Below are 144,179 nucleotides of genomic sequence, written 5' to 3' on the forward strand. Positions count from 1 at the left end.
CTTTCTTCCTGATGGCAATAGTGAGAAAAGAGCATGGCTTGAGTGGTGGAGACCTTAGATGATGGATGCTGCTTTTCTATGGCAATGTTTCATGTAGATGTACTCAATGGTTGGGAGGGTCTTACCTGTGATATACTGGGCCAAATCCACTACCTTTTGTAGGATTTTACACTCAAAGGTATTGGTGTTCCTGTACCAGGCCGTAGTGCAGCCAATCAGCAGATATTCCACAGCATATCTATAGAAGTTTGCCAAGGTTTTTGATTATTTGCCAAATCTCCTGAGGAAATAGAGGCGCTGTTGTGCTTTCTTCCCAATTATATTTATATGACGGGTTCAGGACAGGTCCTCTGAGTTAGTGACACCCAGGAATTTAAAGTTACTGACCCTCTCCACCTCTGATCCTCCGATGAGTACTGGCTCATGGACCTCTGGATTTTTTATCAAGGGAAATGATGAATATGACAATATATTGGGAACAACAATTTGTGAAGCTTGCATTACTTGCTGTGACTCACTCCAACTGTACAGTACAGGAGGCACAGTAGCGTAGTGGTTAGCACAACACTTTACAGTACCGGCGACCCGGGTTCATTTCCCACCGCTGCCTGTAAGGAGTTTGTACGTTCTCCCCGTTACCGCGTGGGTTTCCTCCAGATGCTCTGGTTTCCTCCCACACTACAAGGAGTCATCAATTGGTAGGTTAATCGGTCATTGTAAATTGTCTAGTGATTAGGCTAGGCACGGCTCCAAGGGGCAGAAGGGCCTATTCCGTGCCTCATTGCAATAAATAAATAAATAAAATAGTTGAAATCACTGCACAGCACAAAAAATATTTTTAAAGATAAGGCAACAGAAATTTCAAATGAATTACTTGGAACACAGTCTAAAGCGAAAAATGCATATTACTCAAAATTCCAACTGTGTGCTTACTTTCTCAAAATAAGTAAAACATACATTTGTTGACTTTGGAACAAGGACACAGACAATATGGTTATATTACCCAAAGGCATATGATCACAGAGATCTGTTTAAAGGTTGCAGTATCTTGACTGTCATGCACCATTGACTTCATTATGATTTACTAGAAAGGTATGAACAGTATGTTCTGTTGTTCAGTGAGTTATATTGGTACAGAAGGAAACATTTAAAGAGTAGTTCCCTTTATATTTAATTATAAATATTTATATAGTTATAGTTCTTGAAATATGTATAGTACTTCAAGGAATGTTTAAAGTTCTTGGGGAATCATCCAGAGAATTTTAAGGTGAATGACACTACATTGTTAGTTATACTGTAGAAGGTGGCACCCTAACCGATAAAGGTAAATTAAACAGAGGAACATGAGTGATGGTAGCATGATGGTTAGCACAACACTTTACAGGAAACTTGGGTTCAATTCCTGTCACTGCCTATAGGTTGTCCCTGTATGTTCTCCCAGTGACCATATGGGTTTCTTCCGGGTGCCCACAGTCCAAAGGCATACTGGTTGGTCACTGTAAATTGTACCTTCCCCCCCCCCCACCCCCAAATCCTTCCAGATCCTCTTTCTTTCTCCATCCCCACCTCCATGCAGCATTCCCTCACTCCATTCCCACCCCCTTACAGGGCTCGTTTCCCACCCCCCCCCCGCCTCCTGCCACTCCTTGCTCCACCACCTCTCACCCAAAGGTTAAATTGGGGAATCGCTGGCAGTGTGGATCGAAGGGCCAGAAGGACTGTTCCACGCTGCATCTCAACAAAATAAAGTGTTGCAGTGATGACGAGATGGTGAATGCCACTAACCCGAGAAGCCTCAGCCATGTCTCTGTAATTATATAGCTTCACATAATTGTCTATTCTCTAAGTTGACTTAATGCTAAAATCAACAAATATATATGATTCAGTTACTTAGAGAAAAGGACGAGTTAAACAGCAGAACATCAATTTCCTTTATTTTCACGTGCCATTGAATCCAGGGCCATTATAGACTATCTGTGGCCTCACCTACAGTAAACCAGAAAATGCAATGACTTAACAGATTGGGACATGAAAATAAATTAAGGCAAAAGCTAAAATATCATAAGCAAAAAAAAATTACTGAAAAAATTTGGAATTATTTGAAGTTTTTCTAGGGAATTAGGTCTACATAGATAAAATTTAATAATTTGCCAGGAAAATATATCATGTTAACAAAGTTGTTGTGGTAGGACCTTGTTGTTCGGAGGGCGCCAACCAGTGTATAAGCACATGATTTGATTTATTGAAGGTATACCCATAGTGAATTTAGAACAGGTTGCATTGAAGAATCAGCAATATATTTCCAACTGAGGATGGTGTGAGACTTAGAACATAGAACAGCGCAGGAACAGACCCTTCGGCCCACAGTTTGCGCCAAGCATCGTGCCTGCATATGATCAGTAGCACTCCATACCGTTATGTTCCCTGAGCGCCTGTGAAGTCTCTCAGGGAACCTGCGTGTGGTGCTATCCTTATGCACCTGCTGTCCTTACCTCTCTTGGTGTTTCTTTCTGGTTGGGAAGTGTTCTCGAAGGAGTAATTGCAGAAAAGCTGTGGGTGGCTGTGGGTATTGGACGTTTAAGGTCATGGATGGCACAGGTTACTTTGTTAGTTTAATGTTCAGTTATAGATTTCCTTTTGTTTCACTGCAGAATCATTTACAATTTTGAAAACTTGTAATCCTTTTAGGACACGCAGTGCTGACTTTGGCAGAACAGCATGTGAGGTGAGGCAGCTCCACAGGACTGGAACCTTTGCCCAGGCGTTCGCTGTCATTGTTGCGTCGCTGACGCGCAGGCGCAGTGGAGAGTAAACAGGCGGGGACGGGAGCGGCGGCACTGCGGCTGGTCGCCGATAACGGTCTGCAGATGCCGGCGATCGGAGCAGCGCCAGCCCGGGGCGCAGGCATGTGAGCGCCGCCGTCCCTCCGCGGCCCCCGCTCGCAAGCCAGGCCCGACCCGACTCGGTGACGTTTCGTCTGCCGAGCCTGGTAAGTGAACGAGCGTGAGAGGCGGACGAGGAAGCGAGACCTGGAAGGGTGGGAGGTGGCTGACCACGGAGCAACAGAAGACGGGGAGGGAAGGAACGCTGCAAGGTTGCGGGGGTGGAGTGAGGGAGCCTCCTTGCAGCGATCCCTCCCCGAAGATATGCCGCTTCTTGCTCAGGAAGGGGGGGGGAGCGCTGCCAGAAGTCGGGGGTGAAGAAAGAGAGGGGAAAAACATGGGAGCATGAGGTGATTTGGGAGGAAGGAGAAAGGGGTGTGTGGGGGGGTTGTAGGGGTTCTGGGGAAGGAGGCTGCGAGTCGCAGTGGAAAGGGCTGGGATGTAACGTGGTGAGATGGTGGTGTGAAAAGGGAACAGGGTAAAGAGGTGCTTGAGAGAGAAGGTGGAGTCTGCAAGATGGGGTGAGGAAAAGGGAGGTGTATATGATGTATTCATGATGGAGCTGGGGGTGGAACAAGTTTAGAATGGGGGTTGTATGATTTAGATGGGGGGACTGGGTGGTCAAGAGGTCGGGGTTTGAACAAGCAAGAGGAGATTGGGATATGAGAAGGGAGTTGCGGGGGGGGAGATGAAGAATGTGTTTGTGGGGAGGGATGGTCTGCAGTGAGGTGTTGGGGTACATGGCTATGTGAAGGGGGTGGGTGGTGATGTGGGGTGTGAAGGGTTAAGATGAGAGGGAAATGGGGAAAGTTCTGTGGGTGGGAAGAATGCAAGGGAAAGGACAAACATGAATGGGAAGGAATGAGGGCATGAGCTGGAGTGGATCAAGGATTGTGACATGACAAAGTATAACAGAAAAGGTGATGGAATGGGGGGTAGGTGGAAAAAAAATTGGTGTCAGCACCTTGAAACTTAAGCATCACATAAATGAAACAAGAGATCCAATTTCAGAACACTCAAAAGAGGAAAACCTCTTAATTGTAGCAACATCAATAATTAATAATTATACACCATGACTATTCTTGTACTTTAGCTATTGCTCCATGTAAGGATTGCTCTCTTGTTTTTCTGTGTTGTATTTTTCATTTAAAGCATTCTCTCATCATGCCTTTCCACACAATGCCACTAAATTGAGAAGTGACACTTTGAGTGAAAAGTCTCAGTTCATGTTTGAAAAGATGCATTCAGTGTGCTGCCAGAGTCTGACATGAACTCAACTAAACATTATATAAAAAAAATCTGCAGATGCTGGAAATCTGAAATAAAAAAAAACAGAAAATGCTGGAAACTCTCAGCTAGTTCAGCAGCATCTGTGGGAAGAGAAACAGTGTTTCAGGCTTAAGACATTTTGTCAGAACTGGGAAAGAAGCCTCTGCAGATTTTTGTTTATTTCCATTTGTATTCAATTGCTTTTCAGAATCAGAGTATTCTGATGCATTTCTCTCCATTTCCTCAAAAGGGCGACGTCACTTTGCAGAATATAATCACAATAATGTGATTTTGGATTTTGCTTCAGTGTTTGCCCATTCATCAGAAAGATAATCCCAATCCATTAAATTTAGTGTGCTAATTTTTTTTTTGGCAATTGACAAAACTCTGTTACGCACTGAGGAATACTGGAGTGAAATGACAAGGCCCACCCAGCAACTGTTCAGTGTTGGGTTTATAGATCCAGGCTGTCTGCTGTTGAGGAAAAAAAATCCTTGTCCTCAACTGAACACTGCAAATTATCTGTATCTGATATGACAAAACATTTGTGTTATCTTCAAATGTGTGTTTATAAAAGGAAATTAAAAGTTATATGCAATGACAGCAGTTAATAGAAAAATATTGTAAGATATGATAGATACAGATAGACCTGGAATATATGTCAACTGGTTAAGAAGTGATCTATGATACCTGCCGTTATTGAAGGAGTCAAAGATCTATAACATGAGATACATTTATAGTTTGCAATTGGGTCAGAAGGGAGAGCAGGTTACAGGATGTGATAGTGCTGCAGAGGAAATTTACAAGGATGTTGTCAGGTCAAGCGGATTTATGTGACTAGATGTTCTGTCTTTTTTTTCTTTGGAGTAATGGAGGCTGTAAGATGATTTAATGGAGATATTTACAGTTGACAGGATCAATAGAAAACGTTTGTCTTTGCAAGAACATTAATGTTAGGGTCATGATAAAAGTAGTTGGAAAGATTAGAAAATTGAGGAATTTTTTTTTACCCTGAGCACAGAGCAGCTAGGACTCTTCATGTGAAAGAATCATGAAGGTAAATGCCCTGTGCATTTAAAAAAGGATGTGACTAAGCAATCAATGTGCCGTTATAGACTGAAAGATGGGAAGTTAGAGGACTGGGCTATTATGAACATGATGGTGCTCTATGGCTGACTCCTGTGCTATAAAAATAATGTGGACTTGTAAAAAAGGCATTGTAGTATCTGTGGGTCATTGTAATTAAATTGAGAGATTCATTGTGTAGATTCAGTGTGGTTTCTTGGAGTAAATAATAGTTCTCCTTTTCCACCCTGAATGATGAAGCAGGGAGTGGACTGTTTTAGATCTGGTGTTGTACAGTGAGATCAGATTGATCAATGTCTGAAATTTAAAATGATCTCTCTCACTGGAGATCTAATTTTCATTATCTCCCAATATCCTCTGGATTCTGGGGACGTCCTGGAGGATAGGGGAACAATGTTGCAACAATTTAATAAGGGGTTTGGAGGGCATGTAGAGTCAGAAAGAAGGGAACATTAGGCCAGTTTGTCCAACCCTTAGGAAAATGCTGCAATCCGTATTTATGGAGAAATAAGATGTTTGGAAAACCATAAGAGTAATCTGGCAGAAGAAGTTGTAATGGCTGTCACATTTGATGAATTTTCTAGAGCGTTTTGAGGAGTTCAAGTTTATTGTCATCTGACTATACATATATACAAGTAAATGAAACAATGTTCCTCCGGACCCATGAGACATATATCAGACACAGTTCATAAAGCAAAATATTATCACAAATAAGTGAATAAAATATAATTCAAAGTGCATGTGGTGCACAGCACAGGTAAGCAGTAAACAGTACAATAAATAGTAAGCAGCTCTCTGTCCTAGTGACAAGACCTCAATGGTGGCATGGTATTCACTAGTCTCACTGTCTGAGGGAAGAAGCTGTAACCCAGTCTGGCAGCCATCCTGATGCTCCCGTACCTCCTTCCTGAAGGTAGCAGGTCAAAGAGATTGTGGGATGTGTGGTAGGGATCCTCAACAATGCCATGGACTCTTCGTATACAACACTCCCAGTAAATGTCACAAAGAGAGGGGAGGGTGACCCCCAGTGATCCTCTCGGTAGTGTTTGCTAACCTTTTACCAATTGCTTTTATGGTTTTTACCAAATTGGCTGGAAAAGGGGAACTATTAGATTTTTGGATTTGGATCCAAGCTATTTGGATTTCCGAAGGAATTCTATAAGATTCATTATTACAAGTTCCTGTGAAAAATAAGAGTGCTTAGGTTGTGTTGTATGGCCAATTGGCAGCAAACAAAATTAGGACATGTAAGTCATTTTAAACATTGCCAATCAGTACTTGGGGTGATACAGACACTACAGTGGAATAAAGGGAATTACAGAGGCATGAGAGATGAGCTGGCCAAAGTTGATTGGAAAGTGACACTTGCATGGATGATGGTGGAGCAGCAATGGCTGCAGTTTCTGGGAGCAATTCAGAAGGCATGGGGTAGATCCATCCCAAAGAAGTAGCAGTATTCCAAAGGCAGGATGATGCAACCGTGGCTGACAAGCCAAGAGTAAATCAAAGCCAACAAAAAGCAAAAGAGAGGGCATATAATAGAGCAAAGGTTGGTGGAAAGTTAGAGGATTAGGGGAAACTTTTAAAAACCAACAAAAAGCAACTAAAAATGCCATGGGGGGGAGGGAGATGAAATATTAAGGTAAGCTAGCCAATAATATCAAAGTGGATACTATTAAGTTTTTTTCAGATTTATAAAAGGGTAAAAGTGAAGCAAGAGTAAATAATGGATCGCTGGGAACTGATGCTGGAGAGTTAGTAGTGGGGATAAAGAATTAGATGAACTGGAAAAGTATTCTGCATCAGTCTTCACTGTGAAGGCACTAGCAGTATACCAGAAGTTCAAGAATGTCAGGGGGCAGAAGTGAGTGCAGTTGCTATTACTAGGGAGAAGGTACTTGGGAACTGAAAGTTCTGAAGACAGATAAGTCACCTGGACCAGATGGACTATGTCCCAGCTTCTGTAAGAGGTAGCTGAAAAGATTGTGGAGACATTAGTAATCCTTCAAGAACCAACAGATTCTGGCATGGTTCTGGAGCACTGGAAAATTGCAAGTATCACTCCACTGTTCAAAAAGGAGTCAGAAGAGAGGAAATTATAGGCCAATTAGCCTGACCTCAGTGGTTGGGAAGATGTTGGAGTTGATTGTTAGGGATGTAGTTTTGGGATACTTAGAGGCACATGATAAAAATAGGCCAAAGTCAGCATTATTTCCTTAAGGGAAATGCTTGCCTGAAAATATTGGAATTCTTTGAGCCAACAGCAGGAAGAATCGGTGGATGTTGTGTACTTGGATTTCCAGAAGGCCTTTGACAAGGTGCTGCACGTGAGCTGCTCAAAAAGATAAGAGCTCAGTGTATTTTAGGAAAGATACAAGCATGGATAAAGCATTGGCCAATTGGCAGGAGACAGAGTGGGAATAAAGGGAGCCTTACAAACAAGAGGAAATCTGCCAATCCTGGAAATCCAGGCAACACACACAAAATGCTGGAAGAACTCAGCAGGCCAGGCAGCATCTAAAGTACAGTTGATGTTTGGGCCGAGGCCCTTCGGCAGGACAAAAGGGAGCCTTTTCTGATTGGCTCCCACAACTAGTAGTATTCTGCAGGGGTTGGTGTTGTGTCCGCTTCTTTTAAAATTGTTTGTCAATGATTTGGATGATGGAATTGATGGCTTTGTGGCCAGGTTTGCGTATGATACGAAGGTAGATGGAAGGGCAGGTAGTGTTGAGGAAGCAGGGAGGCTGCAGAAGGACTTAAACAGACTAGGAGAATAGGCAAAGAAGTGGCAGATGGAATACAGTGCCAGGAAATGTATGGTCATGCACTTTGGTAGAAAGAATAAAAGCATAGACTATTTACTAAACAGGGAGAAAATTCGGCATCGGAGGTGCAATGAAACTTGGGAGTTCTCGTGCCGGATTCCTGAAAGGTTAATTTGCACATTGAGTCAGTGGTGAGAAAGGCAAATGCAATGTGAGCATTCATTTTGAGAGCCTGTGATACAAAAGCAAGGATGTAATGCTAAGGCTTTATAAGGCATTGGTGAGGTCTCACTTGGAGTATGGTGAGCAGGCATGGGAGATTTCAACATGCAGGTCGATTGGGAAAATCAGGTTGGAATTGGATCTCAAGAGTGAGTTTGTTGAATGCCTACAAGATGTTTTTTTAGAGCAGTTTGTAGTTGAGCCTACTAGGGATTCATCTGTACTGGATTAGATCTTATGTAATGAAACGGAGGTGATTAGGGAGCTGAAGCTAAAAGAACCCTTGGGAGGCAGTGATCACAATATGATAGAGTTCAGCTTGAAATTTGATGGGGAGAAAGTAAAGTCTGATGTAGCAGTATTTCAGCAGAGTAAAGGAAATTATAGTGGTATAAGAGAGGAGTTGGCCAAAGTTAATTGTAAGGAGATGCTGGCAGGAATGACATCAGAGCAGCAGTGGTGTGAGATTCTGGAAACAATGAGGAGTAAAAAAAGTGAGGTAGTGTTCCTGGGTTCAATGTCCATTTAGGAATTGGATGGCAGAGGGGAAGAAGCTGTTCCTGAATTGCTGGATGTGTTTCTTCAGGCTTCTGTACCTTCTTCCTGATAGTAACAATGAGAAAAGGGCACATTCTGGGTGCTGGGGGTGCTTAATAATGGAAGCTGCCTTTCTGAGACACCACTGCTTGAAGTCCTGGGTACTTAGTAGGCGAGTACCCAAGAAAGAGCCGACTATATTTACGACCCTCTGCAGCTTCTTTCGGTCCTGTGTAGTAGCCCCCCCACCTCCCCCATACTAGACAATGATACAGCCTGTCAGAATGCTCCCGATGGTAAATCTATAGAAGTTTTTGAGTGTATTTGTTAACATAACAAATCTCTTCAAACTCCTAATGAAGTACAGTCAGCCGTCCTTATCCACAGGGGATTGGTTCCGGGACTCCCTGCGGATACCAAAAAATGCGGATGCTCAAGTCCATTATATAAAATGGCGTTGCATTTGCATATAACCTACGCGCATCCTCCCGTATACTTTAAATCATTGCTAGATTACCTATAATACCTAATACTATGTAAATGCTATGTAAATAGTTGTTATACTGTATTGTCTAGGGAATAATGACAAGAAAAAAAATGCTCAAATGAGTGCTGGAGAGAGAACTTCCAGGTTTTCCCGAGCCGCGGTTGGTTGAATCTGCGCATGTGGAACCCGCGGATAAGGAGGGCCGACTGTATAGTCGCTGTCTTGCCTTCTTTATAGATGCATCAATATATTGGGACCAGGTTAGGTCCTCAGAGATCTTGATACCCAGGAACTGCTCTCTCCCTCCCCTTCTGATCTCTCAGAGGATTGGTATGTGTTCCCTCGTCTTACCCTTCCTGAAGTCCACAATCAGCTCTTTTGTCTTATTAATGTTGAGTGCAAGGTTGTTGTTGCTGCCACACCACTAGTTGGCATATGTCACTCCTGTACACCCTCTCGTCTCCATCTGAGATTCTACCAACAATGGTTGTATCATCAGCAAATTTATAGTGGTATTTGAGCTATGCCTAGCCACACAGTCATGGGTATAGAGAGAGTAGAGCAGTGGGCTAAGCACACACCCCTGAGGTGCATCAGTGTTGAGCGTTAGCAAGGAGATATTATCACCAATCTGCACAGATTACGGTCTTCCGGTTATGAAATCGAGGATCCAATTGCAGAGGGAGGTACGGAAGCCCAGGTTCTGTAACTTCTCAATCAGGATTGTGGGAATGATGGTGTTAAATGCTGAGCTATAGTTCATGAGCAGCATACTGACATAAACACGAGGAAATCTGCAGATGCTGGAATTTCAAGCAACACACATAAAAGTTGCTGGTGAATGCAGCAGGCCAGGCAGCATCTCTAGGAAGAGGTACAGTCAATGTTTTGGGCCGAGACCCTTTATCAGGACTAACTGAAAGAAGAGCTAGTAAGAGATTTGAAAGTGGGAGGGGGAGGTCCAAAATGATAGGAGAAGACAGGAGGGGGAGGGATGGAGCCAAGAGCTGGACAGTTGATTGGCAAAAGGGATATGAGGGGGTCATGGGACGGGAGGCCTAGGGAGAATGAAAGGGGGAGGGGTGAATCCCAGAGGATGGGCAAGGGATATAGTGAGAGGGACAGAGGGAGAAAAAGGAGAGAGAAAAAAAGAATGTGTGTGTGTGTGTGTGTGTATATATATATATATATATATATATATATATATACACACACACACACACACACACACACACACACATTCTTTTTTTCTCTCTATATATAAAAATACATAAATAATGGATGGGGTACGAGGGGAAGGAGGGGCATTAACGGAAGTTAGAGAAGTCAATGTTCATGCCATCAGGTTGGAGGCTACCCAGACAGAATATAAGGTGTTGTTCCTCCAACCTGAGTGTGGCTTCATCTTTACAGTAGAGGAGGCTGTGGATAGACATGTCAGAATGGGAATGGGACGTGGAATTAAAATGTGTGGCCACTGGGAGATCCTGCTTTCTCTTGCGGACAGAGCATAGGTGTTCAGCGAAACAGTCTCCCAGTCTGCGCCGGGTCTCGCCAATATATAGAGGGCCACATCGGGAGCACCGGATGCAGTATATCACCCTAGCTGCCTCACAGGTGAAGTGTCGCCTCACCTGGAAGGACTGTCTGGGGCCCTGAATGGTAGTGAGGGAGGAAGTGTAAGGGCATGTGTAGCACTTGTCCTGCTTACAAGGATAAGTGCCAGGAGGGAAATTGGTGAGGAGGGATTGGGGGTGACGAATGGACAAGGGAGTTGTGTAGGGAGCGATCCCTGGGGAAAGCGGGTGGGGGGGAAGATGTGCTTAGTGGTGGGATCCCGTTGGAGGTGGCGGAAGTTACGGAGAATTATATGTTGGACCCAGAGGCTGGTGGGGTGGTAGGTGAGGACCAGAGGAACCCTATTACTAGTGGGGTGGCGGGAGGATGGGGTGACAGCCGATGTGTGTGAAATGGGAGAGATGACATACTGACATAGGTGTTTGTATTGTCCAGGTGGTCTAAGGCCATGTGAAGAGCCATTGAGATTGCGTCTGCCATTGACCTGTTGTGGCGATAGGCAAGTTGCAGTGGATCCAGGTCCTTGCTGAGGCAGGAGTTCAGTCTAGTCATGACCAACCTCTCAAAGCATTTTATCACTGCAGATGTGAGTGCTACTGGGTGATAGTCATTAAGGCAGCTCACTTTATTCTTCTTGAACACTGGTATTGTTGCCTTTTTGAAGCAAGTGGGAACTTCTGTTCGTAGCAGAGACAGGTTGAAAATGTCCTTGAATGCTTCCACCAGTTACTATTACAGTTACTATTACAAGGGAGAAGATGCACAAGAAGCTGAAAGACCCAAAGGTACATAAGTCACCCGGGCCAGATGAACTGCACCCTAGGGTTCTGAAAGAGGTAGTGGTAGAGATTGTGGAGGCATTAATAATGATCTTTCAAAATCATTGGACTCTGGCATGGTGCCAGAGGACTAGAAAATTGCAATTGTCACTTCACTCTTTAAGAAAGGAGGAAGGCAGCAGAAAGGAAACTATAGGCCTGTTAGCCTGACCTCAGTAGTTGCGAAGATGTTGGAGTCAATTGTTAATGATGAGGTTATGGAGTAGTTGGTGACACAGGACAAGATAGGACAAAGTCAGCAATGTTTCTTTAAGGGGAAAACTTGTCTGGCGAACCTGTTGGGATTCTTTGAGGAGATTACATGTAGGGTAGATAACCGGGATGCAGTGGCTATTGTATATTTGGACTTTCAGGAGGCCTTTGATAAGGTGCCACATAGGAGGCTGCTTACCAAGTTAGGAGCCCATGTTATTACAGGAAAGTTACTGGCACGGTTAGAGCATTGGCTGATTGGTAGGAGGCACAAAGGATCCTTTTCTGGTTGGCTGTCAGTGACTAGTGGTGTTCTGCAGGGGTCACTGTTGGGACCACATCTTTTTATGCTGTATATCAATGATTTAGATGGCTTTGTTGCCAAGTTTGCAGGTGATATGAAGATTGGTTGATGGGCTGGTAGTGTTGAGGAAACAGGTAGGCTGCAGAAGGACTAGGTCAAATTAAGAGAGTGGTAAATTTTGGAAAATACATGGTCATGCACTTTGGTAGTAGAAATAAATGTGTACATTATCTTCTAAATGGGGAGAAAATCCAAAAATCTGAGATGCAAACGGACTTGCAAGTCCTTGCGCAGAACACCCTGAATGTTAACTTGCAGCTTGAGTCAGTGGTGAGGAAGGCAAATGCAACATTAGCATTAATTTCAAGAGGTCTTGAATACAAGAGCAGGGATATGATGCTGAGATTTTATAACGCATTGGTGAAGCCTCACCTTGAGTATTGTGAATCGTTTTGGGCTCTTCATTGAAGAAAAGATGTGCTGGCATTGGAGAGGGTTCAGAGGAAGTTCACAAGGATGATTCCAAGAATGAAAGTCTTATCATACAGGGAACTTTTGATGTCTCTGGGCCTGTATTCATTGGAATTTAGAAGGATGAGGGGAGATCTCATTGAAACCTTTCGAATGTTGAAAGGCCTAGACAGAGTAGAGGTGGAAAGGATGTTTCCCATGGTGGGGGAGTCTAGGACAAGAGAAGAAGCCTTGGGATAGAGCAGCGTCCATTTTAAACTGGTGTGGAAGAATTTCTTTTGCCAGAGGGTGGTGAATTTGTGGAATTTATTACTACAGGCAGTGATGGAGGCCAGATCATTGGGTGTGTTTAAGGGAGAACTTGATAGGTTCTTGATTGGATATGGCATCAAAGGTTACGAGGAGAAGGCCAGGGAGGGGGGCTGAGTAGGGGAAAAAAGGATCAGCCATTTTCGAATAGTGAAGAAGACTCGATGGGCCAAATGGCCTAATTCTGCTCCTATATCTTATGGTCTTTAATGAGGTATATTGTGAGGCCAAGAGTCCATTTTATCATACAAGAAATCCATTCAAGTGTCTGCTAACAGTGGCTAGATCTCCCCTCCCCCCACATTCCAAATCTTATAGTCAAATTTTTTTCTCTCTAGTCCTTCCAAAAGATTTTCGTCTGAAATGTTGACTGCACTTTTTTCCATAGATGCTGCCTAGCCTGCTGAGTTCCTCCAACATTTTGTGTGTGTTGCTTGGATTTTCAGTATCTGCAGACTTTCACTCGTTTGTGTGGATAGATGTTGTTCTTAAGTCTGGTGGTATCTGCTTTCAGGCTTTTGTATCTTCTGCTCAGTGGGAGAGGGAAGAGAGGAGTGAGAATGCCTAGTATGGGTGAGTCTTTGATTATGCAGGCTGCCATACCAAACTCTTATGCATCCATACAGAACAAAACACTCAAAATGAATAAACAGTCAATGTTCTGACTGATGAAGTGTCACACCCGAAATATCGTCTGTTTATCCATTTCCATAGATGCTGCCTGACCTGCTGTGTTCCTCCAGCATTTAGTGTGTTTTGCCTTGGATTTCCAGCATCTGCATAAATCCTCATGTTTGTGATGCATCCAGACAGAATGCTTTCTGTGGTGCATCAATAAAAATCAGCAAGAGTGGATGTGGACATGCCAAATTTCTTTAGCCTCATGAGGAAATAGAGTCATTGGTGTGCTTTCTTGGCTATGACATCAACATGGATGGACCAGAATGGGCTATTAATGATGTTCACACTTAGGAACTTGAAGCTCTCAACTTCAGTGCTATTGGTACAGACAGAAACATGAGCAGCACACTTAATTTCTGAAGTCAATGACCTGCTCTTTTGTTGACATTGAGGGAAATGTTGTCATGACGCTATGTCATTAAGCTCACTATCTCCTTCCTGTACTCCCGACTCATCGCTATTTGAGATGTGGCCCACAATAGTGGTATTATTTGAAGACTTGTAGATGGAAACAAAGCAGATTTGGCCATGCAGAACCAACACTACAGGGAGTGGAGTGTTGAGGACGCAACCTTGTGGAGCACCGGTGTTTAGAGTCGTCGTGGCGGAGGTGGTGTTGCCACCTATATTTACTGATTGCACTCTGTTGGTCAGAAAGTCAAGCACCTATTGCAGAGGGAGGCATTACTTCCCAGGGTCTGGAGTTTAGTGATGAGTTTGCTTGGAATACTTTTGAAGGCAAAATTGTAGTCAATATGCAATAATCTGACGTAGGTGCCTTTTCTGTCCTGATGATCCAAAGATGAGTGTAGGGTCAGGGAGATGGTGTCTGCCGTACGCTTGTTTTGATGATGTGGACAAGGGTGGCAAATAGGGTATGATATTGCAAAATATGAGATGGTGCACCTCAAAATGAAGAGTAAAAAAAGCAAATTATTATTTTTAAATCGAGTGTAAAAAAAATAGTATATTTTAAGACACGAAACTCCGAAAGGAAAAGATGAGGCTCATGGTCTCCTGAAACAGCAGTAGACCTGAGAATTGGGAGTATTTCTGAACTCAGCAGAGGAGCACCAAGATACTAATGAAGAAGAGCAAAGTGGAATATTAGTGTACACTGGTGAGAAATTTTTTAAAAAAGACTAGTAAGAATGTAAAAAAAAAATTGATTAATGCAAGCAATTCTGGGTCCATTTTATAAAGTGACATAGGAATTAAACAATTACTTTACATCTATTTTCACGGAAGAATTCCCAGACACATTTACAGAATCAAAGGTTTAATGAGGATAAGAAACTTGGTGGTGATCAAAAAATAGTACTAGAGAAGTTCCTGAGCTTGAAAGCTGATACATCATGAGGACCTGATGGTCTACAACTTTGGGGGTAGTGGATGCATCTTCCTGTATGCTGTAGATTCTGGATTTGTTCATTTGGAATGGAATGTTGTAAATGTATCCCCACTATTTAAGAAAGTGGGGATGCATTTGTCAACAAATACACTCAGAAACTTCTATAGATGTACTGTGGAGAGCATTCTGACAGGCTGCATCACTGTCTGGTATGTGTGGGAGGGGGGTGCTACTGCACAGGACCGAAAGATACTGCAGAGGGTTGTAAATCTAGTTAGCTCCATTTTGGGTACTAGCCTGCAAAGTACCCATGACATCTTCAAGGAGCAGTGTCTCAAAAAGGCAGCGTCGATTATTGAGGACCTCCAGCATCCAGGGCGTGCACTTTTCTCAACTGTTACCATCAGGTAGGAGGTACAGAAGCCTGAAGGCACACACTCAGCGATTCAGGAACAGCTTCTTCCCCTCTGCCATCTGATTCCTAAATGGACATTGAACCCTTGGACACTACTTCACTTTTTTAATATATACTGTAATTGATTTACTTATTTTTTTTTTCTCTTCTATATTAAGTATTGCATTGAATTGCTGCTGCTCAGTTAACAAATTTCACGACATATGTTGGTGATAATAAACCTGATTCTGAATCTGAAAGTAGGAAGGTAGAAAACAGGAACACCTGACCTGTTAACCTAATGATAGCAGTAGGGGTAATGATGGAGCCATAGTGAAGAATGTAAAAGTAGATCACCTTGAAAAAATAATAGGATGGAGCAGTGTCAGTTTATACTGTTAAGTGTAAATCTAGTTTGACTAACCTGTTGGAGTTTTTTGAGAATCTTTACTGGCAGGGTAAGTGGGAGCAGTAGTACTAATTTTCATCAGGCTGCTGAGGTCTGTGAAGGAAGTTTGCTAAAAAGATTACAGTACTGGCATCACGGATTACATACTGATATGGACTGAGAAGTTATTTTTGGACAGAAAACAAATGAGTAAGTTGGATTGGCAGTTTAAGACTGGTAGGTAGCACACAGGTTAATCATTTACTATTATCAATGAAGTTGGAAATATGACATTTTGTCTCTTCGAGCACACCCTTGATTATAAAGTAGCCGGATCCCAAGCAATGTCATATTTTCAAGTTTACTGATAATAATAACAGAATTAGGATTGTGAGTGTAGACGAACAAGTGAGAGATTCCAAGAACATATGGACAATCTAATTGTGTGGGAATATAATGTAATATCATCCAGTTTGGTGCACAAAACAAAGAGTAGAGTATTTGTCAAGTACATGGGTAGTGTTCAAAGTGACACTTGTCTATAAATAAATCACCAAAGTCAAACTACATTTATTGTGAAAGTATGTGTGTATATATATATATACACTACATACAACCTTGAGATTCATCTCCTTACAGGCAGCCACAAAACAAAGAAACCCAATAGAACCCATTTTAAAAAGACCGTTAAACTCCCAATGTGCAGAAAAAAAGACAAATCGTGCAAACAACTGAAGTTTGCGAAAGTGAATCCATGGCCACAAAGTCAGTCATCAATGTAGTCTTAATTCAGCACAGAGATGAGTAAACCTCGCAAAGCATTGAGCTGAACTGGCCGTGACACCCGCATCTTTTCAATCTAGCCCGGCTCTTAAATCGTCCACAATTTGGGCCGTTCCTGGCTCCGAGGCCCGAGGCCCGAGCCCTTCCCCTGCCCCCTTGATTCACCCCTTGCACGCTTCACTCTAACCATACAGCACCTTTGAGACTTTAGTTCACGCCACAAAAATGCCAGATCATACAGGCAGTTCAAATACTCAACTTCAAAAGGGGTTACAGGCTATTGATTGCAGTGATCATTTACCAGAAAAAGATGTGATTAATACAATAATCAGTATTTTTCTTTGATTTGTTTCCTGCCAGCGAGCTTCACCAGTGCCATTTTAAATCATCTAATGTTAAGGTGCGGCAAGCAATTAGGAAGAGATTTGGTATGTTAGCCCTTATCTTGAGTAACTTTAAGGAGTAGGGAAACATTTGTGCAATTGTAAAGGGCTTGATAAAAACCATACCTGGTTGTATAAAAAGTATGGTGGTCTTACGAAAGAAAGGATGTACTTCCATTGAGCAACTGCAGTGAAGTTTCATTGGACTCATTCCAGAGATCTCAGATTTGCCACATAGGGGGAGATTGAATAGACTGGGAATTGTTCTTCCTATTTAGAAAGATGAGAGGATACTTAATCAAAACTTAGAAAAATCTTCAAGGGTTTAACACAAGGAGATTATTTCTCCTGGCTGAGGAGTCAAGGTCAAGGGTACTGTGCAATTAAAGCCATAAAGATGATGATAAACCTTTTGAATTGTTTACTCTGGTTGACTCTGGAATCTCAGTCATTTCTGTTTAGAACTGAGATTACTGGGCATTTATGAAATAAAGACATGTGGGCTTGATGTTTGAAAATGGTACTTGGGTGAAAGACCATGGTCTTGATGAATGATGCAACAAACCTGAAGGGTTGTATGACTGTTGCTATTCCTGCTTCTTGTGTTTCCTGTTAAGACTACAGTTCTGTCCAATACATCCTTTCTGGGCATTGATGGAACGTACAAGAGTCACTGCCTCAAGAAGGCAGCATTCGTCACTAAAGAGCCCCACAATATTTCAGTAAGCACTTGATGCATTTTTTTGTGTGCAGTCCATTTAAAAATAGGCAGTGAGTCAGAGCTTTTGCATAGTATAAAAGCACTTAACTGAAGTTCTTGGTTAAGTTTCTCTGCAAGTAAACAATAACTAATTATTTTGTTTGTGAATTGAATCACAAGGTATTGTCTTTACAGGAATTTTCCACGTCGACGACAAGGAACCTTGCAACCCGCACAGCTTAGCTGCAGAGCACTGGAAGAAAATAAACATCAGCATTTGAATATCCTGCCATGGAGACTAAAGAGTTGAGAAAAGAGAGAAGACCAGGTTACTTTGCCAGGTGAAATATTTCATATTTACTTATACACTGGGTCATCTACTTTCACAATACCATTTATTATTATTGCAAAGGATTTAAAATGTTAAGAATGAATACCTACAGATCAAGCATGCTCAGGTATGACTGTTTGGAACACAGACTGGAAGCTGGAAATACTTGTTGGTTATTGCCTAGACTCTGGAATAAGCATTTACAAACCAGACTGTTTGGATGCAATAAGAAGTTTATTTTGAGAAAGGAAAATAATATTTAGGGACAAATGTGTCATGTCAATTTGTGGAGGAAATAAGTTTCTAATATTTTAGGCTGAACATAGTGTTGGAGATTGCAAGAATTTATAGAAATTTACATGTCCATTCGTCTGTCCTACTAAATATGCCTTAGCCTCAAATTTAGGATCTATATACATGATAGGTACATTTTACTTTGTTTTGATTTTCCCCCTGCTAATATAACATCTTTGGGTACAGTTGTTTGTCTGTTTTCTGATTCTACACATTCATTTCTGGGCTCTTGTCCATGAGGAATTAGGTTTGAGTTCTGGAATCTTATATTGATGTTGATGCATCAGGTATTTGAAGAACTGAATAGAATAGATGGGTGGAAGCTAATCCTGAGACCTTGTACAATATTGTAGCAGCAATGGGTCTGGTTTATGCATGAAAGTAAAAGCATCTGGAATATGCCATATTGCCCCCAATCCTAAATTTTAATACTAATCTTTTTTTAAAACCAATCTATGCTTAATGTAATTGACAGCGTGACAGATCTCTGCAGCCATGAAGAAGGTAGATCGCTGTTGGGGAATGGGGTTTGTGACAGAAAATAAAGAAAGTGTCTTTCTCAACTACTGATTCAGACTTTCTCAACAGATCCAAGATGTTGGAGAAATGGTATAGTTTATATTAGATGGCAAAGAAGCAAGTGAGATGGTCGTGAGGCCATCTTGACTATTGTCAACTTACATATATGTCCTGATGTGTGTTTGCATGCCCAAGTCCAAACTGCCCGAGGTATTTATTGGATAAGGTTTGCTTTTAGAATCTCTCCATTTTTAAATAATTGGTTATACTGTTCCAAAGTTGCATATTCTAGTTGACCAAAGCCATGAATTTTATTCTCTTATCCATTTCAATGCTTCTTGAAACACAGATAAAACTACGAAATATTTAAGAATTTTTCTAAGTAACTTAATATTAGACCATACTTTCTCTAAATTACCCTCTGCCAAAGCATTTTATCGCTTAAGAGAAAAAAATGGGAAGAAATCATTGTGTGATAATTGAATTAATCACTTACTAGTTTAGTGATTTATAAATATTCTCTTTAGCATTCATCAAAATTTGAAAATCTTTATTTAGCTGAACTGCTTAAATAACTTGGTGAAGCAACATGGTTTGAACAATTGCAATGTTTCCATCTTATTGTTTTGTGTTGTCACAGCCAAATTCACAGGAAAACCAAAATGTACTTAGGAGTACAAGTGGTGGTCAGGCTTTCTGCACTAGTAGCATTTAGTCTTGCTTTTCATTCGCAGGTAAACACACAAGGTGGAAAAAAAAGCGAGAAGGGAAATATCAGACGTAATGAATGGATGTATAGAAAATTTGAAATGTGATGGAGAGTAAATAGAAATAGATTTTGCAGATTTAGAAAATCCAGAGTTACGCTCACAAAATGCTGGAGAAACTCAGCAGGTCAGGCAGCAACTGTGGTAAGGAATAAAGAGTCGATGTTTCAGGCCTAGAACCGTAATCAGAAATAAATGCTACATTACTATTTTCATGTTGTGGTGGTACATCATTTTGCTGTATATCGTAATATTAGGGTTTTTTTCTTTTTTGAATAGTTGCCTTCGTAGAATTTGGACTCTGGAAGAAAATTATGCTGCCGAACTACTAATTCAGACTTTGCTTTGAGTTGGTCGTGTCACGTGTGTTTAGTAGCATTTCTGAATCTGTTTTAAGCAACCCAGACACATGGGGTTAGATTATTATGATTAATTTAAACTGAAGTATTAAACTGATAACAATAACAGAGGGGATGATTAAGTAAGTTTCAGTAAAAAGTGCAGTCATAAGTTCATTTCAAATCTAGTTTAATATCTGGATTTGTTATTTATTTTTTATTTAGCGATACAGCATGGAACAGGCCCTTCCAATGAGCTGCACCACCCAGCAACCCACCTCGTTAATACAAGCCTAATCACAGGACAATTTATAATGCCCAATTTACCTACTAACTGATACATCTTTGGATTGTAGGAGGAAGCCGGAGCACCTGGAAGAAACCCAGGGGTTTAAAAAAAATATATATCTTTTACCATAGCCATATAGGAATTTGGTTCACAAGATGTAATGTCAAGAAATGAGTATTGAAGGAAGATGATGAATAGTGGCTCTACATTTTTAACTAAGTTTATTTTGTATTATAGTGGTATGCTACAGATGTCCTTACCATTTATATTTTGTGTATTCTCTGCGTAATAAAATCTACATCAATTGATCTCACATGAACTCTGTTCTGGCACCTACCTCGCTCTCAGATACCTAGAGTGAGAGTGTGCATTGAATCAACTTTAAAATGAGTCATTGCTTATCACTGTCATTAGTGAAGAGCCAATAACATAAGGTACGCTCATTGGAGTGAATGTGAGCATTGACACGTTTAGCAATATTTTTGATGCAGATTTTTGTCATTTAGTAAAAGTATTTTTCCCTCTGCTTGAATGATGTAATGTGTCAGCAATCTGCTGTGCTGTGAAATGGTGTCAGCTTGTAGTCAGTGTCAGAACAAAATGAAACCTTTACATCTAAATAATGTGCAATTGGACAGCATAACTTCTGAAGAATGAAGGTTTCATATAGATTAGGAGAACATTGTATCTACTTACCTCTATTGGGTTCCAATTTTGAGCTGTTGAATAGGTAGGATTATTTTGTAAAGCATTCAGTTCTTATAATTATGGCATAGGTTTTTTTCCAACTCTTGCATTAGTAAAATATTATAAATAGAAAATAGCTGAAGTAGATCAGCTGGGCCTTCAGTCTTGTTCTGCTGTCCAGTATGATTATACAAATTTCGGCTTTTTCTTCAATGCCTTTGGAGTTAAGAAATTTATCTGTCTCCTTAAAGAATATTCAGTGTCTTACCTCTACAGAGTTCCTACGGTTGTCATAGCCACAAGAGGTAGTGGGTTAAAGCTTCCAATAGTTTAGTGACCAAGCTCGGCAGAACAGTTTCTACTAACAGGAGAAGGGGAAAAGGCTACTGGCACCTTAAAACCAGTTGCTTTGGGCAGATGGGCTCATCAGCCGTGGTTGGCAGCTCATCTTGGAGAAGAAAATCTCTGGTATTAAACCTCTGCTGTTTTGTGGCTATACCCGGTAATGGCGAAGGCTTCGGGAGTAAATCCTGAGGCAAGTCCACAGCTGGAGACCCTACGTTAAGTTCAGTGCTGACTGGCAAATCCTGCAATGTCGCTGGTGCTAAGCTAACGGTCTCTGCTGTTCCTTTGGATTCATCAGCTGTATGCGCAGGGGAAGCCTACTGCATGGGCAACAGTTTGCTCTCCATATTGTAGTGCCCTGGCTCGTCTATACAGCAGATATGCAACATCCATATTTGGCCCTGATCAATGCAAGGCCTACGACCTCTACAGATCTCTGTGATAGAAAGATTCACCAGTCTCTGAACTAAAAAAAAATCTTTTGTTGGCTCAGTCCTAAATCTCTTATCTGGTAACCTGAGACACTAACTTCTTGCGAAAGACACTGCAGTCAGGCAAAACATCATCCCACATTCAGAACACAAGATATCTGCAGATGTCAGCAATCCAGACCAACATCCACAAAAAGCTGGTGGAACTTATCAGGTCAGACGGCATTATGAACGTGAATAAACAGTCGACGTTTCTGGCTGAGACCTTCTTCAGGACTGGAAAGGAAGGCAGAAGATACCAGAATAAAATGTGTGGAAAAAGAAAGGAGGGTAATCCAGAAGGTGATGGGAAAGGTAAAGGCTGGAGAAGAAGGAATTTGATAGAAGAGGAGAGTGACACATGGGAGAAAGGGAAGGAAAAGGGGACCCAGGGGGAGGTGATAGGCTGGTGAGGAGAAGCGAGATAAGGCCAGAATGGGGAATAAAGAAGAGGGAAGGGAGAGGGGAAAAGAAAAAAGAAAAAAATTACTAGAAAGTGAAATCAATGTTCATGTTTCAGTTTGGAAGAGTATAAGGTCTCTCTCACCCTGGGAGTGGCTAGGAGGGAGATTAGTGGGGAGGAATGAATGGTCAAGGGAATCATGGAGGGAGTGATCCCTGCAGAAATTGGACTGGGGTGGCTGTAAAGATGTATTTGATGGTTGGATACTGTTGAAGATGGAAGTTGCAAAGTGTGTTGTGTTAGATATGGAAGTTCATAGAGTAGTAATTGAGGATGAGAAACTCTGTTGCTGTAAGGCAGCAGGAAGATGGGGTGAGTGCAGACATCTGGGAAATGGAGGAGATGTGGGTGAGAGCAGTGTCAGTGGTGGAGGAAGAGAAACCCCTTTCTTTGGAGGCAAAGAGATATCCTCCTTCTTCGCCTTCCCCATCCAACCCATCATTCTGCCATCTTCATCATGATTATACCGCCAAACACCTCTTTACTTCTCCCTACTCTCCACTCTCTGCAGGGATCACTCCCCCTGTGACTGCCTTGTCGATTCGTCCCTCCGCACCAATCTCCCTCCTGATACATATCCCTGCAGGTGACAGAGATGCTCCACATGCCCATTCACCTCCTTTCGGGGCCCCAAACAGTACTTTCAGGTGAGGCAACCCATCACCTGCAGATTTGTTGGGGTCATATATCGTAGCTGGTGCTCCCAATTCAGCCCCCTCTACATTAGTGAGACTCGACGTAAACTGGGGGACCGCTTTGTCGAGCACCTTCACTCCCTCTGCCAAAAGTGGTGTTTCCCAATGACTAACCATTTAAGTTCATATCCCATACCCATTCTGAATGCTGGTCCATGGCTTACTCTTCCGCCATGATGAGGCCACTCTTAAGGTGAAGGAGAAACACATTGTATTCTATCTAAGTAACCTCCAATTTTGTGGCATGAATCTTGATTTCTCCTTCCGCTAATTTTTTACTTTATTTTTCTTTTCCCCTCCTCCTTCCTTCCTTCTTTCATTCCCCACTTGGCCTCTTACCTCTTCTCCTCACCTGACCATCACCTCCCCCTGGTTCCCCTCTTCCTTCCCTTTCTCCCATGGTCCACTCTTCTCTCCTATCAGATTCCTCGTTCTCCAGCCCTTTACCTTTCCCACCCACCTGGCTTCACCTATCACCTTCCAGCTTGTCTTCCTTCCCCCTCCCCCCATCTTTTTATTCCGGCATCTTCCCCCTTTTCTGATGAAGGGTCTCGGCTTGAAACATCGATTATCTATTCACTTTCATTGATGCTGCCTGAGCTTTTTGTGTGTGTGGATCCTAGATTTGGCTGTAACTGTATTGTCATCAAATTACAAAGATTGCTCCAGTTTGCCCATTTTAAAAACATCTGCAAATTTGCTTGTTCTACTGATTTTGTTAGGGTTGCTAACTAGGTTCGTTTTTTTCCCCTCAGTTTGTGTAGTTTTTTGTGTAATTTATTTTGGTTTTAAAATTAACCTGTTTCCTCTGTTTTTCATTTATGCTCAAATGTATCAAGCATTAACCTGGACAATCGTTCATGGATTCCAGTTGCCTTTTGGGCCCTTTCCTAAGTTTTTATGTACAGGTTTGAATATTAAATAAAATCATAATATAAATAGTCATAGTCATACTTTATTGATCCTGGGGGAAATTGGTTTTTCGTTGCAGTTGCACCATAAATAATAAATAGTAATAAAACGATAAATAATTAAATAGTAGTATGTAAATTATGCCAGGAAATAAGTCCAGGACCAGCCTATTGGCTCAGGGTGCCTGACCCTCCAAGGGAGGAGTTGTAAAGTTTGATGGCCACAGGCAGGAATGACTTTCTGTGACGCTCTGTGTTGCATCTCGATGGAACGAGTCTCTGGCTGAATGTACTCCTGTGCCCACCCAATACATTATGTAGTGGATGGGAGACATTGACCAAGATGGCATGCGACTTAGACAGCATCCTCTTTTCAGACACCACCGTGAGAGAGTCCAGTTCCATCCCCACAACATCACTGGCCTTACGAATGAACGTACAGTAACATACGAATGAACATACAATAACAACATACAGTAAATACCCCTGAGCTTCATTTGTGCATTTCTCAGAGCAATTACAATATCTAATTACGACCAAGAACAGTAATTGTGGATTTCACCCTGTTGCTTTTTAAGAACTTTATTCAGAGTCAAGCATTCATGCAAGCTGTTATAGTACTATTATTTACACTGGGACTGGAGCGAAACTGCAGATTCACATTGAGCTATGATGAGGATATCAAACCATGGGTGGCAGTGCAGTAACAGACAATGAAACTGATGTATAGTACAAGAAATCTGAGCTATGAAATGAGATTGAAGAGCTTTGGGGAATTGTTGGGAAGGTAACTCTGGGAAATAATAGATTATTCAGGGAAAATTAAGTAAATGGTTTAAATTATGCAGCGGAGTTTAAACTGAGCAAGTTTCAGTTTTTAAACAATTTTGCATTTTATATGGTATGCTTTTTATTTTGTGTTTGCATTTGACCTTAATGTCTACATTCAGTTATTTGAAAAGCCATGTTGTTGATCCCACTTAAGTTTGTTATTAAATAATATAATTAAGACTTTCTTTTACCTTCAGTCAATATTTTAATATTTCTTGAATCTGCAGTTTATCTGATTTTTCTGGGTTTTGAATATATCGTTCTCAATTATAAACGTTTGAAATCATTTAATTTGATTAATTTGCTGTTGTTTGGTGGAATGTGAAGTGCAAATATGTGGAGTTTTTTTTAATCTAGTGTGCAATGTGAGTTCAGATTTAAATTATTGAGGAGGAGTTTGACTCATGAGCAAAATAGAATGATCTATCGCCCTAATCTTTCTGTTCTTGCAGCATTTTTGCCTACATCAGTCTGAGCAATTGAATTTGCAGGAAAAGATTGGGAAAGAATTGACATGTGGTGTAGGATAATTACTAAAGGGTATTGAGATTTTGGATTTTGAAGAATTTTGTGAGCTGTTCTTTTGCTGTGTGTGTGTGTGTGTGTGTGTAAATTCAAAGTGTGGATTGAGTCTGGAGAATGGGATGTTATAGCCATAACAGAAATATGGCTGAGAGAAGGGCAGGGCTGGCAGGACAGGACAGTATTCCAGTGTACACACGTTCCATGTGTGACAGAAGTACAGGTGTAAGCGAGGAGGTGGTATACCCATCTAATAAGGAGGACATAAAAGAGTGCTTAGGGCTGACATACTTGTGGGATCATCCAGTGAGATCATTATGAGTAGAATTTAGAAATAAAAACAGGAGTGGGGCTTTATTATACACCCATCAATAGTCAGTGGGAATTTGAAAAGGAGGTGTGTAAAGAAATTGCTCATTGTAAGAACAAATGAGTTGCGTTAGTGGGAGATTTTAATTTCCCTGGTTTTGACTGGACAACCCAGAGCGTTAAGGGCCTGTATGGATATAGTTTGTAAAATGTGTCCAGGAAAGCTTCCTGAGTCAATATATTCTGGAGGTTATGATGCTGGACTTCTAGTAGGGAACAAGGCAGAGTAAGTAACTGAAGTGGCAGCACTTTGGATCTAGTGACCATAATTCTATTAGGTTTAAGATTGTGATGGAAAAGGATAGGACAGGTCCACAAATCAAGGTACTAAACTGAAGCAGGGTTAATTTTGGGAGAATTAGCTAAGTTCTCACATTAGTCTGTTTTAAGGAGCAGGAGCGAATAGAAATGAGCATGTTCCAGGGTGAAAGAGCAACTTTGGCTGACGAGTGAGGCTCTGGTTGTAAAAAGGAAGGAACTGTACACAGGTTCAGGAGGTTGGGGACAAGTGAATCCATTGATGACTATAAAAAAGATTAAGAATACACTGAAGAGGGAAATAAGGAAGGTAAAGTGGGAGTGTGCGATGAATTGGGCAGGGAAGGTTAAGGAAAATCCCACGAGGTTCTATAGCTATATAAATAATAACAGGTGGCTAGGGAGAGAGTAAGTTCCCTTACAAATCAGCAGGGCTTGCTGATATCTTGAGCTGTCAGAGATGGGTGGGATTTTTAATGAGTATTTCTCCTTGATGTTTGTTGAAGGGAAAATTATGATTGCTCAAGAGAAAAGGGAAACAGATGGAGATGTTTTTGAAGGCATTCATATTACCAGGGACAAGGTGTATGCTGCCTATCAAGGACAATTTCAAGGACAAGGCAGGGAGCTACAGGATGATCAGCCTGACATCAGTAGTGGGGAAGTTACAGGAAGAAATTCTGACCTACAGGATCTACCAGCATTTGGTCAGACAGAATCTGATTAGGAGTCATCATGGCTTTATGCATACTGGATGAACCTTTTGGAAATTTTTGAAGAAATAACCAAAGTTTAAGCAGCAGATGCTGTGTTATGCAAGGCCTTCAACCATGTCCCATTTGGTTGGCTGGTTTGGAAGGTCCCATGGAATCCAGGGAGAGGTAGTAAGGTGGATTCATAGTAAGGGTGTGGTGGTTGAGGGTTGTTTCTTGGAATGGAGACCTATGACTAGTTGTGCGCCAATGACTAGTTGTGCGCCACAGTGGTTGTTGTGGGGACCCTTGTTGTTCATTCATTATATAAATGATTTGGACACATGCGCAAGACTTGATCGATAAGGATACAGGTGTCAAAATTAGGAAGTGTTCTTGATGGTAAAGATTATTATAGAACACTGAGAAGGGTCTTGATCAGTTAGGGAAGTGGGCTGAGAAGTGGCAAATAGATTTCAATACAGATAAGTGTTAAGTGATGCATTTTGGAAAGTCAAACCAGCATAGGACTTATATTATGAATGGCAGGGCACTAGGGAGCATAATAGAACAGAAGGACCCAGGAGTGCAAGTGCATAACTTGTTGAAAGCAATATCACAGATAGATGGTAAAAAGATGTTTAACATATTGGCCGCCATCAGTCAGGGCATTGAGCATAGGAGTTGGGACATTAAGTTCAAGTTAGACAAGTTAATTGGCTGCGTTTAGCGTACTGTGTACAGGTTTGGTTGTCTTTATAGGAAAGACATGATTAAACTGGAAAGCGTGTAGAAAAGAGTGACGAGGATGTTCCTAGGACTAGAGGACCTGAGTTATAGGGGGCATTTGGTCAGGCTAGCTATTTATTCCTTTCTTACACTCCCAAGGAATAAATGAGAGGTGACCTTAAAAAGGGTTATAAAATCATGAGGGGAAAAGATAAAGTGGATGGTAGCAATCTTTTCTGGGAGTGGGGGGGGGGGTGCCAAACCTAAGGGGCATAGATTTGGAATGAGGGGGAGATAGGTTGAAATGAACATGATGGGCAACTTTAGAATGCAAAGCGTAGTGAGTGTATGGAATGAACTGCCAAACAGAGTGGTTGAGACAGGTACAACAATATTGTACTAGAAACACCTGTATGGATACATGGAAGGACAGGGCTTCCTGGCCTTTTTTATGCCACTAACCGAGGGGTCTGTGGACTCCAATGTTGGGAACCCCCGGCTTAGAGGGATTAGGGCTGAATGCACAAAATTGGCACTACATGGGTGGGCTAATGCCCTGCAGCACTTCCACATATTTGGATGCATATTCAAAACAACTGGGTTCTGCTTCTGTGCCTTCAAGCTCAGGTTTGTACTGCTAAAATAGTTCTGCTGATTTACTTTTTGACAGACAAGCAGACAGATTTCTGTGTACATATTCTCCTCTATTACTTAATTTCTTCATTAATAACTGGTTTCTTTAATCTGCATGTTTTCTAGACTTAGATTTTAACATAATTGAGACTGCTGATATTGAGCTTTGTTTTGTCAGTCCTCAGGTCCTTAATAAAGAATCCAATTAAAATAACAACACCTGCTTATTCTTTTACTGAGCATATGTAATCCAAATGCATAGTATACAACCTGACTGATAGAGCAAGTGCCTTTAACATACTAGAATGGTTTGTCCTGCATTCAGAATATTACAGTCAGGGTAACCAAAGAGGTCTCTGGGTTGGGGGAAGGGGAGATATCACTTCATGTGTCTCTGTCACAATCTCTCTCCTCTCGTTTTACCACAGTACTTCATGGAATGTGCATATTCTGGCATACAAAACCCAGTGAGGTTGAACTGAGAATTTAAAGACAGAAGAAGATCTGCAGATCATTAATGCTTTCGATTAGCTTCTGGCAGTCCAGTACTTTATTCCTCTTACTTTGGCGTCAGAAATGCAGTAGAATTCAGTCTTGCAGAATTTTAAATACATGCTCAAAAGAAAATTCTCAATTGTCATCCTTCTGCAAATAATCCAATTCCTATCCATCTTCTCCTATCATTTTTTTCGTTTTATTTGTTAGAACAGTGCCTACTGTAATCTTGAGATGCAGATCCTCAGTGATTGTTTTCTCCACATGCTTTGGAACTGAATAGGAACCCTTCATGTCTGACATTAGATAGTGAATATCTGAACTTAAAATAAATATTGTCAAAGGCCATTAGTTTCCCAGCTAAATTCTGACTCCTTACGGTGTATTAGCCAGCAAAGAAAATCTATATTGATTTCCACCTCCCATACCTGTCCCAGGATATTTTGCTTTCTGTCATTCACAGTAATATGTGTTTAAAAGTTTTTTATTGTGCTGATAGAAGGTTATAGTTCTCATTGATTTAATCTGTGTCATATTAAAGTACTCCAGACCACAGAGTACTGGCTGCACCTCTGATTAAAATATTAAACCAGGCTGTTTCTTGTTGTGTTGTCTCTTCAACATACCGCAATTTGGTAACTTACCCTTCTTCCACCTGTCAGAGAATTTGGATTTGAAATCAATTGGTACAGCACCCCTGACGGCATTGTTTTTATTCATCTTGACTTTCACCATCTGCATAGTATTTGGTGTCAATGTCTACCATGCATAGCGTATGCTTCTATGCGAAAATAATGTAACAAATGACTATTGTGACAGGTTCAAGGGGGATGTGAGGGGCAAGTTATTTACTCAGAGAGTAGTGAATGCCTGGAATGCGCTGCCTGGTGTGATAGAAGCAAATATATTAGAGGCTTTAAAGAGATGTTTGGATAAGCATGTTGATATATGGAAGATGGAGGGTTACGGACTTTGTTTAGGTAGGAGGGATTAGTGTTTGGATGTTTTTTACTGGTTCGGTGCAACATTGTGGGCTGAAGGGCCTGTTCCTGTGCTGTACTCTTCTATGTTCTATATTAAAATATTTTAAAATTGTCCTTTTCTTCTTCTTCCTCCTCATCAAGTTGTTTTTCTGGTTCTATTTTACAGCTGTGTGTTATAGGGAAGAGTGAAGACCTTCATTGCTAGGATGAAGGAAACCAATCATGCAAGTTTTGTGGCCACAGCTGTACAGACGTGTCAGGCTGAGAACTGGGTTTTTGGTTCAACTTGCTAATAAATATTTACTCCTTATTGGAGATGCCTTATGACTCACCTGGGGAGAATATTTTTTTACCATCCTCAACGTGAAGTCTGGATTGCCCAAAATGAGAATGTTATTTATGTACTCGAGCATAACATGGAGTAGAACTGTTGATTGGGAAGTGCTTACTAAATCTTCCCTCATTAATTTATATCTCATAACATTTTGAAATAATTTAACACTATTCCTTTGTTTTTGATAGCTTTCAAATTCTGTGGGAAGGAAAGTTGCTGTCTTCCAAAATGCCATGTCATTGCATTTTTTTTTGGTTTATTGTTGTAGTAATGTGGCTTTAACCTATTAAGATTTGGAAATGTTTCCTGTATTAAAGTTCCTGGTGTGCCAATAAAATCTTTCCTGTAATTACTAATGTACCTTCAGCCATCACAGGAACATTCAATAAAATGACCAAGCATGACTTTTTTTAGGACATTCTCCTCTGTATGCCCGTTCATGGCCTCCTCTTGTACCAAGATGAGGCCACCCTCAGGGTGGAGGAGCAGCACCTTATATTCCATCTGGGTAGCCTCCAACCTGCTAGCATGAATATCAATTTCTCCTTCCGTTCAAAAAGAAAATTCCTTCCCCCTCCCTCCTCCTCCTATTCTCCACTCTGGCTTCTTTCATCTTCTCACTGGCCTATCACTTCCCCCAGACCCCCCTTATCCTTCCCTTTCTTCTGTGGCCCACTCTAATCAGATTTCTTTCTCTCCAGCCCTTTACCTTTACACCCCAAATGGCTTCACCTATTACCCTTGAGCTACTGTCCTTCCCCTCTCCCCCCATCTTTTTATTCTAGTGTCTTCCCCCTTCTGTTCCAGTTCTGAAGAAGGGTCTTGGCCGAAAACATTGACTACTGTTTATTCAGTTCCACAGATGCTGCCTGACTTTCTGAGTCAGCATCCAGCATTTTGTGTCTGTTGCTTCTCATGTTGTACATCCAATTTGCTGTTGAAGATATCTTAGTTTAAATTTTTATTACTTTTTGACTATTTTCAGGCTGCTTCACATGACGTCCCCATACGTCTCTCTCTGTAGCCTCTCACTAAATCTGCACTGGTAAGTTTGTTAGAAATTGGTGGAAGACCTAGGGAAGAAATGTTGAAGTATGTGTAGACAGTTAGCAAGTACCTTGTACCGCTGGTGATTTATGGTATGTTTATCTGTCATTGCTATGGGCTTTATTTTCTGCAAGCACTGACATGTCATGAATTTAACTTGAAGATCGTAGTTCATCTATTTTAATTTCGGCAACTTTATGAGCACTTATTTTCAGTTGCATGTGTGCATAATTTCTAAGTTTATATCTGAAATATTGGATCATTTGATCCAATAGGTTATTGCTATAAAAGGCATTACTGGAAAGATTTCTGCAATTATGGGATATATAGTATGTCTAAATGTTTACAATTAGAATTAAAGAGACTGATATACACTAACAATTCATACTTTTGGACACAAAGTAGTAAATGCTCTGTAATACCTAGCAAAGAATAGCACATTTAACTCTGTGCAGTTAAATTTTGGTAAGCTCAGTTTTCCCTGTTAAATATGTTTGTAAATTCCTTGTGCTACCTTTTCTACAGTATTTAAAAACTCAATAATTATTTAGCTTTGTAATGATCATTTCAGTGGTTATTAGTAGCATAATGATTAATTTGCCAGATTACTATCCAGATGTACAGGCTATTAATCAGAGACATAAAGCAGTTACTTGAATTTCAATTCTATTAATCAGAGATTTAAAATTTGGATCAGTATTGATACCAATGAATTACTAGATTGTTATAAAAGCTCATTGTTTGTTTGTTGCTTATTTATTTATTTATTGAGATAAAGCACAAAACAGGCCTGTCAGGCCCTTCCAACCATGCCACCCAGCAACCCCCGATTTAACCCCAGCCTAATCATTGAGACAGTTTGCAATGACCAGTTAATTTACCAGCTGATATATCTTTGGACTGTGGGAGGAAAACTGAGCACCAGGAGGAAACCCTAATGTTTTTAAAATTTTATTTAGAAATACAGGATAGAGGTAACAGGCCTTACTGGTCCAACATGCCCATGCTGCCCAGTTGCACCCATGTGACCAATTAAACTACTAACCTGTCTGTACATCTTTGCAATGTGGGAGGAAGATGGAGCACCCGGAGCAAACCCATGCGGTCACGGGGAGAACATGGTTCTGTAATAGCGTTGAGCTAACCATTGTGATACCGTGGTTTTGGTGAATGAAATCTGCTGCTTTATCCAGTCTGTCAACTATCATTCCATACTATGTTGATTTAATTGACTCTTTTTGACTCTGAAATCACCTCTGGGCAATCAATGGAAAAAAATATATTTACCATTAAGTACATATAAAACATTACTGCAACTAGTAAATGTTCTGGGTTTTTTTTAAGTAATTATTTGCCAGCTGGTGGCGTAGTGGCATCAGTGCTGGACTGCAGGGCGGAGGTTCTGAAGTTCAAACCCAGCCGGCTCCCCCCCAGCACGCTTTCCATCCGTGCGGGGTTAAGAGCTGGTGATCTCTTTGGGGAAAAAAAACTCACCCGGCAGAAGGCAATGGCAAACCACTGCTGTAACTTGCCACGTACGCGAATTCCAACTACGTCAGAACGGCATGGGAGGAAGTCGTCAGCTACCTGGAAAATTCCGGATGCGAGCTACATTATTATTTAATTACCTGGAAAATTTCATGGTATATATGGCCATACGGAAGGAATCAAGTCGAAAGCTTCTTTAATTGTTTCTCCTGAAGTTTTAACCCCCCCCCTTCATTAATCTGAACTCCCTACTTTTCTCTATTTTCTCTCCTAATTCACCTGCTTTCTTCTATCATTCCCACAGCCTTAATTCCATTATTAGGATGTTGAATGCCCAGCTTTCCTCTTAGAATGTGATAATAGTTAATAGTTCATTAGTTAATAGTTACCTGTTAACCTGTTAATTGTTCACACTCTATTGCTGTCTCCTTTGCTAATCACCTGGGATCACCATTCTCCTAACAAAACCTTGATACTTCATTACTTAAAAATGGATTTCTACCATGCAAAGAACTATTGTTTGACATGGTACAGTGCTAGTTGTTGGAAAGTTTACAGAGTCGGCCTTGAGCAAAAAGCACTCTGCTAATCATATATGTACACATTTTTTAACGAGTTTAATGCTGAACATTTTCATTGCCTCTCAATTCTTTGTGCAGATGGAGGTTGAGAAAGGTCACTGTGTCTGCTCTAGGAGATAGTAGATGATGGCACAGTTTGATATTCTAGGAGAAGTTATAGACTACTTTCCACTCAACCATATTTTAATAGTTTTGAGAAGTAACTTTGCTTATTTACACTACTTCCCATTCTGAAATACGCTGATGTTCTTGCATTTTAATGTAATGCTGAACAATCCATAATTCAATGAGGAACTAAATATTTAAGATGTAGCCAAAATCTTAAAGTTTGGTGTAATTTGTGAACTGGGGAAAATGGAATTCAGTATTGTATTTATGCAGTGTAATTAGATAATTGACCGTGGTTAAATAGTCTCCAAGTATGTGAAATAAGATATGGATTGGGCCATTCAAGCCTGTTTAGCTATTCGATAAGATTAAGACCTGCTTCAACTTCATCCTTCCCAATTCTTTCAATTTTCTTTGCGTCCAAAAATTTGTTGATCTCAATCTGTATTATATTCAACCCCTAACTATCCATAATCTCTCGAACAGAGTTTCAAAATTTGATAATTGTGCAAGAGGAGAAATTTCTCATAGATGTCTGAAGAGTCTGTCCCTGATTATGAAGCTTTTCCCATGGATCTAGACTCTGCATTCATGGGAACAGCCTTCCAGCAACTACTGCATATAATCTCTTAAAAATAATTGGCGCTTCTGAGGATCACCTGTTAGTCATGTAAAATCTCATCCTTCTATATTTATTGCACTTGTCTTTTCAACCTCTTTCTATTGGAAATCCCTTAAATTGCAGGAATTATTCCAGTGAACTCTGCATTCCCTGCAAGGAAATTTTTCTTTACTGTTTGTTTTTATTGCTTACTGTGTTTGCATGTTGGCTGTGAGTAACATAGGAGTTTACAATCAAAAAGAGAAAGATTGGAAGTACTTTAGTTTTCAATAATTCTGATAATATTAAAGGTTTGAATAATTATTTATAATTTTTCTACACTGCTGTTTGCTTTTCTATTTGGAGAAATAAGTCATCACTTATATATTTAATGCTATTTTTAATAATTATGTGAATGACCTCCACTTCCTTTGGTTGTGTGACTACGCAAACAATTTCAATTTTGAAATGAGTTGGAATATCATATGTATCCAGAGTGATTGCAGTACATCGGGGGAAGTGGTGGGAAATGACCAACAATAAGTTGGTATTTGAGGTACAAAAGGGACTTGGTGCATCAATGTTAAATACAATAAAACTCCCATAATGTGGCAGCTTTGGACATTAGACCATAAGTTATAGGAGCAGAATTACGCCGTTTAACCCATCGAGTCTGCTCTGCTATTTCATAATGGCTGATCCAATTTTCCTCTCAGTCCCAATATTCTGCCCATATCTCTTAATACCCTGACCAATCAAGGATCTATCAACTTCCGCCTTAAATATACATAAAACCTTGGCTCCCTCAGCTGCCTGTGGCAAAGAATTCCACAGATTCACTACTCTCTGGCTAAAAATTCATCCTCATCGCCATTTTAAAAGGATGCCCCTCTTCTATTTGGAGGCTGTGTCCTCTGATCTTAGACACTTCCACCATAGGAAACATCCTCTCCACGTACACTCTGTCAAGGTATATTACCATTTGATTCCAGTGAATACAGGTCCAGAGCCATCAAACACTTTTCATATGACAAGCCATTCAATCGTGGAATCATTTTCATGAACCTCCTTTGAACCCTGTCCAGTTTCAGCACATCCTTTCTAAGATAAGGGTCCCAAAACTGCTCACAATACTCCAAGTGAGGCTTCACCGTTGCTTTATTAAGTCTCAACATTACATCCTTGCTGTTATATTGTAGTCCTTATGAAATGGATGCTAACATTGCACTTGCCTTCCTCACCACAGACTCGGCTTGCAGATTAACCTTTAGGGAATCCTGCACAATTACTAATGCCAGGCTAGTTTTTTTTTCCTTCCTGACTATTAGATGTCACTACTATTAAGACTCATATTATTTGAACTTTTTCATAATAGCTATACAATAATAAATTTTCCAGTGAACTTGGCAAGTTTAAGCGGAAGAGGAAATGGGTAAGTATTCTGGTCCTTAGCTCCAGCTACAAGCATGGGTGTTCGTGACTCCTGGCTTTTGAAACACAACCCAGTTCTGTTTACACACCCTACTTGCAATTGGGAACTTCCATCTCACAAACCAGACCAACAAATGAGTCAGATGCCAAACCATCAAAACATGAACTTTCAGATGTTGGATTATTGTACTTTAACTATAGATGAATTGTTGTTGTTCACAAGTACCATATTGTGTCAGGTTTGCTGGATTTCTTAACCCGTGTTCCTCAGGTACTAAATTATGGTGACATCATCTCATGAGTAATGCTGAAACAATATCTTGGTTGGATTGATGTCATGTTTTCTGTTGGCTGGTAACATCATATGTAGGAGTAGGTAGTTATGCCTTTGGTTACAAAGGTGTATGGCAAAGATTTGAATTTTTTTTCTTGGAAACCACAACTGTGTCACAATTACTATAGAGGAAACTAGTAACTTAAAAAATCAATTAAACACCATCCTGTTTGTTTTATAAGTTTTTGGATGTATTTAATTTTCACCAATTGACATTATTTTTACCTAATACTGGGTAACTCTACAATATATTGACACACATAAAGCTACTAATAGCTGTTAGGATACTCCTGTCTTTCAGTCCTCTCATTTGAAACTCTCTAATTGGACATAGGAAAACCATGTGCCCAAAATGCCTCTTGAAATGGAGTCTTCTCATTCAAATATATAATATATTAGAAATGCTCAGCAAATCAGGCTGCACTTATAGAGAAGGCAACACTTAATATGTCAGATCCATAATTTGTTACCTGTATTGGGCACAAGATGGAATAAAGGAAATATAATGAAGAAGGTCTGAAGATGAAAACACAAAAGGAGAAGGTATATGATAGATCAGAGGACAGTAGAGATTAAATCTTTGGATTATCACATGCTACTTCTAAGTCATTCCATGAGTTGATGCCTGTTGCCAGCCTGTTGAAGCTCATTCTCTAGCAGACTTGCTCTTTTAGGCTGCTGTTGCAAATGACAATAACAACATTTCCTATTGCTCTCATACATATATAGCAGCATGCTTTACAGGGCATTAAGAAACAACATTTGAATGGCTCTGCTGTTGTTATGGAAGCATGTATATATCATTCATTGTAATTGTTGCTCTAGATTTTTAAAGTATGCCAATAACCTAGAATTACAATTGAGTTCAAATATTTCCAATTCCTTCTCTTGGTGTGCATGAATATATTGAATTGATATATTAATTTACAGTGGAAAAGTGGACATTAATAATATAATGTGAAATCTATGCATCATGATCAATAAAACTGATTTTGAAGGAGAGTACAGAATATAAGGTCAATTTCAGTAGGTCATTTGAAATGACTGATTGTTTTAGCAGACCATTCGGACAATTAATCTCAAAATTGAGTTTAATTGGATCATTGTAAAAGAAGCACAGTAGGCAACAGCTAGAAAAGTATCTGAATGTGCAGTTTGTTCTTTTAAGCCAGTTTTTCCAGTTTACTTTTAAAATACACAATTAAGAGATGTATCCCGGTTAGAAGGTAGGAAAACAAGAAAAGGGATAATAGTTACACACTAATTGGAAAGATGGACCATGTCGTATACCTCACTATGATGTACCAGACCTTTGCTACTTTCACAACATTTTATTAATAGTTTAAAAAGAAGAATTGAGAGTGTTCTGTTCACCCTCTTGTCCTTCAATGCTTTTAACCATCGTACATACTAATTTTAATCTTCTAATGTGAAAATGTTGCCAAAAATAATTAAACTATTCCAGATGCAATTTAAGCAGAGCTTGACACAACCATTTACCCCTTTGTATTATGATTCCTTACTCAGTAACTTTATTGCAGCTGTTTACTTTAATGACCTTTTTCCAATATGAATGATTGCTGTTCATGAATCCCTTAATCCCATTGCTCCTTCATAGTTCCAGGCTTTTAATTATTTATATAATACTTAAAATCTAATTTTGAAACATTTTCTTTAGGTCAAAGGAGTTCAAAATTGATGTCATAATCTTAAATCTAGAGAGGAACTGTTCCAGGAGATAGCAAGAGAATGTTCCTTGCACAAATGATATTTGAAATTTGGAACTTCCTTAAACTTACTGAAGCTAAATCAGTTGAAAATCCAAAACTGAAATGAGTGATTTTGGCTATAAGAGTATGTTTTGTAATGTGCTCAGATAATGGCACTTTATTATTTGAAATGTGTCCAGGCATAAGATGAGAAGTAAAATGAATTATATTTCATATAATCATCCTTGGCCACCTCTTCTCCTCCTCATCATCATCACCGTGCATTGCAGAGTACTTCAGTGAAAATTACATTTCTACTATAATTTCTCTAGATGCAAGTTCTATTTACGTGCACATTGTTTTGTTTTAAGGTTGAAAAGAACAAAGCAACTAAAACAAAAGGAAGCGGAATCTACAAGCTGCAATACTGAAAATCCATTGCCTAAAATAGAAATACAAACTGGTGAAGATGACTCTAAAGAAAATCTCCGTGTGTCTTCACGACATATGGTTGACAATGAAAAGTTCATGGATAATTCAGAAAATTCATTGAAAAAAGGGGATAATCCTGCAGATGACAAAAGAAAATCTGTTCAAAGGAAAGAAATCCGACGTGCAGAGCTTAAGAATTTTTACTTGTCTGGTAGGTAATTGTAAATCATTATACACAGATTTTACAGCTGAAGCTTTTTTCAGTAATGTAAAATGAAAATCCATGATGGAAAAGTGTTCCTGGTGTTACAAAGTGAACAAATACGAGCAATTTTTTTACTTGGGGCCAGTCTCAAAGCATCTCTGTTTTTCAGGTCAAATGGGGAAACACCTTTTGGAACAGGAATTCCACAATAGACACATATACATTCAATCATTTTTTACCTTTATTTTGATTCACAAGTTGTCCTGAAAGTAGAACTAAGAAAGACTGTAATATTGCAAATAGAAAGATTGGAGAGATTAGGGCTGTATCCCTAGAACAAAGGTGTCTAAAGGGAATGGACAGAGCAAATAGGAAGAATCTGTTTCCCTGAGTAGAGCAGCAAAGGTTCGGGGCATGGATTTATAGTAACTAGAGGAAGGATTTAGGGGAGATGGGTGAAATTGTTTCACTAGAGACTTGATGATCTGGGACTAGCTCTCAGATGCAGAGACCATCCCCCCCCCCCCCCCCCACACACACACACACTTAAACAACACCCTATGCAGGTTTCAAAAGTTGCAAATTGGGGCTATGATCAGGCTGGTGAATCTGTTCCTGCACTGCAAGGTGTTGTGAAATATTAAAGCTAATGGCTTAACAGGATAGAGTTAAGGATAAAGGTATGAGATTGGGAGACAAGGCAATGTGAATTTATACTAGCTAGATTATAAGAAGCTATCTGTTCTGTGGGAGGTGATGGGTTTAGATTACCGAAAGGTCCAGGGGAGGTTGAGAGCAAGATGATAGGTAAATTTGCCACTCTAACTTGATCTTAATGTGTGGGTGAGTGGAGGAATATGAAGGGAGTTGGTGGCAATGTGGGGTAAATTAAATGGCATTAGTGTAGAATCAGTAGAAATAGGTGCTTGGTGTTTCACACAGACTCAGTAGCCCAAAGAATCTATTTCCGTGCTGCATCTCCTTAACATTTTTTAAACTTCTTGTTTGAAAGGATGTTATAAGTTTACTTAGAGCAAGTTTCATTAACAGGCTGAAGTGGTAACTGACACACTATAGCAGAGATGCAAGCAGTCAAATTTTGTGATGGACAGGATGTGAGCAGAATTTCATTCTGGGTTACGTAGAAAGAATAGGTTTGAAATGTGGTCTGGTTGAGATAGCAAGCAAATTAGTGTTCAGAATGAGAAGTTGATGGCTGGCACTAAAGGTGATGACATCACTGGATTGATTTCATAAATGAAGGGGCTACCCTTTTCAGAGAGTGAGGAAGAATATTGTTTAGAAATATTAAAGGTGATCTTATAAGTACAAACTTCTGGGAGAATAAATGTGAGAAGCTGTTTCTTGAGCTGGAGTTTCTACTGTTAGGAGTTGTAGTTTCAGGATGAAGGCTTAGCCATTCAGGATATTCTGATGAAAAGTATTTATGAACAGGGTGGTAATTTTTTGCATATTTGTTTCCGGAGTTCATAGAAGCTCAGTTGCTGAGGTTGAGATTTAATTTTAAATACTATGGAAATCAAAGAACTTGGAGTTGTAATGGGAAGGTGGATAAGACACTGTGCAGACTTGAATTTACTGAATGATAGAGCAATAGTAAAGTATCTTAATGGGCCACTGTTGCTTTTACTTCTTGATGGTCCTGTTGTTTAACTTATTTCTTGTTCATCATAAAACCTACACTGTTTTTGTGCAGGCATTTGTGGTCGTATAGACTTAATTATGCTGCCTTCAGTTTACATGAGGAACAGAGTTTAAAAAAAAATAAGACTAGATCAACCAAAAACTTTGAATATCTGGTTCCAGAGATGTTCCACAGCAATTCTCTTGTTTAGTATTCATAAGGTGTACACAATGTGTACATTGTGTGACTACCTTGCAGACCACCTGCATTCAGTCTGCAGGAGTGACTTAAGAGCTTCCTATTTCCTGCCACTTAAATTCTCCATCTAGCTTTCATTCTGAGAAATCTGTCTGTGGTCTGTTCTTATAACAAAGCCAGATGCAGGCATGAGGAACAATACATTTTGTCACTTGCAACCTTCTGCACTCAGTATCAAAGTCACTCAATATCTCCGTACTTTTTCTGTATCAGGTCAAGTCATCCATTAGCCCAGTTTCTCTCTCTCTCCATCACCACAGCCTAACATGCTTTACATGTCATGCATTTTGCAACTCTTACTTTGTTCCTCTGTCAATGAACGTTTTTGGCCTGAAATGTTGACTGTTCATATGCTCCATAAATGCTGTCTGACTTGTAGTCACAGAGTGAAAGAAGTACAGCACAGAAACAGACCTTTCAGCCCATCTAGTCCATGCCAACACTATTTAAACTGCTGACTCCCATCAACCCACACCCTGACCATTGCCCTCTGTAATCCCATTCACCCCCATTTCCTGGTTATCCTGCAACAACAAAACTCACATGATATGCTCTCAACTCATTTTTTTTGCCACTGAACTATACTTGAGGACAATTTACAGTAGCCATATACTTAATGGCATATCCTTAGGAAGTGAGAGGAAACTGGTGCACCTAGCAGAAACTCATGGTCACAAGGAGAACATGTAAACTGCGCAAACCATTTGGGAACGTAGTTAAAACTCAATCCCTGTGATTGTGAATCAACAACAGTAAATTACTGTGCCATTAAAATCCTCAGACCTACTGGACTGATTCATCAGGATTGTTTCATCCACCCTGCTGTCCGTTTGTGAGTTCGAAAGTATTTAATCAACAGTATTCTAGAGCAAAAGGTCCATGTAATTTTCTCCCTTCTAGATGCCTCCCAATGCTTGTGGCTTGTACTCCAGCTCCCAAACTCTCCTGGAATTTTTGTGAACCTTTGACATTTACCACAGGTCTGGTCACCTTGATTAAGTGTCCAGAAGTTTTCATTTATGGAGGCAGCAGCATATCAAGAGATGTATTAAACAAATTACCTCAGAATCAGGTTTACTATCACTGGTATACGTTGTGAAATGTGTTGTTTTGAAATAATTATAATTAATTAATAATTATAAAAACCTATAAATTACAATATTACCTCATTTAGTTTGTTATATTAAACTAACTTACACAGTTGCTATCAATCACATACCTGTCTTCTGATATCACACCACAAATTTCTCTTAAGGTAGTTTTCAAACTGCCATTGACCCTACCCCAATACTAGTGTGGTGTTAGGATCATGGGCACTATTCACTGTTATCCCCTCCTTTATATAGTTGTACGGCACAGAGGCAGGTCTCATGGCTCACTATCAAATAATTTATCTGTACTAAACAGATTTACCAGAACTTGGCCTTCTATACATGTTGGAAATTCAAGTGCTTGAATGTTAAGGCACCATATAAGCGTTGGATTCTAGGTTCCAAATGCTCCAGGTAAATAAGTTCTTTCTCAGAACCTACCTAACCACTCAACCCTTCATCTAAATCTAAACCCTCTAGTTTTAAGATATCCCTGTGAAGTGAGCCACCTGTGCCTCTCATAATTTGGATATCTCTATCAGGTCCCCACTTGGCCTTCTCTCTTCAAAGGATAACAAACCCAGTTCATTCTCAGACTAAAATACTTCATCCCAAGCAACATCCTGATGATTCTCCTCTGCACCCCCTTCAGTGCAATTGCATCCTTCTTATATGGCGGTGACCAGAACTGTAGATAGATACTTTATTGATCCCAACGGAAATTACATTGTCACAGTAGCGTTACAAATGCATAGATATTAGAAGAAAGAATAAAAAATAAGTTACCTCAAACAGTCTAACAGGAGGGGTAATCACTTCTCCGGCTGTAGGTTGACTCATTATAGAGCCTAATGACCGAGGGTAAGAATGACCTCATATAGCTCTCTTTAAAGCAGCACAGTTGTCTTAGTTTATTGCTAAAAGTGCTCCTCAGTTCAGCCAAGATGACATGTAGAGGGTGAGAAACATTGTCTGGAATTGCCTGGATTTACCGTAGGGTCCTTTGTTCTACCACAGCCTCCTGTATGTTCTGTTTGGCTCCTATAACAGCCAGACTGCCTAATCAGTGTATTGAGCCTGTTGGCATCACCTGTGTTGATGCCATTGCCCCAGCACACTACTGCATGGAAGATTGTACTGGCGACAACAGACTGGTAGAACATGTGAAGAAGAGGCCTGCATACTCTAAAGGAACTCAGTCTCCGCAGGAAGTAGAGGCAACTCTGGCCCTCTTGTACACAGCCTCTGTGCTGGTGCTCCACTCAAGTCTGTCATCCAGGTGCACCCCCAGGTACGTGTAGGTCCTCACCTCATCCACATCCTCACCGTCAATACTAACAGGGGGCAGTGCAAGCTTAGTCTTCCTAAAGTCCGTCTCCATCTCCTTTGTCATACTGATGTAGAGCTGCAGATGATTCAGCTTACACCATTTGACAAGGTCCTCCACTAGTGCCCTGTATTCATCCTCCCATTCTCCCTTTATGCACCCAACTACTGCTGAGTCATCAGAGAATTTCTGCAGATAACATGACTCGGTGCTGTATTTAAAGTCCAAGGTATATAGGGTAAACAGGAAAGGAGCCAATACAATGCCATGTGGGGCCCCAGTGCTGCTTATAGCCATGTCTAACATACGGCTCTGTAGCTGCACAAACTGTGATCTGCCAGTCAGGTAGTCCATTATCCAGGATACAATGGAAGTGCCAATCTGCATTGAATGAAGCTTTTCCCCCAGCAATGAGGGCTGTATGGTATTGAAGGCACTTGAGAAATCAAAAATCATGATCCATACAGTGCTGCCCTGCTTATCCAAATGGTAGTAGGCTCTGTTCAGCATGTAGATGACAGGATTGCCGATTCCAGTGTGTTCCTGGTAGACAAACTGCAGGGGATCAAGGGCTGATCTGACCAGGGGTCAGAGGTAAGCCAGGATCAGCCTCTCTTGGGTCTTCATGATGTGTGAGGTCAGGGACACTGGAGGGCAGTCATTCAAGACTTTGAGTTGGTCCTTCTTGGGTACTGGGACCATACATGATGTTTTCCACACAGTCGGGTCCCTTGCCAGGCTGAGACTCAGATTGAAAATGAGTAGGAGAACTCTACACAGCTGCTAAAGCACACTCCTTCAGGGCCTTGGGGTTCACACCATCCGGTCTTGGTGCTTTGCCATGTCTGAGTTTCCCCAGAACCCTTCTCATCTGCTCAGTAGTGAAGGTGAGTCCATGATGACTGGGGAGTTGCTGGAAGGTGAGGGGTGGGGGAGATGAAGATTGGGACGATAGCAGTTCGTATGTGGATGTGTGGATGGTAGGTGCAGGGCAAGGAAGGGATGTAGACAGTGGTAGTCTGTGTTGTTCATCCATGTGTTGAACTGGAGAGGGGAGGAGAGAGGAGGGGAGGCATTGGTGCCTCAGCACCTGGACTGGTGTTCTGAGGGGTCTGTGAACAGGATGGCTATTGTTAAACCTATTGGAGAATTGGTTTAACTCATTAACCCATTCACAGCTGCATTCCAAGGCCCTGCAGCTAGGCTGATTGAAGGCAGTGATGTTCTTCATGCCTCTCCACACCTCCCGTGTGCAACTCTGGCTAAGCTTGTTCTCCAGTTCTCTCCTGTATTCCTCTTTAGCTACCTTGATCTTCTCCACAGTACACCACTTGTAGCCTAACCAATGTTTTATAAAATTGTCACTGATCCTTCTCCTTTATGACCTACGACTTCCCTGGTCTTATGTTCTGTGCTTCAGTAATGGAGGCAAGTATCTCTGGACTGCAAAGATGCGTACATCAGGATACTCTTTATGTATTACTGCTCAGCATTTCATAACGTCATCCCCTCAAAATTAATGAGCTTCTAGACTTTGGCCTCAATGCCTCCTGTGTAATTGCTCGATTTCCTCACTTGCAGACCCCAGTCAATTTGGATTGGCGGCAACAACATCTCCTCCACAATTTCCATCAGCACAGGTGTAGCACAAGACTGTGTGCCTAGGCCACTGCTCTACTCACTTTACACTCATGATGTGTGGCTAAGGACAGTGCCAATGCCATATTCAAGTTTGCTGACAATGCCACTGTCAAAGCCCAAATCAAAGGTGGTGACAAATCAGCATATAGGAGGAAGATTGAAAATCTGGCTGAGTGGTGCCATAAAAACAACCTCTTACTCAGTATCAGTAAAACCAAGGAGCTGGTTAAGACTTCAGGAGGAAGAAACCTGTCCTGGGCCCAGCATGTAAGTGCAATTATGAAGAAGGTACAGAAGCACCTCTACTTCCTTAGGAGTTTGCAAAGACTTGGCATAACGCCTAAAACTTTGACAAACTCCTATAGATGTCTAGTGTAATAACTGGCTGCACCACAACCTGGTGTGGAAATACCCATGCTCTTGAATGGAACATCCTGCAAAATGTAGTGAATATAGCCCAGTCCATCACGGATAAAGCCCTCCCCACCTTTGAGCACATGTACACGGAGTGTTGTCGCAGGAAAGCAGCATCCATCACCAGGGACCCTTGTCATGTACCCCGTAATGGGTTAAAGAGCCAGCAGAAATGGAAAGCACCTTGGAGTCTGGTATTGCTGTTAACTAATGCTATTTATTAGTAACTACGCAATACAATAATATAAATTCAGATATATCAAACAGGGTAGCAATGAATATATATATATATATATGCGGAAATATAAAAACCAAGCTTCTTCAAGCCTATGCGGTAAATGGATACAGTCTTACAGTGATGAGTAAAGGGAAATCAGTTCAGTTCAGTTTGTGGTATTGAGTTGAGTAGTGGTGGAGAGAGAGGTGTTATGGTTGTTTGAGTAAGCCGATGCTGTCGATCCTTCCCGTTGTCCTCTGAAATCCTTTAGAAGTCACTGAATGTGACCACAACAAGGGGACAGTTTTCTGTGTGGAGTTATCAACCCAGGCAAGGGTTGGACACATTAATAACTTCCTACCGGTCACACCTTTTCCATACTGTGAGAGCCACTGATCGATTCTCCTGATCGATCCTCTAAAATCCCACCTTTCTGTGGGCACAACAAAGCTCATCCAGTGTCCAAAACCATGTGTGTCTAACAACCAGCTGACCTTGTATTTATCTCAGCATGCTGAACACCAGCTGTCCATCAAGTAGCTCCTCCCTTCTCTCTCTGTAGGAACTCAGAAGCTGGCAGTGTCCTTGCAGAAATTCCAAACAAACTGAGCAGTCTTTGCCTCTCTCTTAATAACAAGGTGTTTATGCTGTACAGCTCTCTCTCTTGAATGCACAGTTCATAGGGATAATTCAGGATCCCGTCACACCCTATCACCCAGGACATGCTCTCTTTTGGCTGCTGCCATTAGGAAGAAGGTACAAGAGTCTTGGGACTCGCACAATCAGGTTCAGGAACAGTTATTACCCTTCAACCGTCAGGCTGTTGAACCAAAGGAGATCACTTTACTCAAACAACAGGAATTCTGCAGATGCTGGAAATTCAAGCAACACACATCAAAGTTGCTGCGTTCACCAGCAACTTTGATGTGTGTCACTTTACTCAACTTCACTTGCCCCATCATTAAGACTCAACTTCACTTGCCCCATCATTAAGATGTTCTGACAACCTCTGGACTCACTTTCAAGGACTCTTCATCTCATGTTCTCAATATTTGTTGCTTATTTCTTTTTGTTTTGTTTTTTGCAGTTTGTTGTCTTTTGCACACTGGTTGATGTGGTCTTTATTTCATTTTTCATAGTTATTATTCTATTACAGCTTTATTGAGTGTGCCTGCAAGAAAATGACAGTTGTGTGTAGTGTGTATAGTGACATATATGTACTTTGGTAATAAATTTATGTTGAGCTTTGCTTTCTTCTTCAATTTATCTACCTCTGCTTTTACTTTCAGGGATCCTTGAACATGTGCATTGAGGTTTCTCTCAATACTCTCTTGGATCCTATCATTTTTGTAGCATTCAAATCATTATTTGGCTTCGCAAATGCATCACCTCATTAAATTTACAGGGCTAATGGGGGAACTAGACCACTCCAAAATTAAAACTGCCCCTACTTCCATGTTGCATTATGTGGATAGTATTTACATTTGTGTACATTCAGAAGCTGATGGCCAAGTTCACTGAAGCATGGCCAAATTTTGCAAAACAAAGATTCTACCAAACTTTTATCTTCAAATGGTAAAGATCCACAACAAATCTCTGGGAACTGTGATCCACTTCCCATATCTTGGTGCCATTTCTCAACAGTGGTAACAGTATTACCACCAGTTTCCTCTGGTAAAGTGCTTGGTCATCTGAGGAAAGGAATGTTTGATGATTAAGACTAATCTGTCAGTCAAAAATTGAAGAAAATTTATTATCAAACTATGTAATGTCACCATATACAACCTGGAAATTAATTTTCTTGTGGGCAATCACAGTAAATATGAGAAACACAATAAAATCAGTGGAAGACCACATCCAACAGGATAGACAACCACCAACATGAAAAAAACAACAAACTGTACAGATACAAAAAAAGGGAAAAAAAGTAATAATGATAAATAAATAAGCAATAAATATCAGAATCGTGTTTATTATCACCAGCATGTGATGAGAAATTTGTTACCTTAGCAGCAGCAGCAGTTCAATACAATACATAATATGGAAGAGAAAAAACACAAAATAATAACAACAAATAAATAAGTAAATCAATTACAGTATACATATATTGAATAGATTAAAACTCATGCAAAAAAACAGAAATAGTATATATTTAAAAAGTGAGGTAGTGCCTAAGGGTTCAATGTCCATTTAGGAATTGGATGGCAAAGGGGAAGAAGCTGTTCCTGAATCGCTGAGTGTGTGCCTTCAGACTTCTGTATCTCCTACCTGATGGTAACAGTGAGAAAAGGGCATACTCTGGGTGCTGGAGGTCCTTAATAATGGATGCTACCTTTCTGAGAGACCACTCCTTGTAGACATCCTGGGTACTTTGTAGGCTAGTACCCAAGAAGGAGCCAACTAAATTTACAATCCTCTGCAGCTTCTTTCGGTACCAGACAGTGATGCAGCCTGTCAGAATGTTGTCCATAGTACATCTATAGAAGTTTTTGAGTGTACTTGTTGACGTACCAAATCTCTTCAAACTACTAATGAAGTATAACCACTGCCTTGCCTTCTTTATAACTACGTCGATACGTTGGGACCAGGTTAGATCCTCAGAGATCTTGACACCCAGGAACTTGAAACTGCTCACTCTCTCCACTTCTGACCCCTCTATGAGGATTGGTATGCGTTCCCTTGTCTTACCCTTCCAGAAGTCCACAATCAGCTTTTTCGTCTTACTGACCTTGAGTGCCAGGTGGTTGCTGCAACACCACTCCACTAGTTGGCATATCTTACTCTTGTATGCCCGCTCATCACCACCTGATATTCTACCAGCAATGGTTGTATTGTTAGCAAATTCATAGATGGTATTTGAGCTATGCCTAGCCACATGTGTATATAGAGAGTAGAGCAGTTGGCTAAGCACACAACCCTGAGGTGCACCAGTGTTGATTGTCAGCGAGGAGGAGATGTTATCGCCAATCTAATTGCAGAGGGAGGTCCAGAGGCCCAGGTTCTGCAACTTCTCATCAGAATTGTGGGAATGATGGTATTATATGCTGAGCTGCAGCCGAAGAACAGCATCCTGACATAGGTGCTTGTGTTGTCCAAGTGGCCTAAAGCTGTGTGAGGAGCCATTGAGATTGCATCTGCTGTTGACCTATTGTGATAAGCAAATTGCAATGCTGAGGCAGGAGTTCAGTCTAGTCATGACCAACCTCTCAAAGCATTTCATCACTGTAGATGTGAGTGCTACTGGGCAATAGTCATTAAGACAGCTCACATTATTCTTTTTAGGCACTGGTATAATTGTTGCCTTTTTGAAGCAAATGGGAACTTCCACCCGTAGCTGTGAGCAGTTGAAAATATCCTTAAATAGTCCTGCCAGTCGGTTGGCACAGGTTTTCAGAGCCTTACCAGGTACTCGATCGGGATTCCACCTTGGGAGAATTCACTCTCTTTAAAGACGGCCTCTGAGGCAGAGATCACATATTGAGAACATGAGATGAAGAGTCCTTAAAAGTGAATCCAGTTCAGTGGGAACAGTTCTGTGATGGGGCAAGTGAAATTATCCCCTCTAGTTCAAGAGCCTGATAGTTGAGGATTAAAAACTGTTCCTGAACCTGGTGGTGCTGTACCACCTTTCTGATGCATGCCTGGTTGGTGGGGGTCCTTGATGAAAGCTGCTTTCCTGTGAGAGTGTTCCATATAGATATGCTCAATGGTGGGAAGGGCTTTTCTCGTGATTGACTGGACCGTACCCACTACTTTTTTGTAAGCATTTCCGTACAAGGGCATTGGTGTTTCCATACCAGGCTTTGATGCAACCAGTCAATATATGCTGCACCACACATTTATAGAAGTCTATCAAAGTTTTAGATAACCTGCTGAGTCTTAGCACACCTTTTATAAAGTAATGGCTCTGCCATGCTTTCTTCTTAATGGCCTTTATGTGATCAACCCAGAACAAATCCTCTGATCTGTTCAGGGGCTTCTGTTCATGTACTTTTAATCTTCAAGGTCATATTTGGCTTTGCCTTCAGTAGTTTATTGCACACTTATTCCTTTCTTCTCCCCCAGTTAATGTTTTCTATTTTCCCCTATCTTCTCCCTGTGTTCTTACTTTCAACTCTCTACTTTTTTTCTCTTCTGCATTTTGTTCTTTCTCTCCACAACTTCAACATTTTTACTGACAGAGGTGGTGGAATCAGAAACAGGTTTAATATCACCGGAACATACATCAAAGTTGCTGGTGAACGCAGCAGGCCAAGCAGCATCTATAGGAAGAGGCGCAGTCGACGTTTCAGGCCGAGACCCTTCGTCAGGACTAACTGAAGGAAGAGTGAGTAAGGGATTTGAAAGCTGGAGGGGGAGGGGGAGATGCAAAATGATAGGAGAAGACAGGAGGGGGAGGGATAGAGCCCAGAGCCGGACAGGTGATAGGAAAAAAGGGGATACGAGAGGATCATGGGACAGGAGGCCTAGGGAGAAAGACGGGGGGGGGGGTGACCCAGAGGATGGGCAAGAGGTTTCTGCATACCTCGACACTGTTTTATCACCCCTTGTTCAATCCCTTCCGACATATGTTCGTGACACTTCTCACGCTCTTAAACTTTTCGATGATTTTAAGTTCCCTGGCCCCCACCGCTTTATTTTCACCATGGATGTCCAGTCCTTATATACTTCCATCCCCCATCAGGAAGGTCTCAAAGCTCTACGCTTCTTTTTGGATTCCAGACCTAATCAGTTCCCCTCTACCACCACTCTGCTCCGTCTAGCGGAATTAGTCCTTACTCTTAATAATTTCTCCTTTTGCTCCTCCCATTTCCTCCAAACTAAAGGTGTGGCTATGGGCACCCGTATGGGTCCTAGCTGTGCCTGCCTTTTTGTTGGGTTTGTGGAACAATCTATGTTCCGTGCCTATTCTGGTATCTGTTCCCCACTTTTCCTTCGCTATATCGACGACTGCATTGGCGCTGCTTCCTGCACGCATGCAGAACTCGTTGACTTTATTAACTTTGCCTCCAACTTTCACCCTGCCCTCAAGTTTACCTGGTCTATTTCCGACACCTCCCTCCCCTTTCTAGATCTTTCTGTCTCTGTCTCTGGAGACAGCTTATCCACTGATATCTACTATAAGCCTACTGACTCTCACAGCTATCTGGACTATTCCTCTTCTCACCCTGTCTCTTGCAAAAACGCCATCCCCTTCTCGCAATTCCTCCGTCTCCGCCGCATCTGCTCTCAGGATGAGGCTTTTCATTCTAGGACGAGGGAGATGTCTTCATTTTTTAAAGAAAGGGGCTTCCCTTCCTCCACTATCAACTCTGCTCTTAAACGCATCTCCTCCATTTCACGTACATCTGCTCTCACTCCATCCTCCCACCACCCCACTAGGAATAGGGTTCCCCTGGTCCTCACCTACCACCCCACCAGCCTCCGGGTCCAACATATTATTCTCCGTAACTTCCGCCACCTCCAACGGGATCCCACCACTAAGCACATCTTTCCCTCTCCCCCTCTCTCTGCATTCCGCAGGGATCGCTCCCTACACAACTCCCTTGTCCATTCGTCCCCCCCATCCCTCCCCACTGATCTCCCTCCTGGCACTTATCCGTGTAAGCGGAACAAGTGCTACACATGCCCTTACACTTCCTCCCTTACCACCATTCAGGGCCCCAAACAGTCCTTCCAGGTGAGGCATCACTTCACCTGTGAGTCGACTGGGGTGATATACTGCGTCCGGTGCTCCCGATGTGGCCTTTTATATATTGGTCAGACCCGACGCAGACTGGGAGACCGCTTTGCTGAACATCTACGCTCTGTCCGCCAGAGAAAGCAGGATCTCCCAGTGGCCACACGTTTTAATTCCACATCCCATTCCCATTCTGACATGTCTATCCACGGCCTCCTCTACTGTAAAGATGAAGCCACACTCAGGTTGGAGGAACAACACCTTATATTCCGTCTGGGTAGCCTCCAACCTGATGGCATGAACATTGACTTCTCTAACTTCCGCTAGGCCCCACCTCCCCCTCGTACCCCAGCTGTTACTCATTTTTATGCACACATTCTTTCTCTCACTCTCCTTTTTCTCCCTCTGTCCCTCTGAATATACCTCTTGCCCATCCTCTGGGTCACCCCCCCCCCGTCTTTCTCCCTAGGCCTCCTGTCCCATGATCCTCTCGTATCCCCTTTTGCCTATCACCTGTCCAGCTCTCGGCTCTATCCCTCCCCCTCCTGTCTTCTCCTATCATTTTGCATCTCCCCCTCCCCCTCCAGCTTTCAAATCCCTTACTCACTCTTCCTTCAGTTAGTCCTGACGAAGGGTCTCGGCCTGAAACGTCGACTGCGCCTCTTCCTATAGATGCTGCTTGGCCTGCTGCGTTCACCAGCAACTTTGATGTATGTTGCTTGAATTTCCAGCATCTGCAGAATTCCTGTTAATATCACCGGCATACGTTGTGAAATTTGTTAACTTTACAGCAGCAGTACAATGCAATACATGGTAAGTAAATATGGAGAAAAAACTGTTACATTAAATATATATATAGGTCTATTAAATAGTTATGTTAAAATAAGTCTCAGAAAGGCAGCGTCCATTATTAAGGACCTTGAGCACCCAGAGCATGCCCTTTTCTCACTGTTTCCATCAGGTAGGAGATACAGAAGCCTGAAGGCACACACTCAGTGATTCAGGAACAGCTTCTTCCCCTCTGCCGTCCAATTCCTAAATGGACATTGAAGTTTTGGACACTACCTTGCTTTTTTAATATACAGTATTTCTGTTTTTCCACATTTTTAAAATTATTTAATATATGTAATTGATTTACTTGTTTATTGATTGTGTTTTATTTTATATTATTTTTCTCTCTCTGCTAGTTTATGTATTGCATTGAACTGCTAAGTTCTACTGCTAAGTTAACAAATTTCATGTCACATGCCGGTGATAATAAACCTGATTCTGATTCTGTATAGTACAAAATAACAGAAATAAAAAAAGTAATGAGGTACTGTTCGTGGGTTCAGTGTCCATATAGAAATCTGATGTAGAGGGGAAGAAGCTGTTCCTGAATCGCTGAATGTGTGCCTTCAGGCTCCTGTACCTGCTTCCCAATGGTAATAGTGTGAAGAGAGCATGTCCTGGGTGGTGGGGATCCTTAATGATGGAGGTAATAACTACATTTAAGAGACATTTAGTTTGACACTATAGTCTGGCTGATGAGGATCTGGACCTAGTGTGGGCAAATGGGATTGGTGTAGACTAGCGAGAAGGTTGGCATGGACTTTGTGAGTTAAAGGGGCCATGTTGAGATTATATGGTTCCTACTTAACACTCCCCCTCCATCTTTTTCCCTTTTACTTCCTTCATTCTCAATTTTTTTTCTCGCATGTCCTGTTTGTTTGTTTGTGTGTTTGTGTGCGTGTGTATGTGCATGTATGTATGTGTTTATGTGGTTCTCTCTGCCTGCCTTTCCCAATTTGTGTTCATCAGTCTCAGCTGTCCATTTCGGAAGATTTCCAGTCAGGGGCAGACAGCTGAGAGCTGTATTTCCATGTGCCTCCAGTTTTAAAATTTCTGTCTATATATGAGAGACTACCCTTGTAAATATAGCTAGCCGTAGTCAACCCCTAATACATATTAATGATCAGCTATCTTTTTGAAAAGTTTTTTTATGTATTTGTCCAAAAGTATGCCGAGAATCATATGTGCTCCAGTTTTCAGCTATTTCCTCTACACCAGAATCAGAAGCAGGTTTGTTATCACCGGCATGTGTAATGAGATTTGTTAGCTTAGCAGCAGCAGTTTGATGCAATACATTATATAGAAGAGAAAAAAAACACAAAATAAAATAACAAATAACAGTATACGTTTATTGAATAGATTAAAATAGTGCAAAAAACAGAAATAGTGTATATTAAAAAAAGTGAGATAGTGTCCAAGGGTTCAATGTCCATTTAGGAATCGAATGGCAGAGGGGAAGAAGCTGTCCTTGAATCGCTGAGTGTGTGCCTTTAGGCTTCTGTTTCTCCTGCCTGATGGTAATGTTGAGAAAAGGGCATGCCCTGGGTGCTGGAGGTCCTGGACGCTGCATTTCTGGGTTGTGCTCCTTGAAGATGTCCTGGATACTTAGCCAAACTAGAGTCGACTAAATTTACAACCCTCTGCAGCTTCTTTTGGTGCTGTGCAGTAACCCCCCCCCGCCATATCAGAAAGTGATGCAGCCTGTCAGAATGCTGTCCACAGTACATTTATAGAAGTTGTTGAGTGTATTTCATATCCAAGACGTTATTAGCTGTTATGAGAGGGAGCTTCCGTAAGTCCTTCAAGTTTGTAAACTGCCTTGTTCTTATAACAATAAAGTGCGATAATATTTCAAACTTCTCGGCTTTACAGCCGGAGCAGTCTGTCTCGGGTTGTGCGGAGACGTGCTGTGCGTGTGTTTCCACTTGCCACGTGGGATCGCTGTGTTCCTCCTGGAGAAAGCATTGTGTAAAGCACGTACGGAGCGCACAGATAGAGCAGCTGTCGGCTTTTGAGTTCTGGTGATACGATAGCAGCTGCATTGTAGTTTTCTGGAATTGGTGCTCCAGGATGTTTGTTCATTCGAACTGATCGGGTAAAGACTTTGAACCCACTTGCAATCCATTTGTCGCAGAATTCTCCACAATTTTTAAGAAATGTTTGCGCTGGAGTTTTTTATGCATGATCCCATTGAAATGTGGAGGATTTTCACTCCAATTAATTACAAAACTAATGGGGAAAATCCGTCCGTAGGCGAAGAGTTATTTTCTTCTGGTTATTCGACAATCAGCGGTAGCGAAGAGTCATTGAACGAGGATGCCGAAAGAATAAGTGGCAAAGAAGACTTGATCGAATGGCCTTCTAGTACGTGCTTAGCTATTTTTTCCAGCCAATATTATACTTAATATTAATTATACCAATATTAATAGTGATACTTCCCTGTAACGTATGATTTTGACCTGAACTATCGACAGCTCCTTGTTTCCCACAGAGCTGCTAGACTTGCTGAACTCTTACAGCAGATTGTCTTTTGGTCCAAATTTCAGGATCTACAGTCTCTTGTGTCTCCTTGGCATATAGTAATCACTTAAATCTGAGCCAATCTTGCCCAGAATTGTCATTTGCATATTATTCTCAAAAGTACTGGCTACAGTGAATATATAATTTTGCAAGCCATCCATTCAGCTCTTTTCAAAACAAGTACTTCGAGGTAGTTCAAGTGAAAAACAATAACAGAATACAAATGTAGTCAAAAACAGGAGTCCCGCTGAAGGGTTTCTGCCCAAAATGTTGACTTTGCTCTTTTCCATAGATTATGCCTGGCCTGCTGAATTCCTCCAGCATTTTGTGTGTGTTGTACAGAATGTAGTCTTTTGGTCACAGTGCAGGTAGATCACAAAGTGCCAGAGCCATGGAGAGATAGATTGAGAGCAAGGGTTCACCATTAAAGATTAAGAGGTCTGTCTGCTTTAATAGTGGGATAGGAGCTGTTCTTGAGTCTGATTGTGTGCACTTTCAGACTTTCTTTTATCTTCGAATCAGTGGAAGGGGGGAGAAGCGAGAATCTCCATGGCGGGAACAGTCTTTGATTATGCTGGCTGCTTTTCCAAGGCAGTGGGAAGGGTAGGCAGAGCCCACGGAGGGGAATTTGGTTTTCATGATGCACTGTGCTGAATCCACAGTTCTCTGCAATTTCCCACATAGGCATACTAAGCTGTGATGCACCCAGAAAGGATGTTTTCAGTGGTGTATCTGTTTCAAAAAAAAAAATTGGTGAGGGTCAACAGGAACATGCCAAATTTAAGAGTGTCCTCTGTGTGTGTCATTCCAATATTTTTCTGCCCTTTTCTCAGTACAGAGAAACCTCAGATTAAAACAATTAATTACACCCTGTATGGTGCTCTGGGACAACTTCTTCCTCCGGGCCATCAAAATGATTAATTCATGCCGGCACAATAGTATTTCTTAACTATATTGACTGTTCTGTTGTATATCTTACTGTACATACTATTTATTACAAATTACTATAATTCGCACATTGCACATTCAGACGGAGACGTAATGTAAAGATTTTTACTCCTCGTGTGTGAAGGTTGTAAGAAATAAAGTCAATTCAATTCAAGCAACACACACAAAATGCTGGTGGAACACAGCAGGCCAGGCAGCATCTATTGGAAGAAGTACAGTCGACTTTTCTCCCTCTGTCCCTCTCACTGTAACTCCTTGCCTGCTCTCCATCTTCCTCTGGGCTCCTCCCCTTCCCCTTTCTTTCTCCCTAGGCCTCCCGTCCCATAATCCTCTCCCTTCTCCAGCCTTGTACCTATCCCTTTTGCCAATCAACTTTCCAGCTGTTAGCTCCATCCCTCCCCCTCCTGTCTTCTCCTATCATTTCGGATCTCCCCCTCCCCCTTCCACTTTCAAATCTCTTACTATCTCTTCTTTCAGTTAGTCCTGACGAAGGGTCTCGACCTGAAACGCCGACTGTACCTCTTCCAGTAGATGCTGCCTGGCCTGCTGCGTTCCACCAGCATTTTGTGTGTGTTGCTTGAAATTCCAGCATCTGCAGATTTCCTTGTGTTTGCGTCAATTCAGTTCAATTCCTTTTTCTCTATGACCTATGTATAGCATGGCCGCTGTTGATTACACCATTCTTCAGTGCCTTTGCACCATTATTCCACTTATTTCATTAGTAATTGCTCAATCATATGTAGTAAATGGTTACAAGATCTTCTCTGTCAGTGTCGCTAACACATATTTATTCTTGGCCTTCTATTTCCTGTCAACGTGCATCACCCTGGTAACATCAGAAACACTGGTGTTCATTTCTGCCTGATAACCTGGTCTACTTTATTACCACCTCTTTTGAACCCTTCACCATTTCCAGTGTCACGATGCTTGTGTTGATATTGAATGCGTGGAGAGATCAAAGACCCTCTGGCACTCCTCTGACATTGTCGGGATTTGGATCAGTTCACAACCCTTTGTGTGCAATTTGACCCCGAGATGTGCCTTAGACTGCTTGTACGTGCCTTTACTAACACTGCAAATTCTTGCTTCCATGATGTCGCCTGATGCAATCACTGTCTTGTGTCCGCTGCTAAAGCCTGACTTCTTGCCTTTGTCTGCCCTGAATTTGAAAGTTCATCAGTTTCCATGTTCAACTGTTTAAACTGTTTATGCAAAGCTGGTTCCCAAATTCCACACTTGGTCATCCATATTAACTCCTGTTTAAGTGGTGCTGCATTTTTAAAATTTCTGTCTTTGTTTTCAAATTTCTTTAAGGCCTCTCCATTATTTTGGTCACTTCCTCTGACTATACTTTACAAATTATGGTAATAATTCAATTTTAAGTTGCAATATTTATGGAAATTGTCTTTTCCTCAACTTGTGGTGGCCCCAGCCTGTCACCCACTTCATTTCCTTACCTTTATGAAATACTGTAATCACCAAGTCTTTAATCTCTTCCATTATAACTTCATATATTGTTTTCTATTTAAGCAGTTTACACTGTTTGCTCGCCCATGTTTAACAGTTCTTTTTAGCACAAGTGGGACTTCTCGCTGGCCATACATTTTAATTCCAATTCCCATTCCTGTTCCGATGTTTCGGTCCATGGCCTCCTCTTGTACCAAGATAATGCCACTGTCATGGTGGAGGAGCAACACCTCATATTCCATCTTGGTACCCTCCAACCTAATGGCATGAATATCGGTTTTTCCTTCCAGAAATGTCTTCCACCCCTCCATCCCTTCCTCTGTTCCCCACTCTGACCTCCTACTTCTCACCTACCTATTACTTTCCCCTGGGTTGCCTCCTCCTTCTCTTTCTCCTATGGTCCATTCTCCTCTCCTATCCAATTCTTTCTTCTCCAGCCCTTGACCTTTTCCAGCCACCTGGTTTCATCTATCACCTTCCAGCTAGCCTCTTTTCTCTCCCCCCAACTTTTTATTCTGGCATCATCCCCCTTCTTTCCCAGTCCTGAAGAAAGGTCCTCACTTGAAATGTCAACTGTTTATTCATTTCTGTAGATGCTGCCTGACCTGATGAGTTCCTCCAGCATTCTGTGTGTTGCTCTGGATTTCCAGCATCTGCAGAATCTCTTGTGTCTATGATTTTCAAAGGTTATGTGTTTATAATTTCAGCTTTGATAATTGATCAGTATGAAACAATCTGATAGATCGACACATCTGTCCTGCATGAATACTGACTTGATTTCTACAAATTGCTGGTTAGCATGAACTGGATGATCGAGACCCATGGACACATTTGCTTGTAAAGGCTAAGATCCGAAGTGCATATTGAAACACAGCATTGTTTTCCTCCCCTGAATTGAGATCAGATAGATAATTAAGGCGGTGACAAAGGTGAAACAGTCAGGACTAAACACAAGACATTCTGCAGATGCTGGAAATTTTGAGCCAAGACTAATTAGCTTCTGGAGATCAAAGCTGATCTTTCAATGCACTACATGCCCTAATGCGGGGAAACTTGTGTATGTTTACAATTTTTATTCATGTTAATGTACTTTATACTGGTCGCCAAACAATTGATACTAGAACGTACAATCATCACAGCGATATTTGATTCTGTGCTTTCTGCTCCCTGAATTTCAAATATTAAATGTTAAAAATAGTAAAAATTAGTAAATATTAAAAATTTAAATTATAAATCATAATTAGATAATAGAAAAATGGAAAGTAAGGTCGTGCAAAAAAACAGAGAGGCGGGTCTGGATATTTGGAGGGTATAGCCCAGATCCGGGTCAGGATCCGTTCAGCAGTCTTATCATAGTTGGAAAGAAGCTGTTCCCAAATCTGGCCGTACGAGTCTTCAAGCTCCTGAGCCTTCTCCCGGAGGGAAGAGGGACGAAAAGTGTGTTGGCTGGGTGGGTCGTGCCCTTGATTATCCTGGCAGCACTGCTCGGACAGCGTGCAGTGTAAAGTGAGTCCAAGGACGGAAGATTGGTTTGTGTGATGTGCTGCGCCGTGTTCACGATCTTCTGCAGCTTCTTTCGGTCTTGGACAGGACAACCTCCATACCAGGTTGTGATGCACCCGAGACGAATGCTTTCTACGGTGCATCTATTAAAATTAGTGAGGATTTTAGGGGTCAGGCCAAATTTCTTTAGTTTTCTCAGGAAGTAAAGGTGCTGGTGGGCCTTCTTGGCAGTGAACTCTGCTTGGTTGGACCAAGTCAAGTCATTTGTGATATTGACCCCGAGGAACTTAAAGCTTTTGACCTGTTCCACTTGCACACCACCGATGTAAATTGGGTCGTGCAGTCCGCTACTCCTTCTGAAGTCAACAACCAATTCGTTTGTCTTGCTGACGTTGAGGGATAATTTATTGGCTTCGCACCATGCCACCAGGTTCCTACTTTCCTCTCTGTACTCAAACTCATCATTACCCGAGATACGGCCTACAATTGTTGTGTCATCAGGAAGCTTATATATTGAGTTTGATGGAAACTTGGCTGCACAATCATGGGTGTACAGTGAGTACAGCAGGGGGCTGAGTACACAGCCTTGTGGGGCACCGGTGCTCAGAGTGATTGTAGAGGAGAGCTTGCCCCCTATTTTTACAGCCTGGGTCCTATCTGTGAGGAAGTTGAAGATCCAGCTGCAGATCTGAGTGCTAAGGCCCAGGTTCCAGAGCTTAGGAATCAGTTTATTTGGAACGATGGTATTAAAGGCAGAGCTGTAGTCAATGAAAAGGAGCCTTACATATGCATCTTTCTTCTCCAGGTGTTCTAAGGAGGAATGTAGGGCCAGAGAGATGGCATCTGCTGTTGACCTGTTGCTCCAGTAGGCGAATTGCAAAGCGTCGAGGTTGACCGGTAGGCTGTGGTTGATGTGTGCCATAACCAATCTCTCGAAGCACTTCATTGCAATTGATGTCAGAGCCACAGGTCATGCCAATTTGCTCTTCTTTGACACTGGGATTATCGTTGCCTTCTTAAAACATGAGGGGATCTTAGACTGAAGCAAAGAGCAGTTGAAGATGTCAGCAAACACTCCAGCTAGCTCACTTGCACAGGCCCAGAGAACCCATCCTGGGATGCCATCTGGGCCCGTTGCCTTCCTTGAATTTATCTTCAGGAAGGCCCTTCTAATGGACTTCTCGGTGACGACGAATCTGGATGCCACCAGGTCCGGTTCATCCGGAGGGAGCGGGATGCTCCTCCTCTGTTCGAATTTTGCATAGAATACGTTTAGTTCGTCAGGAAGAGAAGCTCCACAGTTATTGAAATTCTCAGCCTTTTCTTTGCGTCCAGTGATCTCATTTAGACCCTGCCATAGTCTACTAGCATCCCTCTGGTTAGCCTGGGCTTCCAACTTTGCTCGATATTGCCTCTTGGCGCCCTTAATTGCTTTCCTGAGTTCACGCCTGGATTCTGTGTAGCGACTGGTATCCCCAGACCTAAAAGCCGCAGTTCCAGCCTTTAAAAGGGACTTGACCTCATAATTCATCCAAGGTTTCCGGTTAGGGAATACCCGGATCGTCTTGCGAGACACATAGTCCTCCGTGCATTTCCAAATAAAGTCCGTGACAGCTGAGGCATACTCATCGAGGTTAGCTGCCGAGTCCTTGAATACTAACCAGTCCACCGATTCAAAGCAGTCATGGAGAACCTCATTCATTTCCTCCGTCCAGCGCGACACTACTTTTGACACCATGACCTCCCGCTTCAGTTTTTGTTTGTAAGCCAGGAGGAGGAGTACGGCCTGATGGTCCTATTTTCCGAAATGAGGTCGTGGGACGGATCGGTAGGCATCCCTGACTGCTGTGTAGCAGTGGTCAAGTATATTCGGGCCTTTAGTGGAGCAGGAGACATGTTGGTATAACTTTGGCAGCGCCTTTCTGAGGTTCGCCTTGTTAAAGTCCCCGGCTGTAACAAGCAAAGCCTCCGGATACCTGGTCTCAAGTTCACTGATGTTGGCATACAGTATGTTCAGAGCACACTCCACGTCCGCCTGAGGAGGAATGTAGACCGAGGTGAATTCCCGTGGCAGATAGTAGGGACGACACTTCACAGACAGGTGTTCCAGGTCCGGGCTGCAGGAGCTTGTCAGTGCCACTGTGTCTGAGCACCATGCAGTGTTGACCAGTAGGCAAGCACCACCTCCCCTTGTCTTGCCTGAAGACGCCTTGCGGTCCATCCGATAGATCGAAAATCCCTCCGGTCGGATGACACAGTCAGGGGTGGCAGGGGAGAGCCAGGTCTCGGTGAAACAGAATACACAGCAGTTCTGCATCTCCCTGCAGTAGGTGAGTCTCCCTTCAAGATCATCCACCTTGTTCTCTATGGCTTGCACATTAGCTATTAGGATGGTGGGCATAGGGACCCTGAAGTCCCTCAGCTTCAATCTGACCAGCAGCCCAGCTCTTTTCCCATACTTCCTCGGTAAATAGTGCATCTTTCCACGTTTCCGTCGATGCAGTGTGTTGTTGTCAGCTCTTTGAGGTAGGTGGACGCATCCCGTGGGAATTGATCGGCGGGTCGCGTCGTCGGACGCTCCGGGTCAGGCCGAGTGACGGGGAGGCTCCGCTGCCACATCCAGCTGCCGGGGGCCTGGGCTGTCGATTGGGTCGGGCCCCGAAGCCGACACTTAATCCTGGATGGCCGGGCTCCTTGCTGAAACAAGTCCGTAAACCAAGTCACGGTTGCGGAGGCCTCCGCTCCAGCTGAGCCTCAGGCTCGATTTCCGAGGTCGGTGGCGGAGGCCTCACTTCCGGCAGCTGTGGGTGGCCACCAACGGAGCCTTACGGTGGTCGCTTCGGGGAAGCGTCTGGGGCACCTTCTGTGTGGTCGTCTGCTCCGGAGAGGTGCTGTTCGGAATGGTTATGCCCACATGTTTCCATGAATTTGAATTGTTTCAGGGAGATACAGGACATGATTATTCATCATATTTCAGATAGCACCTTACATATTCCCGTCCATTCTTTTTCTGGAATCTCCCTATTCTCCCTGTGGAGATGACAGTGGAGGAGCCCCCCAATACTCCCCCCACTCACTATACTCAACAGTATTGTGTCTGCTGTGGAGATCTTCAGGTTTATGGGTGTCACAATCTCCCAGGACCTGAAGTGGACACCCAACGCGGACACTCTTATCAAAAAGGCTCAGCAGAGGTTGTATTTCCTACGTCAACTCAGGAAGTACAACCTGCCTCAGGAGCTGCTGATTCTATTCTATTCACGAATAATCCAGTCTATTCTCTGTTTGTCCATCACTGTCTGGTTTGGATCAGCTACCAAACAAGACAAGAATAGACTCCAAAGAACCGTCAGGGATTATTGGTGTGAAGCTGCCCTCGATCCAGGACTTATATGCATCTAGAGTCAGGACGCGAGCAAGCAGCATCATTGTAGACCCATCGCATCCTGGACATCACCTGTCCCAACTCCTTCCTTCTGGTAGGCACTTTAGATCACTGTATGCCAAGACAAATAGGTACAAGAACAGTTTCTTTCCGTATGCCATCAGTCTTATGAACACTTGAATTTTAGTTTATTATAAACCAAGTCCACCTGTACATACACTGGTATACCTCATTGTATATAGTTCACGATTATTTGCACTATTGTTTTGTTTGCTTTTTGATTCTGTACAGCAAGAGCTCACAGAAACCGGCATCAGATTCTCTGTATGTGTTCAGATACTTGGCGATAATAAAGCATTCTGATTCTATTCCCTTGCATTCGTTTAAAGCTGAACTTCAGTGCACTGCGAGATAGATTTTACATTGTTACTTTAGAGCTCAGAGTCCCACTAGTACAACAAGAAAAATAAGATATTTTGGATAAGTAGTTGTTTGGTATAGGATCGCTGATAAGTATGGTTTTGATTATCAGTCTGTCTCATCAATAAGGTTGTTAGACAAAAATAGAAATTAGTGGCTATGGCTGGCCTCCGCAGGTTTGACTCAGAAACCAGTATGCACTGCAATACAGCACCCACAAAAGCAAAATTAGTGGAAACATTTGAATTTGCAGAAATGCATAAAGTATGTTGTATTTATGTTATAAATGGATTAAAGATAATCTGGAAATTGTTTAGTAATTTCATTTTTATGTACCCATGGATCTTCACCTATTCATTCACAGCATGCAAATGTTACTGAAGGATTAACATCGAATGTCTTCCCAACTGTGGAGTTTCAGCTTACGGAAACTTTTCTGGGTAGATGCCTACATCTGTTTTAGTTGGTGGCGTTGCAATAGAATGTGCTGTGCTGAGTGGAAACATGTTTTCTAATTCCACTATTTCAGTTCAGAATTTAATCACACTTTTGTTTGGATCAATCCATAATGTTGCCCTCTCTTTTCAAGTTCTTCAAAAATGTTGTGGTCTTGTCAGTTTTGGTGTACTTTGTTGGCATTATTTATCATTGCTTTTCATTGGAGGAAGTGGCTTTAGTCATCTCAGCTTTGGGCTTGAATTCCCCCTTAAATGTTTTTGCTTTTTACTTCTAAGAAGTACAACTAGCCTCTTTTATGTTTGATTTGCAGTATTTTGTTTCCTCATTATCACTGGCTATTCTACATTTTGTTTGGAGAATGGAGTTTTAGATGTGGAGGAAAAGGCAATGTGCTGTGAGGTTTTGACTCATATCTGGTTGATTGCTTTTGCCATAAAATTGCTAACTGCTTGCTTCTAAGCCATGCTGTTTGACTCTGGCCTACTCTTTCTTTGGCAGCCTGACTGTAGCCCTTCAGTGTATCGTAGTGTAGTTTAAAAACAGTCATAGTGAAGACAGTGTTCTGAATGGGTAATCAGTGGGAATAAAACTGCTACCATGCATTTAATCTTTATCCTTCATTTATAAATATCTATAAGGCCAGCCCCTGTGCTCCCAAGGAATAAATACCTAGCCTGGCCAACTGCCCTCTATAACTGAGGCCCTCTAGTCCTGGTAACATCCTTGTAAGTCTTTTTTTTGCAGTACTTCCTGTTTAACCATGTCTTTTCTATCACAGGATATCCAAAACTGTATAGTACTCCAAGTGCGTTTTCACCAGTAATTTATATAATTGCACATAATGTCCTAGCTCCTATGCTCAGTTCCCGGACTGATGAAGACCAACATGTTAAACACTTTTCAACACTGCTTTCAACAAGTTATGCATGTACTCTCAGATCCTAATGTCCATAACACTCCCTAGTGCCCTACTAGTCATTAGTATAAATCCTACGCTGGTTTAACTATCCGAAATGCATCTCCTCACTTATTTGTGTTGAAATCCATTTGCTAATCCTTGCCCAACTTCCCTAAATACAGGTGTCCCCTGCTTTTCAAACGTTCGCTTTACGAAACCTCACTGTTATGAAAGACCTACATTAGTACCCTGTTTTTGCTTTCAGAAGGTGTTTTCACTGTTACAGAAAAAATTCAGCATGCGAAAAAATCACGCGATAAAAAGCAGCGCGCGCCCCGAGCAGCCACTCTCCCCGGATTCGGAACAGCATTCTCGCCCGCATTGCTTTAACATGTGCCTGTGAGCAGTCATTTGCAAGATGAGTTCTATGGTGTCAGAAAAGCCTGAAAGAGCTTGTAAGGGTGTTACACTTAGCGTAAAACTAGACATAATTAAGCGTTTCGATCGTGGTAAATGAAGCAAGGACAAAATGAGTTTGGCTTGTGGAAGTTGACGAAGATGATGTTGAAGAGGTTTTGGCATCCCATGACCAAGAACTGATAGATGAAGAGCTGATGCAATTGGAAGAGGAAAGGATAACAATCGAAACCGAATGAGTAATGATAAAGTACGACTTTAATTTTGAAAGGGTACGTAAGCTTAGGGGATATTTGCAAGATTCTTTGAGTCCTTACAAAGAACTGTATGATAGAAAAATGCGCGAGGCTCAGCAGAAAAGCGAGCCTTCCACGTCAGCCACAACAGACAACGAACCTCGACTTTCGACATCGAGGCAGATGGTCATAGGAAAAGATGAGCTGCCTGCCCTGATCAACGATGAGATGACACCCCCACGTCCCACCACCCCAACCCCCGGGCCCCGGACAGATACTGTACCGATTCGCGGAGAATGCAGCAGTAGCCGGGAGGCACACAGCACATCTTTAAGAAGAAAGCCGAAATAAACATACTAATTAATTAGGTGCTGCCCCACAAGTAATTGTCGGCCCAGATCAGAGGTGATGCAATCGGCGATTGGCACTGATCTGGGCCGACAATTATGTATGGGGCAGCACATAATTAATTAGCATGTTTATTTTGGCTTTTTTCTTAAAGATGTGCTGGGTGCCTCCTGGCTACCGCTGGACCCCTGCGTGCTTCGCGGCAATGTGTCGGTTGGTGGCTGGGAGGGTGGGGGCCACTGCACCACCCAGCCTGCGACGACTCGGCCTAACACACCATCATCAGTGTGCTCTGTGCTGTTCCGATTCCGGTAAGTGATACTACACTGTACATACATTATTTCTACTTTATATCGGCTGTGTATTTTTACGTGTTATTTGGTATGATTTGGCAGCTTCATAGTTTAAAGGTTACTGGAGAGCGCTTGCGCCGTGTTTTTGCCAACAGCGCTTGTGTGAGATTTTCGCTACGGAGATCTGTGCCGGCAATGATTGTGGAAAAGTACTTCTACTTTATATAGGCTGTGTATTTATCATATCATTCCTGCTTTTACTATATGTTACTGTTATTTTAGGTTTTATGTGTTATTTGGCATGATTTGGTAGGTTATTTTTGGGTCTGCGAACGCTCACAAAATTTTCCCATATAAATAAATGGTCATTGCTTCTTCGCTTTACGACATTTCGGCTTATGAACTGTTTCATAGGAACGCTCTACCTTCGGATGGCGGGGGAAACCTGTAATCAAAGTCCTTCCCTGTAATTTTTGGTTACATTCTTCGCTATGAACTACACCTCCTAATGTTGTTATCTGCGTCCTTACTGATCAAGTCTTGTGCATTCGTGTACAAGTCATTTATATGATTAATGAATAGCAACACCAACCCTTGTAGCACTAGTCACTGGCCTCCATTCTACAAAACAGCCTTTAACTACCATCCTCTCCTTCCTATTCCAAGCCAGTTTTGAATCCAGCTAACCAGCTGTCCCTGGGTTCCATGGGACCTAACCTTTCAAACTAGGCTGCCATGAAAGATCTTGTTGAAAGCCTTGTTCACGTCCATAGAGACAGCATCCAATGTCCTATCCTCATTTATCCTTTTTGGTTTCATCTTGATATCTCTCACGAATTTTAATGGAGACTTTGCCAGGTTTAACGCCGTGCAGGCTCATCCTCAGGTGGGCTTCCCAATTTGAGAGTTAGGAAGCCTTTAGGTGCTTGTGCTGATCAGTTATTCTTCATGAAGTGTTTGTTGATGCATTGCGGAGGCAGCTGAAAGTATACACACCAGGCTGCAAAGTGTCATTATCTGCTGAAGACCATGCCTGTGCAAATAATTCCCAGCATGGGAGCAAATCATTAGGGCTGTAGTGTTGTTGCTTCCAGACCATTACTTTCACTTTCTGGGAATTAGCATTCTTGTAGAATTGTGACACTCTGGCTGAAAATTGAAAGTGTTTTTTTATTGTTGGGCTCCTTGGTGCACTTACTGCTGACCTTGAATATGCAAACTTCAGAGATTTAATACAAACAAATTTAAGAAAATAGCACTCATTCACTTATCAAAACAAACGCAAGTGCTAACAAAACTATCAGTGGAATTGATTTATTGGTTTATTAGTATCACCTGTATTGCGGTATAACCAAAAGCTTGCCTTGAATACCATTCGTACAGATCATTAAGGTAGTGCAAGGTAAAACAACAAAATACAGAGTAGTGTTACAGTTACAGATTGTGCAATACAGCTAGATAATAAGGCCATTCAAGGTAGATTGTGAGGTGATAGAAACATAGAAAATCTACAGCGCGATACAGGCCCTTCGGCCCACAAAGCTGTGCCAAACATGTCCCTACTTTAGAAATTACCTAGGGCTACCCATGGCCCTGTATTTTTCTAAGCTCCAGGAGTCTCTTAAAAGACCCTATCGTATCCGCCTCCACCACTGTGGCCAGCAGCCAATTCCACACACTCACCACTCTCTACGTAAAAAAACTTATGCCTGACATTTCCTCTGTACCTACTTCCAAGCACCTTAAACCTGTGCCCTCTCGTGCTAATCATTTCAGCCCTGAGGAAAAAGCCTCTGACTATTTACACGATCGATGCCTTTCATCGTCTTATACACCTCTTATCAGGTCGCCTCTCATCCTCTATCGCTCCAATGAGAAAAGGCTGAGTTCACTCAACCTATTCTCATAAGGCATGCTCCCCAATCCAGGCAACGTCCTTGTAAATCTCCTCTGCACCCTTTCTATGGTTTCCACATCCTTCCTGTAGTGAGGCGACCAGAACTGAGCACTGTACTCCCATGTGGGGTCTGACCAGGGTCCTGTATAACTGCAACATTACCTCTCGGCTCCTAAACTCAATCCCACGATTGATGAAGGCCAATGCACTGTATGCCGCCTTAACCACACAGTCAACCTGCGCAGCAGCTTTGAGTGTCCTATGGACTCGGACCCCAAGATTCCTCTGATCCTCCACACTGCCAGGAGTCTTACTATTAATACTATATTCTGCCATCATATTTGACCTACCAAAATGAACCACTTCACACTTATTAGGGTTGAACTCCATCTGCCACTTCTCAGCCCAGTTTTGCATCCTATCAATATCCCGCTGTAACCTCTGACAGCACTCCACACTATCCACAACACCCCAACCTTTGTGCCTTCAGCAGATTTACTAACACATCCCTCCACTTCCTCATCCAGGTCATTTATAAAAATCACGAAGAGCAGGGGTCCCAGAACAGATCGCTAAGGCACACCACCAGTCACCGACCTCCATGCAGAATATGATCTGTCTATAACCACTCTTTGCCTTCTGTGGGCAAGCCAGTTCTGGATCTACAAAGCAATGTCCCCTTGGATCCCATGCCTCCTTACTTTCTCAATAAGCCTTGCATGGGGTACCTTATCAAATGCCTTGCTGAAATCCATATACCCTACATCTACTGCACTACCTTCATCAATGTATGTAGTCACATCCTCAAAAAAATTTAATCAGGCTCGTAAGGCACGATCTGCCTTTGACAAAGCCATGCTGACTATTACTAATCATATTATGCCTCTTCAATGTTCATAAATCCTGTCCCTCAGGATCTTCGCCATCAGCTTACTAACCACTGAAGTAAGACTCACTGGTTAATAAGTTCCTGGACTATCTCTACTCCCTTTTTTGAATAAGGGAACAACATTCACAACCCTTCAATCCTTCAGAACCTCTCCTGTCCTCATTGATGATGCAAAGATCATCACCAGAGGCTCCGTAATCTCTTACCTCACCTCTCACAGTAGCCTGTGTTACATCCCGTCCAGTCCTGGTAACTTACCCAACTTGATGCTTTCCAAAGCTCCAGCACATCCTGTTCCTTAATATCTACATGCTTAAGCTTTTCAGTCCGCTGTAAGTCATCCCTACAATCACCATGGTCCTTTTCCATAGTGAATACTGAAGCAAAGTATTCATTAAGTACCTCTACTATCTCCTCCGGTTCCATACAGACTTTTCCACTGTCACATTTGATTGGTCCTATTCTCTCACGTCTTATCCTCTTGCTCTTCACATACTTGTAGAATGCCTTGGGGTTTTACTTAAACCTGTCCACCAAAGCCTTCTCATGGCTCCTTCTGGCTCTCCTAATTTCATTCTTAAGCTCCTTCCTGCTAGCCTTATAATCCTCCAGATCTCTATCATTACCTAGTTTTATGAACCTTTCATCAGCTCTTCTTTTCTTCTTGACGAGATGTACAACAGCCTTTGTACACCACGGTTCCTGTACCCTATCATCCTTTCCCTGTCTCATTGGAATGTACCTGTGCAGAACGCCACACAAATATCCCCTGAACATTTGCCACATTTCTTCCATGTGTTTCTAATTTATGCTTCCGTTCCTGCCTGATAGCCTCATATTTCCCCTTACTCCAATTAAACACTTTCCTAACTTGTCTGTTCCTGTCCCTCTCCAAAAGTAGAGTCTATCATATCTAGGAGTACTAAGATTCAGTAGTCTTACAACAGCATGGTGGAAGCTGCCTTTGAGTCTGGTGGTACATGCTTTTAGGTTTTGTACCTTTTGCCCAATGGAGGGTTGGGGGGAAAGAAGAGAGAATGTCTGGGGTGTTTGTGTCTTTGATTTTGCTGGCTGTTTTACTAAGACAGTCAGAGTTCACGGAGGGAGGCTCATGTTGTGATGTGCTGACCTGAGTCCACAACTCTACAGTTTCTTGTGGTTTAGTGCAGACCAGTTGCTTTGCCAAGCTGGGAGGTACCTGGATAGGATGCTTTCAATGGTACATCAGTAAAAATTGGTGAGAGTCAAAGGGGACAGCACAATTGATGTAAACAGGATCATGACCAGCTCTTTTGCTGATATTGAGGGAAATGTTGTCATTATACCATGTCACTATTTCCTTCCTTTATTCCATCTCATTGTTATTTGAGATACAGCCCACAATGGTGGCAACATCTGCAAACCTGTAGATGGAATAAGAACAGAATCTGGCCACACAGTCATGAGTATTTAGGAAGTAGAGTGGGAGGCTAAGGAGACAGCTTTGTGGGGTCATAGTGTTCACAATAATTGTAGTGAAAGGGTTGTTGCCCATCCTTCCTGATTGCAGTCTGTTGATCAGAAAGTCATTGATCCAGTTACAAAGGGAGCTTTTGAGTCCCAGATCTCAGAGTATAAGAAGAGTTTGCTTGGACTTACAGCATTGAAGGCAGAGCTACAGTCGGTAAACAGTAGGTTTACTGTAGATAACAGTAGGTGTCTCTGTTGTCTCAGATGCTCCAGAGCTTAGTGTAGGGCCGGGAAGATGGTGTCCGCTGCAGACATGTTTTGGCGTTAGGCGAACTGCGGTGGATTGAGGATGTCTGGAAGGCTGGATTAACAGATGCCATGAGCAGTCTCTTGAAGCACTTCAGGATGGTGGATCTCAGAGTCACTAGATGGTAGTCATTAAGGCACCTTATCTTGTTTTTCTTAAGTACCGGGATGATAATGGTCTTAAAGTTGGTGGGAACCTCAGATTAAAGCAAAGAGGTGTTCAAAATGTCTATAAATATCCTGCCAGCTGATCTGCGCAAGATCTAAGGGCACAGCTGGCGATATCACCCGGACCAGATGCTTTCCACGAGTTCACTCTCTACTTGCGGAAGGCATCTGGCCTGGATGTTTGATCTCGCGTCTGTGGGTTCAGGTGCATTGAAGGCTATATATGTGGGTGGTGATATTCCAGTTGTTCAGGACATGCATAGAATGTGTTAAGCTCATCGGGAAGCTAGATCTCCCAGTTTTCAGTTTGAGAACGCCTAGATTATTGTCTTTGGTATGAGTATGTCACTACACTAGCCAATGCTGATGAAGTCCATGACAATGGTGGCATTGTTATCTGAGCTGGCTGCTGAATCTTTGAATAAGAACCAGTCTACTGACTCAGATCAGTAGTGTAGAAGCTCATCTATTTCCTCAGACCAGCACTGTAGGATTTTCTGAACTAGATCCTCATGTTTGAGCTTCTCTTTGTACGCAGGGAGGCAGAGCACGGCATGATGTTTGAGTTACCCAATTATGTTCGGAGGATGGCTCAATAGGCATCTTTGGTAGTGTAGCACTAGTTAAGGGAGTTCGAGTTCTTGGTGGGACCACAAACATTCAGGTAGTATTTTGGCAATACACTCTAGAAGTTAGCCCGGTTGAAATCACTGGCAAGGGTGAATAGGTCTTCTGGGTATCCTGTTTTAAGGCTGTTGACCAGAGCATAATTCATTGAGTGCAGATTTCAAGTCCACCTGGAGCAGGATGTAAAGTGCTGTCAGTATAGCTGAAGTGAACTCCCATGGCAAGTAGTATAGGCGGTGCTTCACCGTTTTATATTCCAGGCTGCCTGAGTAGGAACCCAGCAAGGGTATCATATCTGAGCACCATGAGGAGTTGATTAGGAAGCAGACCCCTCTGACCCTCACTTTGCCAGAGGACGCTGTACAGTCAATCCGGTGAATTAAGATTGTATGGCACAGTCAGGTGAAGCAGGTATAAGCCACACTTTCATGAGACATGGCACACAAACTTGGTAAAGAGAATTAAGTTTGTACACAGGTTTCCCCCGCCATCCGAAGGTAGAGCGTTCCTATGAAACGGTTCGTAAGCCGAAATGTCGTAAAGCGAAGAAGCATTTACCATTTATTTATATGGGAAAATTTTGTGAGCGTTCGCAGATCCAAAAATAACCTACCAAATCATGCCAAATAACACATAAAACCTAAAATACAGTAACATATAGTAAAAGCAGGAATGATATGATAAATACACAGCCTATATAAAGTTGAAATACTTTTCCACAATCATTACTGATCTGTTCTCCGGAGCAAAAATCTCACGCAAGCATCGTCAGCAGAAAATCTCACGCAAGCGCTGTTGGCAAAAACACGTGCAAGCGCTCTCCAGTAACCTTTAAGCTATGAAGCTGCGAAATCATACCAAATAACACGTAAAAATACACAGCCTATATAAAGTAGAAATACTTCTTACAACGATTGCCTGCACAGATCTCCGTATCGAAAATCTCACGCAAGCGCTCTCAGCAGAAATCTCACGCAAGCGAGGTTGGCATAAACGCGCTCTCCAGTAACCTTTAAACTATGAAGCTGCCAAATCTACCAAATAACACGTAAAAATACACAGCCTATATAAAGTAGAAATAATGTATGTACAGTGTAGTATCACTTACTGGAATTGGGAAAACAGTGCCGAGCACACTGATGATGGTGTGTCGTCACAGGCTGGGTGGTGCAGTGGCCCCCACCCTCCGGGCTGCCGACCCGATACATTGCCGCGAAGAATGCAGCGGTAGCCAGGAGGCACCCAGCGCATCTTTAAGAAAAAAGCCGAAATAAACATGCTAATTAATTAGGTGCTGCCCGGCATGTAAATGTTGGCGCAGATCAGAGGCGATTGCCGAATGCATTGCCTCTGATCTGGGCGGACAATTACGTGCTAGGCGGCACCTAATTAATTAGCATGTTTATTTCGGCTTTCTTCTTAAAGATGTGCTGTGTGCCTCCTGGCTACCGCTGCGTTCTTCGCGAATTGGTACAGTATCTGTCCGGGGCCCGGGTGTTGGGGTGGTGGGACACGGGGATGTCATCTCATCGTCGATCAGGGCAGGCAGCTCATCTTCTCCTATGACTGCCCGCCTCGATGTCGAAGGTCGAGGTTCGTTGTCTGCTGTGGCTGATGTGGAAGGCTTGCTTGACTGCTGAGCCTCGCGCATTTTTCTATCATACAGTTGTTTGTAAGCACTCAAACCATCCTGCAAATATCCCCTAAACCTACATACCTTTTCAAAATTAAAGTCGTACTTTATCATTGCAGCGAAAATCTCACGCAGTTGCTTCACTTTCTGCATTCGGTTTCGATCGTTATCCTTTCCTCTTCCAATTACATCAGCTCTTCATCTATCAGTTCTTGGTCATGGGATGCCAAAACCTCTTCGACATCATCTTCGTCAGCTTCCACAAGCCAAACTCAATTTGTCCTTGCTTTGTTCACCACGATCAAAACGCTTAATTATGTCTAGTTTTATGCTAAGTGTAACACCCTTACTCTTTCAGCCTTTTCCAACACCTTAGAACTCATCTTGCTAACGGCTGCTCAATGCAACGTGTTAAAGCAATGCTGTTCTGAATCTGGGGGAGAGCGGCTGCTCGGGGCATGCGCTGCCTTTCTTCGTAACAGTGAAGACACCTTCTGAAAGCGAAAACCGGGTACTAATGTAGGTCTTTCGTAACAGTGAGGTTTCGTAAAGCGAACATTCGAAAAGCAGGGGACACCTGTGTAAAGTGTTCTTGGGTAAAAAAAAATCCTTTGAGTTCAAATTCCAGATTTTAGTTATTTAAATGTGAATGCTGACTGGTTGGTTTTATGCATGCTCAGAGGTTTGGTAAAGTTGATAGAACGGAAAACTGTTGTGGAGAGGAGAGCCCCAAAGTTAAGCTCCTGTTGTTGAACTTTAATAGAATTGATGTGTTTTGGGAAGTGTTTTGAGTCAATAAAGTATAGCTTTGTGTGGGTGGGGGAATAGTTTTTAAGAATGTTGTGGCTTGTTATACCAAGGGTTTTTAGGAAGTGGTTAGGTGTGGAATGTCATAAATTTTCTAACATGTATGTAAGAAAATAAAGTTTAGATGTGCTGAGAATTTCACAAAATCAGACAAATGTTATATGAAGTGAAAGAGAAGGGGCTTATCACATTGACAATACAGTGGGATAGCTGAGAGAATTAATGATTGTAGATGTGCTTCAAAAGTGGCTTGCTGGAATTGATTTAACTGAATAGGATGGATTTGGAACTATTTTCTGTCACTTTGTAAGTAGTTAGTAGGAGTTGAAAGTTGGCCAACATAATTCTCAGGCTGCTTGAATTATGAACAGTACTGTCCAGCTTAGAGATGTTTAGTGGTAGCTAGGAGGACCTGTAGCAATTGTTATGAAGTGGTAACTAGATGCTAAGAATAACATTTTTATAACTGCAAATATGTGGGTGCTTGTAAATATTTCTTTTGAATACTTAATTTTCAGTTTTAAGTTCGCTTTTGATTTTCCAAATTAAGGAATAACAAATCTAAACTCAAGTTTAATAAATTGAAATTGATTGTCAGAAAATAATAAATTTTAGAAATCTTTCAAATTAATTTGTGCGGCTTTCCTTCTAGAATTTAAAAAATTCTGAATAACCATAATGTCTTTATGTAATTAATTTTAAATGTTAAAATACATTTATCTTGTGTTTAAACTACGAGATCTGATCTTTTTTTTAAAAAGGTGATGGTCAGATGAACAGGAATAAGGAAAAGAAAATGGTTGTTAAGAAGCCAAAAGGAACCATAGAATATGAGGTAAAAATTCAGTTATTGATTTATAAGGTAAAATTATACTTAAATTTTGCTGACAAGTTAGACCCAGTTATATCTATCCAAGAAGAAATAGGAATAAATACTGTTATGTAAGATGCTGATCATTAGAATGAGAGAGGTAATTTTATTTGCAATATTTTATAGGCTGGGTCCCAGGACACAATTAACAGCATTGCTTTGAAATTCAACATTACTCCAAATGAACTTGTACAAATGAACAAACTTTATAGTCGTGTTGTTGTTCCTGGTCAGGTATGGCTTTGCTAATTAAAGATAATTTGTGCTAGTTTAATAGAAAACTTGAATTTGGAGTTTGCATATATTTAAAGTGGCTTTGGTACTTTCAGACCTTGTATGTTCCAGAAACACCATATTCTGCTGCAGCAAATTCCCCAGACTGTGGAAGCCCTCTGACTCCACCTTCATCAGATACAGAGTATGATAAACTTCCAGTAAGTATTGAGTTGTTATCCAATAGATTGTTCGGAAGGTAATTTACTTATAAATCCTATTATTGCAGCAACATTTTTAAAATATAGTAAGAAACTGTCAGCTGGAAAACATGAAATATTACCAATTCGAATAGTTTTGGTTGAGATTTATATGTTAGTTTTACCTACATAATTGTACTTACACTTAAATGACCAATCTAACATTTACAGGATGCTGATCTTGCAAGAAAAGTAACAGCTAGGAATTTCCTCTCCTCACCTGTGCATTCCCAGCCCATTGTGAGAGTAACATCATCTGGTTCAGAAGATGATGAACCACTGACAGAAAAGTTTTTAAAAATGAACTGCAGATACATAACAGATGGAGAGGTAACCACTACATTATTATATTTGAATTCTAAACATTTCAAATTTTCACTTTTTACATTATCCAAAAATTACCCTACATTGTTGGTAGGAACTAAGATATTGATAAGTTGTGTATCTAAATTCATGATGCTTGTTTCAATTGTACTAATAGTCCTTTCAGTGTGGATTTTTTTTTGGTTTGAAAAACACCATGAATTTTAAAATCATCTTGCATTTATTTTTGTTTATCTAAAAACATTTTACATATCTTGCCAGTAATAGATTTGGTGTCATCTTTCGGCAGTCCCTTAACAAAGTATATTATCCCTCCTGTTTTATGGCTTCTGATTTGGCTAAAGAGGCTAGTGAAAGTTGCAGGCTCTTCCACAGGTGGGGCAGGTGGCAGCTGAAAAAGCAGGCTGTCAGGTAGTCCGTGCCTCTTTTGCTAAGGCCCTAAAGAGGTGTTGTGCCGACTAGCTAGTTCTTTAAGATAGCCTTTCTTTCCTGCCCTGTCAAAATCACTGTGGTGATGCTGGTGTCAGAATTCCAAGTTCATGAGCTATGAAAGCAGAACAGCTGTGTTGTTGTTGGGATTGTCCATGATAGTCCTGATATTCCAGATTCCAAGCTTTCTGTTTGTGCAGTGGAAAATACTTATGTACGAGGGGTGATTGATAAGTTTGTGGCCTAAGGTAGAAGGAGTCAATTTTAGAAAACCTAGCACATTTATTTTTCAACATAGTACCCTCCAACATCTACACACTTAGTCCAGCGGTCGTGGAGCATACGGATCTTGGACCTCCAGAAAGTGTCCACAGCAGGGGTGATTGATAAGTTTGTGGCCTAAGGTAGAAGAAGATGAGTTATACAGCTCTCGTTACATGCACATGCAGTCAAACGATTTGAGTGATTATGCAGAAAGTTTGAAGTTAACTCATCAGCGGTGATTGATAAATTTGTGGCCTAAAGTAGAAGGAGATGAATTATTAACTTAAAAGTTGCTGGTGAACGCAGCAGGCCAGGCAGCATCTATAGGAAGAGGTACAGTCAACGTTTCGGGCTGAGACCCTTTGTCAGGACTAACTGAAAGTAGAGCTAGTAAGAGATTTGAAAGGGGAAGGGGGAGATCTAAAATGATAGGAGAAGACAGGAAGAGGAGGGATGGAGCCAAGAGCTGGACAGTTGATTGGCAAAAGGGATATGAGAGGATAATGGGATGGGAGGCCTAGGGAGAAAGAAAGGGGGAGGGGTGAAGCCCAGAGGATGGGCAAGGAGCATAGTGAGAGGGACAGAGGGAGAAAAAGAATTTATTTATATATATATATATAAAATAAATAACGGATGGGGTACGAGGGGGAGGAGGGGCATTAATGGAAGTTGGAGAAGTCAATGTTCATGCCAACAGGTTGGAGGCTACCCAAACGGAATATAAGGTGTTGTTCCTCAAACCTAAGTGTGGCTTCATCTTGACAGTAGAGGAGGTTGTGGATAGACATATCAAAATGGGAATAGGATGTGGAATTAAAATTAAATTAGCCACACTCGGGTTGAAAGAACAACACCTTATATTCTGTCTGGGTAGCCTCCAACCTGATGGCATGAACATTGACTTCTCTAACTTCCGTTAATGCCCCTCCTCCCCCTCATACCCGATCCGTTATTTATTTTATATATATATAATATATTCATATTCTTTTTCTCTCTCTCCTTTTTCTCCCTCTGTCCCTCTCACTATACTCCTTGCCCATCCTCTGGGCTTCACCCCCTCCCCCTTTATTTCTCCCTAGGACTCCCGTCCCACTATGCTCTCATATCCCTTTTGCCAATCAACTGTCCAGCTCTTGGCTCCATCCCTCCTCCTCCTGTCTTCTCCTATCATTTCAGATCTCCCCCTCCCCCTCCCACTTTCAAATCTCTTACTAGCTCTTCTTTCAGTTAGTCCTGATGAAGGGTCTCGGCCTGAAACGTGACTGTACCTCTTCCTACAGATGCTGCCTGGCCTGCTGCATTCGCCAGCAACTTTTATGTGTGTTGCTTGAGATTCCAGCATCTGCAGATTTCCCCGTGTTTGAGTTATTAACTTCAAACTTTTTGCATAATCACTCAAAGAGTTGACCTGCATGTGCATGTAACGAGAGCTGTATAACTCATCTCCTTCTACCTTAGGCCATGAACTTACAGTGGACACTTTCTGGAGATCCAAGATCCATATGCTCCACAACTGCTGGACTAAGTGTGTAAATGTAGGAGGAGACTATGTTGAAAAATAAACGTGCTAGGTTTTCTAAAATTGACTCCTTCTACCTTAGGCCACGAACTTATCAATCGCCTCATATGATTCTTTAAACATTGGCAGCCATTGTATACCAATTACCACGCAGATTTCACAGAGCAAAGTGGCAATTGAAGATCAGGCTATTCTACATGAGATGTATACATGGATTTTTTGTGCAAAGTTGTAATGAGATTTCTAAAGCTATCGCTAAATTTAAGCATGGTACGAGTTCCTTACCAGTAGCCTGCAAGACTGTTTTATCATTTTAAATATTCAGAAGTGGAAAGTACCATTTGAAGTGCTTGATAATACCTTTTCTTCAAAATTCAGATTGAAACAAGGTATACCTTTTTACTTTGGTCAGGAGGGAGGGTGGTAGAGAGGAATTTCACATTTTGTTGATTCTTTCGTTAATGTTTTATAGAAAAAGTCAGTTGGTCTGGATACTTTATACTGGATGTACCAAAGCACCAACTCAAGATAGAGTTAGGTATTACTTTGAAGAAACAATGTAAGCATAAAAAGTACAAAAAGAGAAAAACAATTTTGGAAGTTTTGAAACAAATGTGGAAGACTGAAAGAAAAATGATCCATTTCCATTTGTTTTCCACAATCTTAGAATATGCCAAACCATTTAATTGATAATGAACTATAGTCACTATTTTAAAATAATAAATACTGTATATAATTCATGCCCAAAGACACTCAAACTGCAATGTAGTCATTATCAGGTAACCTGATTACCAATGTTGATTGAGGGTTTCAGAGGGAAAACTTCCTTGTTCTACAGTTATAGATCTTTTATATCCAGCCAAGAGGATAGGCAGAGTCCTTGCTTTTATTGGCTGATCAGAACAACAGCACCACTGACGATGGAAAACACCATTGGTGCTCCAAATTTTGATTGTTGAGCCCAGAAATTTCTGACTGAGAGATGAGATTGCTACCAACTAAGCTGGGGCTGAAACTAATTCTATGGATACCTATCATCTTCACTTCAGCTATCTTTATTCACCACCTATGGTCCAGAACCATTCACAACCTCACTACATTTTCTTGAATCATATGTCCTTTTCTGTATCTTTCACTCTGTTTTTGAATAATAGTCTCCCACGTGTTCCTGTGGAACACTACACCAGTAAATATATCATTGAACAGTTTCAGTTTGACTCATTTCAGGCTGCTTCACATAGTTTAGATGTTCTTCAGTATAATACCATGGGAGTGTTGTGTTATTGGAAATCTCACTTTTAGAATGTTCTTTTATTGCCTCTTCCAGTGGTTTAGCTTTAGCTGGGTATTGAAATATTGTGCCATTTCCACACAAGACAGTTTACTTCTGATTCATGTCATTGCAAATTGTGAGATCTTGTTTTACTTGCATAACCATAACTGACCATTACATTTTAACTGAAGTACTATGGAATGCTCAACTGCAGAGGTGCTAGGTAAAATTCAAGTCTTCCTAGAGTTTAGAGTAACAGTTGTAATAAGTTCTAGCAGGACATATATTCATTTAATACATTTAAAGCGGTTACTGAAGTATTCTGATTTTCCTTTTTACTGAAAGAAAATTTTCCCCTCATTAGGGCGTGGTTGGAGGTGTTATGATCGTCACTCCAAATAACATAATGTTTGATCCACACAAGTCCGATTCCCTTGTCATAGAGAATGGCTGTGAGGAGTACGGACTCATTTGCCCCATGGATGAAGTGGTATCCATTGCCTTGTACCCTGATATCTCGCACATGAAGATTAAAGATGCCCTTCCATCGTAAGTGGTTTACATTGAGAAAAAATATTTAATGTTTCTGCTTTTATGTCTTTTTGTATGCCTTCAAATGTAAAACTTCATTATAATAGGCAGGTGCCCAAGGTGTCTCAAGAAACATAAAGCATGAAGAGGATTAAAGAAACTAAGATTATTGTCTCTCCTAAAAAGAAAATTACATTGTTCAGTTGAAACCAATAATGCTGAGAAAACATTTCTGTGGTGCATTAGAAGTATTTAATTTTGCTATATGCTTAAAGAATAAAATAACCTATTTCAAATTTGCTTTACCATTTTCCTATGATTTGAATTATTTTTCAAAACATCAAGAATTCTGAGATTTGTTAATAACATTAAGTGGTTCAAATTTTGTTACATTTTATTTGTTCTAAGTTTTGTTACTCATTGCGTTTGTTTTAATTTAAAGATTTCAGATTTTGTTCATCATTTTTGTGTTCATTTTTATTTTTGATTTAACATCCCATTTGCTACATCATTTATCCTGACAGTGATGTACCAAAGGATCTCTCTCCCCTGTATAGGCCTGGAGATTGGGATGATCTATCTGCTGAGAGGGATCTAAATCCATTTAATCGCTTCAAGGGCATGAGTAAAAATCGACAGGTGAAGACTTCTGATTCTTTGGAAAACCATTATCCTGTCCATAAAAGTATGGAAGATGCAGCTGATGAATGTTTTACTGAACTTGCACCATCTCCAGTAAACGAGAAAAGTGTTGCAGCATTTGCAAATGGTATTTCTGGAGGCATATCTGAACATGTATCGGAAATGACTGAAGCTCTGTCTGTCTTGAAAAGCCAAGAAAATTGCAAAACTGACTCAGCTACTGAGGAGAAACCTTCAAACATGCCTAAGCCTGTGGACTCTACAAAACTTGACTTACTTGTGAAAACTGATGAGTCCAATGACCAACAAACCATGCTTAAAGAATTGTTACTTGAACGCACTTCAGAAATATGTTCTTCTGAAAGTCCATTGCTAATATCTGGTGTTCCTTTGGATGAGGGAATTTCTGTGGACAATGAAATTACCTTTAATAGTGACTGTTCAATTATAACATCTGAGGGAATTCATCAAGATAATGACTTGAGCAAGGTTCCAACAGTGCAAATTTTGTCATCTGGTGTGCATCCAGATAAGACTACCAGATCAGCTTTGAAGGAGGTAGTTGGAGACAATGTAGAGGCTGGCTGTCAATCAGAAATACAAGCTTTCTTTAACAAACTTAAAGGACCAATTGAAGGTAAGATTCAGAAATTTAATTTTTTTTGTTTGGAATTGTAGAAAGCTTTACACAGGCAAAATCCATCTCATTACACTGCTCACTTTTCTGAATGAGCATTGCAAAGTGTGATTTTGGTTGAGTAAAACAGGCAATTGCTTAGCTGTTTACCATCATATTTGAAATGAAGTCACAATGCCTTAATGAGTTTCTGCTCTCCTGCTACAACTTCACTATCACTGGATCAGCTGGACTCCTGGCTTTTGAACTATATATCGTACCTTCGTCCATTAACTCTTGCTTTAACCATGCTTACAATTTTATGCAGATAGCTCATGGATAATTTGGGATTAAGATCAAGTGCATTTTTTAGGTTACTGTGTCTACCGCTTGCTGTTCTATCCAGCTCGCAAGGCCAAAGTTCAATGTTCAAAGTAAATTTCTTACCAAAGTACATATATGTCACCTTATACAACCCTGAGAATCATTTTCTTGCAGGCATTCTTAGTAAACATAAGAAACACAATAGAATCAGTGAAAGACCACACCCAATAGGACAGACCTACAACCAATGTGTAAAAGACACCAAACTAAAAAGATGAGATGAATGAAGTTGTCCCCTTTGCTTCAAGAACCTTATGGTTGAGGGATAATAACTGTTCATGAACTTGTTGATATGGCTCCTGAGGCTCCTGTACCTTTTTTCTGATGGCAGGAGTGAGAAGAGAACATGGTCTGGATGGTGGGGGTCCTTGATGATGGATGCTACTTTCCTGGGATATCACTCCATGCAAATGTGCTCATTGGTGGGGAGGGCTTTACGCACGACAGACTGGGCTATATCCACTACTCGTTTGTAGGCTTTTCTATTCAAGGGCATTGGTGTTTCCATACCAAGCCATGATGCAGCCAGTCAGTGTACTCTCCACCAGACATCAAGAGAAGTTTGTCAAAGATTTAGGTGACAAGCCAAATCTGTGCAAACCCCTTTTAAAAAAAAAAAAGTAAATGTGCTACTGTGCTTTCTACGTAATGGCACTTACATGCTGGACCCAGGACAAATCCTCCAAAATGGTTAACACCAAAGAATTTAAAGTTGCTGACCTTCTCCACCTCTGACCCCCAATAAGGACTGACTCATGGACCTTCTAATGTTCCTCTCCTCCTAATTCCAAAATTCCATTTTTCTATAGTTATTCTTGTTTATAACTATAGAAACAAGAATATAGTAAACTTGCTACGTTTGTCAGAGCTGTCTCCTGCTCCCTCAATGCTGTTCCCAATACATTACTAGCCACTGGGTTTCTATTCTCTAAGTTATTTGATATAATTGAATTGTACAATACAGAAACTGACCCTTCACACCACATTCATGCTGACTTTCTTTTGCCCATCTACATTAATCCCATTTGCCCACATTAGGTCTTTATCTTTCTGAGCTTTGCCTATTAAGATACTTTTCTAAACATCCCTTAAATGTGACACCTCCTTCAATAATGAGTTCCTGGTATCAACAACTATCCGGGGCCAGGTAAACTTGCCCTTCAAATTCCCATTGAAATTCCTACCTTGCCTTAAACTTATGCTATCCTGTTTCTGAAGCTGCCACCATGGAAGAAAGATTTTGACTAGCTAACCTATTTGTGTCTCTTATAATGTTGCATTCCTTTATAGTCCTCTGCCTACTTTATTCCAGGATGAAGAACCCCAGCTTATATCGTATCTCCCCATACTCTCCCCTTAACTAAAGTTCTTCAGTCGAGGCAACATCCTGATTATCCTGACGAAGGGTCTCGGCCTGAAACGTCGACTGCGCCTCTTCCTATAGATGCTGCCTGGCCTGCTGCGTTGACCAGCAACTTTGATGTGTGTTGCTTGAATTTCCAGCATCTGCAGAATTCCTGTTGTTTGCGTTTAAAATCCTGATTATCAATGTTTTTCCCACAGATGATTTCCCCTGCACCCTTTAAAATTACTGTCAAAGTTAATTCACTAGCCATAACACCAACCCTCCCTCTTCCCAGTTCTTATAAACTACTGCTCCGTCTCCAAATTTCCATTATCTACTCCCTCTGCAGTCTTTGACACATAGCCTCCCAAATTCATGTCCCTTTTACTTGAAGTTTTTAATTTGAATCAACCAGGTTTCCATGTCTGCTACAACACTGAAAGCAGGTCTAACTAATCACTAGTGAGATCCTATGTGATTGTAATGAAGGTAATCTATCCCTTTCCACTATGACCTTTCTGCAGACTAGATGGTGGTTAGTTGATTATCCTACTCTTTTCTAACGTCTCCATGGCTCGATGGTACCACACTCACCTGCTTCCATTATTTGTAATCTGGTCATAGCCTGAGAATCACTAGTGATTGCTTATTGTTCTACAGCTACATCTTTGTCTCTAGCTTCTCAATGATTTGTTGGTATCTACTACTAGATGGTGCTCCTCTGTTTAAAATAAAGATCCAAAATATTGGCATAATTTTCTACATTCACTATTCAATCTTTAACCCCTGTGATCTAGATTGTTGAATTGTTTGTCCTCCATCCAGGGGTAGATGAATTTAAATTTCTTTCAGTTATATGAGGAAGACTGAATTCTGTTTACTAGTAAAATCTGAAATTGAACTTGACATTTGTGTTCCTGTTCTCTTTTTTAGAGCTCATGTTCTTGCCAAAATTTCCTACTCTCTTAACCTGCTGCTGCAAGACCCTTGCCACATCTGTGTTACTATTAAGTTGATTTTTCTGATGTATTCTTGGACTCAAATGCTATTTTATTCTCCATAAACTTAATGCCCTTTGGAGTTCTGTGTTCTATCTAGCAGGATATTCAATTCATTCATCATTCCATGAATTTCAATTCCTTGTGTTGTCTCATTGCTAATTTAAACACATCAGTGTTTAAAAAAGATTGTCCTTGTTTCAACTCCCTCCATAACTTTGCCCTTTTTTCAATCTATAATCTCGAACACTAGAACCTTCAGGTATTTACACTGTTCCAATTCCAGACTCTTGCACCATTATGAATTTAATCACTGTTTTGTTAGATGGCATGTCTTCACCTGTAAAAACCTTAAATACAGGAATGCTTTTTTTTTTAACCTCCTTTTAAAGATGTTCGTTCAAAGCTGACCCACTGACCATGCCTTGGGGCATCTGTATTAGTGTCCTCAGTTTATTAGTTTGGTAATTCAAGTGAGATTTACTTCATTTTTTTTTGCTAGTGGATTTGTGTCACAGAATGTTGGAGGAGTGCATACTAGCTGTACACACGAGTAATCCAAGCAGTCTTACTTCCCCACTCTCTCCTCATTGTCAAACAAATGCTTTTCCTTCCAGATGAATGATAGTATTTAATCTGAAATTTCATCCTAGATGCACTGCATGTGAGTAGTGGGAGTGGGGGAGGAGGAGTGAAGAAAAGAAGACTTGTAACACACATAAAAGTTGCTGGTGAACACAGCAGGCCAGGCAGCATCTCTAGGAAGAGGTGCAGTCGACGTTTCAGGCCGAGACCCTTCGTCAGGACTAACTGAAGGAAGAATGAGTAAGGGATTTGAAAGTTGGAGGGGGAGATCCAAAATGATAGGAGAAGACAGGAGGGGGAGGGATAGAGCCAAGAGCTGGACAGGTGATTGGCAAAAGGGATGCGAGAGGATCATGGGACAGGAGGTCCGGGAAGAAAGATGGGGGGGGGGACCCAGAGGATGGGCAAGGGGTATATTCAGAGGGACAGAGGGAGAAAAAGGAGAGTGAGAGAAAGAATGCGTGTATAAAAATAAGTAACAGATGGGGTTCGAGGGGGAGGTGGGGCATTAGCGGAAGTTAGAGAAGTCGAGGTTCATGCCATCAGGTTGGAGGCTACCCAGACGGAATATAAGGTGTTGTTCCTCCAACCTGAGTGTGGCTTCATCTCTACAGTAGAGGAGGCCGTGGATAGACATGTCAGAATGGGAATGGGATGTGGAATTAAAATGTGTGGCCACTGGGAGATCCTGCTTTCTCTGGCGGACAGAGCGTAGATGTTCAGCAAAGCGGTCTCCCAGTCTGCGTCGAGTCTCGCCAATATGTAAAAGGCCACATCAGGAGCACCGGACGCAGTATACCACCCCAGCCGACTCACAGGTGAAGTGTTGCCTCACCTGGAAGGACTGTTTGGGGCCCTGAATGGTGGTAAGGGAGGAAGTGTAAGGGCATGTGTAGCACTTGTTCCGCTTACACGGATAAGTGCCAGGAGGGAGATCAGTGGGGAGGGATGGGGGGGACGAATGGACAACGGAGTTGCGTAGGGAGTGATCCCTGCGGAATGCAGAGCGGGGGGGAGGGAAAGATGTGCTTAGTGGTGGGATCCCATTGGAGGTGGCGGAAGTTACGGAGAATAATATGTTGGACCCGGAGGCTGGTGGGGTGGTAGGTGAGGACCAGGGGAACCCTATTCCTAGTGGGGTGGCGGGAGGATGGAGTGAGACCGCTTTGCTCGAGACCCGACGCAGACTGGGAGACCGCTTTGCTGAACATCTACGCTCTGTGCGCCAGAGAAAGCGGGATCTCCCAGTGGCCACACATTTTAATTCCACATCCCATTCCCATTCTGACATGTCTATCCACGGCCTCCTCTACTGTAAAGATGAAGCCACACTCAAGTTGGAGGAACAACACCTTATATTCCGTCTGGGTAGCCTCCAACCTGATGGCATGAACATCGACTTCTCTAACTTCGCTAATGCCCCACCTCCCCCTCGAACCCCATCTGTTACTTATTTTTATACACACATTCTTTCTCTCACTCTCCTTTTTCTCCCTCTGTCCCGCTGACTATACCCCTTGCCCATCCTCTGGGTCCCCCCCCCCCCACCTCCTTGTCTTTCTTCCCAGACCTCCTGTCCCATGATCCTCTCGTATCCCTTTTGCCTATCACCTGTCCAGCTCTTGGCTCCATCCCTCCCCCTCCTGTCTTCTCCTATCATTTTGGATCTCCCCCTCCCCCTCCAACTTTCAAATCCCTTACTCACTCTTCCTTCAGTTAGTCCTGACGAAGGGTCTCGGCCTGAAATGTCGACTGCACCTCTTCCTAGAGATGCTGCCTGGCCTGCTGCGTTCACCAGCAACTTTTATGTGTGTTGCTTGAATTTCCAGCATCTGCAGAATTCCTGTTGTTTGCGTTTAAAAGAAGACTTGTGATTTTTTTTTGACATTTAGTTTAGTTTCATGCCCCTAGATCATCTTTCCTCCACTGGTAGCAATTCTCTGCATAGTTTTGTGTCTTTTTGATGATATAAATAGTACCACCACAACTCCTTGTAAGAACTCCCTTTGCCAGGAACAACATAGTCATGTCCAGCATATCCATAGATTTTTGTCTTGTATCCTTGGAATTCTTTTGGTAAATCTCTGCTGCAAAGCTTTCACCTTTGCTAAAGTGTACCAAACATTTATTTTACAAATTCTTTGTATTTCTTTGATAGTCCAGGAGAAACGTACTTAGAGATTGGTTGAAGCTTGGATGCTTTGCAAGGGGTCAGTATATCTTAAAAAAAAAGCTAGATAAAATTTTGAAACAGACAAAGAATTGAGTTTTGTCTAAGATTGTTGTGGTATCATTATGGTTTCAACGGCCACAAGCTGTCCTGTCAAGGTTTCTGTCTCAGCAGTACTATATTCAAAATGGACAAATGGCCCCGGCCCTTGATTTTTCTCTCAGGCTGATTCATTCAGATTGGTAACTCTGCAACTGATGAACAACAATCAGGAAAGAAAATTTTCATTATTTGGCTGATTTTTTTAAAATGTCATAATTTTATCATTATATCATTATAAGCTAAAGAAAGAATGTATTAGGGATGACAAAGATCTTTTTCTGAAGTTTGCTCTACAAGGGGAATCTAGAGAAAAGGAGAATAATTAGAAGCCAGAGTTATGGGATCTGTTATTTAACAATTTCCAAAAGCCAGTATCAACTATCATGGAGTTAGTTAGTCTGACTGATTTCATTCACAACTTTTCTTTTGGTTACCCTTTTGGCTATGTTTTGCCACATCCCACAAGTTTTGATTGAATTTCTGCATTGGTTAGGCATACTTATTGTTTAGTCTTTTAAGAATTGTACATCCTCAGCTTTTGCTTTCAATACCATTGTTCATTTTCTACTGTAGTTATAATGTTGATTTTAATTCTTTAGACATGCTTCCATCAAAGGAGGAGAAGAGTAAAAAACCACCCATGTTCCTTTGCATTAAAGTTGGGAAACCAATGCGAAAGTCATTCGTGTCGTATGGCATCACAAAAATACACCAACATGTGAAGAGGGAGAAGCAGCCAGAATATTGGTTTGCAGTTCCACAAGAAAGGTAATTTCTTGACTATTTCATAAAAGCTGCTATATCTGAATTTTCCAACATATGTATACTTCAGCTTATTTTAAAGCTTTGCACTAACCTGAAATCAAAGTTGCATGGTGGTAACAATGAGATTCTTATTTTTCAGTACCTTTAATCCAGGGGAAATCTCTGCTCCATACAGCTGAAAGTTGATGTGACAAATTTGAAACATAACTTTCCCTGACACAATTACTGTTTTGGCTCTGTATTTCAATATTCTAATGAAAGTTCTTCAGCTTGAATAATTAACATTTTTAACCTTCGTACATGCTACTTGATCTGCTGAGTTTCTCCAGAATTATGTGGTTTTATTTAAAATTCAAAATTGAATTAGCTTTGATACTATATACTGATAGATTTCTGTCCAGTCTATTAAATTCAGTAGATTTTCAACTTTTGTTATTTCAACACAGTTCTGAAGGTATTCATTTTTTGTTTAGTGTAATTTCAGTGGTCTAATAGTGTAGTTAACCCTCTTTGATTTATCTGATAATTGAATGGGACCTAATAACAGATATTGATGTTCTGAGTAAAGCAGTGACAAAAGTTCAGGAGATTTTTTTGAAACTCACCAATTATTACAGGGTGGGATGCTGGAAGGATATTTCCTCTGGGTTTTTGAGCTTAGAACTGGTGATCATAGTTCAGTAAAGGGATCAGTTATGTAGGGTTGTGATGAGAAGAAATTTATTCTTGCAGAGTTAGAATTTTTATAATTTTCTATTCCAGTGAGCTGTGAAGGCCTGCTCATTGATTTATGTTTTGAATACATTCACTAGATATCTGGATTTTATAGGATTCAAGGGATTTGGAATTGGTGTAGAATGATGGCATTGAGACAGAGGATCAGTCATGATTATTTTGAATGGCAAAGCAGCCTTAAAGTGTATATTCTTAAGTAAAGAATTAGTATTGTTTTTTTCTGCAAGCAGTTTGAAGAAATGAATTGCTGGATTGTTGTCTATTTTCCTTTCAGTGACTATTTTAGTATCCATAAAATATTAAATACACTCAGGAATACCAACTCAATCAAGTTACCTTCATTCTCTCAACAGCACTGAACTTAATTAACAATTATTTTTATGTCCGTGTATGTTTGTAGATCCAACAATTACATATGCTCAGTCTTGAGCACTCTTCCCTCATATTTATGATTGGAAGAAATCCACAAATTAATTTAAAAATGAAAAATTATGCTTCAGATTCCAAATCAGTCTTTTGGGTGAGTGATTCAATTGAAGTCCCATCTGCTCCCATAGCTGAACGTAAAAAAAATGATCCTTCATATAATTTCAGAGGTCTGGTAAGATGTCCATAGCATCTAGAAACAAATCTTTCTCTAAACCACCATCACAAAAACTGATCAGCATATTATTATTGCTGTGTGGAAACGTGTTGCTTTGTCCCTATGTAAAAAGAATGGCAACATTTCACTAATATTTCATTGACTATAAAAACATTTTGAACTCTTGAAAGGAGCCAGAGGAATGAGGTATAATATACATGCAAGTTGTTTTTCACTGCATTGTATTTCACTGCAGTCAATTATATTGATGGTAGGGAATATACTTATGTGTATTGATATTCTGTATGTTCTTGCTCTAACTTTTACTTGCCCTCATTTTCATAACAACAAAAATAGGATTTTCTACTTTTAGATCACTGCATTGAATAAATGATTAACTGTCCAGTTAAAATGTTTATCAATACATAGTAGAGATCTTATTTTATCAAACGTAAATGACAATAACTCAACTAAGTGGACATCCCAGTATGTATGTTATGTATAGCTCTGCCATACTAAAAGGAAGTTGGAATTATTACAAGATAATTACCCATTAATTTGCTTTCTGAGCAGGTAGCTCAGGAATTTATTACATTGATATAATTATAAAACATCTATGTAAGATTAAAATGTCTTGTATGTCCTGTTACTTCTAGCAAGTTTCTCCCCCACAGCGTGTTCTAGATATGTGGTACGGATATAGAGACATTTGGTGTTCTTCTCACTTTTTTCCCTTAAATTATTTGACATTATAGAACTTAATTAATTTTGCTTAAATTTAACTAACAATTGCAAAAGAATCTTGTATCTCCTGTCATTTTTTTGTTTGAGAATTGGCAAGGGCTTTCATTGGACAATGAAACTTTGTGCCAAAAATTGAATTATCGAACGTGTTGCTTCACTAAACTAACACAGTTGTACTGCCAATCTTTCTGAACTGTTGGAGCCTGATTGGAAATAAGGCATTACGCAAGTCAAATATGCCTGATCAGCAATGTACTAACTTGTGCAAATATCTAGGTTCAGTCTTATTTTAATAGTTCAGTCAGAGGCTTATCTGCAATAATGCCTAAAATATGGAAATATGGATATTAAATTCAATCTGGACCTTTAGGCAGAACTTAATGAATTGTTTTTGCTCTCTTACAAAGATGTAGATTGTTCTATTGAAGTTAATTGAAACAACCACTGTCTACATTAAGATTAGATTATATGGTTGATTTGGAGGTAGTAATTATATGGTTAGAACTGCTATATGTATGAACAATTATGAATATTGGGTCAAACTGTGTCATAGAGAAGTACAGCACAGAAACAGGCATTTAGGCCCTCCGAGTCTGGTCTGACCATGAACTACACATTTCTACTCATCCAAAGTTAGTCTTACTTTTAATTCTACCCATATTCTTATCAGTACCATTCACCTATGCAATGTGCTACACTAGAGAAACCAAATGCAAATGGGAGATCACTTTATACAAGAGTCTGCAGGCATAATCCTGAGTTTTCCGTTGCCTCCTACTTTTAGTTCACACTGCCATTCCTGGGGCCTGACCAGGTAGATCCTCAAACATTGTCAGAAGCTAGAGAAGACATTGTAGGGGCCCTGCAAAGGAATTTGCACCATCTTAAGTGACAGGTGAGGTACTGGAAGACTGGAGTGTGACAAATATCTTGCATTTATTTAATAAGGTCTATAGGAATAAGGCAAGGAACTCTGGTAAGCATAACATTAGTGGTGGGAAGTAGAATTGGTTTATTATTGTCGCATGTACTGAAATACAGTGAAAGGTTTGTCTTGCATACTGTTCATGCAGATCAAATCATTACATGTTACATAAGGTAGAATATGGTAAAACAATAGCAATGTAGAGTACAGTGTAACAGCTACTGAGAAAGTACAGTGCAGTTAATCAATAAAATGCAAGATCATAAAGAATTAGGTTATGAGATCAAAGTCAGCTTATCATCTCAGGGAACCATTTAGTAGTTTTTATAACAGCTGGGTAGAAGATGTCCTTGAGACTGGTGATATGTGATTTCAGATTTTTGTATCTTCTACACAATTGCAGGCTTGTCTACACAGACTTTAGCAAGGTCTTTAAGGGCCCACAGAGTGTGATATTTTAGAAGATTAGATTATACGCAATCTGCTGTGAGCTAGCCAGCTAGATACAACACTGGTTTGGTGGATGGAGTTGAGGGTGGAAGTGGAGGGTTGTTTATTTTTTAGATTGAAGGTCTTTGACTGCAGGGGTGGTGCTGGGTCTATTGTTGATCAAAATTTATATTAATGGTTTGCATGACAACATAGTTGGCATGATTAGTAAGTTTGCAGGTGACAGTAAAATTGGTGGTATAGTGGACAGTAAAGGGGGTAATCTAAGATTATAATAATTGGGAAAGTAGGCAAGAGAACTTAATTTGGCTGAGTGTTTTTTTGCAGTTTGGAAAGTTAAACTAGTGCAGGACTTGTATGGTAAGTGGCAGAGCCCTGGAGAATGTTGTAAAATGGAGAAATCTAAAGGATTGAATACTCGAATTGGGACATTAAATTGCAACTAAACAAGTCATTGATGACACCACACTTGAAGTATTGTGTGCATATATGGTTGCCCAGCTAAAGGAAGGATATCGTAAAGATGAAAAGGGCGCAGAAAAGTTTCAAGAGGATGTTACTGGGTCTGGAGGGCTTGAAGCATATGAGAGGCTGGATAGATTGAGACTTTTTCCCCTGGAGCATGAGAGGCTGAGGTGAGACCTTGAGGAGGTGTATGAAAATCAGATGAGCAATAGTTGCAGTCTTTTCCCCAGGGTATAGGAGAGAGGAAAGATTTAAAAAGGACCTAAGGGGCAACATTTTTCATACAGAGATGGGGGGCTATATGTTATGAGTTGCCTGAGGGAGTTGTCCATGCAGATAACAATGACAATGTTGAAAAGTATATGAAAAGGGGGTGTTCAGAAAGATGGCCAATTGCAGCCAAATGGAACTAGCTAGGGTAGAGAACTTGGCATGCACTGATAGGTCTGTTATATTTCTGTGTAACTTTGACTGTATGAATCTGACCTCTCTATCTGTGTTCTCCTGTGCACTGTTAGAATTGAAGAAGAAACACTTCATTGGGTTTTGTCTGGTTTCGTGTGAGTTTGCAGAACTCTATCACAATTTTAAATGCTCTTTTTTTTCCTGTATGAGTCAGGAGTAGCCATTTTGGTTATCCATCCTTTTTTTTTGTTGTATTATTGACCTGCAGGTTATATCCCAGTAGGCCTTATTATACAACATTACACAGGTTTTACATCATTAGCTGCACGCAACACAGATAAAGGAACTTAACTACTGTCTAATAACCACATTATTTCACCATCAGACAAATTCTTGTTCTAACCATCCCCCACCTTCCCTGCTACCAAGACAAAGTTGTTTTTCTCTTGGTTTTGATGTGGGGACTAGACATGAAATAGTAATTGTTTCTCTTTCCATCGATGCTGCCTGATCTGCTTTTTTTTTTTCAGTACTCTATTTTAATACAAACTCCATTTCCAGAAAAGTTGGGATATTTTCCAAAATGCAATAAAAATAAAAATCTGTAATATGTTAATTCACATGAACCTTTATTTAACTGACAAAAGTACAAAGAAAAGATTTTCAATAGTTTTACTGACCTACTTAATTGTATTTTGTAAATATACACAAATTTAGAATTTGATGGCTGCAACACACTCAACAAAAGTTAGGACAGAGTTAAAATAAGATTGAAAAGTGCACAGAATATTCAAGTAACACCAGTTTGGAAGACTTCACATTAAGCAGGCTAATTGGTAGCAGGTGAGGTATCATGACTGGGTATAAAAGTAGCGTCCATCAAAGGCTCAGTCTTTGCAAGCAAGGATGGGTCGTGGCTCACCCCTTTGTGCTAAAATTCGTGAGAGAATTGTTAATCAGTTCAAAAGGAACATTTCTCAACCCAAGAGTGCAGAGAATTTAGTTCTTTCAACATCTACTGTACATAATATTCTGAAAATTTCAGAGAATTTAGAGACATCTCAGTGTGTAAAGGGCAAGGTCGGAAACCACTGTTGAATGCGCGTGATCTTCGAGCCCTCAGGCGGCACTGCCTAAGAAACCGTCATGCTACTGTGACAATTATAGCCACCTGGGCTCGGGAGTACTTCGGAAAACGATTGTCACTCAACACAGTCCATCGCTGCATCCAGAAATGCAACTTGAAACTGTATTACGCAAGGAGGAAGCCATACATCAACTCTATGCAGAAACTTTGGCGAGTTCTCTAGGCCCAAGCTCATCTCAGATGGACCGAAAGACTGTGGAACAATGTGCTGTGGTCAGATGAGTCCACATTTCAGCTAGTTTTCGGAAAAAACAGGCGTCGAGTTCTCCGTGCCAAAGATGAAAACAACCATCCAGATTGTTATCAGTGAAAGGTGCAAAAGCCAGCATCTGTAATGGTATAGGGGTGCATCAGTGCCCACGGCATGGGTGAGTTGCATGTATGTGAAGGTACCGTTGACTCTGAGGCATATATTAGGATTTTAGAGAGACATATATTGCCATCAAGGCGACGTCTCTTTCCGGGACATCCATGCTTATTTCAGCAGGACAATGCCAGACCACATTCTGCACGGGCTACAACAGCGTGGCTTTGTAGACACAGAGTGCATGTGCAGTCCAGATCTATCTCCTATTGAAAATGTATGGTGCATCATGAAGAGGAGAATCAGACAATGGAGACCACAGACTGTTGAGCAGCTGAAGTCTTATATCAAGCAAGAATGGACAAAATTTCCAATTGCAAACCTACTATAATTAGTATCCTCAGTTCCAAAACGATTAAAAAGTGTTATTAAAAGGAAAGGTGATGTAACACAATGGTAAACATGCCTCTGTCCCAACTTTTGTTGAGTGTGTTGCAGCCATCAAATTCTAAATTTGTGTATGTTTGCAAAATACAATTAAGTTGGTCAGTAAAACTATTGAAAATCTTTTCTTTGTACTTCTGTCAGTTAAATAAAGGTTCACGTGAATTAACATATCACAGATTTTTGTTTTTATTGCATTTTGGAAAATATCCCAACTTTTCTGGAAATGGGGTTTGTATATTGAATAGTTTGTATTACTTATATTCACATTGGAAGCCTAATATCTCAAAGATTTAGGTTAAGGGCATTTGTGATTATCATTGGTGGAGATTGATTGCTGACGTGGGGTTCCAGTATGTTGGTGCAGAATACTAATGGTTTAGCTTCCTTATATAGATCCCTTCAATTGATGTCATCGTTACTTTCTCAAATGTACAGATATAATGTTAGACTTTTTGAAAGGAAAGTCACTTTTGACATATTGAGTTTGTTTGGGAGGGGAGTGATCATTGTTGTTCATTGTTGATATTGTATGAAAATATTGCAAACATTTTAGGAATATATTGCAACTCTTTCAAGGACATGGGCATCGTAAGGTATCTGCATCAAACACTAAATACAAATGTAATGTGTTCTTTGTGGTGTGTCTATTGATTTCACCTGCATAGTGAAATTAAATTGCTATATGATATTTTTATAATTGGTCAAGAACTGATGTTGCTATAACCTCCTTTCTCTGTCCCTGGGCTGTAAAAAATATATGTATGAAGTATTGAGTTGGAAGAAAATTACAAATGATTGACCTTCCATGATATTTTGAACAGCACATGTGCCAAAACTAACTTAGCAGCAACTTAGTTGCGTACGTGCTTGAAATCAGACCAACATTGTAGTTTTATCAAGATTCTGTGGTCTTCTGAACATTGGCAGACAAATTTGATTAATAAGCAACTTCTAATGGGCTGTAATGTTCTCTCGTAAAATGTGATTGTACTGGCAATGGTTCAAAGTTATCGAAGTGGTTCTACCAGTGAAGCCACATTGTGAACTTTGTTGAATGTACCTTGCTGTGACTGTGCGAAAACTGCAGTAGGTTCTCTATATTCATTTGAACTCCAGAAAATGGGCCTTGGTTATAGTGTTAGAGAGTAAGTACCATCCTTTTCTCTTGTTAAAATTAACTGTGTCAAAAATAAGTGTTCATTCTATATATTTAATGCTTGTATTTTTATTTAATTTTCTATTGATTGAAAAGATTGCTAAGGGATTGGATATGTTTGTATTGATAAAATCAATAATCACATTGCCAATAATTGCTATGAAATGCAGCATCTAGAACACTTCTGTTGCAGATAACTGTCTTCCGTTGATAACTTTATCACTTTGCTATTTTTTTTAGTGTTGTTATGGAGGGACTGTTCTTATGACTATTTAAGGTGGCTTGAGTGTCAGTTCATTACAAATGAAAGAATCTGCAAAGGCTGGAAAACCAAGCAGCACACACAAAATGCTGGAGGAACTTAGCAGGCTAGGCAGCATCTATGAAAAAGAGTACAGTCAACGTCTCAGGATGAGACCCTCTCCCTCCCCTCTTCTCCTATTAACATTCTGGCATCTCACCTCTTTTCACCATCCTACTGCTTCCCTTTCTCCTATGGTACTCTCTCAGATTCCTTCTTCTCTAGCCCTTTGCCTTTCTCACCCACCTGGCTTTACCAATCACCTTCTAGCTATCCTCCTTCCCTTCCCCACGCCTTTTTATTCTGGCTCTTCCCCCTTCCTTTTCAGTTCTAAAGAAGGGTGTCAGCCCAAACCATTGACTGTACTCTTTTCCTTAGATGCTGCCTGGCCTGCTGAGTTCCTCCAGCATTTTGTGTGTGTCAGTTCATTAAGTGTCTGATACTTAACAGCCAGCTGGCACAATTGAATTTAATTCTGGCTGTTCACAATATTTCAATGTCCTTTAGATGAAAGAACATACTTTAATAAAAACAGATGTTGCTTAATCTGAATTATTAGCACATTCATTCTATTGGTGTGTTTCTGTCACTTATTCGAATGCCATAGAGAAAGAGGATTTGAGCAACCTCAGGTCTGTTTTCTCCTTTTTTCTCCTAAATGTGATGTACCAGCTAGATGTGCTGCTTTTGCTCTCTGTAGTCTATTTTAGAAAATGTTAAACATTAAGGCAGTTGTAAATACCTTAATGCCACATTATGAGCAAATGGATCCCAAGGTACTGAAATAGGTGACATAGTGGAATACAGGAACATTCACTGACAAGCTGATAGCTTAATCTTGGAATGGGTTAATATCTTCCTCCATAAGTTTACTTCCAAAACTGAAATTCTCTTCCTATGATCGGCAGCAAGATTTATTGAAAGGGGTGAAAGTTGCAAGAAGTTCTGAACTACTAATGGACACTTGAATGCTCTGGCTAATAATGTGTTAATTAACTGTAGTAGGAAGAGTGGTGTGGAATGTTGACTTGGAAAATATTGATTCAGAATTTGGCGATCAGGTTATTTGATTACGGAATTGCATTAAAAATGCAGTGACGTTGCTCAATATCAAGACTTCAGGGTAGTTGAAACATAGGTTAAATTATTTTAGTTCAGAAAGCCATTTGCAAGTAAAAGATGTACTAAATCATGATTGAATTTCAAAATCAAATGGAGTCATGATTATAAACCTGTCTTTGTGACTTAATCAAACATTTTGAAACTGTTCAGTAGTTAGGGTGTGGATTGTGTGTACCACTGGAAAAGCATTTCATGAGATTTGTATTGTCTATACTGGATTTGAACCTGAAAGTGTGTTTGGGTTTGGTGATGGGTGGATGGAGGGAGGGCTGACTGTTGTTAGGTTGGGAATGAGATTAAGTGGTCTACAGAAGCTCTTTCTAAGTGAGGTTCCCTGTTGCAGAAGGTCCGACAGTTGTAGGTCTTTCTGCTAGACAGCTCACTTCAGAATGATTTTTTTTGTGTGGGGAGAGGATGGGATAAGCCCTGGGGAGATAGAGGGATGTGTAAGCTGTGGAAAGCGGCCAGTGAGTGAGTGGACCAGTGAAGGGGTGGAGCTTTGTGGCTTTGACTCAAGAGGCTTCGACAAGAAGAGGCGGAGGACGAGCTTGTTCCCAGTTAGTCTTTACGATGCCTCCTGAGACGATGATGCGCCTCTCATGTGAGATGTGGCAGTCTTGGGGGAATTCCCCTCTCCCGCAGAGTCACATCTGCCAGAAGTGCATGCGGCTGGGCGATCTGGAAGACCATGTAAGGAATCTGGAGCAGCAGCTGGATGACCTTTGACTTGTAAAGGAGAATGAAGCAGTCATAGCTGAGAGCTACAAGGAGGTAGTCACACCTAGGCTGCCAGAAGCAGGTCGTTGGGTGACAGTCGGGGGGGGGGGGGAAGCGAAGGTGAGTACACAGGTAGTGCAGAGCACCCCTGTAGCTATTCCCCTGAATAATAAGTTCACTGTCCTGGATACTGTTGGCAGGGACAACCGACCAGGTGTGAGCCACGGTGGCAGGGCCTCCAGCAGTGAGTCTGACCCTGTGGTGCAGAAGGGTGGGACGGAGAAGAGGAGAGCTGTCATCATTGGAGACTCTATAGTCAGGGGAGCAGACAGGAGATTTTGTGGACGTGAGGAGGACACCCACATGGTTTGTTGCCTCCCGGGTGCCAGGGTCCGGGATGTCTCTGACCGGGTGCACAACATCCTGGTACGAGAGGGAAAGCAACTAGAAGTCGTGATACATGTTGGTACAAACGATATAGGCAGGAAGAGGGATGAGGTCCTGAAGTGTGAGTTTCAGGAACTAGGCAGAAGGCTGAAGAACAGGATCTCAAGGGTGGCGTTATCAGGTTTGCTGCCAGTGCTACGTGATAATGATGGTAAGAATTGGAGGAGATGACAGTTGAATGCGTAGCTGAGGAGTTGGTGCAGGGAGCAGGGTTTTAGATTTTTGGATCATTGGGATCTCTTCTGAGGAAAGTGTGACCTGTACAGATTGGATGGGTTGCACCTGAACTCAAGGGGGAGCAATATCCTTGCAGGTAGGTTTGCTAGCATGGTTTGGGAGGGTTTAAAATAATTTACAAGGGAGATGGGACCCGGAGCGATAGAGCGGTGTAAGAAGTGCATGGAGTAAAGCCAGATCTAACATATAGAGAGGCTTTGAGGAAAGAGAAACAGAATAAAGGGTGTAAAGGTGGTAAGATAGAAGGGCTAAAGTGCGTGTACTTCAATGCAAGAAGCATCAGGAACAAAGGTGATGAACTGAGAGCTTGGATACATACATGGAATTATGATGTAGTGGCCATTACAGAGACTTGGCTGGTACCAGGGCAGGAATGGATTCTCAATATTCCTGGATTTCAGTGCTTTAAAAGGGATAGAGAGGTAGGGAAAAGGGGAGGAGGGGTGGCATTACTGGTCAGGGATACTATTACAGCTACAGAATGGGTGGATAATGTAGCAGGATCCTCTTTTGAGTCAGTATGGGTGGAAGTCAGGAACAGGAAGGGAGCAATTGCTCTATTTGGAGTATTCTATAGGCCCCCTGGTAGCAGCAGAGATACAGAGGAGCGGATTGGGAGGCAGATTTTGGAAAGGCACAAAAATAACAGGGTTGTTATCATGGGTGACTTTAACTTCCCCAATATTGATAGGCACCTGATTAATTCCAAGGGTTTAGATGGGGCAGAGTTTGTTAAGTGTGTCCAGGACGGATTCCTGTCACAGTATGTGGACAGGCCGACTAGGGGGAATGCCATACTAGATCTAGTATTAGGTAACGAACTGGGTCAGGTCACAGATCTCTCAGTGGGTGAGCATCTGGGGGACAGTGGCCACCGCTCCCTGGCCTTTAGCATTATCATGGAAAAGGATAGAATCAGAGAGGACAGGAAGATTTTTAATTGGGGAAGGGCAAATTATGAGGCTATAAGGCTAGAACTTGCAGGTGTGAATTGGGATGATGTTTTTGCAGAGAAGAGATTGCTGAGCCTCTGGCTAGGATCGTTATGTCCTTGTTGTCCATAGGAATGGTACTGGAGGATTGAAGGGAGGCGAATGTTGTCCCCTTGTTCACAAAAGGTAGTAGGGATAGTCCGGATAATTATGGACCAGTGAGCCTTACGTCTGTGGTGGGAAAGCTGTTGGAAAAGATTCTTAGAGATAGGATCTGTGGGCATTTAGAGAATCATGGTCTGATCAGGGACAGTCAGCATGGCTTTGTGAAGGGCAGATCGTGTCTAACAAGCCTGATAGAGTTCTTTGAGGTGACCAGGCATATAGATGAGGGTAGTGCGGTGGATGTGATCTACATGGATTTTAGTAAGGCATTTGACAAGGTTCCACACAGTAGGCTTAATCAGAAAGTCAGAAGGCATGGGATCCAGGGAAGTTTGGCCAGGTGGATTCAGAATTGGCTTGCCTGCAGAAGGCAGAGGGTCGTGGTGGAGGGAGTACATTCGGATTGGAGGGTTGTGACTAGTGGTGTCCCACAAGGATCTGTTCTGGGACCTCTACTTTTCATGGTTTTTATTAATGACCTGGATGTGGGGGTAGAGGGGTGGGTTGGCAAGTTTGCAGATGACATAAAGGTTGGGTGTTGTAGATAGTGTAGAGGATTGTCAAAGATTGCAGAGAGACATTGCTAGGATGCAGAAGTGGGCTGAGAAGTGGCAGATGGAGTTCAACCCAGAGAAGTGTGAGGTGGTACACTTTGGAAGGACAAACTCCAAAGTAAATGGCAGGATACTTGGTAGTGTGGAGGAGCAGAGGGATCTCGGGGTACATGTCCACAGATCCCTGAAAGTTGCCTCACAGGTAGATAGGGTAGTTAAGAAAGCTTATGGGGTGTTAGCTTTCATAAGTCGAGGGATAGCGTTTAAGAGTCGTGAGGTAATGATGCAGCTCTATAAAACTCCGGTTAGGCCACACTTGGAGTACTGTGTCCAGTTCTGGTTGCCTCACTGTGGGAAGGATGTGGAAGTATTGGAAAGGGTACAGAGGAGATTTACCAGGATGCTGCCTGGTTTAGAGAGTATGGATTATGATCAGAGATTAGGGGAGCTAGGGCTTTACTCTTTGGAGAGAAGGAGGATGAGAGGAGACATGATAAAGGTATACAAGATATAAAGAGGAATAGATAGAGTGGATTGCCAGCGCCTCTTCCCCAGGGCACCACTACTCAATACAAGAGGACATGGCTTTAAGGTAAGGGGTGGGAAGTTCAAGGGGGATATTAGAGGAAGGTTTTTTACTCAGAGTGGTTGGTGCGTGGAATGCACTGCCTGAGTCAGTGGTGGAGGCAGATACACTAGTGAAATTTAAGAGACTACTAGACAGGTGTATGGAGGAATTTAAGGTGGGGGTTTGTATGGGAGGTAGGGTTTGAGGGTCGGCACAACATTGTGGGCCGAAGGGCCTGTACTGTGCTGTACTATTCTATGTTCTCTGAAGGGTTGTTCAAATGCTCTAATACCATCTGTCTTACATTCTACAGTAAAGGCGCTTCAGTCATAGTTTTAACCCTTTCCACCTGTTTGCATTAGATGGAGTACAACTGACTGACTAGTAAATTGCAAAGAATTGCCTCATTATTACAATTAAATGAACCATCCTTTCTGCATGAGCTGGTTGGCTGTCTACCCATGTTGAAATGAAAAATAGATGATTTTCTCAGACTTCTTTAGCATGTTAACCTCTGACACAATTTTGAGCAAGCATTCATATTCATTGACTTTCATAAATTAATCTCTGCAGTGTCAGGATATACACAAGATATTTCTGAATATATGTTTCAAAAGCCTCATCTTTTTCAGCTCGTGGATGGAAAGGTGGCAGCATATTACAGCTGTAGCTATGATTTTATTATGTTAGTCCTGCTATCCCATATAATCTTCAACTCTGCTCATAGTTCAGTGATGTCTTTTCTTATTATTAATTTCTAGATTTAGCATCTTTTGTGATGTGTGCTGCAAGCTAGTCTCCTTGCCAATTTTTTGTGATGATTCAGCTCCTGGCTGTTGTTGGTATTAATTTCCCCCACATCTCTTGGTAGCTTTGTGCAGACTTCATTATTTCCTTAAGTGCTTCTGCAGCCTGGGCCTTTAGAATAATGCCGTAACGAAGCAAAAGTTATTTTCTTGTCCTCCAACAGTGACCATTATGAAGTTACTTAAGGCTTGTGATATAAATTTAAATCAGCATGTTGAGAGAGGTCACCCTCATAATTGGGCAATTGATGTGGCATGTCAAGTTTATATTGTTATCAAACATAAAAAGAAACAAAATGCTGGATGTACTCAGCAAGTCAGGTAGTATCTGTGGGGAGAAAAACAGTTAACATTTCAGATCAGTAGTCTCCACAAAAACTTTGTCCATTAATGTTGTGAATTCTTCTTGAGATTTATCACTTAGTATTTGTGCTCCATTATTCAGCAAAGTACTTCATGCAACACCCTCAAATACACAAAAAAAGGCGGCAAAGAATGGAGAGATGCACAATCATAATATCACGACACAGAATTTGCAGTAATCATTAGAGAAAGAAGGGCCTAGAAAATGAAAGAAAAGTAGTAGATGAAGCTATCAATATTTGCTTGATTTTTAACTGCCTCATTTGAAGGCAATAGTTGTTAGTTCGGGTCAGGGCATCCACCTTCAATCGGTGAATAAATAAAAATGGACAAAAAGCTGGCCCTGGCAATGCAAAAATAGTAAGCAAGATAGTGACACACTATTTAAGCATGAAAGAGAAAAGGAAAATTCAGCCAGTACAAGAGGGAAGTGTACATGTTGTCCTAGTGATCATACCAATAGCTTCATCAGTTTTCACTTAACTTGGGTTCAAATTAGAATAATTCTAAATTGGCTTAAACCACAAACAAGCACTTTACTGCAAGTTCGGTTCAAATCTGGAAGAAGCACTGAAGTAGAGATCTGAAATCTCCCTGTTTTCTCAATGACATGCGCCAGCAAAAGGACGTCTTTTAAATAACATGATTGGCAGAATGGTGGATGGAGAGGAAGAAAAGTATTTTACCTAGAAAGGATGAGCTTTTAAAATTGTTGCATTTAAGGGTTGAAAATATAGTAGCTACACAATGTAAATTGGTCAATATGGAATTGAAAACTGGTGACAGTGACTGAAAACCCATCTGGCTCACTAAAATCCTTCAGGAAAGGAAATCTTGCTGTCTTTACTTGATTTTAAAGTGACTACAGAACTCTAAAATCCATGTCACCAAAGTTTAAGAGCAATTGAAGATTTACAATAACAGCTGGCCTCAGTAGCTGTTGAGATACCAAAAATGAGCATAAATAGATGTGTATAAAGTCCAAGTACAAAAATATTAAGTCCCATTTTATTATGAATTAATTACCGCAACAGCAATTTCAGATTTCCAGTAGCATGCACATTTATTATAATGGTAGGATATTGGTGTCATTTCCAAACTTTATATAAAAATTGAATTTAAATATATCAATTTATTTTTATTCATGAGAATCACCTTGTGAAGAAGAAAAATTTTGCGACGTGGGTAGGGTTCTGTGTCTCTTAATTGTGCTGGGATTTTCTCCCTGTACAGTGTAATACTTGGAGAGTATGCAATTGCAAGTGACTGGTTCATGCAGCTTACTTATTCAGTCTACCAACATGGAAGGGAAGCAATAACAAAAATTGAAACGTTTTTGCATTCAGCTTGGAAGGGAAACTGAAGTATTGAAATAAGAATGCAACTGGTATCTAATTTAAGACGTGCTGTCAATACATTAAACAGAATTGAGCATGCATGGTCCAGGCAACCTGTAATTACAGTTCACACTAACGATGGGCTGCACTATGAAATTAAAATACTGGTAGTTTCGTTAACTTTTGCCTTTAATATTCACATTGCATGATAGATAACTATTCATGCTGAAATGTGGTGTTTCTATTTCTGTGAAAATTACTTAGAATTTTATTTCCAGTGCTAAACATTACATTCTAAGTGAGGCTCTGACTGCTTCACAGGATAGATCTAAATGTGCATGTGGGTGAAGCCAGTGTTGCAATTCATTTGTGTCAAAACATTACTAATTTTATTGTTTTCAGCTTCTTAAGGGTTATTTTCTGTTTTATTGTTAAAATATAACTAAAGAGCATTTAAAATCAATAGTATACATTTTTATTGTAACCTTGGTTAAAAGTTTCTTCTTCATTCCACCCCTCCTCCTGTTTTATTCTGCTATTTAGGGTAGATCATCTGTATGCATTCTTTGTTCAGTGGTCACCTGAAGTTTATGGGAAAGATGCTAAAGACCAAGGATTTGTGGTGGTGGAAAAGGATGAATTGGAAGTGATAGACAATTTCTTCAGTGACCCAGTTCCTAAAAGTTGGGAGGTAAGTTATGTTAGTTACTTTTAACACTCGTGCGTCCAAGTATTGGAAGTTTTATTTGTTAATGTATAATAAATACATTTAGAAATATGAGCAAATCTTGAGGACTTAAGATTATATCCTGGTTATCCAGGTTTGAATTAATTTGATATTGTAGAACAAACGAGTACTAGAAATGGGAGCAGGAGTTGTAAGTCTGAGCCTTCGAGCTCGTTCAACCATTTATTAAGGTCAAGACTGATCTTGTAGTTCACATCCCCATATCTCTTGATTTCCTTGATGCTCAGAAATCTATTTAATATCTGTTTTCAATAAACATAACATCTTTGCTTTCAAATGCTCTTGAGATGAAGAACTCCAAAGGCTCACCACCCTCTGAGTGAAGAAATTTCTCATAATTTCAATTTTCAGTGGTTTAGTATTCATTCTGAAACTGACCACTGGTGTTTGATTCCCAGGTCAGAGGAAAATATCCCTCCTGCATCTAGCCTGTTCAAATCTTGAGTCATTCTGTTTGTTCTGCTGAGATCTCCCCTTGTTCTCTGATAGCCTGAGAATACAATCCCAGTCTACTCAATCTCTCCTCAAATGGCAAATATGCCATCCATGGAACCAAAGATTTGCTCTGTTCCCTTTGTGGCATTTATATCCTTTCGTAAGTAAGGAAACCAAAATTCCAAGTGTGGTCCCATTTGTAGACTGTACAATTGCATTAAAATTCCCATATTCCTGTACTTATATTCTCTCGAAATAAAGGCTAAGCTATCACTTTCCTTGTGGTTTACCTACTTGTTGATCTTTAATGGGTGCAAATCATACTTCGAAGTTACTGGTAGCAACCTCTAGCCTTTCATTCGCATTTCTGTGTGGTTAAGATGCTAATTACAGAAAACAGAGAAGAGATGGAACTTCCCTTAAGCTGCATTTAAGCACTTTTAGAGGTAAATGAGCAATCTCATAAGATGAAGCAGGGTGGAATAGTCTAAATTAGCAGTTAACATTACAACAAAGTATATGTGCTTGATAGGAAAAGAAAAGAGTTTGTTGAGTGTTAAATCGAGCTGGGGGGTGGGGGGCATCCAAAAAGAGAGAACATTTTTAAAGCAAACCTAAGCCTGTTCTCATGTTATTCATATTAGGCTTCTGCACTGACTTGTGCCATTCCAAATGGTTATATTTAGCAAGTTCAGATCTGCTGAGTCTCTGTCCTTTAATGGATGTAATTTCTAGTTCTGTGTAACTCTCTGGAGGAAATTGTTGAAATTTCCCATTTAATAGTCACTGCCATTTTAATTGAATAAAGTATTTATTCACAGAATTTGGTTTTAAAAAGTAGTTACAATAAATGATATTCAGATGTTAGAATCTTCAGTTAGTGGCAATTGAAGTATTTTTTAAAAAACTAATGTTTGAAATTTAGGTGAGAGAGAAATTGTATATAATGAATGATATAAGATGCTCGAAGGAAATGAAGAAGAGGAAGAATAGTTTTATATGATACATAACATACACCTTTCTATAGTTATATTAAGGAGTATTCTGGAGATGTTTGAATAAAGTAGATTTTAATTCAAACAAGAACCAGACTTCAGTTCTTCGTATAAATGTACTTAAGTTCAGGAAGCTTTCAGTTAGCCTTCAGTTTGAGCCAACATTATATATGTAAGAGCCAATCATTAGGACAATGGGATTGTGTGAATTGAGTGCAAGTTGGCTGACCAGGCAGATGTCACAACTTAGCATATCAAACATGGTCATAGTTCAAAAGTTAAAAGTAAATTTTATTATCAAAGTACCTATATGTCACCATAAAACCATGAGATTCATTTTCCTGTGGGCATACTCAGAAAATCTACAGAATGGTAACTTTAACAGCATCAATGAAAGATCAACCAGAGCACAGAAGACAACAGACTGTCCAAATGCAAATATAAATAAATAGCAATAAATAATGAGAACTTGAGATAATGAGATAGAGTCCTTAACGTGAAATCATTGGCTGTGGGAAACATCTCAATGATGGGGCAAGTGTGTGCAGTTGTTCCCTTTTATTCAATAGCCTGCTGGTTGAGGGGTAGTACTTGACTTTGAACCTGGTGGTGCGAGTCATGAGACTCTTCTACCTTTTACCTAATGGTAGCCGTGAGAATAGAGTATGGCCTGGGTAGTGGGGATCTTTGATGATGGATGCTGCTTTCCTATGACAGCATTTCATGTGGACGTGCTCAACATTTTAGATGTCATGCCGAATCTCCGCAGACTCCTAAGGAAGTAGAGGCACTGCTGCGCTGTTGTCACAATTGCATTTATGTACAGTACTAGGTCCAGGTCAGCTCCTCTGAAATAGTGACACCCAAGAATTTAAAATTGCGAACTCTTTCTACCACTTACCCTCCGATGAGGACCTCTGGTTTCCCTCTCCTTGTCTACAATCAGTCTTGCTGACATGGAATGAGAGGTTGTTGTTATGACACCACTCAGCCAAAATTTCAATCTCCCTCCTGTATGCTGATTCATCACCACCTTTGATTTGGCCCACAACAGTGATGTCATCAGCAAACAGATATAGGCAATCAATAGCTTTTGAGTACTTACCATATTTCTGTACTCAGTCAGCTCCGGCAACATTAATTTTGGGTGTCTGGCTGTCTGTTGTCAAAAAGTTTTAGAATATTCGTGTTAATTCATTTCTCCTAAAGGCATGTGGATCTTCAGAGGTATCTTAAGTTATGATGTGCTTCCACTACATATCTCAAAGGAACCATTTGTCAACCCAAACTACTGAAGTAAATAATGCCTTTGTGACTATTGAAAATGTATTGAATTGCTTACTGTCACCTTTGATCTTAAGGGTATACCTTTGGGTTTGTGAGTCTTTACCGACAGTGTCTCCAGAATACTGTCTACTTGTTGTGCGAAATAAAGACTTCTATATCAACAGCTTCTGTGTCTGTCCTGTGACTTCATTCACCGTCACAACAATACTGACTGCTGTTCAAATGTGCACTAGAAAATAGCTACAGGAGTAGACCAGCAGACCTTTCATATTTGGTTGATCCATGCTGGCTTCAGATCCTCTTCTTCTGTTCCAGTTCCCCATTGTCCTCAGTATCTTTCAACTATATATCTATCTCAACCTTAAATATACAGTGAAATAGTTCTTTTAAAATTGCAATTAAAATTGAACAGTTTTATTTGCAAATGCAAAAAATATGGATTAAAATTTTTAGAATTTTTAAAATAATTTTGCTTAATAAATAAATTTAGAGTTTCAAGTTTCTGGATGAGCAAGGTGAATGAGCCTTCTGGGCTGGACAGGACAAGTCATGGTTTGCCTGTGTGAGTGTTTCGTATACCCTCTAGCCCAAAGCATATTTGTTCTTAGTGGCAGACAGTATGACCGATAGTATTTTTCAAACCAGTGAGATTTGTGGATGTGAAAAGTGATAAATTATTGAGAGGGTGTTTGCTATCATATTGGATATGGAAAGAAATCAAAGTGAAAAAGAAAACAAAGTTAAGAAAAGAAAAAAACTGCATATTTCTAACTGTTCACATTCAATGCTAGAAAGATGGATGATTGACTGTCAACAATTAATGTATACTGTACTCAGAACTCTTTTTATTAAACTAGTATGACATTTAATATGCAGATGCATGCCTTCATGAAAGACCCAGTGGAGTTAAAAGCAAAGTACTTTTTTAGTTCATGGAGTACCTTTTGCACCAAGTTGCTAGCCGCATTGGACTTGGCATGTATTTAAAGCAAATTCCATGACACTGACTTTACTTAACATTAATGATAGTTTGTAGTTGTATAGTTGTACACCATTGTTGGCTACCTACATAATGCATTGTGTTTCACATAAATTTTTGTTTCTGGCATTAAGTTCTGAATTTGTAATACTCCATAATAATATGCATATGAATGTAAAATACTTGTTATAAAGCTTGGACTATGGTTGTTAGTGTTACATGGATATAGCAATTTACTCACTGTACCTGTTTACTCACCGAGCTTCAGAAATAGCAGGGAGAATAATCTAGTTTGATAGTTTGCATTAAAGTTAGCCAGAGGTCTAGTGGAAATCCTAGCTGTTCTCCAAATTGTGCCACAGAGCGTAACAAGCATGAATAATAAATTATCAACAAAGTCCAAAGTAAATTTATTATCAAAGTACACATATGTTACCATATGCAGCCCTGAGATTGATTTTCTTGGGGGCATACTCAATAAATTCATAATAGAATAATAACTATTAGAATCAATGAAAGACAGCACCGACTTCCGTATTCAACCAGTGTGCAAGAGACAACAAACAGTGCAAATACAAAGGAAAGAAATAGTGATACTATTTAAATAAGCAATAAATATCGAGATCATGAGATGAAGAAGCCTTAAAAAGTGTGCCCATGGGTTATGGGAACATTTTCAATGATGGGGCAGTTGCAGTGAAGTTATTCCCTTTGGTTCCAGAGCCTGATGGTTGAGGGGCAATAACTGTTCCTGAACCTGGTGGTGTGAGCCCTGAGGCTCCTGTACCACCTACCAGTTGGCAGCAGCAGCGCGAAGAGAGCATGACCTGGGTGATGGTGGGGCAGGGTCCCTGACGATGGATACTACTTTCCTTTGACAATGCTCCATGTAGATGTGCTCAATGGTGGAGAGGGTTTTACCCATGATGGACTGGGTTGTATCCTCCACTTGTTGTAAGATTTTCCATTCAAGGGCATTGGTGTTCCCCTACCAAGCTGTGATGCAGTCCATCAATATACTTTCCACCTCACTTCTATAGAAGTCTGTCACTGTTTTGCATGTCATGCCAAATCTTCACAAACTCCTAAGGAAGTAGAGCTGCTGCAGTGCTTTCTTCCTAATTGCACTTACATACTGGGCCCAGGACAGGTCCTCTGAAATGATAACACTGAGGAATTTAAAGTTGCTGACCCTCTCCACGTTTGATTCTCTGATGAGGACTGGCTGATGGACCTCTGATTTTCTTCTCCTGAAATCAATAATCAGCTCCTTGGTCTTGTTGGCACTGAGTAAGAGGTTGTTACTGTAGCACCACGCAGACAGATTTTCAATCTCCCTTCTGTATGCTGATTTGTCATGTATATAGTGGTATATTAGTTACCACAAAAGACATTGCCTGATGGTTAGGGTTCTAAACCTTAACAAAGAAATTGTGGGGAAAAGTTACAAACTGGTGGTATTAATTAGGGAATTTTACAAAATGGGTTAATGGTGAATCGGAGGTGAATAATATTTGAGTCTGTTGATGAATTACAAATATTCATTCCTCTCTGATAAAAAAAAATTAATTAGGTAAAGCAGTTCAACCTTTCGCTTTTGAAGGAAGTGAGACATAATAATAAATCAAAAGAAGAGGTGCCAGAAAATGAGGTGTCTGAGATCAGTCCTTTGGCTGTGGGAACTTAATATAATGTCTTAATTTGAAGAAGACACAAATTTGAGGCAAGTACATGTTGTGAGGCGGATCCAAAGAGAGAGTGTGAGTCGGTAAATGCATAGCCATTGTAGTTTAATGCTGATGAATGAGCTTATCCACTTTGGTTCTAAAAACAGACAAATTATTATTTGAAATATGCTAGACTGCAAAATGGGAAGATGCGCTAAGACCTGGGTCTCTCTGTGCATCAGTCACTGAAAGCAAGTGTTCAGGAAACATCTGGGAAGGCAGATGGTATGTTGGCCATCGTTTTGATTGTAAGACCAACAATTATTCAATATAATTTTATAGAGCCTAGCTGGGCTGCTATTTGAAGTATCTGTATGTAGTTTTCAAAGGTACATTTAATGTCAGAGAAAACAGAGGAGTACCACAAAGAATGAATGACAGTTAAATGTTAGAATCCCAAAGGTCCCCCACCTCCCCCCTCCCACACATAAACAGCAGCAAAGTGACCACTCCCCGCCCCCACCAGCAAAAAAAAAGCATCGGCACTCCCCACCAAGCACTGAAGCGTGCAGCAAAGCATCAATAAAGACACAGACTTGCAGTACCCCAAAGACTACTCGTTCACCTGCTAATTCAACATACCACTGGCTCTCTCTCTCTCCCTCATCAGAAAAAAAGAGATGTCCCCATTTCACAGTTAGAGGGGAGACATAACAAACAACTTGCTGATTTGTGATATTAAAAGTCTATTGCATCGCTTTTTCCAAGCTCTGTGCCCAAAGAACTCGGGTCTCTGGGTACATAGCCAGCAGCCAGCTTGCTGCTTTCGATCTTCCGTCTCCCATTACACAACGATTTCCTGCGGAGACACCAACCTCTAATCCGCCCGCCTCCAGAGCTACGAAATCCCAGAACCCTGAAGGCATGCTAGTCTTCTAGGCTGCGTGTTGGTCTCCTTAGAGAGGAAGATGTACTTACTGTGGAGGATACTACAACAAGGCTCTAGCTGGTTGATTCCTGGGTTGGTAAGAATGAAGTACAAAGAGACCTTGCATCAGTTAGGGCTTTTTTGTAGCATATAAGTGTTAGAGGGAATCTAATTCTAACAGGACAGTCTAAATAAAGGGAATATGTTCTCAGTGGAAGAGTTTAGAATTGTGGTTACAGCTTCAGGATAAAGGAAGATCAGGAGAAATTTCTCCATCCAAAGGGTGGTGCACCTGTGGAATTCTCTACCACAGGAAGCAAAGTTTGAAGTATATTCAAGAAAAAGGTAGATACATTTTTAATGCATTAGGGGAGAAGATAGGAAAAATGGATGATCTACCGTGATAGTAATAAGTTATGAATTAGGCCAGAAGAGGCAAATGGCCAACTAGTTCCACGTTTGATATTATAGAATTTCCTCAGGTATCTTAGTTTATGTAATAAAGCCCCAAATTCAATATTGAATTCAAGACTACCTGGCTTAAAAATGAGGCTATAATGGCAGTCCTGAAGAAGGGTCTCAGCCCAGAATGTCAACTGCTTATTCCCCTCTACAAGTGCTGTCCGACTTGCTGAGTCCCTTCAGCATTTTGTGTGTGTTACTCTGTATTGTTATGGCATATGTAAGAGTTTATGATTACAATTAAATGGGAAGGGGGGATGATTTTGATTCCAGTGAAAACAGACCAAAAACATGAAGCTAAGAAGTATAATTAAAGAGCTAGAGAGCTTCAGTAATCACTTTTTGCCTTGTAAATCTTTTGATCGGAAAAGAATTGCCATAAACAATTACACTTCTGGCCTGGTTTTTGTTCGCCTGATGCTATTTCTGGAGTTCCCCTGGTTCTTCCCCCAACTAAGTACCCGGTATTGATAAACCACAGAAGAAACTGAGTCCTTTGGGTTCTCTTCATGCATAATTATATCTACATCAACAAAATTCACCTGTTTTGGTTACACTGGGCATTTTTTAAACAAAAAAATTAGTTTTGAATATTGTACTTTGGGCCTGTTCATTTTGCTTTGACCAATTCAAGACACAAGTATGTCCTTGTATTTTTTGTGCTCTCTCTAGGAAGGGAGATTAAGTCAATAATTATTTTATTTTTGCAGTTTCGTGTAAATTTAAACTATCTGTCTAAATGTAGTGCATTATCACAATCTGTTTATCTGATGAAAATAAGTATTTCAGGTCATGAAATAAAGGGCACATACACGAAATGCTGTGGGAGCTCAGCAGGTCAGGCAGCATTCTTGGAAATGGAAAATGTACTTGACGTTTCGGGCTAAGGCCCTTGTTTGATCTAAAAAGCCAGTTTCCATTGGAAATTTCTTCATTCGTTTCCATGCCACTGATGTTTTGGTTATTAGACGCGTGCTGATAAAGGATTTTTCTAAATATCACTAGGTTGTTTGAGTTGGAGAAAATTAATCAAGCTTCTTCAATTTTCTTCCCTAGATTAATCTGATTTAACTTCAGTCCACCTCCTTTTTGAAGTGTAGTCACTCGTGCAATGTAGGAAATGCAATAGCTACTTTTCCTTTGAACTATAAAGCAGCAGATACTAAATAAAATAATCTCAGTGATGTTGCTTGGAGAAGAAATAATTGGCCTAAAAACGCATGGGATCTTGTTTGTCCTTCAGGAAGTATTTTGAGCTATTTATGAGGCCATTCAGCATGAAAACAGGCTCAGTTAAATCCACATTCTTCATCAAGCATCCATTTACAGTACTGTGCAAGTCTTAAAGAGATAGATATATTTTGATATAGATGGATTAGATATACAGTATAGATAGCTGGGGTACTGTAATTGGTAGGAGCAAAGGATGTTGGAAGTGGCAAGGATGGAGTGTCACAGGAGGGGCGTGGGTCAGGTGGCAGAGAAGGGGTGCCCGGAGCAGGGGTCTAGCACGGGTGCAGACACACCCAGCCCTGAGATACCAGGCAAGGCCATTTGATTCCAAACAATTGGCTTAATTGATTATTACAGACTGTCTCTCTAGTGCTTCTTTTTCTGGAGAAACACTGCTTCTCAGAGGTTATTCAAGCCTCTAATTGTTTCCAGATATCAGGGTAAACGTGGGATCGTATCCTGAAGGCATAAGTTGCTACTGGCTTGCCTTACAGCATCCAAACCTCCCAAATCCGACAGAATCTGATCAAGCACCTTCCTTGCACTTGAACGTTTAATCTTGGTTGATCAGTTTGTGATAGTCATGATGGACATGATTTTAATTTAAGATGGCCATGCATGTATGGATGTTTAGGATCCTGTTTCAGTTTTGGAAGAACAGGAAGGAATGGTCCAAGTGTATCAACTGACATTCATTCTAGAGTCACCCCACTTAAAACTGCATAATATTTTTGATCATGGATGCAGGATATTTTTCAGCAGATAGCATTGTTGATACACTCCTGGGACATGAATATGAGCCTGGCCTTTAGTGGTGTCAGTAAGGAGCTTGCACATTCACCCTGTGTGTGCATGTGGTTTGTTTTGGCTGCTCTGGTTTTTATCAATAATCCAAGGTCATGCCGGTAGCTAAGTTAGTTGATCAGGAACTCAAGAAATGTAGCTACAATCTATGCAAAATTATCAAAGCAACGAAACGATAATGCAGGGACAAGATCCAGACGCAACTCTCCACCAACAACACAGGTAGCTTATAGAAAAGTCTGCACACCATTCGCAGATTTCAAAGCTAAGTTCAGTGGTGCTGCCCCTCTCACAGATGAGCTAAATCTTTTTTACACTTGGTTCAATGTTGTCAACACTGGGTCCCCGAGGAGAGCTGCCGAAGCAACCTCTACCTGGCCACGTGTTTCCAGTGAGTGGACATTTGCAAGGCTGTGGGACCGGATGGCATCTCAGGGTGTGCGTGGCACAACTGGCAGGTGTGCTTACAGACATTTCTAATCTCTCCCTCTCCCAGTGCAGAGCTCCCTCTTGCTTCAAAACATCCACCATTATTCCTGTACCTAAAAAGACCAAGATAACATGTCTGAACAACTGGTGTCCTGTCGCACTCACCTCAATAAGCAAATGCTTGGAGAGGCTGGTGAAGGGCTACATCTACAGCATGCTACCACCCATACTGGACTCCCTACGATTCGCCTACCGACACAACCAATTGACATGACACGAGCCACAGCTCAACACACCATCCTTGCACATCTGGAGAAGAGGGATGCTTATGTGAGAATGCTGTTCTTGGTCTACAGTTCAGTATTCAACACCATAATTCCCTCCAGGCTTGACGAGAAGCTCAGAGACCTCAGCCTTCACCCTGCCTTGTGCAGCTGGATCCTGGACTTCCCGTCAGATCGCCAGTAGATGGTAAGAGTAGGTTCCTTCACCTCTTCCCCTCTAACCCTCAACACAGGAGCCCCTCAGGGCTGTGTACTAAGCCCCCTCCTTTACTCTCGGTATATCCATGACTGTGTTGCCACCCACAGGTCCAATCTGGTAATTAAATTTTCGGACTATACTGCATTGGTTGTCCTTATCTCAAATAACAACGAGGCAGCCTACAGAGAAGAAGTTATCACCCTGATACAGTGGTGTCAAGAAAACAACTTCTCCCTCAATGACACAAAAACAAAGGAGCTGATTGTGGACTACAGGAGGAATGGAAACAGGATAACCTCTACTGACGTCAATAGATCTGGGGTTTTGAGAGTAAACAGCTTTAAGTTCCTCAGCATACATATCAGCAAGGATCTCATGTGGTCTGCACATACCAGCTATGTGGTGAAAAAAGCACAACAGCACCTCTTTGACCTTAGACGGTTGAAGAAGTTTGGCATGAGTCCCCAAATCCTAAGGACTTTCTACAAGGGCACAATTGAGTGTAAATTGTTAACTGTCCTGTTGTACGTATTATTTATTACAAAGTACTATAAATTGCACATTGCATATTTAGACAGATGTAACATAAAAGATTTTTATTCCTCATGTATGTGAAGGATGAAAGAAATCAATTCAATTCAATTCATTCTAGTGTAGCTGCGAAGCAGGAGAATTTGGAAGGGGAGATTGTGCTTTTGGGAAGTAATTGGAAATGGGATTGATGAGATTGAAGGACTAGCATAGACTCGATGGGATGAATAGCCACTTGTAAGAAAAATGAAATTATACACTAACAGGGAAATTTAATTGCTTCTCCCAGTGGCCTTACGGATTTTTATGTTCTCTGTAGAGTTAATTAGGGAGCTACGGAGGATTCATTACAAAAGCAAATGTATTGAAACTTGGATGTGGTAATCAAATTTCTGATGCTGGAGTTTCAATCAATAGCAAGCAAAGTTTTATGTCATGAAGATAATTTTGTCATTTATCCGGCTATCTATTTTACTGACCTTTCCTGATTTCATTGACTTTTAAATAAAAAAAACTTTGGGGGTTTTGCTGGCTGTAATATGCCGCATGTTTCAGTGTTTGAAATGGTGAGAAGAAATTGGTTGTGCTCCAGTTCTGTTCTGACTCACTATTAGGAATTTACCATCTGGAAAATGAAACTTAAAATTTTTGTGGTAATATTTTTAAAGCAATGAGTGCTGGTGATTCAATAACGTATCATTCAAGCTGAGAAGATATGACAAGAATATTTGTGTTTTTCAATGTTGTTCTTTATAGATCCAAACTGAACACACCCAGCTTTCTCTCCTTCTCAACACTAGCTTGTTTTTTTTTCCTGTTTCTCAGTTCTGGGACAGGGTCTTAGATCTGAAATGTTTTGTGTTTTTCTTTCCAAAGATGCTGCCTAACTTGCTGAAGTACTGAGGCCACTTTCTGTTTCTATTTCAGATTTCCAGTATCTGCAATTTCTTTATATAATTTATTGAGTCAAATTATTTAGCACTGATAAGAATTGATTACTAGCACTAGCATCAGATCTAATACACAGTCTCTTCAAAATAGTCCTTTCACTGACTAAAGGAAGTTACTAATAGGGTGTTTTTTTTACACCAGCTTTGATATTTAGCAAATTTTTCAGTCTTTAGATTATAAAACGCCCCCAGTTGCCATATTTACTACTATGACCTCCTTTAAGATACTACTAAAAATCTTTTATTGCACTCATGTATTTTGGTCTTGATTGGGTACTCTTCCTGGTTTTAATTTGGAATGAGTATTTGGTTCCTTTTAAGGTAGTCCAGTAAGTTCAAGAATGATTTGATTCTACTAGATTTGTGGGTGCTGATATTGCTGATGAGGCTAATGTGGGTGTTACAGACACTCCTACAGATGAGACAAAAGGCACCTGTTAGGGTGGATCTGTACTTTGGGAGGTGGTACCTTCTTGTCAACTACACAGTATCTCTAAGTGTGTCCAATGTATAGGCTCTGTTTTCAATATCTTCCAGCTGCTCCTTCTCCATTATGAGAGGTTATGGGCTGGAGATTCCCAGAACGCACTTTGGTTTTGCTTTTTTTTTAAAGGCAGCCTTGAATATTTTCCTCAGTCTGTCTTGAATCTTTTCCATCTCTTCCTATGATGGTAGGGAATATTGTCAATTTATTCTATACACATTCCAGTTCTTAGAATATATAAGAGGGCAGAGATCACTGTTCTGTGCCAGGTCTCAGATCTAGATCTTCAAACATTCTTGCTTTCTGGTGCTTTAAAAGTGATGGTGAATTCTGTCGTCACTGAGAGGTGGCTTTGGGGATAAGGGCACCAGTGGTTTTTTCTGTATCTCACTATGAGCCTTCATTGTCAGAGCAGCTTTGCACAGAGGTGGCAGGTGGATAACAGGACCCATTTCTTTTTGAATACAAGGCCAGTCCTTGAGTGTGCTTTGATAAACGTGTCAGTGATGTCTTGGTGCCCCAACACACACATCATCTGCTTATTTTAGCTTAGCTACCGTGGTTGGGGTGGCCTTATTTGGTGTTTAGTTGCTGTAGGTTGAACAGCTTGTCATTAGCTCCTAAAGATCAGCTGTACTTGTGCCAGAGCTTGGAAGAGTGACACGTTGCAGTGATAAAGCATAAAAAAGTGACAGGCGGTATGTAGTCCTGTTTGGCTTCATGCAAGCTAGCTTGGAAGGACCATGACTTGAAATTTCATTATAGATGCATTTTTTTCTGAACAGTTGAACTTGAGAGGCTGTTTGACAGTCCCTCCTAACTGATGGAGTTAAAAGACATCAGTGAATTCGAAAATAATACTGGAGGGTTCTACTTTCTGCATTTCTCTTGATATGTACAGACCGGGTCTAATGTGCATCAGTTGGATGGACTTCACAGTGTAAGTTTTAATTTTGTGGCCTCACTTGCATCAGTGCTAACTTTGGAAGGATTGAGAAGGCAATGCAAGTAGGACACCAAAAAGGGCATAATCGTGAAAAATCTTTGTGAATGAACAAAAGTAGGTGAACAAAATACTTTTTTTGGGCTGTACATTCCTTTACTTCTCCCCCATCCCCACTTGCATAACAAACAGTCTGTAAAAGAATGGAGTAAGAAAGCATTTCCTCTTGAATGGTGCCTAGTGAGAGAAGTCATTTTTCACCAACTGATCTTTAAGTGCAGGCTTTCCAAGTTAAAATGGCATGCACATCCTGGCAATATCATCCAAGTGTGATATTGACAGTTAAGTACTCTGCCACTCTCTTAAAATGTTTTTTTATGTGACTGAATTTAGGCCAGCTAGCAGTGAGTTTCTCCTACCCCTTCATCTTGACTTTATCCTGCACCACTTTCACTCAGTAAAAGTGAAGACTGCATGTTCACCTTCAGGTTGCACAATGCCTACAAAGAAACCAATCAAAGCAAAATATCTCCCTCTGATTACCTGGCTGCTTCATCTGCCATTAATCAGATCAGGATTTCAATAAAGAACTCTTAATTTTGTTAAAATTAATAGCTGTATTTTTGTCTGGTATTAGGGTGCTTTTTATTCTAAACCTGAGCTGAGTAGAATTGAATCTGCTGTTGCAACTTTGAAATTATTTAATTTGTAGTTACTAACTTGAAAAGAAAGAATTATTTAATTTTAAATCTTGCTTCCTCTATATGAAATCCAATAAAAGTAATAATGTTTGAACTGAGAGATCTTTTTTGATTAAAGCATGTATGCATTACTTTGAGTGGGTGGAATAGGAAGCTTGGCTACGTGCCAGTTTTGATTTCAGGAAAAAACGAAAGTTACTACGTAAAATGTAAATTAGCTCGCAATAGCCAATCAAGTACAGTTAAGCAAAGCAGCAAGCCTTTCATAAGCGATAAGGATGTAAAGTTCTTCACATGGATTTTCAAGTGCTGTGCCAGAATTTTGAGCAGACTAAGCTGGAGAAATGAGGGGTTTAAGAAAAACAGCTAATATTCAGATTTTATTCAGGGCAAAGGGAGATGATGGATCTTTTGTACAGGTCAGTTATATTTTCTGAATTGATTCAGTATAGGGCTTTTAAATACGTTTGTACCTAAAAAAGCATTTTTATAATTTTACTGTCAATCATGTATTTTCAATTTCTAAAGTTAAAATTTGACACACTAGTTTTCCTTTGTCATTTATGTGAGCATTTCAATTGTCTTAGACTTGTAGATATTTACAATATTTTACACAAAAATGATATTTGGAGTATTACAAGTACTGTAAGGTTTATAAAAAAAAATCATATCCACATATGCCATTTTGTTTTCTGCTAGCGAATTTTCAGGTTCTTAGAAATAATTCTTTTTTCTTGCTTATGTTGATGCTTTTAAGTTCATTGTAGTATGTTATGCTAATCTCGTAAGTGATATTTATAATGAAGAGAACCTATAGAAATTTAAAATACTATGATTATTATGTGCTGCTGTAAAAATATTCTACATTTTTAAATGTTAAAAATAAGATTATTGAGTTTTAGACGTATTTGTGTATTGAGGCAGTACCTTAAGTGATAAAGATTTAGAAAATAGCATGAAAATTTGGTTTTTAAACTTAATTAATCTAATACATAAAAAATATTATTTGAATTGCCTTACCAAATTGAAATGCTGAAAGCAGGAAATCAAAAAGTTTTGAACTTTTTCTCCACCCATGTGTTCTGAATTGTCAATAGTTATAATAAAAGAATGGTATAATAAAAGAAATTGGAGATAGCTGATATTTTTGCATATAGTTTGAAACTCTGCTGCAAATGTGTAATTTTTAATTTTTTTTTGGCTCAGTGTGAACTTTAGTTTTAAGGAAACAGTTGCATAAATTCAATGAGAACTAGGTGAAAAAAATGATAAATCCCCCTTGAGGTATGCTATTTTTTGTTATGTTGTATTTCTGCTCTTTTCTGAGAGCACTGATTCATTCTGGGTATTTTTGCCTCTCACCCAAGCATGAGTTTTAACAGTGTGCCACAAATTCATTGTGAGGAGGCGTTATTCCAAAGGCAAGATATATCTTGTAAAAGTTGAAAATATTAAATAGCAAATTGGCGATGGGAAACCAGAGTGTTGGAGAAATGGGAGCGTAGTGGTTAGTGTGATGTTTTTACAGTTCAGGACATTCCGGAGTTTGCAGTTCAATTCCGGTGCCATTCTGTAAGGAGTCTGTATGTCCTCCCCTTGGAGTGCATGAGTTTTCCCTGGGCACTCTGGTTTCCTCCCACAGTCCAAAGACATAATGAATAAGTTAAATAATGTAAATAGTCCCATGATTAGGTTAGAGTTAATCAAGTTTGTGGGGGGGTTGTGTGGCCTCGCTTGAAGGGTCTGCTTTGTGCTCTAACGCTGAATAAAATAAAAATGAAAACTTTGAAATGTGTTCAAGATTTTGAAATTGGTTTTCCAGATCATCACTATTGAGGAAGCAAAACGACGCCAGAGCATAGGTAGTTTTTATGAAGAAGAGATAGAAGATCTTCAGCCTGTACTTACAGACCCCAGTGAACTGCTGGAGAGTTTCCACATTGAGAAGGTAAATATATGAAACACTTTCTTGTGGTTGTAATCTTTAATAGATTGAGAAACCTGCTAATGAAATGCTTTTGTCATTATAGCTTATGCTGCATCTTCCTGCAAGAACACAGGGATACGCCTGGCGCCTTATGTACAGCACAGCTGTCCATGGGACAAGTTTAAGGACACTTTACCGTAGTTTGGCTGTTATCGATTCCCCAGTTCTCTTAGTTGTCAAAGACATGGATAATCAGGTAAACAACTTGAAATAATCTTAAGAAGCAAATCGACGGTGTATAATTTGCTGGCTAAGTTTTAGTATTGGTGTGTGTAAATTTGTGACCTATCATTTTTTTTCTTTTTGCAGATATTTGGAGCTTTGGCATCACACCCTTTCAGATTAAGTGACCATTGTTTTGGTACAGGAGAAACCTTTCTGTACACATTTAATCCACAGTTCAAGGTATCTATTTTCATGCTTTTTTTTTTAAGAAAATTGGGTAGACCTGAGAAATTGCCAGAGAGTCTCAAAGAAAAATTAGTCTGGAACTTCTTCACAGCATCTCACTACTTGCAGCCTTCCTACCTTATTCTCAGTGAAGCTGGTTGTAAGCCATTTTAAAATCACACAGAAAGGCTTTAACAATGTGGGAAATTGTCAAGTTATTCACTTCTGTAGAAAAACAGAAGTGTCTACTATCTTCTGTAATGGATTGATTGGGAAATACTAATATACATGTGTATAAGTCTTTAAAAGAGGTGCAGCAGGCAATTAGAAAGTTAAGTGGTATGGTGGCACTTTTTGCAGGGGAACTTGAGTACCTGAATAGAGAAATTGTAAAGAGACTTGGTAAGGCCATGTACAGAATTTGTTTTTCAATGTTGATCCCCATTCCTTAACAAGAGCATACTTGTTATAGAGGGAGTGCAGGCAATATTTGCTGGACTGGTTCCCGGAATGATAGACTTGCCATGCAAGGTGAGATTAAGTAGGTTAAACCTCTGTTCTAAAGAGTTTAGAAAAATGAAAGGTAATCTTTTTGAGGAAATGCTGAGAAGACTTCACAGTGTAGATGTGGGGTGCAGCCTTCCCCTGCTCAAAGAGTCTAGATTAAGGAATTTAAGTGTTAAAATAAATGCTAGGCTATGTTGGACTGAATTGAGAGGTTTTTTTTAATCAGAGGATAAAAAACTATGAAAATTAAACATGCTATTAAATATTCAATGATTACATATGTTTCTAGTAAAAATAAAATGAAAGAATTAGGAAATTAAATACATTTAAATTTTGAACAAAATAAATTTGTAGATTTGAATCAGAATCAGGTTTACTAACACTGGCATGTGTTTGAAGCTTGTTTTGCGGCACCAGTATAAAGCTATATATAAACAATTGCTTTAAGTTACAACAAGAAGTTAAGAAAAGTAGTGCAAAAGGGAGAAAAATACTGAGGTAGTGTTCATGGGTTCGCTGACCATTCAGAAATCTGATGGCGAAGGGGAAGAAGATGTTCCTAAAATGTTGAGTGTGTCTTCAGGCTTCTGTACTTCCTCCCTGATGGTAGTAATGAGAAGAAAGCATGTTCTGGGTGGTGAGCATTCTTAATGATGGATGCAAACTTAGGGCATTTTACCAGAAACTTGTACGTTTCCACTGTATCATTGCACTCTGAAATTAATGGAGTTGCTAAATCTGCACCATGTATAACCTGGAACTGCTTCAGCTGGTAGATCTTCCAGTATAATAACTGGGAAACAGTTGAAATACTGCAGATTGTCATATGTTTCTATTCACAATTAGAATGGCATTGAATTACCTTAATCATTATAGAGCAAATGCCAGCATTTTCTGTGTACAATTTCAGGCAATTTTATTTTTAGCTTGGAAATATGCATATGATTTGTGATGTAGGCTTATATAATGCTATGTTAAATTGCTGAATCAAAAGCTGTTTTGGGGCTGTTGTTGGAAAAAATATTCAAAGAAAAATATTTTAAAATACTAGATTGGCTGGTTTGATACTTGGTTTTTAATTTTAGAGGAAGATTGCAAGTTTTTTATTGGGATAATTATAAAACTAATGCCATAACATATCCTATGCAAGTATACTTGAAAAGCTTTTAATAGACACTACTGAAGGTGGGCTATATTGTAGATGTTCCATTGTCATGAATGTTGCAGAAGTTATTGAACAAAGAACACAAACTGTATTCTAATAAGGGTTTTATAGAGCTGCAACATTTTGCAACTCTTGAACTTAATCCCCCGACTAATGAAGGCCAACACACTATACGCTTTCTTAACAACCTTATTATCTTTGAGGGATCTATAGACATGAACCTCAAAATCCCTCTGTTTCCCCCACACTAATAAGAATCCTGCCATTCAAATTCAACCTTCCAAAATGAATCACTTCACACTTTTCCAGGTTGAACTCCATCTGCCACTTCTCATCCCTGTTTTGCATCCTTTCAATGTCCTGTTGTAATGTATGACAACCTTCTACACTTTCCACAACTCTGCCAACCTTCATGTCATAATTACAGTATGTGTTCAAATTAAGCATGTTTCCTACATTTAGAAATTGAAAATATGTAATTGGTTTGTGAAACAGAATGAAAGTTCCATAGTAGAAAATCTGCCTGTTCTAATCTGTGAAGTAATTTGAATATAAGAATAATAGTGTTTTATTTAATAGATATTTAGGTGGAGTGGAGAAAATTCGTATTTCATTAAAGGAGATAAAGACTCTTTAGAACTCGGTGGAGGAAGGTATGTACTCACATCATAATATTGTTTAACATATTTCTTGCATATTACCCTGCAAATTAGTATAAAATCATTTACATTATGTACATTACATATTAAAATAAGACTATTGCAATATCCTAGTGGACAGTTGTAGAAGGAGAACAGCACATGGAGGCTACAACATGAGTCGTATTGTAGATGCAGAAATGGCCTTTCCAAGGAGGAAAAATTGGACTGATTTTTCAAAATCTTAAGGTGGTATCCTGAGATAAATTTTATTCTTGCCAAAGTATCTTATAATTATATCCATTTAACATTTTTTTTGAACTGAGCAATATTTATTTATTGTGATATGGTGCAGAATGGGCACTTCTGGCCCTTAGCCCAGCAATCCCCTGATTTTAATCTGAGCCTAATCATGGGATAATTTACATTGTCCAATTAGCTCACCAACCGGTACGTCTTTGGACTGTGGGAAGAAACTTGCACAGTCACAAGGAGAACATACAGACTCCTCACAGGCAGCGGCGGGAATTGAACCTGTGTCATCTGTACTGTAAACCATTGTGCTAATCACTGCACTACTGTGCTGCCCACAGTGTACATTTATGAAATTTCTCATGTTCAACAATATATGAATAAGGTGGATTGGAAAATCCCTTGTGCATTATACTCTAAAGATTCTAGAGCTAGAAGATTATGCTTTTTTGAGAACTCCGTTGAACAGACTGAACTAACTCAAGGTAGTTATACTTGGTAAAGTGGAAAATATTTCCTAAGACTTAGATCTGCATTTACCTCCTCATAAGAACAATGCTTCCTAGTGCTAATGAACGATTGTTTTTAATTAAGAAACCAAAGATCAACTTTAACTGTAAATTTGAGAAGGAAACACAAACATGATGATGAATTTGTTGATGACTACTTTATATTCTAATAATCCAATAATATATTCTGTATTTCAGTGGCCATTTTGGCTTGTGGCTGGATGCAGACTTATATCACGGTCGAAGCAACCCATGCAGTACGTTTAACAATGAAACACTTTCAAAAAAAGAAGACTTCATTGTGCAAGATCTTGAAGTGTGGACTTTTGTATAAGTTAGCCTGATTCAGTAGTCCACTTGGTTCTGTTTTCCAGTCCATTGGATGTTATGATTCCACTGCTAGCTGCCTTATATTGTGTCCAGTGCTCACAATTTACTGTAAATGAGCATGTTTCTGAATGCTTAAGCTACACTTCTCAACCTGAATTACAAAGGAGATCACAGGGCACAGCTTTCCAGAGAGGCAACAACTTCTTTCCATTCTGTCAACTTGCTTGGAACTACCTACATGCTGAAGGAAACCAACTGAGTTGGCAAAGTCTTTTTAGCGGAACTGTTTTTGGTTGAAAAGGGAGAGCAAAACCATACTTTTGCTATGACAGATGTAGCTTATTCCAAATGCTGTATGCTAGTTAAAGAATGGCTGGCAATAAACGGAGTACAGCCAAAGCCAGGGTGCAAGGCAGTGCTTTTCAATTTAAGAGGATATTTAATATTTAAACATTCAGTGACAATGCATGTTGAAGACATTTTTAAATATTCATTTGCTTTTCTGATTTTTTAAAATTGTTTTTATCACATTGCCTAAAGTCCAACTGGAATATTCAATATCCTCTAAGAACGTTTGATGGTTTTCCCAGCAGGTGGGGAAAAAATGTTGAAGAGGTAATAGTTCTGGAAGAAAAGAATTGCAGTTAAGCCAGGACCATTTAAATGCTATAGTACAGTACATTAACGTTTATTTTTAGTTACAATGGATGTTGTATCCTTTCTTTTAGGGATGGTTTTATATCGGTGCAGGCACTGAACGCCATGGTGTGAATACTTGTTTACAGTTAGCAGAAAGATTATGTAATATTCTTATTTCTGTATGCATTTTTGCATTCATTTGAACATTCCAGTGTCTTGCGGGTACCAAGGGAACCCAAATGCACATGAAGCATATTAGAGCACTTTGAAAGAAATGGTAGTTTATGGCACCAAATACAATTTAAATGTGTAAATTTCATTTTTTTTTAACATTGTTCTCCATTTTGAATTACAAGTTCATTTTGCACAAAGAAGGGTGTGAAAATGTACTTTAGTTTCTGGATTATTTTCATAAATTGTTAAGCATATTATAATACTTCAGGAAAGCTTAAAACACTTAAATATGTTAAACAGGTTTGATTTCTTTCCAGTCCTGGAGTAGATTATTGTAATATCAAAGCATAATTTTTTGATTTCTATAGGTGCCATTTCTACTTGTATCACCAAATTTGAAGAACTAAAGAATATACAAAGTTACAATTTTCTATAATGTTTTTGCATATTTGTTTTTGTGGTGCTGTTTAAAAAATACCTGAACTGAGCACTAAAAGGTTTCACCATTTTTTTTTTAAGTTTAGCATTTGATATGTTAAATTAGCTTAAAAATCATATTGTATTTAATACACTATACCTGTATTGTCAGAACAATCAAAATTGTGTCTGAATTCTGTATCTGTGAATGTCATTAAGAACAAAAGACTTGCAGTAAATTGAATAAATCTGTGTACTTAAGAGCATTGTGAAATAGATGTTTGGAAGATAAATTGGGAGGAAAGAAACTGATGATATCCAATTTCTGATGATAATCTTTGAACATTTTAATCAAATCCTATCTTATGAAAACCTCCTATCGTTGTCTGAAGACAATGTTTCTGCCTGAAACATTGACAATCTATTCTTTTCCACAGATGCTGCATGAGCTGCTGAGTTCCTCCAGCATTTTGTGTGTGTTGCTTTGGATTTCCGGCATCTGCAGGTTTTTTTGTGTTTATCTTTGTCTTTATCTTTATCGTTACAAAATAGTAATGAACAGGCAGAATGAATGACGTTTCAAACTAGTGAGAGCCCCATGCTGAGCTTTTCCTGGCTGATATTTTTCTTTCACAGCAATAGCATCACTCAAACAAATGGGTTCTCAGGACAAAATGAAACACATTTACTCAGTTGATTTCCTGAAGAAGCAATGGAGGCCTTATTACTAAGTAGTGTGATCTGCACACTCTCCCTGATTGTATAAAGCAGCATGGAGGCACAGCAGCACAGTGCCAGCAACCCGGGCTCAATTCTGCCACTGTCTGTAAGGAATTTGTACATTTTCTTATGAATGCCTGGGTTTCCTCTGTGTACTCTGGTTTCCTCCCACATTCCAAAGAGGTACGGGTAGTAAAGGCCAGTAAGTTATGGGTATGCTATGTTGGTACTGGAAGCATGGCGACACTTTTGCAGGCTGCTCTTAACACAACCTTGGACTGTGTTGGTTGTTGTTGCAAACAATGCATTTCACTGTATGTTTTGATGTACATGGGACAAATAAATCTAATCTTTGTATCAACACACATCAAAGTTGCTGGTGAATGCAGCATCTCTGTATACGTAATCTTTGTATATGCCTTTTAGAGATAAGGTACAAACACACTGAAGTAAAGAGGTTAAGTTATCATCTGCCAACCAGACTAAAGCAAGAAGGTGCACAAATTAGAAACATCACGACCTGCCTTTGACAAAGCCATGCAGACTATTCCTAATCATGCCTCTCCAAATGTTCATAAAATCCTGCCTCTCAGGATCTTCTCCATCAAGTTACCAACCAGTGAAGTAAGACTCACTGGTCCATAACCTGGGCTATCTCTACTCCCTTCCTTGAATAAGAGAACAACATCTGCAACCCTCAATCTTCCGGAACCTCTCCCATCCCCACTGATGATGCAAAGATCATTGTCAGAGGCTCAGCAATCTCCTCCCTCACATTCCACAGTAGCCTGGGGTACATCTCATCCGGTCCCAGAGACTTATCCAACTTGATGCTTTCCAAAAGCTCCAGCATATTCTCTTTCTTAATGTCTATATGCTCAAGCTTTTCAATCAGCTTTAAGTCATCCCTACAATCGCCAAGATCCTTTTCTGTAGTGAATACTGAAGCAAAGTATTCATTAAGTACCTCTGCCATCTTCTCTGGTTTCATACACACTATTCCACTGTCACACTTTGTTGGTCCTATTCTCTTGCTCTTCACATACTTGGAGAATGCTTTGGAGTTTTTCTTAATCCTGCAGACCAAGACCTTCTCATGGCCCCTTCTGGCTCTCCTAATTTCATTCTTAAACTCCTTCTTGCTAGCCTTATAATCTTCTAGATCTCTAACATTACCTGTTGTTTTTTTTTTGAACCCTTCGTAAGCTTTTCTTCTTGAATAGATTTTCAACAGCCTTTGTGCACCATGGTTCCTGTACCCTACCATCCTTTCTCTGTCTCATTGGAACATATCTATACAGAATGCCACGCAAATATGCCCTGAACATTTGCCACATTTCTGCTGTACATTTCCCTGAGAACATCTGTTTGCAATTTATGCTTCCAAGTTCCTGCCTGATGGCTTCATATTTCCCCTTACTCCAATTAAACATTGCCCTAACTTGCCTTTTCCTATCCCTCTCCAATGCTATGGTAAAGGAGATAGAATTGTGATCACTATCTCCAAAATGCCCTCCCACTAAGAGATCTGACACCTGACCAGGTTAATTTCCCAATACCAGATCAAGTATAGACTTATCTTCATATTGTGTCAGGAAACCTTCCCGAACACACCTAAAACTCCACCCCATCTAAACCCCTCGCTCTAGGGAGATGCCAACCGATATCTGGGAAATGAAAATCTCCCACCACGACAACCCTGTTATTATTGCACCTTCCCAGAATCTGTTTACCTATCTGCTTCTCGATGTCCCTGTTACTATTGGGTGGTCTATAAAAAAACACCCAGTAGAGTTACTGACCCCTTTCTGTTTCTAACTTCCACCCACAGAGACTCCATAGACAATCACTCCATGACTTCCTCTTTTTCTGCAGCCGTGACACTATCTCTGATCAGCAGTACCACACCCCCACCTGTTTTGCCTCCCTCTCTGTCCTTTCTGAAACATCTAAAGCCTGGCACTTGAAGTAACCATTCCTGCCCCTGAGCCATCCAAGTCTCTGTAATGGCCACAGCATCATAGCTCCAAGTACTGAGACACGCTTGAAGGTCATCTGCTTTGTTCATGATGCTTCTTGAAATAGACACATCTCAAACCATTGATCTGAGCGCATCCCTTCTCTGTCACCTGCCCATCCTCCAAACTGCATTGTCTCCAAACTTTCTCTATTTGTGAGCCAACAGCCCGTTCCTTCTTCAGTTTGGTTCCCCAACCCCCAGCAATTCTTGTTTAGACTCTCCCCAATAGCCTTAGCAAACCTCCCTGCCAGGATATTGATCCCCCTGAGATTCAAGTGCAACCTGTCCTATTTTTACAGATCACTCCTGCCCCAAAAGACGTCCCAATGATGCAGAAATCTGAATCTCTGCCCCCTGCTCCAATCCTTCATCCACGCATTTATCCTCTATCTCACTCTATTCCTGAGCTCTCTGTCGCGTGGCACAGGCCGTAGTCCTGAGATTACAACCCTTGTGGTCCTGCTTCTCAACTTCCTTCCTAACTCCCTGTAGTCTGTTTTCAGGACCTCCTCCCTTTTCCTACCTATGTTGTTGGTACCAATATGTACCACGACCTCTGGCTGTTCACCTTCCCATGTCAGGATATCATGGACGCGATCAGAAACATCCCGGACCCTGGCACCTGGGAGACAATTAACCATCTGTGTTTCTTTCCTGTGTCCACAGAATCGCCTGTCTGACCCCCTAACTATAGAGTTCCCTTCTGAGTCACAGGGCCAGACTCTGCCAGAGTCTATTGCTTCCACCAGACAGGCCGCCCTGGAGTACTTATTGTTAAGGGGGACAGCCACAGGGGTACTCTCTAGTATCGGACTCTTGCCCTTCCCTCTCCTGACTGTCACCCACTTATATGTGTCTCGAGGCCCCGGGGTGACTACCTGCCTATAGCTCCTCTCTACCACCTCCTCACTTTCCCTGACCAGACGAAAGTCATTGAACTGCAGCTCCAGTTCCCTAACGCAGTCTCTAAGGAGCTGCAGCTCGATACACCTGGCACAGATGTGGCTGTCCGGGAGGCTGGGAGTCTCCCAGACATCCCACATCTGACACCCAGTACAGAACACCGGCCTCACAGATATACTGCCTGTTTCTATTCCTCACAGGTAACTTTCCTTGCCCCGACGTGTTATCGCCAAATCCCTCCTACTCTGTCTACCTCTACTTACACTCCAGCTCTATAAAGAATATCACAACACAATATATCTTAAGGCCAATTGTGAGGATTTTCCACCTTGTGGTAGAAATTAAAACCAGTGGGTACAGTCTCAGAATATGGGAGTGTCCATTTAAATGAAGAAATTCATCTTTCAAACTGCTGATTTGGGATTTCCTGCCTCAAAAAAATGATGAAGGCTAAATCCTTGAATATGTTTAAAGCTGAGATATATTTTAATCAATAAAGATATTGTGTGTTATAGGAAGAGAATAGGAAAGTGGACATGAGGAAATTTGGATCAGCAATGGTCTCATTTAATACTAGTGCATACTTGAGGGACCAGTTGACGTACTCCTGCTCTTGTTTCTTGGCCTATAGCAAGAACTAGTTTTTCTGTACCCAGTGATTAAAAACTGGTCTTGTTTGCCCTTTCAATTGAACTAGAGGTGTATAAAACGAGCTGTGATATTTACCCTTCAACTGAAACAGATTATCTGGCTGTTCGAGATATGAGACTGCAGATGCTGGATGCTGGAATCTGGAGCAACACAATCCACTGGAAGAATTAGCCTGCCTGCATTGGTCTTCGCAAAGGGGCAAAATAGAGAATAAATGTATTCTGTAATTACTGGATCGCAGAGGCTGTAGGTGAAAATCACACCAGAGACAATATCAAAAATCTACAGTCCTGCTGCTGTTCAAACTCAGTGCATAGAATAGCCATTTGTTAAGAATAGCCTATCTAATCATTATCACATTGCTGCAACACACATCAAAGTTGCTGGTGAACGCAGCAGGCCAGGCAGCATCTCTAGGAAGAGGTACAGTCGACGTTTCAGGCCGAGACCCTTCGTCAGGACTAACTGAAGGAAGAGCTAGTAAGAGATTTGAAAGTGGGGGGGAGGGGGAGATCTAAAATGATAGGAGAAGACAGGAAGGGGAGTGATGGAGCCAAGAACTGGACAGATGATAGCTCTTCCTTCAGTTAGTCCTGACAAAGGGTCTCAGCCCGAAACGTTGACTGTACCTCTTCCTAGAGATGCTGCCCGGCCTGCTGCGTTCACCAGCAACTTTGATGTGTTTTGCTTGAATTTCTAGCATCTGCAGAATTCCTCGTGTTTACGTTATTATCACATTGCTGTTTGTTTCAGAAAGGGAAGATCAGACAAGTTTGTTAGAGGCAATTTGAACACTTCTAGAATGGCAGAAAGCATAGGAAAAAAAAGAATCTGTGGATGTAGAATATTTGGAATTTCCAAAACCATTTGTTACAATATCACACAAATGTTATCTCTAAAAGGTATTTTATTAGCTTTTATTAGCTTTAGCATAACATATCCAAATACGTTTGTAGATTGAAGGTAGGTTAATAGACAAAATAACAAGGTTATTTACAGGGTTGGGGGGTGGGAATCAAATTAAAGAGGCTAGGTGTGAGGAGGTTAGTTCACAACAGAGGGATGGGAACCAGTGCAGAGAGACAGAGGGGTGTAAAGTGAGCGTAGAAGCAAAAAGTACAAAGGGGAAAAGTAAAAGTGGCAGGCCGACAAATCCAGGGCAAGCATTAAAAAGGGCTAAGAGAGTTGTAAAAGAGCGCCTGAAGGCTTTATGTGTCAATGCAAGGAGCATTTGTAATAAGGTGGATGAATTGAAAGTGCAGATTGTTATTAATGATTATGATATAGTTGGGATCACAGAGACATGGCTCCAGGGTGACCAGGGATGGGAGCTCAATGTTCAGGGATATTCAATATTCAGGAGGGATAGACATGAAGGAAGGGGAGGTGGGGTGGCGTTGCTGGTTAAAAAAGAGATTAACGCAATAGAAAGGAAGGACATAAGCCGGGAAGATGTGGAATCGATATGGGTAGAGCTACGTAACACTAAGGGGCAGAAGACGCTGGTGGGAGTTGTGTACAGGCCACCTAACAGTAGTAGTGAGGTCGGAGATGGTATTAAACAGGAAATTAGAAATGTGTACAATAAAGGAACAGCAGTTATAATGGGTGACTTCAATCTACATGTAGACTGGGTGAACCAAATTGGTAAAGGTGCTGAGGAAGAGGATTTCTTGGAATGTATGCGGGATGGTTTTTTGAACCAACATGTCGAGGAACCGACTAGAGAGCAGGCTATTCTGGACTGGGTTTTGAGCAATGAGGAAGGGTTAATTAGCGATCTTGTCGTGAGAGGCCCCTTGGGTAAGAGTGACCATAATATGGTGGAATTCTTCATTAACATGGAGAGTGACGTAGTTAATTCAGAAACAAAGGTTCTGAACTTAAAGAGGGGTAACTTTGAAGGTATGAGTCGTGAATTAGCTAAGATAGACTGGCAAATGACACTTAAAGGATTGACGGTGGATATGCAATGGCAGGCATTTAAAGGTTGCATGGATGAACTACAACAATTGTTCATCCCAGTTTGGCAAAAGAATAAATCAAGGAAGGTAGTGCACCCGTGGCTGACAAGAGAAATTAGGGATAGTATCAATTCCAAAGAAGTAGCATACAAATTAGCCAGAGAAAGTGGCTCACCTGAGGACTGGGAGAAATTCAGAGTTCAGCAGAGGAGGACAAAGGGCTTAATTAGGAAGGGGAAAAAAGATTATGAGAGAAAACTGGCAGAGAACATAAAAACGGACTGTAAAAGCTTTTATAGATATGTAAAAAGGAAAAGACTGATAAAGACAAATGTAGGTCCCCTGCAAACAGAAACAGGTGAATTGATTATGGGGAGCAAGGACATGGCAGACCAATTGAATAATTACTTTGGTTCTGTCTTCACTAAGGAGGACATAAATAATCTTCCAGAAATAGTAAGGGACAGAGGGTCCAGTGAGATGGAGGAACTGAGCGAAATACATGTTAGTAGGGAAGTGGTGTTAGGTAAATTGAAGGGATTGAAGGCAGATAAATCCCCAGGGCCAGATGGTCTGCATCCCAGAGTGCTTAAGGAAGTAGCCCAAGAAATAGTGGATGCATTAGTGATAATTTTTCAAAACTCGTTAGATTCTGGACTAGTTCCTGAGGATTGGAGGGTGGCTAATGTAACCCCACTTTTTAAAAAAGGAGGGAGAGAGAAACCGGGGAATTATAGGCCGGTTAGCCTAATGTCGGTGGTGGGGAAACTGCTGGAGTCAGTTATCAAGGATGTGATAACAGCACATTTGGAAAGCGGTGAAATGATTGGACAAAGTCAGCATGGATTTGTGAAAGGAAAATCATGTCTGATGAATCTCATAGAATTTTTTGAGGATGTAACTAGTAGAGTGGATAGGGGAGAACCAGTGGATGTTGTATATTTGGATTTTCAAAAGGCTTTTGACAAGGTCCCACACAGGAGATTAGTGTGCAAACTTAAAGCACACGGTATTGGGGGTAAGGTATTGGTGTGGGTGGAGAATTGGTTAGCAGACAGGAAGCAAAGAGTGGGAATAAACGGGACCTTTTCAGAATGGCAGGCGGTGACTAGTGGGGTACCGCAAGGCTCAGTGCTGGGACCCCAGTTGTTTACAATATATATTAATGACTTGGATGAGGGAATTAAATGCAGCATCTCCAAGTTTGCGGATGACACGAAGCTGGGTGGCAGTGTTAGCAGTGAGGAGGATGCTAAGAGGATGCAGGGTGACTTGGATAGGTTGGGTGAGTGGGCAAACTCATGGCAGATGCAATTTAATGTGGATAAATGTGAAGTTATCCACTTTGGTGGCAAAAATAGGAAAACAGATTATTATCTGAATGGTGGCCGATTAGGAAAAGGGGAGGTGCAACGAGACCTGGGTGTCATTATACACCAGTCATTGAAAGTGGGCATGCAGGTACAGCAGGCGGTGAAAAAGGCGAACGGTATGCTGGCATTTATAGCGAGAGGATTCGAGTACAGGAGCAGGGAGGTACTACTGCAGTTGTACAAGGCCTTGGTGAGACCACACCTGGAGTATTGTGTGCAGTTTTGGTCCCCTAATCTGAGGAAAGACATCTTTGCCATAGAGGGAGTACAAAGAAGGTTCACCAGATTGATTCCTGGGATGGCAGGTCTTTCATATGAAGAAAGACTGGATGAACTGGGCTTGTACTCGTTGGAATTTAGAAGATTGAGGGGGGATCTGATTGAAACGTATAAGATCCTAAAGGGATTGGACAGGTTAGATGCGGGAAGATTGTTCCCGATGTTGGGGAGGTCCAGAACGAGGGGTCACAGTTTGAGGATAGAGGGGAAGCCTTTTAGGACCGAGATTAGGAAAAACTTCTTCACACAGAGAGTGGTGAATCTGTGGAATTCTCTGCCACAGCAAACTGTTAAGGCCAGTTCATTAGCTATGTTTAAAAGGAAGTTAGATATGGCCCTTGTGGCTACAGGGGTCAGGGGGTATGGAGGGAAGGCTGGGTTCTGAGTTGGATGATCAGCCATGATCATAATAAATGGCGGTGCAGGCTCGAAGGGCCGAATGGCCTACTCCTGCACCTATTTTCTATGTTTCTATGTTTCTATGTAATTAGTGGATTACAAGAAACAGCTCTTGTGCCTTAGCTAGTTGTAACCTATATCAAAGGCATGATTTGTAGGTAGTTGATAAAGGTGGAGATGGGTAATATAATGTAGAAGTTGGGAAATTATTGCAAAAATGCTGTCAAGGGATGTTATAAAGTCATAGAGAAGTACAGCACAGAAACAAGTCCTTCAGTCCAACCAGTTTGTGCCAAGCCATTTAAATTTCCTATTCCCATCGACCTGTCCCGGATCCACAGCCCTCCATACCCCCACCACATGTACCTATCCAAACTTATCTTAAATGTTGAAATCAAGTTCACTTGCACAGGCAGCTCATTCCACACTCTCACAATGCTCTGAGTAAAGAAGTTTCCCCTCATGTTCCCCTTAAACTTTTCACCTTTCACCCATGACCTCTTGTAGTCCCACCCAATCTCAGCCTGTCTGCATTTACTCTACCTATAACCTCATAAGTTTGTATACCTCTACCAAATCTCCCCTAATCTTCTACATTCCAAAGAATAAATTCCTAACCTGTTCAATTTTTCCATGTGGAAAGCTCTAGCAATATGCCAGAAGTTCGAAAGTGTCAGAGGGCAGAAGTGCTCTTACTAGGGAGAAGGAGCTTGAGAAACTAATAAGTTACCTGGACCAGATGGACTCCACCCCAGGGTTCTGTAAGGGGTAGCTGAAGGGATTGTGGAGACATTGGTAATGATATTTAAAGACTCGCTAGATTCTAGATTGGTTCTGGAGGACTGGAATATTGCAAATGTCACTCCATTCTTCAAGAAGTGAGGAAGGCAGAAGTAAGGAAATAATAGGCCAATTAGCCTGACCTCATTGGCTGGGAAGATGTTGGAAACGACTGTTAAGGATGTGGTTTTGGAGTGCTTGGTGACATATGATGAAATTGGCCAAAGTCAGCATGGTTTCCTTAAGGAAAAATTTTGCCTAACAAATTTTAGAACTTATTGAGGAAATAACAAGCAGGATAGACAAAGAAGAATCATTGGATGCTGTGCACGTGGATTTTAAGAAGGATTTTGACAAGGTGCCACTCATGAGGCTGCTTAACAAGGTAAGTGTGAAGCAAGTGTGACGAGAATACACATAAATTAAGATGTTTGCTGGCCTGGGCTAGCATCAGTGGCATCAGCAGTTAGTCTGCCACCCGTCCTCAGGGGAGGGAGAGATAAGGCACACAATGAAGCAGCATTTGGAGGTGTTAATGAAGGAGCCATCAGTCTGGGTATTGTCAAGAGCGGCTCCCCCTTTGAACCCTGAACTGTTTGAAGTGATGGACAGGCGATACCCCAGCAGGGGGATAAAAAGGGACAGGTTCGCTAAGGCAGGACACACACGACACCCCGAGGTAACGAGACCCTGGAAGCGGTGCGCCTCTCACAAGTCGGTGGGAAGCTCTTGGATGGCTGATCAGGAGATCAGCCTTAAACGCACAGGGTGGAAGGGTACGATCAGTGGGAGCCCGGTGTGTATCCGCCCTTGCTTGGGTGCCGGGTTCACTGCAGAGGATCGACCGCATCTGGAGGAGGGGTCACAGTCGGTGACCTCAGGTGACATCACAAAGGACCCGCCCAAAAGCTGCTTGTGAGCAATATCGCAGGTCTGTGAGTGGAAGCCGTTTTGAATGATCAGTCATTCTCGTTCTCTCTCTCCCTCCCCCCATGTTGTCCATCGCCATGGCAACGATTACTGCGAACTGAACTGAACTGAACTTTGCGTCACTTTGAAACTGGTCATTTGCCCCTAGACAACGATAGAGCTTGATTGATCCTGTTATCTTAATTCTGTGCACATGTGTGTTTATCATTGCTGAACTGTTGCATTTATTATCCTTTCGATTACTGTGTTGCTTGTCTCTTTAATAAAACTTTCTTAGTTCTAGTAATCCAGACTCCAACTGAGTGATCCATTTCTGCTGGTTTGGCAACCCAGTTACGGGGTACATAACACAAGGTATTACAGGAAAGATACTAGCATGGATAGAGGATTGGCTGATTGGCAGGAGGCAAACAGTAGGAATAAAGGGGGACTTTTCTGATTGGCTGCCGGTGACTAGTGGTGTTCTGCTTTTTTACACTGTATGTCAATGATTTGGATGATGGAATTGATGACTTTGTGGCCAAGTTTGCAGACAATACGAAGATAGGTGGAGGTGTATAGAGGGTTGAGGAAACAGGGAGGCAGCAGAAGGAGTTGGACAGATTAAGAAAATGGACAAAGAAGTGGCAGATGTTTGTACATGTTTGGTACAGCATTGTGGGCTGAAGGGCCTGTATTGTGTTGTAGGTTTTCTATCTTTCTATGATTTTATAGAATACAGTGTCTGGAAGTGTATGGTCATGCACCTTGGTAGAAGGAATAAAACAGACTATTTTCTAAATGAGGTGCAAGGGGACTTGGAGTCTTTGTGGAGGATTTGCTAAAGGTTGATTTTCAGGTTGAGTCGGTGGTGAGGAAGGCAAATGCAATGCTAGCATTCATTTTGAGAGGGCTAGAATATAAAAGCAGGAATGTAATGCAAAAGCTTTAAAAGGCGCTGATGAGGACTCTGAGTATTATGAGCAGTTTTGGGTCCCTCATTTAAGAAAGGATGTGCTGATATTGGAGAGGGTTCTGAGGAGATTCATGGAAATGATTCCAGGAAGGAAAGGTTTATCATATGCGAATGGCTCTGGAGCTTTACCGCTGGAATTTGAAAGAATGATGGGGTGGGGGTAATCTCATTGAAACCTATCAAATGCTGAAAGGCCTAGATAGAGTAGATGTGGAGAGATTGTTTCCTGTGGTGTGAGGAGTCTAGGATCAGAGGGCACCGTTTCAAAATAGATGGATGTCCAGTTAGAATGGAGATGAGGAATTTCTTTAGCCAGAGGGTAGTGAATCTATGGAATTTGTTGCCGCAGGTGGCTGTGGAGGCCAGCTCATTGAGTGTATTTCAGGCGGAGGTTGATAGGTTCTTGATTAGTCAGGGTGTGAAAGGTTATTGGGAGAAGGCAGCAGAATGGAGTTGAGAGGGAAATGGATCAGCCATGATGAAATGATGGTGCAGACTCGATGGGCCAAATGACCTAATTATGCTCCTGTGACTTATGGTCTTATAATTTAAATATGAAATTAATTACTTTGATAGAAAATTAGTGGAGAATGAATTCTAAAAGCAGCAAGATGAGAAAACGCTGCTACTCAGAAGGACTGGGCCATCCTTGAATGCAATCCTCAAAAAGGAAAAGTACATGTCAACATTTGTTATCAGCAAGTTAGAGTATAAAAGTCTTACTGCAATTATACAAAATTGGTAAGACCACAGGGGGAATACCATGTACAGTTTTAATCCAAGAATTCACTAAACTACCTTCTCAAAACATTTTCCTATTATGACTAGATAGACTGGGTTTCCATTCACTGGAATTTAGAAAATTAAAAGATGCAACCCGTTAAGGGCCTTGGCTTAAATATATGATGGAAGGAATCTGGAAGTTTAGAATTAAGATGAAGCCAAGTTTCATCAGAGTTGTGAATGTTTGGAGCCTTCTATTTCAATGGTCTGCGGATGCTCTTAAAGTACGTTTGAGCTAGCGATCAGATAAATTCAGATACGAGAATGGAGGGAAATGGAAAACGCGGGGGAGGAATTGCAGTGGATGATCAGTCGTAATCTATATGCTGCTCCTTGCTAAATGGCACCCTCCTACACTTTCCCGATTACCTGATACACCTCCATGAAACGTCAATCATTAACTTTGCATTCAAGTTAGCAAGACCAAAGAGCTGATTGTGGACTTCAGAAAGGGTGGGACAAAGGAACACAAACCAATACTCATAGAGAAACCAGAAATGGAGAGAGTGAGCAATTTCAAGTTCCTCAGTGTCAATATCTCTGAGGGCCTAATCTAGACGCAATATATTGATGCAGGTATAAAGAAGGCTATATTTCATTAGGAATTTGAGGAGATTGGGTTTGTCAACTAAAATACTTGAAAACCCTCAACAAATGTACCGTGGAGATTATTCTGACTGGCTGCATCACCCTCTGGTATTGAGGGTGGTTTGGGGGTTATTGCACAAAATCGAAGTAAATTGCAGACACTTATAAGATTACTTTGCTCCATATAATCCAAGATGTCTTCAAGGAGCGGTGCCTAAGAAAGGCGAGGTCCATCATTAAGGACCCCCTCCACCCAGGGCATGCCCTCTTCTCATTCTGTTACCATCAGGAAGGACGTATAGAAGCCTGAAGGCACCCACTCAGCGATTCAGGAACAGCTTCTTCCCAGCAGCCATCTGATTTCTAAATGGACATTCAACCAGTGAACACTACCTCACTACTTCCTGTTTTAACTTAACTATTTAATCGACATATAATAGAATACTTGCTGTAATTCCATTTTCCTTTATTTATTCATCAGGTATTTCATTGTACTGCAAGTTAACAAATTTCACAACATATGCCGTGATATTAAACCTGATTCTGATTCAATAAAATGCTGAAACTGCTCTTTTCTTACTCATTCTGTTTTTAAAAATCTATTTCTTCTTTCTTTCACAATGCAAATAAATACAAGTTGTTGCATTTATCTTTACCCTTCCAGTAAATCAAATTAGGTCAGAATTGGGAGACGTCCCCCAGCTGCATATGCTGTAGCTGTGGACTTTTTCTTTGACCTCGACAAAAATAATGAAAAGAAATCCCCTTAAGTAAGAATAGTATACACGCATCAGTTGCAAGAACAAGCGTCTGGTTTGTCCTTCATGACAAACAATCCAGACACTAATTGCTAAACGAGTTTGAAAATGTTGAGCATAGCAATGATATACGTCGCAGGAGTAGTTGCACTATTTGATTCAATCAGTAAATGAAAATTTTAAAAGCTGAAATGTCGGACATCAGAAACACGAAGATGCTGGAAATACTCAGCTCTTCGTCATAACTACACGGATACCTCATCCGTTCTGTTTCTGTATTCAGTCCATACGGTGTTTTTAAACCATTCGAGCTACTCCGTTTTTTCTTCATCATAACCCTCTGGGCTTTTCAACTTTATGAGCCTACCAGCCCAATCCTATCAATTGTCGTGAGCAACACACACAAAATGCTGAAGGAACGCAGCAGGCCAGCCCAAACTGTTGTGATTTGCTATAACTCATCTACTGATGATGTTGCATGAAATCATAGTGTTTTTACAATTTTTAAATCTGGCGTTCATTTTGTATAATTTTCCATTGCAAGGGAGATATCCTATTTCAGGTACATGGATAAGCAACGTTTTGTGCCAAAAGCGGGCGAATACAACTAGCTTAAATTGGGGATTTTGGTCAGCATGGACCAGTTGGGCAGAAGGGCATGTTTCTATGCTTATGACTCGATGACTTCAGAAATGTTAAAGCGCTGATGTACAATAAGTACGAATAAACACCGAAGGAAGGCCAGGAAGATCCAGTGATTGAGACAATTGAGTCTGAGCCGATCCAAGTTCTCGGGTGCGATTGATATGAATCGACGATGTCGGAGTGCGATTGCCGCTATCGATGCTCTCGGAGTGCAGCTGATCGCGTTGTCATGGCGGCGGTAGCGGCGGCTGTTGACACTCAGGTTTCGGCCTCGGGAGAGTCCCAGGCTCCCGATGTGGCCGGAAGGGAGTCCGTCAGCCCAACTCCAGCGCCCGCCTTGACACCCGTCGTGTCTCCGACCCCCGCACCATCCGGTACTCCGTTGCCAGGGACGGCCCCCGCCCCGGGAGATTCCGAGGATCCCGCCGCTTCCCCCGGTCGCACTTCGGCCCTGGCAGAGACTGGGAGCAGCTTCGATAAAAAATGCATCTTCTGTAAAATCGGGAGTAAAGAGCAGCCGGCGGACCTGGTGCATTGGGTGAGGCGGCGGAGCTGTCCTCGGGGTGAAGGGAGGTCGGACGGCTTCCTCCCTGTTCAGTTTCATCACTCGGGCTGGGGAGAGGAGGGTGGCATGGAGATGGGGAGAAAGGGTTGATAGTGGTGAGGTTGATAGTTGATGTACTTTATTATGGAACTTAACATCGTTAATAACCATTCTGATTATGTTCAAGTGCAGCACTCTCGAAATCAAAGTTAAACCGTTTTTTTAAAAAACCACTCGAGACCCCAATCTCACACTGAAATAGAGTGGAAAGAAATTTAGATAATGAGTTATTAACCAAACCAACCATAGCATATCTGATGTGCTGAAAGTTTTAACCAGCTAAATGTACTACTACAATTATGGTAAATTATGCAATCTGTATGAGGGAAATGAATGAAGATGAGTGGGACTGAAATAAATGTACATTACTTTGTATTACCAATTTGAAAATGTGACAAGAGATAATTAAAATAAAAACTGCCAAACTGGAAAAGACCCTATCGTAACTGCCTCCACCACCGTTGGCGGCAGCCCATTCCACACACCCACCACTCTCTGCGTGAAAAAAAATACCCCTGACATCTCCTCAGTACCTACTCCCCAGCACCTTAAACCTGTGTCCTCTTGTGGCAACCATTTCAGCCCTGGGAAAAAGCCTCTTGACTATCCACACGATCAATGCCTCTCAGCAAAATTGTAATGCAACATCCAATAAGAACATCAGATTTAAAATACTACTAATTTAACATAGCACAGTAGATATTTCAATGTGTTAATCAGTCGTTCCCAAAGTGGGTGACATCAAGCCCTGGTGGCAGTGGGAGTCTCTAAACAGGTGATAAAGATAAGGGGTGCTCAGTGGCAAGTGGAGCAGCTGAGGGATTACAGGCTTATTTTAAGAAATTTATTACATCTTATAAGCATTGGATCATCAGTGCCCCATAAATGATTACAATTGCAGTGTAATCACTGCTAATCCACTGTTCTCTTAGACTTTGTTCGAACTGCATTATAGTTACACTTCTGTATTTGGCATATCATGATAAATCTGGACTGAAGAAATTTGTGTTACTTCCAGACCCAGCCCATGCATTATTGCTGTTCACTACTGTAGTACAGTGTTAGTACGATTCCCATACTCTAATCATGCAATGACAGAGTTCCTGTGAATTAAGGTACGGTGTTGGATGGGGTGAAGTTCGGAATCTGCCCTTTTGAATAGTCTTGACAGCATTTCTCTAGCCTATGGCCCAACTGAGATATTGCTGCCCCACTTTATGTACTTTCAGGCAGAGAGTCTGTTTTTGCCTGAGATATGATGACATCATAACTTTCCCCTTTTTGATCGCACCACTTGAGGTTGGATTTAAACCAAAGCTGATTGACCATGGTTGTTAATCCATAGTGAAAATGGCAGAAGCGGACCAAACAAAAAAGTGTAGAGTACCTGAAATAATGGATTTATACCAGTACTAAGCAACCAATTACAGCTAACATGTCTGTTGTGTGATGATGTTTTTTTCAAGTGAAGATTTTTTTTTCAAATGAAGCAATGAAACCGTCCAGGTTCCTTTAACATTTGAAGAGAATACTTACTGTCATTACACATCTGGTGTTTAGGGCAGCAATGAAAGTTCTCAATCTCTGCCGGTGTTCAAGGCTTTCTTCATCACGTCAGAAGCTTCCTCTCGGTTTTCACTACGGTCAGTCACACAGGTCCAGAGTGGAGACAGAAATGCTGTCACACTCAGATGTAGAAGGATTCTTCATTGCTATTTCCATAACAATTTTGCTTTACTGGTCAAAGTTGTTAGCCCTGAGCTAAACCCCCAAACCTGGAGAACCGGTGGACCATTCTTAGTCTGGCCTCTACCTTTTGACCTGTTTTGGCATGTTTGACCCTACCAAGAGCCAAAGCATAAAGCTTTGATTCCACACAACATAGCTCTCTGGGTCATTGAGGCACACCAGTCTCCAAACGCAACAACAAGGCTGTGGTCTTCTTGGAGGATTTGAAGAGAATACACTCTCATAAATCAAACAAGAACCTGGTTTACCTTCAGTCATTTTGTAAAAACTTTCTGAAATGGAAAACACTTCAAAACATGTTTGCACGCACTTCACACCAAAACAGTGATGGTTTGCGTGCCTCATACATTTCATTGCTGTATCTGGAAAGCCCATACAATTGGAGAAGAACTGATTCTGCCAGCAGTAAGGGAGGTTCTGAGTATGGTTTAGCATAAGTCACCAGATCAAATAATTGAAGTGATTCGGCTCAGTGACAACTCTGTTCAAAGGCAAATAGATAAAATGTCTGAGAATGTAAAATACACATGGAGTATCATATTTAGGACACCAGAATTTGCTCTTGCAGGTGGATGAGACAACTTTGCCAGGCAATGAATCTTTGCTTCCTGGTTATATTCTCATCATACAAGGTGAAAGCATGGTCCAAGTTATTATTTTCAAGGGCACTTGAAACAGAAGTATTTTGGTTTGTTGAACAATTTTTCAAAGAAGGACATTCTGCTCACCATCATCATTACTTATGCAACATATAGGGCATTATCAATGAAAGGATGCCACCATGGGGTTATTACTTTCTTGAAAAAAGCTGTACCTAATGTTTACTGTTCACTGTGTAATTCACAGCATCTTGTCGCAAAAAGCGTAAGTGATCAGCTGTACAGATAATAAATGCTATTATCTTAGAGGTAACTAAAATCAAGTTCCATTCTCTCAATTGTCGACTATTTTGAGAGCTTTGTATTGCGAATGATGAACAGTTTGAACACTTCCTGTTGCATACAGAAGTCAGATGTTTCTCAAAAGAAAACTGCTTGAAAGATGTCAATGTACTTTTTGAAACTGATAAAATTATTTGAAGACTCAAATGCTTCATTCAGCAAACAACTTAAGAATATTAAGCATGACATTGCTTATCTGTTGCGATTATTTGCAAAGTTTACTGAAATCAATCTTCAATTGCAAGGAAACTATGTGAATCTTATCAAAGTCAAATCAGTCATCTTCACATTTCTGTCCAAGTTAACCCTATTTAAGTGCAACATCAGTCTTTGTGACCTTTTCCAATTTCTGAGCCTCTCTGAGTTGGAAGAGAAAGAAAGAATACAAGATGATCTTCAGGTATACTCTGCACACCTGGGTGAGCTGCATAAAGACATGACAGAGATTTCAGCATCTTCCCACTATCCAAATTCCAGATTGGTTAATAAATCCATTCCTAACACTGGTAATGAGGAATTAGCAGGAAGGATGGAGGAAGACTTGATCTCATTATGAAATGACTTGGCTAAAGCCAAGGTTCAAAAATCATTTCAAGACTTTTGGTTGCAGAAAGAAATCTCTGAACACTATATTGCACCTTGGAAAAAGGTCAAGATGTTCTCTATTACCTTTCCGACATATTTAGTGGAGCACAGTTTCATTGCAGTTGTCGACAACTTCTTTCAAAACAACAAAGCAGACTGCAAATTACTGAACACGGGGATCTGAGACTCCTGAGTGACGTTTAGCCTGTATGTCATTGCATCAAGCCCACCCATCTCAGTGAAATGTGATAAAGCAATAAAGTAATGAATAATTGGACTGCTAATGTATGCTCTAAAATTGTTGATGGAAATTGTTTTACTGTAGTTAAATAAAGAAATAATTTTATTTGTTGCTTTGTATAGATTTTGCAGTTATTTGTCACCGCTTTGAATTTGCAGTTCCTATTTTCTTTCACTATGCATCATAAATCAAAATTCTTTACAGTTTTAATGTAATTGCTGGAAAGAGAGAGAGGAGGCACTGGGGATGTAGTCTGGGAGCCAAAGAAGTTAAATGAAAGTGAATTTGGGAAATCAGATATTGTGATTAGAATTCTGCATTTACCAAGTTCCGGGTCTGCTTAGTATCACATATAACACAAAATATCTCCTAATAATTATATCCTTAAAATAACATGCTGAGGTGTGAATATTTAAACCATTGCATTTTATTTTGTTCAGGATGAACAGTTTGCTTGTTTTCGGGACATCCGACCTGGTGCACCCCATCATTATCTTGTAGTGCCAAGGAAACATGTTGGAAATTGCAAATCTCTGAAAAAGGAACACATACCAATAGGTGAGATTGTACTGACACAATTTTTTTAAAGAAATCAGAGGGACTTTTTTTTTGTTTTAAATCATGTTCCAACCCTTTACAGTATCCTTTATCTGTTGAAAAGTTCTTGTAAAAACTTTGCAAATGCATAATTAAAGTTTTCCAAAAAAAACTCTTTAACTTTTGACAGACCAATGACCCGGTTTAGATATAGAAACCTGGGTTAGGCAGCGTCTCAGGAGAAAGACATTTTTTTTAGTATTTCAGGTCAGTGATTTAGCAGATGGAATTCAATGCAGGGAAGTGTATGGTCATGCACTTTGGTAAAAGGAATAAAGGTGTAGACTATTTTCTAAATGGGGAGCAAGTTCAGAAAGAGAGGTGCCAAGGGATTTGGAAGTCCTAGTGCAGAACCCCTAAAGGTTAACTTGCAAGTTGAGTCAATGGTAAAGAAGACAAATGTAATGTTAGCATTAATTGCCAAAGGACTAAAACATAAAAGAAAGTTGTAATGGTAAGAGGCTTTTTAAGTCATTGGTCAGACTGCATTTGGAGTATATGACCACTTTTAGGCCCCGTATTTAAGAAAGGATGTGCTGGCAATGGAGAGGGTCCAGAGAAGGTTTACGAGAATGACCCTGGAAATGAAAGGGTTAACATATGAAGCTCTGTATTCACTGGAGCTTAGAAAAACGAGGGGAGATATAACTGAAACCAACCAGTATTGAAAGTCTAGATAGAGTAGACATGGAGAGGATATTTCCAATAGTGGGAGAGTCTGGGACCAGAGGGCACAGCCTCAGAATAGGACATATCTTTAGAACAAAGATGAGGGGAATTTCTTTAGCCTGAGGGTAGTGAATGTAGAATTTATTGCCATAGACAGCTGTGAGTATATTTAAAGCAGAGGTTGATATGTACCTAATTAGTAAGGGTGTTGAAGGTTACAGGAGATTGAAGGCAGGGAAAATAAATCAGCTATGATCGAATGATGGAGCAGACTGGATGGGCTGAACTGCCTAATTTTACTCCTTTGTCTTATGGTCTTATTTTTTGGCAGAACTGAATAAAGTTGGGGATGAAACAACATGCTTTTCACTGGCTCTGGATGGAACACTGGCATTTAACTGTTGAGATGACAGCATCCCAGATGTTTAGCCGTTGAAATGACAAAATATCTGTTATTTTCATGCGTGTTTTACAAATACAGACAGCCTGAAGTGATTGACAGCAGGTTACATTATATCTGAGGATACAATCCCTTAAACTGCAGACCCCTCTTGGATTCTGTGGCGGGTTAGTCGGTGCAGCATTTGAGACCTCCAAGTTTCATTTAGGATTGTAGCGATGTATTGTAAGGCAAGCTCCTTTTTGTTTTTAAATTATTTATGATTAAGTTAGCATTTTTCATTTTTAATGTTTTCATATAATTTCATTGTAGTGTGAAGATTATGATAGAACAAGAGGGGGAGGGGTAAGCAGTATTACAATGTCTTTTGGGTATCTTTTTTTAACTCAGAGAGTGGCAAGTCCATGATGTTAGTAATTATGGGGTCTTGCTGATAAGTGAAGGAGGAACTACAGAGAGATCTTGATCAGTTAGGGAGATGGGCAGAGGAATGGCAAATGGATTTCAACCTAGATAAATATGAGGTGATACAATTAAAGCAGGGAAGGATTCATACAAGGATTGGCAGGGCACTGGGACCTGGAGTGCAAGGGCACAGTTCACTGAAAGTGGTAACGTAAGTAGACAGGGTAGTAAAGGCGGTGTTTAGTGTGATAGCCTCCTTTGGTCAGGGCATCGAGGTTTGGAGTAAGGACATTATGTTGCATTTACACAAATCATTGGTGAGGCCACACTTGGAATACAGTGTACAGTTTAGGTCACCCTGTTATTAAGAAAAACATGGTCAAGCTGGAGGTTTGCGAAAATGCTGTCTAGACTAGAGGACCAGAGTTATAGGAAGAGGGTGGCTATGCTGGATCTTTATTCCTTGGAGTACAGGAGAATAAGGTATAACCACATCAAGGTTTATCATGAAAAGTATTGATTGGGTGAACAGTCATCATATTTTCCCCAGGGTTGGAGAGCCCAAAACTAGAGCGAACAGATAGAAAATAAGTGTGGAGAGGTTTAAAAGAGATTGAGCGGTAACTTCTTTATACAGAGGGTAGTGCGTAACTCGAATGAGCTGCCAAAGGAAGTGGCTGAGGCAGGGACAACTGCAAAATTTAAGAGATGTTTGGGTAGATACATGGAGGGGAGGGACTTGGAGAATTATGCAAGGCAGCTAGGACTAGCAGAGAGGATGCTGTGGTCAGCATGGACCATCTGGGCCAAAGGGTCTGTGCTGTATTACTCTGTACCCGGAATGCATCACCTAAGAGAGTGGTGCAAGCAGAGTTACTAAGAGCATTTAGGAAGTATTCTGATGAACAGTTGAAAGACCTAGGCAGAGAAAGCTGTGGGACAAGTGCTAGAAAATGGGATTGATATGGATTGGTGCCCATTGGTCAAGAGTGGATGTGCTAGGCTGAATGCTCTTTTCCATATTATATAATTATCGCTATTAATAGTTTTTGAATGCCTCATTGTGAGAAACACTTATGAACTAATAGAAAATCTTTTTGGCTCTAACAGTCAATAAAGTTGGAGCAAGAGGTTTCCTGACTCTTGAAATTCTTGGAGTTTTAGGAAAGGGGCTTTCTTATGCGTCATTGGCAGTTCTGCAGATTTAGATAGGCTGGAGGCTGCATTGATTAGTATGGTCATCAGGACTAGGTTAGTATTGTCATAGGGCATCCAGGGATGATGATTCTATGAGATGAAACTTGGCCAGCTGGATTCAGCTCAACGTGTTTTATAAAGGAGAGGAAGAGTGGAAGGAAGAAGGGTCGAGTACAAGAGGCAGTGATTGTGTGAAAGGTATGAATGAATAAATTACAAAAGTGTTAATGGAGTAAGATGAAAGAAGGTGCTAAAGAGATGATCTGAAGTTTTTCCTGTATATATCCACTGGACCATAAGACATAGGAGCAGAATTGTAGGCATTTTAGCTCATCAAGTCCACTCTGCCATAACTGATCCCAGGTTCCATTTGCCTCCATACTCCTGCCCTCTCATCATATCCCTTGATGTCTCAACCAATCAGGAAACTATCAACTTTTGCTTTGAATACACCCACGGACTTGGCCTCCACTGCAGTCTGTGGCAAAGCATTCCACAAATTCACCACTCTTTGACTTAAAAAAATCCTCCTTCTACTCTAAAGAAGCCCCTCAATTTTGAGGCTGTGCCCTCCAGTTCTGAACATCCTCCACATCCACCTTATCTAGTCCTTTTAACATTCGGTAGGTTTCAATGAGATCCCCATGCATTCTTCTAAATTCCAGTGAGTACAGACCCAAAGCTGCCAAACACTCCTTATATGTTAACTCTTTCATTCCCAAAATCATCCTCATGAACCTCTTCTGGACTCTCTCCAATGACAATACATCCTTTCTGAGATATGAGGCCCTAAACTGTTGACAATACTCCAAGTGCGGCCTGACTACTGTCTCATAAAGCTTCAGCATTATCTCCTTATTTTTATATTCGATTCCCCTTGAAATAAATGCCAACATTGCATTTTAGATTAGATTAGATTATGAGGACTCTCAGTTCTCATTTATTGTCAATTACAAATGCATGCATTAAGAAATGATACAATGTTCCTCCAGTATGATATCACAGAAACACAGGACAGACCAAGACTAAAACTGACAAAAACCACATAATTATAACATATAGTTACAACAGTGCAAAGCAATACCGTGACTTGATAAAGAGCAGACCATGGGCATGGTAAAAAAAAGTCTCAAAGTCCCGATAGCCTCATCATCTCACGCAGACGGTAGAAGGGAGAAACTCTCCCTGCCATGAACCTCCAGTGCCGCAAACTTGCCGATGCAGCACCTGGAAGTATCTGACCACAGCCGACTCTGAGTCCGTCTGAAAACTTCGAGTCTCCGACACCGAGCACCAAGCACCATCTCTGCCGAGCGCTTCGACTCTGCCCCGGCCGCTGAGCAACGAGCAAAGCCAAGGACTCGGGGCCTTCCCCTCTGGAGATTCTGGATCACACAGTAGCCGTGGCAGTGAAACAGGCATTCCAGAAGTTTCACCAGATGTTCCTCCGTGCTCTCACATCTGTCTCCATCAAATCAGGATTGTGCACGACACCCTACTTGACAAATAACAGATAACATCACTAGAGTAGCCGCTGCGCGCTGCGTCGTGCCGCCATCTTCTCCTTCATTTGTCTTCTTTACCACAGACTCAACCTGTGAATTAGCCTGGGAGCCTTGCACTAGGACTCCGAAGTCCTGTTGCACCTTTGATGTTTGTATTTTCTCCCCATTTAGATAATAGTCTGCACTATTGTTCCCTTTACCAAAATGCATTATCATACATTTTCCAACACTGTATTTCATCTGCCACTTTTCTGTCCATTCTTCCAACTTATCTATGTCCTGCTGCAATCGCATTGCTTCCTCAGCACTACCTACTCCTCCACCCATTTTCGTATCATCCGCAAACTTTGTAACAGAGCCATCAATTCCACTACCTAAATCATTGACAAACTATGTGGAAAGCAGTGGCCCCAATACTGACCCCTGAGGAACACTACTTGTCACTGGCAGCCAACCAGAAGAGGCCCCCTTTATTCCCATTTGCTGCCTCCTGCCTGTCAACCTGTCGGATTTGTCAGGCAAGATTTCTCTTTACAGAAACCATGCTGACTTTGACTTATTTTATCATTAGTCTCGAGGTACCCTTAATAATGGATTCCAACACTTTCCCAACCACTGAGGTTAGGCCAACCGGCCTATAATTTACTCTGTTTTGCTTTTTCCCTTCTTAAAGAGTGGAGTGATATTTGCAATTTTCCAGTCCTCCAGGATCAGGCCAGAATCATGTGATTCTTGAAAGGTCATGACCAATGCATCTATTATCTCTTCAGCAACCTCTTTCAGGACTCTGAGATGTAGTCTATCTGGTTCAGGTGACTTATCCACCTTAAGACCTTTCAGTTTGACTAGTATTGCAAACTGCCTAGACTTGCTGAGTATTCTTGCAGTTCCTGTTTGTATTTCTGACTTCCAATATTTACAGGATTGATTTTAACCATTCATTGATTGATTACCAATGTTTTTGCTTACCACAAGTTTCTTTAG

At 40.8% G+C, this 144,179-nt stretch overlaps 2 protein-coding genes across 8 annotated transcripts in view; both read left to right on the forward strand.

Moving 5' to 3' along the window:
* Positions 1-2,792: 2,792 nt before the first annotated feature.
* On the forward strand, positions 2,793-121,655 carry LOC134338461 (nuclear receptor coactivator 7-like). 7 transcript variants are annotated; one of them, XM_063034287.1, is made up of 17 exons: positions 2,793-2,989; positions 17,817-17,962; positions 37,247-37,518; positions 52,870-52,980; positions 72,048-72,121; positions 72,284-72,391; positions 72,487-72,591; positions 72,802-72,960; positions 76,804-76,988; positions 77,495-78,249; positions 84,412-84,580; positions 100,031-100,178; positions 115,369-115,494; positions 115,577-115,729; positions 115,843-115,938; positions 118,175-118,248; positions 119,193-121,655. In XM_063034287.1, the coding sequence occupies exons 2-17, from the start codon at positions 17,913-17,915 to the stop codon at positions 119,326-119,328; spliced, it is 2,721 nt and encodes a 906-aa protein (XP_062890357.1). In that variant the 5' UTR covers positions 2,793-2,989; positions 17,817-17,912; the 3' UTR covers positions 119,329-121,655. The 7 variants fall into 7 exon arrangements, with proteins under 7 accessions (XP_062890357.1, XP_062890366.1, XP_062890375.1 ...); XM_063034296.1 differs by having other exon boundaries at positions 77,528-78,249; XM_063034305.1 differs by lacking the exon at positions 52,870-52,980.
* Positions 121,656-134,386: 12,731 nt separating this feature from the next.
* Positions 134,387-144,179, forward strand: part of hint3 (histidine triad nucleotide binding protein 3) — a 17,266-nt gene continuing 7,473 nt past the window's right edge. The window contains exons 1-2 of the mRNA XM_063034351.1: positions 134,387-134,840; positions 138,863-138,980. Coding sequence (XP_062890421.1) covers positions 134,475-134,840; positions 138,863-138,980 — 484 coding nt within the window. The 5' untranslated portion in view covers positions 134,387-134,474. The remainder of the gene's footprint in view (positions 134,841-138,862; positions 138,981-144,179) is intronic.

Source organism: Mobula hypostoma, chromosome 2 (assembly GCF_963921235.1).
Source record: "Mobula hypostoma chromosome 2, sMobHyp1.1, whole genome shotgun sequence".
NCBI lineage: Eukaryota > Metazoa > Chordata > Chondrichthyes > Myliobatiformes > Myliobatidae > Mobula > Mobula hypostoma.

What these genes read in the sequence shown, in the direction of transcription:
- LOC134338461 (XM_063034287.1), top strand. Translation starts at nt 17,913, where the DNA reads ATGGAGACTAAAGAGTTGAGAAAAGAGAGAAGACCAGGTTACTTTGCC. An exon ending in TAAGAATTTTTACTTGTCTG is followed by an intron (nt 37,519 to 52,869) that starts GTAGGTAATTGT and finishes ATCCGTCCGTAG; the next exon opens with GCGAAGAGTTATTTTCTTCT. An exon ending in GATACATAACAGATGGAGAG is followed by an intron (nt 72,961 to 76,803) that starts GTAACCACTACA and finishes TCCCCTCATTAG; the next exon opens with GGCGTGGTTGGAGGTGTTAT.